This window comes from Convolutriloba macropyga, chromosome 2 (assembly GCF_964194025.1).
Source record: "Convolutriloba macropyga chromosome 2, txConMacr16.3, whole genome shotgun sequence".
NCBI lineage: Eukaryota > Metazoa > Xenacoelomorpha > Acoela > Convolutidae > Convolutriloba > Convolutriloba macropyga.
Window position 1 is genome coordinate 13115183 of NC_134469.1, and position 133430 is coordinate 13248612.

At 34.9% G+C, this 133430-nt stretch overlaps 4 protein-coding genes and 1 pseudogene across 4 annotated transcripts in view; 2 read left to right on the forward strand and 3 right to left on the reverse strand.

Annotated features, from left to right (window-relative positions):
• Positions 1 to 8429: 8429 nt before the first annotated feature.
• LOC142356623 (regulator of nonsense transcripts 2-like) lies at positions 8430 to 83704 on the reverse strand. Its single transcript, XM_075408480.1, has 20 exons — positions 83477 to 83704; positions 82623 to 82819; positions 81338 to 81742; positions 80937 to 81068; positions 74870 to 75017; positions 74102 to 74310; positions 61312 to 61378; positions 60929 to 61231; positions 57951 to 58131; positions 50471 to 50579; positions 50033 to 50263; positions 49518 to 49712; positions 48957 to 49160; positions 47422 to 47679; positions 37291 to 37600; positions 22117 to 22295; positions 21583 to 21765; positions 16167 to 16487; positions 15804 to 15882; positions 8430 to 8846 (listed from the first exon to the last, which is right to left on the reverse strand). The coding sequence occupies exons 1-20, from the start codon at positions 83640 to 83642 to the stop codon at positions 8710 to 8712; spliced, it is 4014 nt and encodes a 1337-aa protein (XP_075264595.1). The 5' UTR covers positions 83643 to 83704; the 3' UTR covers positions 8430 to 8709.
• Positions 83705 to 88374: 4670 nt separating this feature from the next.
• On the forward strand, positions 88375 to 90616 carry LOC142356634 (L-xylulose reductase pseudogene; annotated as a pseudogene).
• Positions 90617 to 104889: 14273 nt separating this feature from the next.
• Positions 104890 to 133430, forward strand: part of LOC142356726 (S-formylglutathione hydrolase-like) — a 341513-nt gene continuing 312972 nt past the window's right edge. The window contains exon 1 of the mRNA XM_075408538.1: positions 104890 to 104900. The gene's annotated coding sequence lies outside the window, so the exon portion shown is untranslated. The remainder of the gene's footprint in view (positions 104901 to 133430) is intronic.
• On the reverse strand, positions 104927 to 114848 carry LOC142356690 (uncharacterized). Its single transcript, XM_075408517.1, has 3 exons — positions 110733 to 114848; positions 106037 to 106377; positions 104927 to 105390 (listed from the first exon to the last, which is right to left on the reverse strand). The coding sequence occupies exons 1-3, from the start codon at positions 114790 to 114792 to the stop codon at positions 105115 to 105117; spliced, it is 4677 nt and encodes a 1558-aa protein (XP_075264632.1). The 5' UTR covers positions 114793 to 114848; the 3' UTR covers positions 104927 to 105114.
• LOC142335134 (uncharacterized) overlaps positions 129204 to 133430 on the reverse strand; it is an 89592-nt gene continuing 85365 nt past the window's right edge. The window contains exon 9 of the mRNA XM_075383498.1: positions 129204 to 129526. Coding sequence (XP_075239613.1) covers positions 129322 to 129526 — 205 coding nt within the window. The 3' untranslated portion in view covers positions 129204 to 129321. The remainder of the gene's footprint in view (positions 129527 to 133430) is intronic.

A 133430-nucleotide genomic window follows, 5' to 3' on the forward strand; every position in this document is an offset into this window, starting at 1 on the left:
CAACGGAGCCTACTCTAGTTTGAAATCTTTATTATTGAAACCAGAAGAGAGACTTGCTAGCTTTGGAGTTAGAAAATTTTTTTAATTTTTTTTGTTAGACTTGCAACTGGTAAAAAAATACTGTTTAACAACTGCTAACTGTAGCAGACTGAATTTTTGCATAATTATAGCCAAATCGTAGGTCTAAAATTTGTAGGAACGGGAAATCCTATATTCGGTCTATAAATTGAGTTATTAACAAAAACTCAACAAATTTTGATTGTTTCGTTTTGAAATTTTTTGTTATTCTGAGAGAAACAAGTTTGTTATACAGCAAAACTGAACATTTAGTTTTCAGGGCTAGCTGAGAAACAAGAAATGCAACGGTAACCTACAGTAATGTGGATAATACAGCTCACAAAAGCTAACCGCAAAAACACAAAATACGGACAGATTTGAAAACGCTGAAACGAACTGGGCGGTGCAAAGTTTTCCTTGACTTCGATAGGAGAGCAGCCGTTACAGTGCTATAACATTTGATAGGATGTGACATATTTTTGAAACGACATCTTTGATAATATTGGAACGAAATGTTTGTGGTTGCAAAAAAAGCATTTTTAAAAAATTGAGGTCGATAGTAGGACTAAAATTTTTACCTTTCAAGTTTGTGATTGGGTTATTTTGTAGATATTAGAAACATTACAATTTGTTCAAATACATCCATAATGTAAACTGAAATTCAGATGCAGAATTTAAAAAACAGTGTAAATCAAATATCTAAAATTTAAACGCTATGTTTTATGAAGTTTTTTTGCAAAATTGTGAGATTTTTTTGTCGGAACACATCGACCAAAAATGATCAATGTGCATCGAAGAACACAAAAATAGGAACGGTATAAACCCTCAAGAGCCATTTTAGCTAACGGGTTTTTTGGAACTTTGTTCTTACTAGTCTCAATTTCAAGGTCAAATTAGTATTGATATCTATCATCTCATTAGTGAAAAAGAGCGTTTTTAAGTAGTAAATCCAATCGAGGTAGCAGGCAATTTTAGCACCTTTTTCTAAGGAAACGAAACTTTTAAAATTTTTGTTGATCACCCAGTGCCTATGAACCCCAAAAATTGAGCAAGTGCTATTACATACTTGATCATAATGCAAGTTATGACACGTACAGCGGGGCTTGAGTAACATGCACACCCTGATCTGGGGGCATAAACAAAAAAATTCCGGCAATTTATTTCAGCTATTCCAGCAATTTCCAGCAGTTTGCGGAGTGTGTATCAGTTTTAAGTTAAGATCGTTTTTGCCTTACCATTTTTTACAATATAAGGAATTCAGATTGCGCTGGTTATGTTTTTTGCAAGAAACAAAGACGCGAACTGAAATTTGTTGTGGTTTTCCCAATTTTTTACTTTTTAAAGAATTCGGATTATGTTGGTTTAGTCTTCTTATAAAACAAATATGCGGACAGTTTTCTAAATCAATTCATACAATTTGATAAATTGGAATTGTACTATGGTGCCTGTCTTTTTTGACTCGAAGGGTAATTGCCAATCAGGCATGATTTTTGTGAACAAGATGCACAATAGTGGATACTTACGGAATATGGGTTTTTAATTGCTCTCAAACGCAGTTCATCGCAATTTTATTTGTCCTGCTCTGATGCGTATTTTGTGTGCTGCACATTTTATTTTGGTTTGACCGCCAAATTTGCATGACATTTCGATTTCAGAAACTGGATCGAAATGACGTGTAGACTGAGGGTCTCTATGTATGTCATTATATTAACTTGTTGAAGTGACAAAAATTCTTTGTTATGTCCGATTCTTCAAATCTCATCTCACTTCAGTATTCCTTGACTCCTCCTCCCTATCACGAGTAATACTCTCATGAGATATATTTATTGAAAGGTCTCATTGAAACAGGGAAAACTTATTGAGGAGTGTCTATCAAAAAAATTATTATATTTTATTTGAACACTTTTTGTTTTTCTTTAAAATTGCAACTTAAACTTATGTAAACTTTGCATATTTTTTGAGTACATATTAGCAACATAATACTTTTTCGATCGCATTTTTTCAAGTTGCAGCTCAGATTTTAGTCAACTCCTAATGGTAATTTGTTCAGAGGGGGTAAAATGATGTAAGAGTTGGGCTGCCAAGGGGGGTAAAATGGTTTAAGAGTGACGGGTAATTTGTCCAGAGGGTAATTAGCGCGCCAAAAAAAGAAGCTCAATAAACCAAAGCATTAAAAAAACATAACCAACTAAGGGCGAAAGAATTGTTTTCGAACGACTAGTGAGAACAATATATTAAAGCCCATTTCAGTCAGAAGTTTGGGGTGGGAGGGAGTAAAGAATGGGGCTTCAAATCACGTAATTAGAAGTTATTATACATCACTATAACCATTAATAAATTTAAAGTAAATATCACATTTTTTCAGTTAACTTTTAGTAGTGAACGGTCGCCATTTCTTTTCAGCTGCCGACGCTTGCGTATGAGAGAGGAAGGTAAATCACGCAAAACGAAAAAGTCAGAAGGGGGAAAATAACTTGTAAATCTAAACGGTCAACGGTGAAAACTTTCGATTAAAAAGACCATTTTTTACAACAACCGCTTCAAATTTTGTTTGCTGGCAGTTAACAGCATAAAAATGCTTCTAGCAGCAAAATCCGTATAACTTTTTAGAAAAACATTTTCACAAAGGAAAAAATCTGAAAATAAAATACTCCTAAAAAAATTCCAATCAATCAATCAAAGCAATGCAGAATAATAGAAATGCATAAACAAATGATAAAAAAGCAAGATGATGGAAAATACTTGACACTGTCAAAAATGAATAAACAGCCCATCTATCGTCAAATATTTAATTTGTCACGCACAATTAGCTAGGAAAAAAACAGAGTATTAAGTAAAAGCACAAGTCTTCTTTAAACTAAGTAAAAAACCAAAATAACAGTACCCTGCTTTCAACACGCCACACCTGAGTAAACTTTTTTGGTCGGTCGGATTTTGAAAAATCACCATCAGCACCAAAACCACCACCGCGCCGCTTAACAAGAAAAGATAATCAGCTTTTCACGTTCAAAATGGTATTTTAGAGTTGAGTTTCACAACCACTCGAATAATTAAAATAGACATCAACATAACGTCTCTCCGAGTTGTTAAATGACAGCGGAAAACCAGACTGGTGGCGGCTGACAATGAAAACATAGCAGGCAAATTCCAAAAACATAGCAGGAAAACATAGCAGGCTAATGAAAACATAGCAGGGAGAGTAGCAACCGTTGACCCACTTGACACACAACGGGATTGAAACAGAAAAAGAAAACAAATAAGAGATAGAAAGTAACATAATTTTTCTAAGTTCAAAAAATTTTTTTATTTGGTGTGCAAATTGTGCATACTCGGTTAGATTCTAAAATTACACTTAATGCATGTTTCAAACTGAACACTAATAAGCCTAACATTAATGCAATCTAGCAATCGCTTTAATGAACTATGATAACCTAAGGTACTATGACTTAATGACCGGTCTTCCTATGATTATCCCGTTTCTTTCGATTTTAAACTTTTGTCTTTGACCGTATTCATTACATTATGTAATTCAGTACGTAAAACAATTTAAAATTCATTTTGTTGAAGCTTCTAAGAATAAAGTGAACTGGGCAAACACAGAAAAATGGAGATTTCTCAATCTGATGTGTAAACTCAATTAAATGTTTGTCTGAGCAAACATTAGAAACAATTTAAAAAAGCAAAAAACAGAAATTAAATTCAAGTTACTTTTTTTGAGCAGAAAATTGACCTCTCAAACATGCAAGTTTCCTCAAGTGACTTCTCTTCATAACAGGTTTTTAAAAAAGCAAATTTTTTCTTTCAATTAAAACACTACTTGCTCATTTGTTTTAGATTCTTAATCAGGAGCACCTATGAAAAACAGGCCCTCGCTAGTAGTAGAGAATAAGAATACCATTCGCTCACACTAATTTTTCTTCTACATTAGTTATATTTTTGTCAACTTGTGCAAATTGACTTCAAATATCATGAAAAGGTGAACAGATCTTAAGTAAAAAGACAGCGCCCTAGTACAATTCAAATCTTTGAGTTGTTAAGAAAGAAGAGTGCTTAAATAATTGCCAATCAGATTGACGACGGCTATTAAGCATAACCCACTAACGTCGGAACAACTAGTGAGAGCTCTAATCAATCGCAGTCTGCTTCAGTTGGTGGGGGTAGCCTGAATGCGACTAAGAAATTCACGCGGGGACTTCAAATAACCTCATTACAGATTAATTTATACCACTTTTAATTTGAAGTGAAAAAAATGTCACCGTTTTGGCGAAATTATCATTTAAAAGAAGGTATTAAATTGCCACCAATTGAGTTCAGCTGCTTAAATTGTGAATGCAAGAGAACTTTAGATCACGCAAACGGCAGATAGTCAAAGGCGTAAAAGTCAATCGAGAAGTCAAAAAGGGGTCAAGCGAAAAAATTTTAATATAAAAGACACACATTTAGAAAGATTGCTTCTCTTCGAGAGCATTTAATAAACTTATTTCTCAATAAACATTACCATTTTGTAACATAAAATGGTGGCAAATTAAAAAGACCAAAATCTTAACATTTTACCAGAACATTAGCCCCAAAATGATATTTCAAAAAAATCGCAAAACACAGTGCGAGACAGTCAACTCCTGTACAAAAAAGTAGCACAAAAAATAGGCAAAGCAGAAACGTTATATGCCTTGAGAAACGGACAGAAAAAAATAAAATCACGTTTTTTGAAACCTGATTTAATCTGTTCTCAAATACAAATTCCCGGAAAACAATGCTGCTTTATGTTCAATCAATGACCTTTCCAGGACCCCATAGACATAACAAACATTTATTAAAGCGGAAAGAGTTTCATTAGTATATTCATGTATGCTGAGTGGTATGTTGCAACCAGCCTCTCATTTGGAAGCTCAATGCTTACCAGAATATTTGGAAGCTTAAGACTAACTTATTGCCGTAAGTTGTAGTAACTGCTCTCTATTGGTTAATCTCATCTTCTGCTTTTGCTCTTCGTGCCTTCAAGGTATTCACTGAAAGGCGTAAAATTGTTGAATAAATTTGTTTACTTCGAAACAGTGAGCAAAATTAGAAAAACGTGAAAATTACAACTTCTATACAAACGCGAAAATGTAAAGCATTTTTCAAGAACCATAGCAAGCAAACTCCTTCACTGCGATTCAAAAATTTTCACTGCTCAAACTAGAAACGACCATAAATGAAATGATTATGAATAGACGTTGAAAACCACGAGGAAGAAGTATACAACAAAAGCATATGTTGGATAAATGGCTTCCGAACGACAAGGGGGCAATTTAATTCAGAGGGCGGCTGTAGCCTAGATGATTTTTATGAGTGCAAAAAATCCAACCCACTCCACAACCAAGAACTTTCAAACAACGTTTTTCACTCTACTTTAAAATTTAACCCGTGTCAAGCCGCAAAATCACTTATTTTTCATCCATTTCTGGTTTTGGTTTAATCAAAATCACACAATCGAGTTAGAAATTATCAAAAGCTGATAACATATAATGAAAACATGAGCACCCTAAATAACTTAAATTCTTTGAATTATAAAAATACAGCGCTTAAACAAAAGTCGCGTGAGTCAGCGTCAATTAAAAAAAGTAAAGAAATTTCTAAGGAAAATATAAATATCACATTAATTCAAAAATCTTTCCACGTTCCAATCCCCGGAATAAGCTCTTTTAAAGAGAAATTTGAAATTAAATTGAAAATTTTACGCCGTAAAACCACTCACTTTCTCGCTCAAATTCCTGTTTCGGCAAGACCAAATTCATTACTTCAATTTGGATTAAAAAATCATTAAAAATGTGTGCAGGGATATTTTAAGCGGAGCAATACAATTCAAATTCTTTCAATTGTAAAAACCAAGAGAATACCAATAGTAGCTTGTTAAAAACGTCGTCCAGTCGTCAGTCAATCACTAATTCTCGGTCAAGATGAAATCTCAATCATGCGATTCCAGAAAACAAATAAATGCATGAGATTACAATTATCAAAGTTAGATCTTACGCTGGACAAATCGCTGCCGAACGACAGGCGAGGCAACTTAATTCAGCCAAGGTGAAGCATTTGGCTATCAGGCCCTTGTTATTTCCTGTGCTACAATCACTTTTTCTTTAGCAACAAACATTACTTCGGGGTGAGAGCAATAGAGATCACAAAACTTAAGAAGAAAAATGTGAAGTCACTTTAGAAGTCAACGAATATTCTAGAACAAAAGCAAAATGATCAAGCGAACATTTTGCATAAAAGAGAAACGTTTAAAATAATTGCTTCCCTTTGAGAGCAATTGATAATTTTTTCAAGCTACGTGCTAGAACAAACATGCCCGGCAGATTGACGGAAAATAGCCGCTGTTGATTCCCATAACTCTATTGGGATTGAAAGAAAAGAAAATATCAAAAACAATTGAATTTTGTATAAAAACATTTTAAATGCGATTTATTTTGATGTCATTTCGTATTGAAAATACTCCTGTCTCTCAGTGAGAGGCTACAGGGTCTAGTATCAATTCCAATGAGCATTATAGATAGTAACTAAAACTTATGAGAACAAAGCTCAAGTACCGGGCATCTAAAAATGGGCTTTATGGGTTTATCCCGTTTCTATTTCTGACTTTGATTTTTTTATACTGACTCTCTTCATTTTGAATTACTTTGCTGACCAGCTGCTGTTTAAAAAGACTTGCAGAATGACAGAAGAGTGAAACTAGCCTAGAGAAGTCAAAAAGATTTCACGCAAAATGTTGAAAAAGCGGCAAAATGGGTAAAGCGAAAAAAAGTTCGCCGAAGTAAAAAAACAAAGCAGGACAAGTCCTGAAATACAATTCAAAGAATTGAATGAAAAACTAAAAAGTACTCTACCTGACCAGCAGATCAATTGAACAAAGCCAGCCAAAACAAACAAAATCATCTCAAAGTTGAGAAACAAACAACCAAACAAACTAAATAAAAATAAACTCATTACTAAAACTCTTGAAGCTTTTTTCCCTTAGGTAAAAGTTCATCCCTTCAAAAATACATGTTTCAAATATATTTTCAAGACAATATTTTGTTTTTGAAATCAGTTCAGTATTATATCTGCATGACCTGAAAAAATTCATTGGCCCTTGAAGATCGGTTAACTCAAAAATGACCAAAAAATGAAATCAATTGAAAAATTTATTAAAATTTTGCTGAAAATTGTTATATTAATATCTTCAGAATCATTTTTGTGTCTCTAGAGGCTATCCATTAACCCAATTCCAAGCATTAAAAAAATAATTGGCTCAAAGATTGATAGGCAATAACTTTTTGAAAATTCAAATTTCAAAAGTTAGAACCTCGTTTTATTAAAATGTTGAAAACCACTCAATTGCCCCCATAGCAGCTATAAAAACATATTATCATACCCTGGATGAGGTTAGCTGGCTACTGAGGCAAGAAAAACTGAATATATAACTGTTTTGAAAAAACTTGAAAAAAATTGCAAATTTTATCAAAAAATTTCTAAAAATCGAAAAGCTAAATTGTCGATAACAAATCCACTGAAGCCAACAACCATGCAGTAACTTGTTATCAGACCGTGGAATAGGTTTTCTGGTTTTGAGAAGGGACAAATATCAAAAATTGACAAAAATTTTAGGAAAACTTGAAAAAATTGCAAATTTTATATTAAAAAATGCCAATTTTCGAGACATTAAAATGTTGAAAACCAATCCACTATTACTACAAATCATGCAGTGCTCTATTGTCAAGCCACAAATGACATTTCCTGGTCCCTGAAGCTGGAAAACTCAAAAAATGACAAATTTCCAAAAAAATTGAAAAAAATTGCAAAAATTAGTATCATTTTGCATGTTTGTATTTGTAGTACCAAAACATATAACTCATAAAATGGTCATAAAAAGTTATTTCGTCTCGCAAAAGGCCTTCATCATTCTTCAAAAACTTCAACGTAAGATTAAAACAAAAATCACAAAAAACTTGAAAAATTGCAACATTTTGAGCCCAAAAACTCTTAAAAATGGCCTTTTAACCTTTAATTAAGGCCATCCCAGCAGCTGCACCACTCTAAGTACTTGAAGGACTACTGAAACTCACTTTGGGCCTCTAATGAAACTTAATGCCCGCTGGGCTTTACCTGTTTATCCCGTTTTGAAAGATCAAAGTCATTGAAAAATGTGTGAACACACCTTAAAAAAAACAGCGCCCCAATACAATTCAAATTCTTTGAATTGTAAAAAAAATTAGGAGCGCTATAATAGCCTGCTGAGATGAGGGCGGCTATTAATAACTAAAATTTATTTCCTGCTGACATCAGATGCTAAGAAATATTCAACCTACTCCTGGAGCCTTAAGACCATGGAATCTAATCCCTTAACGTTGTGAAAGCATTAATAATGTATTTCCAAAAGATAAACATAGTTTTTAAAAAGAAATTTAACACGTGTTAACTTTATTGATCCCCAAATACGAGTTTAGTATGTCGAACAGTTTCAAATCAAGAATATTTTCAGTTCAACTGCTATGCTTCCATGGATGATACTGTACGTTTTCATTTCAGTCTACGTCGTTGGAATGTCTAGTTCTTGACCCGCAGCACCAGGTTGCACCTGGACCTGCTCACTTACAGCGGACTTCTCCGTTTTGTGAAGCCAGTGCATTCATTCTATTTTTGGAACAGGTGCGTGACATTTGGAACTCCCTTAGTGTGCTGGTATCCCTGGACCATCACTGCTGTCTTCTTATCATATTTGGCTCCACCAGAGTTATCTCCGAGAGCTCTCTGGATACTTGACACCATTTCTAAAGAATTAAAATCGAAGTATTTTAGTAGTTCAATTATAAACCAATTGTCCTGGAATAGGAAAAACAAAAATACATTTGGACAAACATCGATCCAAGCGTTCAGAAAAGAACTTGATGGAACATTACTGGACGGATCCAGAACCGGCCGCTTAAATGTATATAATTAAAAATATGCCGCTGAGCTTTCATAAAAGAGGTTTTCAAAAGTAGGTTAAAAGCCTTGAGATAGGAAATGGAGAACAGGCAACCAATAATTTTGCTGCGCGTTATTAATAAAATTGCATACATATAGAGGCAATGATTTTAAAGTTTTTCGATCCAAAAAACAAAGGTTTTTAGTTAAAGCCGCAAAAATTGGAGTTTGTATTCTTCCTTCCCCCAAAACGTCATCCTTAATTTTTAGCACCTGATAATAACTCCAATTATGTAGACTCAATCAGAAAACTTTTCAGATAATTATCAAAACAATAGCGTTTTATTCAAGAACTAATTATTTGAAAAAGAGGCCCGATAATGTGCGTTTGCACACAATGTTTCGACACCTGTCACACACATTTTCAGCTTAATTGTTGGCAAATGTAGAGTATTAGATTCTCGAAAATAACTGCTGGAGTCTCATATATGGAGAGACGTGTATACAAGGAGGATCTTTTTTCATTTCACTAGCATGGACAATTAAAATGGGCAAAGCATTTGATGAACAAAAAGAAATCAAGCTAACAATTTTTCAAGCAGAAAATATTTTTTTCAAGTTTTAAACACCTAACTTTGACAAACAATAAAAATGCGAGTCTGAATTCAACTTCTATCCAATTCAAAATTGATTAACAACTTGAATACTAACATAATACAGAATTAGCAACCTTAGATTGTCAACAAAACAAATGAACCTACATACACACAGCAGTTGAAACCACTTAAAAGATTCAATTATGCTTCGATAGAATTCATATACCAACAGGCATAAATGAAACTAAATTACAAGTTGACAAAAACTTAATTTTTGATTTTAGATTTTAAAAGTTGCAGCAGGCGTCGTTTTTTACTGAGTGAGGTAATTCATGAAAGTTTAAAAAACTTAATACACAATTTACAAAAAAGCCATGTATAAAATATTAACACTTGACCTCACGTGCACAAATCCAACTGCTGTGCGGTAAATTTTACCGAAGAATGATTTTCATTTCTTGCCGCGTGATGAAGCAAATAAAACACATATCGAGAAGAACGCGTATTAAAAAACATCTTGAGAGGTCCTGATTTACAATAACAAAAACTGAAAAATAATAAACTGAAATCCCTTCATTTTAACATTTCTAAGACAAAAACGGCCTTTGATTTTTAACAAAGCTTATGATGCTACACGCGAAAACAATAAGGCACAAAGAGCAACAGCACCGAAGTTTTCGGACAGCAACGAAGTTTGCAATACGCCTGGCAACAAAAATCACAAACTTTCGTCACGAATCCTTTGCAACACAAATCATAAACCTATATCGGAAGCTTTGATGACAAACGATGAGGAACAAAGCAAAAACGACAAAAAGGATATTTGGCTAAACTGAAAAGAGTTTTGAAAATTAGTGTCGTCAAAATTACAAAAATTTATAAAACGTAGCCAGTAGATTGCCGGAATAGCTGCGAAAGAATAGACCTGCGTGCTATAGAATAGAGGTAGAAACAGATACAGATATAAGTTGAAAAAGTTATAGACGCCGCTCAAAAAAGCTATGCAAAAAACATTCAGCGATAAATTAATAACGCTTGTTAAAATTCATTCCGCAGAAGCTTCCTATTAGGGACTTTTGCCGCACCATGAGTTCCTTTGACCTTAAACTAATTCAAATTAAACTTAAGTTTTAAATTGCAAAAGTCATTTTATTGATTGAGGTAAGTCACGTATGATCAAAAGCTAATCATGCAAAAACACCTGCTAGGTAGAGTGAGAAAGGACGTCACGCGCGCAAAAGCCGTTAGTGAGAGGAAGAAGTAATTCAGAAAACTTGACTTTTCAGCTTTGCTGTGTGAACAAATGCAAAACGAAAAAGAGCGTCAGACGACGAAACAAAAAACATAGCCGGAAGAACTCCGGAAGCGACTCGAAGCCTAAAAACTTGAAAAAACCCTAATTGCAGCTGAAGCCATTACATTTTTCTATCCAACTATAAACTCTTCCCCACCCATCCCCCCCCCGGACTGATTTAAAAATTGGTGAAATTTAAACCACTGTCAACAAGAGAAACAAAATGCCGCAAAAGTATTTATTATTGAAAACGTTTGGTAATGTTAAGTGCAAAATAATTAGGATAGTCAAAACACTGGTAGGCTGAAAAGCTGACAGGGCTATCAATTGCCCTCAATTAATTCATGATTCTAATCTCAAAAAGATCGCGAAAGCAAACGGCAGATAATAATAATAACTTGAAAACTAAGTTAATTTTTTTTAAAAATAATGATCAAAGTTAAGAATCAGAAAACTGCTACAGTTAGATTTTTCATCACTGCAATTAATACAAAAACAACACACTTTTTGTTGTTGTATATATGCTGGACAACATGATTTCAAACTAATTCAAAAATTAAAATAATAATAGAAAAGCAACAGAGTAATATTTAAAGGCAAAAAATCGTTTAAGAACAATACCAAGGCCGGAAAAAATACAAGAAAAATTAATAAGCGGAAATAATGGAAAAGGCTTTCTAGCAAACTCTCGCTACTGCCTTATGTTGAATGAAATCATTTGCCAACCAAAGAATGACGAAAATCCAAAATGAAGAAAAAGCCAAAATCATTAAATTTTTTAATAACTGAAAAAATCAATATAACCAGTATAAATGTAGGTGCCGGGACAGAGCTAGAGTGCTAAAAGCTAGAATGTGAAAAATATGGACACAATGCAAGGAACACCGTAACAAAGACTAAATCTTGATTTTTGAAAGTTCAAATCAAAGTTTAAAAGTCTAGAAATCAAATTAAAAAATAAACAAGAAAAACTAACACCGCTTCATTTTTAAGCATTCGAGACATAGAAAAAACAACAAGTCATCTGAAACAAAGATCCATCCTCCTGAACAAATAAAAAAAGAAAAAGCAGAAATCAAACATACGAAACATTGATACATTTTGCAAAAAAAAGGTCAAAAAATTTTTAAGACTGAATTTATAAAAAAATTTCAGCTGTTTTTCAAAAATTTAACGCTAAAAAACTATAGACGTTCTTATTGAAACAAAACTAAAGACTCTCATGTTGCACAAAAAGACTATTAAAGACTATTTCTAGTAATTAAAACCAAAATACAGACAAAAAACTGAGAAAAATTGGAAAAAACTACCAAAATCGGATTAGCATATGAACAATTTTTTAAAATAAAATTACATCGAAGTAAACAAGGCATTAAGTATATAAATTATCTACGGGAAATAGTCATATTAACTGATTTTTGACAAAAAGATGGCTAAAAGATCCAAAAATGAAGAAATTAATAGGAAAAAAGCCGAAAATTTACTAAGAAATCAAGAAATATGTGCCAATTTAGAACTTGAAACGCGTTTTCAGGTTCTGCAAAACACTGTGCTATTGATTTCCAAGATCTACATTTCATTATAGCATCGAATAAAAATCATTTCTACAAAAAACAATTAAAAGCAAAAAATGGGCCACTTAGACGAAAAAACGGCTAAAAACGGTTATCTTTATGTGCCATTCAGTCAAAAACTACTTTTCAAAGTCAAAAAGGTCATTCACTAAACGCAGCGCATGATCAAAAAACTTCTCTCGCTCACAAAAAATTAGTTCACATGGCAATTTTTATCACTTTCGCTTTTAGGTCAAAACAGCGTCTGAACGAATAGTACTTCCGGTAAAAAAACTTAAAGAAAAACAATACTCCTCTTCGAGTCGTAAAAAACACCAAGAGCACCGCAATATAGCTCCGCTTTACCGCAATATAGCTCCGCATATAGCTCCTTACAGCTATAATTATATCTCACAGACCCAAATCACTCCTTGCCAGTTCATGTTAGAGAGGAGCAAAAATTGTTTCCCAATTACACTATCCGGCAAAATGACAAAAAAACGCCAAGGCATATGCATAACAACAAATGGCAAAATTCAGGAAATCAATAAAACAACCATTCGAAAAAAAGATTACATAGAAAAGAACATTACCTATAAACACTCATTGAAATAGTAATTCCGCATCATAGAGCCGATGAGAAGCAATATTAGAGATTGAAACTTGCTAGTGAAACACCTCAGAGCCAACATGTACGGCAAAACAATTTTTCAACACAAACAGCATCAAAGAAAAAATAAAGTTAGATGAAAAAACCATTGAGTAGATTCAATTCAAATTTTCTCTAAAGCAACTGTCACGCATCATTAATGAGATTAAGTTACAAGTCAACAGAAAGAACGACAAATGGAGGCAAAAATTCTTCACTTTTTAAAAAAATTTCACTTGTTGAAGTCAACTAAAAAAGTATTTAGCAACAGAAACCATGGTGCACGCTAAGTTATGCTTCTTTAAAAAAACATAGCTGGCAGATTGCCAGAAAATAGCCGCAATAGATTCGTAGATCGGCCGTCTAAAAAAAGCAGTAAAAAAGACAGACCAAAAAAATTCGTCTTTTCATTGAAGGCTGATCTGCTATATTTTGATTAAAAATCTGTATAAGTTATTGTTGCCTCTATTAGCTGATCTGAAATAACCTTCATTTAGAGTGACACACACCCATTTGACCTTATCTCTTTGAATTAAAGTAAATAAAAGTCAATTTCAAAGTGAGGAAGTCATTTTTGAGAGTGAGGTAAGTCAAGCGTGACCAAAAATTTAATCACGCGCATGAACAAAAAAACTCGCTCCACTAAGAGCGAAAAATGACGTCACACATGCAATTCAGTTGAAATTGCATGAACGAATGAACAAAAAGTCGCTGTGACGTCATATGGTCGTAACAAAAATCATGACGACGAAATAAAAAAACATAGCCGGAAGAATTCCGGAAGCGACTCTAAGCGTCAGAACTTCACTAACAAAACCGTAATTGCAACGGAAGCCACTACCTTTGTATTAAACCATTAACTCACTACCTCCCCAGGTCTGCTCTAAAGTTGGTGAAACTTAAACCACTGTCAACAAGAGAAACAAAATGCAGCAAAACTTTATATTATTGAAAACGTTTGGTAACGTTAAAAAATCCAAAATATTTAAGGTGGTGAAAAACTTGATAGTCTGAAAAGGCTGACAAGGTTATCAATAGCCCTCAAATAATTCAATATTCTAATCTGAAAAAGATCGTGAAAGCAAACGGCAGATAATAATCTTAGAAACTAATTTTAATCTTTTCGAAAAAGAAAGCTCAAATTTAAGAATCAGAAAACACCTATAAATACACTTCTAATCACTGCGATTAAGACAAAAAACAACATACACCTGTTCCTTCTTGTACATAAGCTAGACAACATGATTTCATACTAAATCAAAAATAAAATTGATCATAGAAAAAACATAAGAAGCAGAATATTCAAAGGCAAAAAATCGTTTTAATTAATACCAAGGCCGGAAAAAAGCTGTAGTAATTAGTCAGAAGTGGAAGTTTTGGAAAAAGCGTGCTATCAAACTCTCAGTACTGCCTTATGTTGAATGAAATCAATTGCCAACATTGGGCACAATGTAATGAACACCGTAACAAAAAGTCATTCTTGATTTTTGAAAGTTGAAAGTCAATTTAAAAAACTCAAGAAAAACGAATACATTTCATTGTTCAGCATTCAATACATAGAAAAGAAAACTAGTCATCCGATACAAAGATCTATCCTCCTGAAGAGAACAAAAAGCAGGAAAAAGCAGAATTCATAAATACGAAACATTGAAACATTTTGCAAAAAAATGGTCAAAGAACTTTTAAGTTAGACTGCATTTATGAAAAAGTTTTAACTGTTTTTTCAAAACTTAACGCCAAAACATGAATGAATTTTTATTGAAACGAAATTAAAGTCCCTCATGTTGCACAAAAAAACTACTTCTAGCAATTACAACCAAAATACAAACGAAAAACTGACGAAAATCGGAAAAAACTACCAAAATCGGATTAGCATATGTACAATTTTATGAAACAAAATTACATCGAGGTAGAAAGAGGCGTTGAGTATAGGAATTATTAAAGAGAAGTTGCAATATTAACTGATTTTTGAAAAAAAGACGGTTAAAAGATCCAAAAACGAAGAAATTAATATTAAAAAAAGCTAAAAATTAACTAAAAAATCAAGAATTATGTGTCAATTTTTAACTTGAAACGCATTTTCAGGCTCTGCAAAACACTGTGGTATCAATTTCCGAGGTTGTCATTTCAATATAGTATCGAATAAAATTTATTTCTACATGAAACCAAGTTAAAAGCAAAAAAATTGGGCCACTTAGACGAAAAAACGGCTAAAAACGGTTATCTATATGTGCAATTCAGTCAAAAACTACTTTTTAAAGTCAAAAAGTCATTCACTAAACGCAGCGCATGATCAAAAAACTTCTGTCGCTTAGCGAAAATCTGTTCACCAAGACAGCTTTTCTCACTTTCGCTTTTAGGTCAAAATGCCGCGTGAACAAATCTACTTCCTGTAAAAAAAAAACCGAGAGAAAAACAATACTCCTCTTCGAGTCGTAAAAAAACCAAGAGAAGGCCAATAATAGCCTCAGCTATCGCTGTGCGGCTATTAACAAGTAGACCTGTCATCAATGTAATGAAAAGATAAAGCTACAAAAACATGTACAGCTAAAAAAAACAAAACCTTTATGAACGCACAAAAAACCATCATGAAAACAGTTGTTTCCCTTCATATAAAATTACCGGAAAAGCTGCAAAAACATTGTTCTTCTGAACGTTGCAACCATTAAAAGCTACGAGGCGACTACTAAAAAGCTAAACAAAACGCTACAGAATGTTCATATATAAACCTTGTTGTTCTTCCTCTTGTTGACGTTTGCTGATGTTAAGCGTCATTTCTATAAGTTTCTGTCGCTCATCGTCCTCCGCCTAAACACGAAATGAAGCAACTACTTCCACACGAGCATAACCATTAACTTAGACACCAAAAGCAATCAATTCACGATTTATTTCCCACGAGAGGAATAGTTTCCGTCAGTTACACGTATCTCAGGGGAGGGGGGGGAGGGGGAATTAAAACAAAATCCAAGTCCATAAGAACAGTGAAAAGTGTTAAGATAACTTGCCAATCATTTATTATAAAATCGTATTCGACAGCAAGACTTGGTAACGAAAAGTTGCTTATGATTACTTTAGTGCAAATTTTTAATTACCATTTTCTGTAGCTTTATATTCTCAGCCATTTCTTCTGTGATGGGCACGTTTAGATCCTTTACTTGCACCTTGTTGCCCTTTTTCAACATAATCGAAATGTTTCCCCCTCCTCCAACAGGAGACCCAGTCGGATCCGGAAACTCTGCATCCTGACCTAGTGGACCTCCAGCAGTATCACCAGTACTGGTTGGAAACATCTGGTCTCTGGCAGAGATAGCAGTGTTTGAAGATTCCGAAGCAGCCTGGAGCTTTTTCCTAGTTGCTAGGGAGAGGGTGATATCAGTGGGTGCCATACCTCTCACTGATTCAGACGTTCGTTGCTAGAGTATGCACTTTACACTTCATCCGTCAAAAAAGCACACCACATTGGTTCCATTCTCCTACCTTATATTATTCAGCCCCTTGTGCGAATTGGGCGTAATTTAATACAAAATTAATGTCTTATGATTGAAAATGAGTCAACTGATTCATAACTCGTAAATTTTCTCTCCAGATGTTAGAATGATATCACAAATAAGTTAATGGTTTTTTTAAACAACCCACTAACGTCGGGCGAACTGCTCTCAAATGACTGTCGAGCGGCTGGCTCCGTCAGTAGTTGTGGGGTGGGGGGGGTCTCAATGGGGAATCGAGCGTGCGGAGTTAGGGGTGGAATGAGGTGGCGAGTGGAGTAAAGAGAGGGCTGGGATGGAGTGCGAAAGTGGGGTTTAAACACTCTAAGAGAACAGCTCAGCAATTCAATGCCCTCCCAGTTTCACCTCTTTATCCCATTTTTGATATAAAAATTTTGCTGTCTTCGGCATTGTTTTTTCTTTCGGTCAACCATTTGTGCAAAAGAAAAAACGACTTCATTTTACATCGTGTAAAGATCAGGAAAATTTTTCAGGAAGTCATTGCTGATGTAAAGTCAGGAAGACTTTTCATCGGCAAATAACCACTTTTTAGTTTTCAAAAAAAAACATTTTAAAAATCTTTCTTTTTTCTTCATAATCGTTATAATTTTTGCGGAGAAAAAACTTTCCTTTTTCTTATATATTCACTCTTAGTGAACTCTACTGACGAAATGTCTACATTTATTCATTTTGAAAACAAAAGATCCTTCGTAAAATGTTGGCTCTCTTTTGAGGCATATTCGGTTTTATTGATGATTCCAATTCATATCTGGTGGTTTTCGTACCAGTTTTCACAAGCTAAACTTTTCTTAGAATTCATCCATTTTTGCGAGTTCTTTTTGTTCTGTTACTAAGCGCCACAAATGACATCGACACATGTCTCATCGAGAATCTAATTGAGAAAAATTGAATTTGCTAAACTATTCGAATTTATAGTGAAGGGTTTTTCGGGCTCAGGTAAGGGTTTTGACTATATTGATTTTCAAAATTTTTTTAGTGATTTTTGATAGTTGCCTGCATGTTGTTACCAATTTACATGGTCACTCATTCGATAATTTGATTAAAGTTCTTTGATGATGGCCAATTTCACAGGGTTCAATATTTCCGGTTTTAGTTGCATGCCTCAATCAATTTGACGCAACTTTTCAAAGGCTGTATCAGAATTTGATTTTTTTGCCAAATCTTCGATGTTTTGTTTTTCTTTTTCTTTTTCGGTCTTTCATTCGTTTGTACAGGGTTGTTGTTTGCTGTCTAAAATCTCCGTGCTCTTGGACTTTTTAGCCTGTTTTGCTTAAGGTGGAGAAACTGTTTTCAGATTTTTGTAGAACTCGGTTCGTTTTCGTAAACCTTTCCATAGACTTTGTTCTTTGTTTACTATCAAAAGCTGTTTATCTTATTAATTGAATGCATGATTGTAATGCAGGATTTGCCATGCTATGTTTTTATTTGATGGGTGGCAACATGATGTACGGACGCACATTATTACTGATCTTCAAAGTTTTTCTAAAAGTCAAAGTGATAAAAACCAAAAAATCACACTAAAATCTCGGAAGAGTATTAAATGTGTACTATTAAGTCAAGAATAAAAAACATAGCTGGCAGATTGCCAGAAAATAGCCGCAATAGATTCGTAGATCGGCAGTCTAAAAAAACAGTAAAACAGACAGACCAAAAAAATTCGTCTTTTAATTGAAGGCTGATCTGTTATATTTTGATTAAAAATCTGTATAAGTTATTGCTGCCTCTATTAGCTGATCTCAAATAACCTTGATTTAGAGTGACACACACCCATTTGACCTTATCTCTTTGAATTAAAGTAAATAAAAGTCAATTTCAAATTGAGGAAGTCATTTTTGAGAGTGAGGTAAGTCAAGTGTGACCAAAAATTTAATCACGCGCATGAACAAAAAAACTCGCTCCACAAAGAGCGAAAAATGACGTCACACATGCAATTCAGTTGAAATTGCATGAACGAATGAACAAAAAGTGGCTGTGACGTCATATGGTCGTAACAAAAATCATGACGACGAAATAAAAAAACATAGCAGGACAAGTCCTGACGTACAATTCAAAGAATTTTCATTGACTAAACAGAAAACTAGACCAAGAACAGACTATAAATGGATTGGGAAAACCATTTACAAAAAAATCCGATCCAAAAAATCGAAAAAACAGTAAAAATCAGAGTGAAATTGCCGCATGTGAACAAAAAACCACTACCGAGAAACCGAATTTTTGTTCAAACACCGTTTTCGCACTCTACTTTAAAATTAGAGCAAAAAAAAAATTCACGCCGCAAAACCACTTGCTTTTTCGCTCCATTTCCTGTTTCGGCGTGACCAAAATCACCACTCCAATTTGACTTCAAAAATCATGAAAATGTGTGAACAGATCTTAAAAAAAAATAAAGACAGCGCCCCAATACAATTCAAATTCTTTGAATTGTAAAAAACCAAGAGAAGGCCAATAATAGCCCCAGCTATCGCTGTGCGGCTATTAAAAAATCACTATAACTTTAGAAAGAACTAATAATAGCAAAAACTATCCGTTGAGATTCAAACTATTACAATTATGCATTTATAGAATACATGAATCACGTTTTCATAGCATTCGTGACAAAAAGACAGAGAAGATAAATATAGAACAAAAATTGCTGCACGTAAACAATTATCTTGCCAAGGTCAAAAGAACCAGAACTCCACTACAATTCAAAAAAGTTTGACAAAAACTTTACGCCTCAAAGAACTTCTGCGCTCTCTTAACTAATTGAAATCCCTACACTAATTTGACTTCTCATCGTCATCAGAAAATTGACACACAAGTAAAGAGATTTTAAATCAATAACTCGACGACACTAACAGACGTAACCAGCTTAAAAATATCAAATCGGAGTCACAATAAAGCTGAACTGTACATTTATCATTTTCTTCGAGGGATAAATTGAATTATAGCTCATAAATATTTGTATTTGAATTGTCATATTTGTCGAAACAAAAAGGCGCCAAAAGCACGAATCGATTCAGCAGGATATAACGGATACAGCAGATAAAAAATTGAAAAATGGCGACGTCAAAAAATCGAATAAAGTATAAAAAATACGTAAATTTCTTTTACTTCCTTTTCAACTAATCAAATTTGTTGAGACATTTTCCTTTCTAAATAAAACGCTGGAAAGCAACTTTAAACAACCGAAAAACGTCGGACGAATTGATCTTATACGAATAGCCAGCGGTTGACGTTGTCAATAGCTGCGATTTAGTAGAGGTAAAAAGAAAGAATTAATTTCTCCAATGAATAATATACAAATTACTGCACAATATATTGAATTGGAGAGGCCAGACAACGAGGTGACCCTTTCGGAGGGGCGGTGGGACGAATTTCTGTCTCCTATATAGGTTCCGTGAAACGCAAATTTAGAGACTAGTAGGCCGTACGGCTCTAAGAGAATTTAATACGGTTAGCTATATGTAATTTTATGTCGAAAAAAAATATTCATAGTCAAAAATCATTCATTCAGCAGAGCAAATAAACGAAAAATTTCTCTCGCTCAGAAAAAACTAATTCTCACTATGTAAGTCACTTTCGCTTTTAGTTCAAAATGCAGTTTTGACAAAAGCAGTGAACGGTATAAACGCAGTACTTCCGGTATAAAAATCCCCCAGAAAACGAATAGTCCTCTTCGAGTCGTACAAAAAACCAAGAGATGGCCAATAACAGCCCCAGTTATCGCTGTGCGGCTATTAAAAAATCACTATAACTTTAGAAAGAACTAATAATAGCAAAAACTATCCGTTGAGATTCAAACTATTACAATTATGCATTTATAGAATACATGAATCACGTTTTCATAGCATTCGTGACAAAAAGACAGAGAAGATAAATATAGAACAAAAATTGCTGCACGTAAACAATTATCTTGCCAAGGTCAAAAGAACCAGAACTCCACTACAATTCAAAAAAGTTTGACAAAAACTTTACGCCTCAAAGAACTTCTGCGCTCTCTTAACTAATTGAAATCCCTACACTAATTTGACTTCTCATCGTCATCAGAAAATTGACACACAAGTAAAGAGATTTTAAATCAATAACTCGACGACACTAACAGACGTAACCAGCTTAAAAATATCAAATCGGAGTCACAATAAAGCTGAACTGTACATTTATCATTTTCTTCGAGGGATAAATTGAATTATAGCTCATAAATATTTGTATTTGAATTGTCATATTTGTCGAAACAAAAAGGCGCCAAAAGCACGAATCGATTCAGCAGGATATAACGGATACAGCAGATAAAAAATTGAAAAATGGCGACGTCAAAAAATCGAATAAAGTATAAAAAATACGTAAATTTCTTTTACTTCCTTTTCAACTAATCAAATTTGTTGAGACATTTTCCTTTCTAAATAAAACGCTGGAAAGCAACTTTAAACAACCGAAAAACGTCGGACGAATTGATCTTATACGAATAGCCAGCGGTTGACGTTGTCAATAGCTGCGATTTAGTAGAGGTAAAAAGAAAGAATTAATTTCTCCAATGAATAATATACAAATTACTGCACAATATATTGAATTGGAGAGGCCAGACAACGAGGTGACCCTTTCGGAGGGGCGGTGGGACGAATTTCTGTCTCCTATATAGGTTCCGTGAAACGCAAATTTAGAGACTAGTAGGCCGTACGGCTCTAAGAGAATTTAATACGGTTAGCTATATGTAATTTTATGTCGAAAAAAAATATTCATAGTCAAAAATCATTCATTCAGCAGAGCAAATAAACGAAAAATTTCTCTCGCTCAGAAAAAACTAATTCTCACTATGTAAGTCACTTTCGCTTTTAGTTCAAAATGCAGTTTTGACAAAAGCAGTGAACGGTATAAACGCAGTACTTCCGGTATAAAAATCCCCCAGAAAACGAATAGTCCTCTTCGAGTCGTACAAAAAACCAAGAGATGGCCAATAACAGCCCCAGTTATCGGTATCCGGCTATTAGAAATATTGACTAAGTTTGTAGCAATTAATTTGAACCTGAATATTCTCTGAGAGGAACTTTTCAAACTCGTCAATGAAGTCGTCCGACTCCTCCGCCCACTCCTCCTTGTGTACATCATGTCCTTGTTGAGAGGTGCTCTTAAGAGACATGAGAGGGCTAGCAGTGGCACTGGAAGACCCTGTAGCTGCACCACTCAAGCTCTCATCCACAGTGCGCGCCTGAACAACAGTTTGGCATAAAAATCACTTCCGATAAAATGTAACACAAAATGACCCCCGCCCAAGTAATAACAAAGGGACGATGATTTAAATCCATCCATCGTTCTGATGTTTTTTAAAAATTTCTTGACCCGACAACATGTACATTTGAATGAAAGCCTGACTTGTGTGCACCTGAAAAGTGTGCACCTGAACCAGATAAGCGAAGCAGAAATTGCAGTTTAACTCGCAAAAACTTGACGAAAAACCAATTCGTTTGTCGAGCAATTGAATCGAAAAACTTAACAGCACCTCAGTAATTGATGCACTTTCTTTTCTCGAAAGAGTAAATAATTAAGTTTAGAACCTGACCTGAGGCGCAAGTTCTGAATCGTTCTCAGTGTCCGAGTCAAAACTGGCTTCATCTTGCTCGTTGATGTCGTACAAGTCATGTGGGGTGTTGTCTACCGGACGTTGTATGACTTGGGCAGACTGCTGATGAGTGGCGATGTTTTCGAATGATTCGCGCATCTCCGATGGAAGTTGAGACACTAAAATACAAAAAGCGCTCTAGATCGCAAAAGCGCATATAAAACCATGAGCAGTGTTTCGACATGTATGCATACCCAACAGTGAGATTAAGAATTAATAGATGTGCCCTATGCATGTTGAAATTAATTGAGAATTGATACACTGTTGACTAAACAATTCTTGCTTTAACCTCATGCCATCTACAAAATCTTCCAGAAACGACTCAAGTTGGACAAATATAAGCAACGCCACTTCTGGCGGAAAATAAATGTTAGCTAACAACTCGTACTGATGGAAACTTACGAGCATGGAAAGCATCGTAGCAACAAAAAACATAGCCGGCAAATAGCCGCTGTTGACCCCTTGACGTACATCGGGATTGAAGCAGAAAAAAAAGAGATCGAAATTGTCCGACTTTTTAAAATCATAATTAATTCGGCTTTTAAACAGGAAGTTTAATACTAATCCCAGCTAGCAATCGCTCTTAAGAATTTTGATAACCTAATACTCTATGACTTACCGGGCTGTGTCCATTTATCACACTACTCTTGATTTTCCTCCATAGACCGTGACAGTATTCACAAAATTGCGTAATTCATTGAGATTTAAAGTATTTAAAGATTTAAAGTAAAAAATGGCACCAGTTTCCGCGCACTTTTCATTTAACTTTTAGTAATAAATTGCTGCCAATTGAACTCAGCTGCTTGAAATTGTAATTTTAGAGAGAGAATTTTAGATCACGCGAAACGCAAAAAGTCAAGGGCGTAAAAGTCATTCGAAAAGTCAAAATTGTCCAACAAAAATTTTGCATAAAAAAAGACATACACGTTTACAATAATTGCTATGAACTTCGTTCAAGAGCAATTAAAAATATTTCATTGACTAAACAAAACACTAGCCTTCGAATGGATTAAAAATGGAACGAAATTGCCACATGTTAAGTGAACAACAAAACAAAGTCAAGCGCGAGAAAACAAAATCTTCTCCAACATTGTTCTCTCTCTCTAATTTAAAATTAAAGTACAAAAATTTAATGCCGCAAAACCACTCGCTTTTTCGCTTCATTTCCTGTTTCCATGTGACCCAAAAAATCAATTTAATTTGACTTCAAAACCACAACCATGAAAATGCGCGGACAAATCATTTAAAAAGACAGCGCCCGTGGTGTAGGATATTAGGCGAAAACTAGATTAGGTGAAAGGAATTTTTGTAGCCATGAGGCAAAAATTCTGAACTAAAGTTTTGCGGAAAATAGGCCAATCCCAATTAAAACAATTAAAGGAGGCATTGCAATATCCACTTCATAACAACCTAATTAAAATTGTCCAGAATTTCCGAATTTTGAGCATTTTCACGATGTAGTTTATTTTGGCCGTTATAACACCCGAGTAAAAGATGCGAAACAATGAAAACAGCTATACATTTTAAACTTCTTTTTACAACTCGTTGGCATATAAAGACGACTAATGGGAACACGTGATACCTTTATGGCATCAAGTGGATTTTGAAGTACCTCTTAAGTGTTTTAATTGCTATTCGACTAATTTCCAGAAAACTTTAGTTCAGGATTTTTGCCAAATGGCTACAAAAATTTCTTTCGCCAAAAGGAACTTTCGACTAATATCCCGTCCCCAGCGCCCAATTCAAACAGCGCCCAATACAATTCAAACTCTTTATTTGTTTATCCCCTTTCGAAAGCAAAAAGTCATCAGCAAAATGCGTGAAAACATCTTCAAAACATAGCCGGCAGATTGCCTTAATAGCTGCGAAAGAATAGACCTGCGTGCCATATAATAGAGATAGAAACAGATAAAGATCTAAATTGAAAAAAAATTGACGCCGCTCAAAAAACTAGGTAAAAAACATTCAGCGATAAATTAATAAAGCTTGTTAAAATTCATTCCGCAGAAGCCTCTTATTAGGGACCTTTGCTGCACAAATGAGTTCCTTTGACCTTAAACAAATTCAAATTAAACTTAAGTTTTAAAGTGCAAAAGTCATTTTATTGAGTGAGGTAAGTCACGTATGATCAAAATCTAATCACGCAAATAACCTAAAAACTTTTGCTAAAGCGAGTGAGAAATGACGTCACGCGCGCAAATGCCGTTAGTGAGAGGAAGAAGTCATTCAGAAAATTTGACGTTTTCAGCTTTGCTGTGTGAACAAATGTAAAACGAAAAAAGAACGTCAGGCGACGAAACAAAAATCATAGCAGGACAAGTCCTGACGTACAATTCAAAGAATTTTCATTGACTAAACAGAAAAACTAGACCTAGAACGGACTAAGAATGGATTGGGAAAACCATTTTTAAAAAAAAATCATCAAAAAAATAAGAAAAAAACAGAAAATCAATGTCAAAATGCCGCATGTGAACAAAAAAACCACTAGCGAGAAATGAAAATTGAATTCAAACAAAAAACTAGGCCGATAATGAGCTGTGAATGGATTGGAAAAACCATTTAGAAAAAAATCCGATCCAAAAAATTGAAAAAACAGTAAAAATCAGAGTGAAATTGACGCATGTGAACAAAAAACCGCTACCGAGAAACCGAATTTATGTTCAAACACCGTTTTCTCACTCTACTTTCAAATTAGAGCGAAAAAAATTCACGCCGCAAAACCACTCGCATTTTCGCTCCATTTCCTGTTTCAGCGTGACCAAAATCACTACTCCAATTTGACTTCAAAAATCATGAAAATGTGTGAACAGATCTTTAAAAAAAAGACAGCGCCCCAATACAATTCAAATTCTTTGAATTGTAAAAAACCAAGAGCACCGCAATATAGCTTTGCTCAGCTTACAGCTTCGCAGCTATAAAAAGACAGCACACCAATACAAACCATATCTTTGGATTGTAAAAAAGGAGAGCGCTTAAAAAATAGCAGTTGAAAGTATGACGGCGGCTTTTGAAAACACGTAGAGCTTTTGAACCAAAATTTAAAGAATCAGGGAAAAGCGGAACAATCGGGTAACATATTAGATTTCATTTGTTTTAGCCAGGGAAATAAAAGCCTTCATGAAAACTCTAAACATTTGACTCAATCAATAAGCCAAAATATTCTTACTTAGTCCAAATTTTTATAAGAATAGTTAAGTAAACTGAGTGGTAAAATGAATCCAGCCTCCAATTTAGGATATCAAGACAAAACAGTCAGTATCCTAATAAATCTTAATAAGTAATGCCGTTAAGCTGCAATGGCGCGACTCTATCGGTTAATACTATATTCCCATTTCTTTCTTTTAACCTTCACTTTGTCACTAAAAGACATAAATTTATTGAATTAACTTTGAAGTATAAACGAAAAACGTGAAAACTGAAAGAAGTATAACAAGAAAACTCTTTCACCAATTCACAAATTTGCATTGCCCAAATCAAAAACTGGACAAACAAAGTCTATGAATAGACGTTGAAAAGCAATTGGAAACCACGTGTGTATCCAAGGGTTCGCTCAACTCAAGAAGTACCCGCTCAGCTATCAGAGCCCTATAATTGTCTATACTAAAATTGCCCTGTAATCAGAGCCCATTATTATGCGTACTTAAAAACTTACGTACGCATAAATATGGCTTCAAACGTCCTTCGAGAGCAATTAATAGTGGAAAAAGTCAAGCAGCCACATGTGAACGAAAATTTCTCTCCAAAACAAAAACTTTCAAACAACGTTTTCTCACTCGAAAGTCAAGCATAAAGAACTCTCGATTAGCTAGTGAACAAAAAAACTAGTACAAACGGCTCAAAAATCAGGACAAAAATTCTTAAGAATGCAGACAATAAGGAAACATACCCGGCAGATTGCCGGAAAATAGCCGCCATTGATTCCAATAAGCATGATTAGGATTGAAAGAAGATATTGAAAAAAAAGAGATTTTTTGTACAAAAAATCATTTTTTAAGTCCGATTTATTTTGATGGCATTTCGTAGTTGAACATACTTCTGTTTCTTAGAGAGAGGCTATAGGGTTACTATCAATACCAATAAGCATTAGAGATGGTAACTAAGACTTATAGGAACGACGTTCAATTAGCGGGCATCTAAAATTGGGCTTTATGGGTTTATCCCGTTTCTACTTCTGACTTCAATTTTTTATACTGACTCTGTTCATTTTGAATTGCTTTGCTGAGCAACTGATGTTCAAAATCAGTTTTAGCAGAATGAGAGAAGAGAGAAACTAGCCTAGAGAAGTCAAAAAGATTTTACGGAAAATGTTGAAAAAGCGGCAAAATCAGGTAAAGCGAAATATTTTTTTATTCGACGATGTAAAAAAAAATAGGAGCGCTATAATAGCCGTCTGAGAAGATGAGGGCGGCCATTAAACAATTTCATGAAAATTACGGCAGCCTTTTTAATAAACACAACTCAAAATCAATATCAACAAAATCAATAGATCACCAAATAAACAAAAACAACCAAACTCAAACAAAAGAAGGCCTTAACTGCTATAAAAGGTGGCAACAAGAGCTAAAAAGCCTTCAACAGGTCAAAATGGCCAAAATTATCTAAAGTCAAATATTTGCCTCAGATGGTTAAGGATTCTTCAAAACATACGATAACTAGCCAAGAAAAGTGAGACAAAAAATTGTCTCAAGTGGCTGAATAAGTTAAGATATAAAAACAAAAACAAAAAGGCGGACGTGATCAAAAAATATCGCCCTCTTATAAAATATTTTTTACACGTACGTTTTCCGCTCTCGTAGAATACTGAAAGAACAAAACCACTCTCTTTTGCTCTGCTTCTGATTTTTTTTTCCTCAGCAGCTTTAACTAAACACTCGTTTTTACGTGCGAAATTTGACTTTGGATCCTGTGAAAAGAGAAATCACCGTCCAAAAATAAACGGCAGAATTTCAAATACTCGAACGTGGAAATTGAACAAAAGTAACATAATAACATAACCGACGAACGTCGGACGACATCTCTAAGAACCGCCCTACTCACCATAAGCAAAAGACTCCAAAACATTTTCTGTGAATCGCATACTTGGAGACTATTGAGCTGAAAGGCTCTAAATGCACTTAATTCCCGCTGGGCGCTACCTGTTTATCCCGTTTTTGAGGACGAAAAGTCAAATGGGTCAGACGAAAAATTGGTCAAGCAAAAAATCGCATTAAAAAGACGGAAAGGAAAATTAAATTTATTGTCAATTAACATAATTAACAATTAATATAATTGCTACAATCTTCCTTTGAGAGCAATTAATGAATCTGCTTAATTATACTAATCATTTTGAGACAATAAAAGGAAAATCAACAATGGACATGCATCTGACAAGCTGGCAAAGCTTTTTTTTTACAAAGTGCGAGCACAAACAACTATTGGCAAAAAGATCTGGTGCAGAAAACCCGACAAAAAAGTTCTTAGAGAAAACCGAGGAAAGTAAATGAAGGTCAAAGTCAAAAAATTACATAATTTCCTGAACAACCTTATGCACAAAATGCCACCTACCAATCATTGCTTTGAAAATAAAACCTTAATTACTTTTTCTGCTCGAGCCTTCACCCGCCCAACACATGTTAGAAACAGTTTAAACAAAAAAGTAAAGAACAAAATCCAAAAAAATTAGAAAATTGTAGTATTTATTTCAGACGGGTGCCCTGTCTAGCTTTCAGCGGCACCTCTTGGGAACAATACCTACAGAATAACTCTAAATTGCAATTACAAATTATTGAATAATAAAAACTGCAGCGAGAAGCTCAAAATCAGAAATAGGCAAACAAAATTGGCCGAAAATTGCTTCAAATTACCAAAAGATCTTGAACAAAACCAACTGAAAATCAAAATCAATTAAATCGAAAGGCAGGGAAAACGGTGAGAACAAGCAAGAAGAAATTGTAGAAGAATACAAAAATTATTATAAAAAGTAAAACATAGCAAAATGGTGAAAATGGCTCAAATTGAATCGAAGTATATTATTTGCGTCAGACATTCAAAAAAGCTGCCAAACTCACTATTACTAGTTTAGATAAATGCGACAAAGAACTTAAATTGAAAAAATAGAGTAATAAAAAGAACTGCTCTGAAAAAGCCGCACGTGATCAATAAAACAATTCGCTCGCTTAGAAGAAAATAACCGACTAACGTCGGGCGAATTGCTCTCAAACGATCGGCGAGCGGTTGGCTTCGTCAGTAGCTAGCCAAGGTTTAGTGAGACTAGCTTTAGATTTATTGAAGGGGCGTCAGGTGAGCGCAGCGGGGGTGCAAAAGTGGATTGTGGGGACTGATGTGGGGGCGGTGGGTGGATGGGATCAATTATCAATTTCTAAGAACCGCCCTTGACACCATAAACATAAGTCTCCAAAACAGTTTCTGTTAATCGCATACTTGACCACTAGTGGGCTATAAGAGAACTTAATTCAAACTGGGGGCTACCTCTTTATCCCCGTTTCCGAAGACGAAAGTTAAATGGGTCAGACGAAAAATCGGCCGAGCGAAAAGTTGCATAAAAGAGGCAAACAGAATTAATATATTTGCTACAAATTGCTTTTGAGAGCAATTAACAATAATTTCCTAAAAATTGCCTGTTAAGTAATGTATGATAAAAACATTTCTACTAGAACTCACTGTTAATGAGGATCAGAGATCATGACATTACGCCACATAACAGCAGCTTAATTGCAGCATCAACAAAAAGAGAGCGAGAGAGAGAGAGAAAACCTTAACGAGAAAGAGAAGGAAAGAAACCCTAACCCATAGAGAGAGAAAGAGATAGGAATATTTTCCATGATGAGATTCGACACTAAATTAAAAAGAAGTTTTCCACTTCTTAGTGAAAAAGTTCAAACCCATTTTTTGTCTCGCAGTTCTGTCAAGTAACCCATCTCCGAGAATTAAAAAGTTTCGTTGGCCAGTAATGGTCGTTAAACTCAGAAAAGGACAAAATATTGAAAAATTTTGGAAACAATTGCAAACTTTTACAAAATCTTGCTAAAATTTATTTTTTTTAATATCTTAAGAACAATTTCATTGTCTCAAGAGACTATCCAGTATCCCTGTTGCAAGCTGGGCGCTACCTGTTTATCCCGTTTTTGAGGACGAAAAGTCAAATGGGTCAGACGAAAAATTGGTCAAGCAAAAAATCGCATTAAAAAGACGGAAAGGAAAATTAAATTTATTGTCAATTAACATAATTAACAATTAATATAATTGCTACAATCTTCCTTTGAGAGCAATTAATGAATCTGCTTAATTATACTAATCATTTTGAGACAATAAAAGGAAAATCAACAATGGACATGCATCTGACAAGCTGGCAAAGCTTTTTTTTTACAAAGTGCGAGCACAAACAACTATTGGCAAAAAGATCTGGTGCAGAAAACCCGACAAAAAAGTTCTTAGAGAAAACCGAGGAAAGTAAATGAAGGTCAAAGTCAAAATATTACATAATTTCCTGAACAACCTTATGCACAAAATGCCACCTACCAATCATTGCTTTGAAAATAAAACCTTAATTACTTTTTCTGCTCGAGCCTTCACCCGCCCAACACATGTTAGAAACAGTTTAAACAAAAAAGTAAAGAACAAAATCCAATAAAATTAGAAAATTGTAGTATTTATTTCAGACGGGTGCTCTGTCTAGCTTTCAGCGGCACCTCTTGGGAACAATACCTACAGAATAACTCTAAATTGCAATTACAAATTATTGAACAATAAAAACTGCAGCGAGAAGCTCAAAATCAGAAATAGGCAAACAAAATTGGCCGAAAATTGCTTCAGATTACCAAAAGATCTTGAACAAAACCAACTGAAAATCAAAATCAATTAAATCGAAAGGCAGGGAAAACGGTGAGAACAAGCAAGAAGAAATTGTAGAAGAATACAAAAATTACTATAAAAAGTAAAACATAGCAAAATGGTGAAAATGGCTCAAATTGAATCGAAGTATATTATTTGCGTCAGACATTCAAAAAAGCTGCCAAACTCACTATTACTAGTTTAGGTGAATGCGACAAAGAACTTTAATTGAAAAAATAGAGTAATAAAAAAAACTGCTCTGAAAAAGCCGCACGTGATCAAAACAATTCGCTCGCTTAGAAGAAAATAACCGACTAACGTCGGGCGAATTGCTCTCAAACGATCGGCGAGCGGTTGGCTTCGTCAGTAGCTAGCCACGGTTTAGTGAGACTAGCTTTAGATTTATTGAAGGGGCGTCAGGTGAGCGCAGCGGGGGTGCAAAAGTGGATTGTGGGGACTGATGTGGGGGCGGTGGGTGGATGGGATCAATTATCAATTTCTGAGAACCGCCCTTGACACCATAAATATAAGTCTCCAAAACAGTTTCTGTTAATCGCATACTTGACCACTAGTGGGCTATAAGAGAACTTAATTCAAACTGGGGGCTACCTCTTTATCCCCGTTTCCGAAGACGAAAGTTAAATGGGTCAGACGAAAAATCGGCCGAGCGAAAAGTTGCATAAAAGAGGCAAACAGAATTAATATATTTGCTACAAATTGCTTTTGAGAGCAATTAACAATAATTTCCTAAAAATTGCCTGTTAAGTAATGTATGATAAAAACATTTCTACTAGAACTCACTGTTAATGAGGATCAGAGATCATGACATTACGCCACATAACAGCAGCTTAATTGCAGCATCAACAAAAAGAGAGCGAGAGAGAGAGAGAAAACCTTAACGAGAAAGAGAAGGAAAGAAACCCTAACCCATAGAGAGAGAAAGAGATAGGAATATTTTCCATGATGAGATTCGACACTAAATTAAAAAGAAGTTTTCCACTTCTTAGTGAAAAAGTTCAAACCCATTTTTTGTCTCGAAGTTCTGTCAAGTAACCCATCTCCGAGAATTAAAAAGTTTCGTTGGCCAGTAATGGTCGTTAAACTCAGAAAAGGACAAAATATTGAAAAATTTTGGAAACAATTGCAAACTTTTACAAAATCTTGCTAAAATTTATTTTTTTAATATCTTAAGAACAATTTCATTGTCTCAAGAGACTATCCAGTATCCCTGTTGCAAGCTGGGCGCTACCTGTTTATCCCGTTTTTGAGGACGAAAAGTCAAATGGGTCAGACGAAAAATTGGTCAAGCAAAAAATCGCATTAAAAAGACGGAAAGGAAAATTAAATTTATTGTCAATTAACATAATTAACAATTAATATAATTGCTACAATCTTCCTTTGAGAGCAATTAATGAATCTGCTTAATTATACTAATCATTTTGAGACAATAAAAGGAAAATCAACAATGGACATGCATCTGACAAGCTGGCAAAGCTTTTTTTTTACAAAGTGCGAGCACAAACAACTATTGGCAAAAAGATCTGGTGCAGAAAACCCGACAAAAAAGTTCTTAGAGAAAACCGAGGAAAGTAAATGAAGGTCAAAGTCAAAATATTACATAATTTCCTGAACAACCTTATGCACAAAATGCCACCTACCAATCATTGCTTTGAAAATAAAACCTTAATTACTTTTTCTGCTCGAGCCTTCACCCGCCCAACACATGTTAGAAACAGTTTAAACAAAAAAGTAAAGAACATAATCCAAAAAAATTAGAAAATTGTAGTATTTATTTCAGACGGGTGCCCTGTCTAGCTTTCAGCGGCACCTCTTGGGAACAATACCTACAGAATAACTCTAAATTGCAATTACAAATTATTGAACAATAAAAACTGCAGCGAGAAGCTCAAAATCAGAAATAGGCAAACAAAATTGGCCGAAAATTGCTTCAAATTACCAAAAGATCTTGAACAAAACCAACTGAAAATCAAAATCAATTAAATCGAAAGGCAGGGAAAACGGTGAGAACAAGCAAGAAGAAATTGTAGAAGAATACAAAAATTACTATAAAAAGTAAAACATAGCAAAATGGTGAAAATGGCTCAAATTGAATCGAAGTATATTATTTGCGTCAGACATTCAAAAAAGCTGCCAAACTCACTATTACTAGTTTAGATAAATGCGACAAAGAACTTTAATTGAAAAAATAGAGTAATAAAAAAAACTGTTCTGAAAAAGCCGCACGTGATCAAAACAATTCGCTCGCTTAGAAGAAAATAACCGACTAACGTCGGGCGAATTGCTCTCAAACGATCGGCGAGCGGTTGGCTTCGTCAGTAGCTAGCCACGGTTTAGTGAGACTAGCTTTAGATTTATTGAAGGGGCGTCAGGTGAGCGCAGCGGGGGTGCAAAAGTGGATTGTGGGGACTGATGTGGGGGCGGTGGGTGGATGGGATCAATTATCAATTTCTAAGAACCGCCCTTGACACCATAAATATAAGTCTCCAAAACAGTTTCTGTTAATCGCATACTTGACCACTAGTGGGCTATAAGAGAACTTAATTCAAACTGGGGGCTACCTCTTTATCCCCGTTTCCGAAGACGAAAGTTAAATGGGTCAGACGAAAAATCGGCCGAGCGAAAAGTTGCATAAAAGAGGCAAACAGAATTAATATATTTGCTACAAATTGCTTTTGAGAGCAATTAACAATAATTTCCTAAAAATTGCCTGTTAAGTAATGTATGATAAAAACATTTCTACTAGAACTCACTGTTAATGAGGATCAGAGATCATGACATTACGCCACATAACAGCAGCTTAAGTGCAGCATCAACAAAAAGAGAGCGAGAGAGAGAGAGAAAACCTTAACGAGAAAGAGAAGGAAAGAAACCCTAACCCATAGAGAGAGAAAAAGATAGGAATATTTTCCATGATGAGATTCGACACTAAATTAAAAAGAAGTTTTCCACTTCTTAGTGAAAAAGTTCAAACCCTTTTTTTGTCTCGAAGTTCTGTCAAGTAACCCATCTCCGAGAATTAAAAAGTTTCGTTGGCCAGTAATGGTCGTTAAACTCAGAAAAGGACAAAATATTGAAAAATTTTGGAAACAATTGCAAACTTTTACAAAATCTTGCTAAATTTTTTTTTTAATATCTTAAGAACAATTTCATTGTCTCAAGAGACTATCCAGTATCCCTGTTGCAAGCCCGAAATAATTTCACCGGCTCATAAAGATCAATACACTTGGAACACGATCAAAATTCCATAAAATGAAAAAAAAAATAAAATTTATTTGAAACAAAATTTACCAAAACTGGAGTCATAACAAAAATTGATCACAATCCCATTAACTCTAGAAACTTTTTAGCAGCTTATTAACAAATCTTTCAGATCCCAGGGCCCCTGGTGCCCGAAAAAATTCAAAAACATGAAATTGCAAATATTTTAATATAGCTTAAAATTGTGATATTGAAATCTTGAAAAACATTCCATTACATCTAAAAACTATGCAGTAAAATCTTTTCAAACCTAGAGGAAGTTCAGTGGCTCTTGAGGCTAGAGAAACCTAAAAATGACGAACAATTTCAAAAAACTTGTTTTATAAAAGTTTTGTAAAAAAAATTGCTAAAACTTGTGATTTTAAAAAGTTGAAAATTAATCCATGACCAACAAAAACTTTGTAAAAACTTATTATCAAACCGTAATGGAGGTTTCCTGACCCTTGAGGCGCAAAAAAAACCTGAATAATGGATATAGATGTCAAAAAAAATGAAAAAAATTGTCAAAGAAATGTTAAAATTCATGATGATAAAATCTCGCAAGAAATTCCATTACATCTAGAAAATATACAGTACCTTTTTTCAAAACCTAGAGGAGTTTCCGTGGCTCTTGAAACGTAAAAAGCTAAAAAACGACAAACATTTCCAAAAAAACTTGAAAAAAAAACAAGTTATAAAAAATTGCTAAAATTTGTGACACTAAAAAGTTGAAAAACTATTCCATGATCAATAAAAATTAGTAAGTAACTTATTATCAAACCCCATAGGATATTTTCTGGCCACCGGGTCTGGAAAGACCTGAATAAAGAAAAAATAAATGTCAATAAATTTGAAAATAGCACGTTTTATGAAAAAAAAATGCTTAAATTCGTGATGTTAAAATGTTGAAATCACTCCATTACCGCTAGAAACTATGTAGGAACCTGAGGAACTATTATTGGCACCTAGAGGAGGTTCCTTACACCTAGGGCTGAAACAAAAATCAAAAAAAATTCGAAAATTTTTAAAAAGACGAAAATTGCAAAATATTAATTTGCGTTTTTAGCGAGCGGTTGTTCGTCAGTAGCTAGCCACGGTTTAGTGAGACTAGCTTTAGATTTATTGAAGGGGCGTCAGGTGAGCGCAGCTGGGGTGCAAAAGTGGATTGTGGGGACTGATGTGGGGGCGGTGGGTGGATGGGATCAATTATCAATTTCTAAGAACCACCCTTGACACCATAAATATAAGTCTCCAAAACAGTTTCCGTTAATCGCATACTTGACCACTAGTGGGCTATAAGAGAACTTAATTCAAACTGGGGGCTAACTCTTTATCCCGTTTCCGAAGACGAGAGTTAAATGGGTCAGACGAAAAATCGGCCAAGCGAAAAGTTGCATAAAAGAGGCAAACAGAATTAATATATTTGCAACAAATTGCTTTTGAGAGCAATTAACAATAATTTCCTAAAAATTGCCTGTTAAGTAATGTATGATAAAAACATTTCTACTAGAACTCACTGTTAATGAGGATCAGAGATGATGACATTACGCCACATAACAGCAGCTGAAGTGCAGCATCAACAAAAAGAGAGCGAGAGAGAGAGAGAGAGAAAACCTTAACGAGAAAGAGAAGGAAAGAAACCCTAACCCATAGAGAGAAAGAGATAGGAATATTCTCCATGATGAGATTCGACACTAAAATAAAAAGAAGTTTTCCACTTCTTAGTGAAAAAGTTCAAACCCATTTTTTGTCTCGAAGTTCTGTCAAGTAACCCATCTCCGAGAATTAAAAAGTTTCGTTGGCCAGTAATGGTCGTTAAACTCAAAAAAGGACAAAATATTGAAAAATTTTGGAAACAATTGCAAACTTTTACAAAATCTTGCTAAAATTTATTTTTTTAATATCTTAAGAACAATTTCATTGTCTCAAGAGACTATCCAGTATCCCTGTTGCAAGCCCGAAATAATTTCACCGGCTCATAAAGATCAATACACTTGGAACACGATCAAAATTTTCCATAATTTGAAAAAAAATAAATTTTATCCAAAACAAAATTTACCAAAACTGGAGTCATAACAAATATTGATCACAATCCCATTAACTGTAGAAACTTTTTAGCAGCTTATTAACAAATCTTGGAGATCCCAGGGCCCCTGGTGCCCGAAAAAATTCAAAAACATGAAATTGCAAATATTTTAATATAGCTTAAAATTGTGATATTAAAATCTTGAAAAACATTCCATTACATCTAAAAACTATGCAGTAAAATCTTTTCAAACCTAGAGGAAGTTCAGTGGCTCTTGAGGCTAGAGAAACCTAAAAATGACGAACAATTTCAAAAAACTTGTTTTATAAAAGTTTTGTAAAAAAAAAATTGCTAAAACTTGTGATTTTAAAAAGTTGAAAATTAATCCATGACCAACAGAAACTTTGTAAAAACTTATTATCAAACCGTAACGGAGGTTTCCTGACCTTTGAGGCGCAAAAAAACCTGAATAATGGATATAGATGTCAAAAAAATGAAAAAAAAATTGGCAAAAATTGTCAAAGAAATGTTAACATTCGTGATGATAAAATCTCGCAAGAAATTCCAATACATCTAGAAATTATACAGTACCTTTTTTCAAAACCTAGAGGAGTTTCCGTGGCTCTTGAAACGTAAAAAGCTAAAAAACGACAAAAATTTCCAAAGAAACTTGAAAAAAAAACAAGTTTTATAAAAAAAATTGCTAAAATTTGTGGCATTAAAAAGTTGAAAAACTATTCCATGATCAATAAAAATTAGTAAGTAACTTATTATCAAACCCCATAGAATATTTTCTGGCCACCGGGTCTGGAAAGACCTGAATAAAGAAAAAACAAATGTCAATAAATTTGAAAATAGCACGTTTTGTGAAAAAAATGCTTAAATTCGTGATGTTAAAATGTTGAAATCATTCCATTACCGCTAGAAACTATGTAGGAACCTGAAGAACTATTATTGGCACCTAGAGGAGGTTCCTTACACCTAGGACTGAAACAAAAATAAAAAAAAACTCGAAAATTTTTAAAAAGATTGACAAAAATTGCAAAATATTAATTTGCGTGTTTTTAGCGAGCGGTTGTTCGTCAGTAGCTAGAAACGGAGAGGGGGGTCTGTGCACCGAGGGCCTGATGGGGTGGGGGTTGCAACAGTAGGGTGGGGTTAACAGCGCGGGGGGTGGGGGCAATAGTGGCGGTGGGGTCAACAGTGGAGAGGTATTCAAACCTCTAAGAACTGCCCTTCACACCATAAGTATAAGTCTCCAAAACAGTTTGAGCTGAAACAGACCTGAAAGGCTCTAAGAGCACTTAATGTCCGCTGGGAAATATCTGTTTATACCACTTTTGACGACGAAAACGTCAGACAAAAAAGCGGTTAAGCGAAAAATCGCATTAAAAAAGACCGACAGGACTAATATAATCGCTACAAACTTCGTTTGAGAGCAATTAATAAGGGCGGCTATTAAACATTAATTATTTTTGATCCCTTAGCGACAGAAGTGGTAGCTCAAAACCTATACTGCTGTACTGATAGTAAAGATCGATACAACTTAGAGTCACTTCAATTTTTAATTTCGTGAAAAAAACAAAAGCAAGCAATTTTTAACCATAAAATTAGCTGTCAAAATACCGGAAAAAATTACGGGGGGTGCAAAATCGTTTGCGCATTTACTTTAAAACTCACTTTTATTTTGAAACGTTCACGTAGAGATTTCTGTGCAATAACCCAATGCCCTCAGGCTCTAACAGTTGACCCCCTTTTTGAGGACAAAAAGTCAAAGCAGTGAAAAAAAAACAAAAATCGTAGAAAAACTCGACAGGACAAATAATTGGCATAAAATTAATTTGAGGGCAAAATTAATTTTGAAACAAAAATTGCATCCCCACGTGCTGTTTACAATCCAGCGCTGGGTATCACTAGAGTTCGCCATACACTGTTCACGAACTTCATCAAATTCAAATCAAACCGAGTTGTTTTTATTATTAAACAGTTCGAATCCTTACAATAATTTTCCTTGAGCTCTTTTTCCAACTTGTCCACTGCTTCTTGTGCCTTCTGCAGACTAAACAGCTGTTTGAAGTCGGGTCTCAATTGCTCAATTGTATCTGAGATCATGTATTCGACGTCAGTAGGCAAACTAGCCTCAGAAGATGACATATTGGAACGCATGGCGTCCACTAAAGAAGTAGGCGGAGGCTTGTCCGCTTTCTCAGATTCTTCTGCCGTATCGTTTCCACCAGCGTCTGGTTTGTCAACCTTCGAGTTTTCAGTAGACTGAGCTTTGAACCATTCTCGTTTGTAACAGAGGTATCGCTAAAAACACAGGATATTAAATATACTAAAATTTTTGTTCAAAATGCAATTAAAATTGTCTTTATGCTCGAGAAACATTAGCCAATCAATAATAAGATAGAAACATAAACCGACTAAGATCGGATGAACCCCTCTAGAACGACAAGCTGTGACTCGATTTAATTTTAGCATGTAAAGTGATAGTAGCCTGGTTAAATTCCGTAAATTAAGATTTAGATTAACTAATGGAATCATTTTGGTTCATTTTTGATTAGACTTTTAGTAGAACATTCTAAAATTGCGAGAGAGAATTATACATCTTATACTTGAATGTAACAAAGTCACTCAAAAAACCAAATCCCTCAAGCACATTATACAAATTCTCGAAAAAACGGTTAGGCGAAAACTTCAAACTTCGTTTGAGAGCAACTGATCAGTACACGCTTATATTATGAAAAATGAGGCAAGAAACTCTAGTAGTCGAGCTGTTCGTGTTCTTTCAAATTTGAACGCTTCATATTCTTAAGAGGAAAATTGAGTACAAATATAAAGTCTTTCAAGATTGCAAGTCGAGGAAAAAGTTAATCATAGTTTTCCAAAGCAGCCACAAGCTTGATTTTGGTAGATTTAGCTCTTAATGTTAGTCGAGCGCCAGACGAAAAATAAACCTTTCAGCCTAAAATTGTAACCAGCGTAACCATGTCAAAAAATAATAAAGTTAGAGTACAACGGAGGTAAGAAGCCGCTGAAAACATATTGGAAAACATTTGCTCTAAAGCTAGAGTTAAAACTGCAGAAAAATATGAAGTTTGAAGATTGCATGATAAAGAATTTTGAACTTTAGACTTTGAAGGCGAATTTCAAAGTAAATTTTATAGTGCATTTGGACCAGAAATTCTCCTTAACGAATTGAAAGAAATCCTCAAAAAATACTTTGATCATTGTGGTAGTCCTGTCAAAAATCACAATAAAATTGCTAGTTTTATCGCACTAATAGTTAAGATTAGCGCCAAAAGTCAAATTGCAGGCACGGTCACAAAAGTATTAGAAATATACCCCATTAACCTCGGGCAAACGACTCTCAAACCTCAAACGACTGGAGAGCGGTTGGCTTTTTTGTTTATCATGTTTTTGAGGACAAGAAGTCGAAAGCGAGACACAAAAACGGAAAAAGTTCGGTATGAAAAATACCACAGGAATAATATAATTGCTATAATTTTTGTTTGACAGCAATTATATATTGGTTTTCATAACGGTTTACGTCGGGGCTACACCGCTAAGGAACAAATGGAAAAAACCATTTTTGGAAAAATTGAGAACTCTGAAAAAGTGTTAATTCAAAGCAAAATTGTCAAATTATATAGGTTCGAAAGCAATTGAAACCAGTGTTAGTCTCAAAACTATTAGAACTTTAGTTTTTGGAAACTCACGTAAATGAGTATCAGAGTAGCTGATAACAAATTCAAAACATCTAACTTTTGCTCAGATTGAACTGCAAAAAACTCTAAATCGAGATGACAAAAAGCAGCAGAAATTTGTTAATCAAAATTGCTCGCTCTCGCACTAGTTATTCGCGCAAAAAAATGGAGCACCTCAATGCTTCAGAAAGCCAAACATTAAGAAAAACACATTTTCAATAAAATTATAAAATTTCTTAAAAATTAAAAGTGAACACTTAACGAAAGATTCAAGATTAAAGTCGGGGAAAGGCATACTGTGAGATATCTGTTGCTCATGGAACTTGATCCCAATTGCCCATATATAAGTTTAAAAAATTTGGCTGAGATTTTATTGTCTTACCATGCTTACAATCTTTTCTAGCTTCCTAGCTGACAACTTATAAAATCTTTGCTGAAAATGACCAAGGAGTTCACGCTTTCTGGGTGAATTAACACGTGAACCTAGATTTCCACCTAATTTCAGCATTGTGCTTCCAAAGATCTCTCAAAATCACTATAATGTCGGTAGACCGAGTTTCTTGTTTCAGCCAGCGGATACGGGTTCTAGCCTACAAATCCCCAAATCTAATCGACCAGGTAAACAGAGTCTTGGAATGCAACTATATTATTATCCAGTTTCTAATCTCTCTCTTAAATTATTTATTCTTTTTCCAGAACCTTTAGACATAATTATACTGCATTCTGATTGGTGAATAAATTTACTGCCTTATATCAATTTAAATACATATCAATTATGAATTTTATAAGCATCAAAGGATATTTAGGATGCGGCGAATTAGAGATTCGTCATAATCACTCGAAATGAATCATTGGGAATGCAAAAATTTGCCAAATATTAGCTTACCATTAGATCAGTAGGCAATTTTAAATAATTAAAGAATCGAAAGAAATCTTAATGACCAATTTAGTATATTTTAAAAACTCTTATTGGCAATAACTGATCATTGCCAAAGTTTTTCATGCCAAAATCAAAATATGGTTGTAGCTATAAACAGATGAAACTTTGAACGCTTCCTTTTATTCTTCAGATATTTGACTGATCCACAGATTAATTCCCACTTTATTGAAATCATTAAAGTTATCCAATTCACGTTGCTTCCTTCCATCAGGTTCTCTCAACTAACCTTCAGTTAGAGTGACACAAATTCACATGACCTTATCTCTTTGAATTAAAGAAACGTCAATTTCAGAGTGATGCAGTCATCTTTGAGAGTGAGGAAAGTCGCGTGTGATCAAATACTTCACGCGAAAAACTTGCTCCACTGAAAATCAAAAATGACGTCCCGCACTCAATTCAGTTGAAATTGCATGAATAAATAAACAAAAGGCAGATTTGCAGTGATTGTGACGTCATATGGTGGTATCAAAAACCTTGACGATGAAATAAAAAACATAGCAGGACAAGTCCTGAAAAATTTCGAGGAATTTTCATTGACTAAACAAAAAACTGGACCAGGATTAGATTGGAAAACCTATTTAGACAAAATTCCGGTCAAAAAATCGAAAAAAAAGGAAAATCAATGTCAAATTGCTATATGTGAAAAAGAAACCACTACCGAGCAAGCAACTTTGTTCAATCGTTTTTCAACTCTGGTTTAAATTATTCTTTCACACTTACTCCTTTCGAAAGCTGGCATGAACGAAAACACTTCTCCGTTCTCGCCGCTCTCAATATTTGTTCAACACAGAAAACCACAATTTTTGCACAAGCCGCATTACCTTTTTCAGAACAACTGGAGCGACGAAGAAATAAAAAAAACATAGCAGGACAAGTCCTGACGTACAATTGAAGAAATTTCCATTGAATAAACAGACCTAACGTGAACTATGAACGGTTTAGGATAATCATCTGAGAAACCCGATCCAAAAAATAAAAAACAAAAAAAATCAAAGTGAAAATGCCGCATGTGAACAGAAAACCACTAGTGAGAAAGCGCATTTTTGTTCAAACGCCATTTTCTCACTCTAATTTAATATTAGCGCGAAAAAATTTCACACCGCAAAACCACTCGCTTTTTCGCTCCATTTCCTGTTTCGGCGTGACCAAAATCACTACTCCAATTTGACTTCAAAAATCATGAAAATGTGTGAACAGAAAAAAGACAGCGCCCCAATACAATTCAAATTCTTTGAATTGTAAAAAACCAAGAGAAGGCGAATAATAGCCCCCAGTATCGCTCCTCAATTTCTCGCTCTCTAGAAAACAGCGATATGGACAAAAGACAACTCTCTTTTTGCTCCGCTCTTCACTTTTGTTCAGCGCCAAAATCACTCCAAGTTTTTTCACGCGTTTCAAAAATCACGCGCTATTTCCCGCTTCAAAAATCACTCCAATAAAATTGATTAAAAAAAACATAGCAGGACAAGTCCTGACGTACAATTCAAAGAATTTTCATTGACTTAACAAACAACTAGACCTAGAACGGACAATGGGTGAATTGGGAAAACCATTACTAAAAAAATCAGATGAAAAAAACAAAAAAAAAACAGAAAATCAATGTCAAAATGCTGCTAGGGAGAACAAAAAACCACTAGTGAGATATGTAATTTTGATTCTAACAAAAAACTAGGTCCAGAATGAGCTGTGAATGGATTGGGAAAACCATTCAGAAAAAAAATCCGATCCAAAAAATCGAAAAAACAGTAAAAATCAGAGTGAAATTGCCGCATGTGAACAAAAAACCACTACCGAGAAACCGAACTTTTGTTCAAACACTGTTTTCTCACTCTACTTTAAAATTAAAGCGAAAAAAATTCACGCCGCAAACTCACTTGCTTTTTCGCTCCAATTCCTGTTTCGGCGTGACCAAAATCATCCCTTTAATTTGACCCCAAAAATCATGAAAATGCGTGAACAGATCATATAAAAAGCCGGAAGAAAAACAAAAATTACCACCCTAATTGATATCATAAACGTTCTACTCAATTACCATTTTTAAAGAAAAGAAAAAAATAACTAAGGAAAAGTATAACAAAAAACTGATAAAAAATTCATGACCAGTTGCTACACCAAAAATATTCTTGACAAGAACTTGCGCTACGGTTACTCTTCATTCATCAATCCATTGCCAATTGAGGGATGAACAAAAAAGATAGTTTTAAAGAGAAAATCGATGAAAAAAAAGAAATGAAGTACAAAGTCAAAATATAAAACTCTTCACACAAGTCTCGAACAAATTTATCCACAAAAGGATACTTTCCAACCGTCATTTTAAGAAATTTTTTTTCTGAACTATTACCCAACTCAACCTGAGAGAAACGATGAAAAAAATGAAAAATTAAATTTGTTATTTATTTCACATAAAAGTCCCTCCTCTAGTCTCCAATGGAAACTTTCAGCAAAAACACCTCCCGAAAATCTCAAAATTTAGATTGAATAAAAAGAACAACGTTAAGAACAGAATAAGAAAAATGCAAAAACAGAAAAACAGACCAAAATGGGTCAAAATTTGCCCCAAACTACATTTCTTTAAAATAAAACATAGCCGGCAGATTGCCGTAAAATAGCCACAGTTGTTGCGCTTGATGCACATCGGGATAGAAACAGAAAAAGAAAAACGCAAAGACAAAAATTGACTTTTCCTAAGTTTAAAAAAGTGCACTTATTCGGTGTGCAATTTCAGTTGGACTCAAAAACTATACATAATTCAGCTTTTGAAATTAATTTAAAAGGCAGCCAAACCATCTAGAGCAAATTATTTAGGCATCTAGAGCAAACTATTTAGGCCACAGAACTCCACACTTGCCACAAAGATTTGCAAAAGAACAAACTGTTAAAAACGCCTCCTACCGGTCAGAATGTAAAATAGCTCAAAATTGAGTCTAAAGGTGTATTGTTTGCTTCAGATGGTCAAAAATTCTTCAAACGCACTATTTCTAGTTAGACGAACACCTTTACCATAACAAAACTAGATTTTAACAAAAAACTGCTTTAAAAATGCCGCACGTGATAGAAAATATTCGCTCACTTTGCCAAAATGTTTTTACACTTAATTATCTTGCTTTCTCAGAAATTTGACAAAAAAAAGAAAAGTCTTTATTCCCTCTGCTCCTCAGCAATCTGATCTGAAAGCTCAGTTTTCACACATTTCCTGTTACAGATGCACTCCAATAATATTACCGATCAAAAATGCATAGCCGGAAGAATTCTGGAAATGACTCGAAGTCGTATCCCTCGAAAAATCTTGTTTTTCAAATAGCTCATATCTACTTGCAGAACACATCGATGTTGAGAAAACAACGATCTTTACTCAAACAACAAAAGAATAACTCGCCAAACTAAATAAACACCCGGCAGATTGCCGGAAAATAGCGGCGGTAGACGCTTGTTGCCTATCATGAAGTGAAACAACTAAAGGAATAAAATTGACAGATCGACTACCAGCTTTTTAATTGACCAATAGACTTTTTGGGTTAGATTCGGACTGTCAGTTTTATGAGACACATATGCTCAACAAGGAAACAGCCCTAATGGAGCTTTATCAAAATTAATATTTGCTATTAAAACTCAAGACTCTATTACTCAGGAATTAGGGCATATAAGTTTGGCACTATTAGATGCACAATATTGACCTTTAATTAATAAATGTTCATAAAACTTTAAGTTCCATAAGTGAGTTCACAAGTCATTTTTGAGTGCGGTAACTAACGCAGTTGACCTAAAAGGAGAAATGACGTCACGAACACAAATTTTAATTGCAAGGCAGTAGAAGTCACTGAAAAATTAGAAGTCACTGAAAAAGTCAATTCCAAGAAGTCAAGGTAAGACAAAACAAAAATATGTAACACGATTTAAAAAATTAGGAGCGCAATAATAACCGCCTGGAATTGCTGACGCGGCTATTAATAATTGCTATGAACTTCGTTCATGGGCAATTAATAAGCATTAGAGATGGTGACTAAGACATGAGAACCAAGTTCGAGTAACGGGCATCTAAAACTGGGCCTTATGGGTTTATCCAGTTTCTATTTCTGATTTCGTTTTTAATACTGACTCTGTTCATTTTGAATTGCTTCGCTGAGCAACTGCTGTCTAAAAACACTTTTAGCAGAATGAGAGAAGAGTAAAACTAGCCTAGAGAAGTCAAAAAGATTTCACGCAAAATGTTAACAAGCAGTGAACTAAGGTAAAGCGAAAAATTTTCATTTTAAAAAACATAACAGGACAAGTCTTGACGTACAATTCAAAGATATTTCATTGACTAAACAAAAAACTAGACCTAGAACGGACTATGAGTGAACAGGGAAAACCACTTCAGAGGGAAAAAAACAGAGAATCAATGTCAAAATTCCGCATGTGGACAAAAAACCACTAGCGAGAAAAGGAAACTTGGTTGAAACAAAAAACTAGGACTAGATTATGAATGGATTGGGAAAACCATTTAGAAAAAAAATCCGATCCAAAAAATCGGAAAAAGAGTAAAAACCAAAGTAAGCTGCCGCATGTGAACAAAAAACCACTAGCGAGAAAGCAAACTTTTGTTCAAACACCGTTTTCTCACTCTACTTTAAAATTAGAGCGAAAAAATTTCACACCGCAAAACCACTCGCTTTTTCGCTCCATTCCTGTTTCGGCATGACCAAAATCTACTCCATTTTGACTTCAAAAATCATGAAAATGTGTAAACAGTTCTTAAAAAAGACAATGCCCCAATACAATTCAAATTCTTTGAATTGTAAAAATAGGAGCGCTATAATAGCGGCCTGGAATTGCTGACGCGGCTATAAAACATAAAATATTATGAAAAATTCTATGTATTTTTCTTATAGTACAAGTACACATACAAACGAGAACCGTTGTTTGATGCAATAAAAACAAGTAATCTTGCCACAAAATCAGCCAAGCGTTATTGAGCTCACAAACATCTTTTTTTCCAAAAAAAAAAACGTGAAAACGAAATTCTGTTAAATTTTTCCACTTTTTGACAAATTTCACAGAGAAAGACACAATTGTAGCAAAAGAGACTTGTATTGTTCGTATTACACAGAACCTACAGTCATGAGGGTTTAAATTATTATCAAATGAATACAATAAAACAATACAATGGGCCGAAAATCGAATAAACAGACTTCAAATAATAATAGTTGAAAACCTTCAAATTAGCGCTTAAATCCTGTTACTAACAAAAAACTTCAAGCAAGTATCAAAACATACTGAATATTATTACTTTGCTCTACGCGCTACGATAACCTGTTAGACACCTTAAAAACTAAAAATACATAAAATCAAAAACAGCTTCAAAAGGAAGTACGTGAACAAAAAATTCACTCGCTTCACAAAAACTTTTTCAGGCCTTCCTATCTCGATCTTTCAAAAGAAGGTGTGAACAATAATATGATCGCTCTTTTCATTCTGCTCTTAAAATTTCATCACTGAAAATACTTACTGAAACTTTATTTCATGCTCAATGACCTTCCGCTTTCTCTGCTCGCTCGCTTATCAAAAACCGCTAAAAAGCGTCAAAAACAGCAGAATTATAATATTCCCAAAAAAGTAAAGCAAAAACCAATTAAAACTGATTCGAAACAGACGCACTTGATCAAAACAATTTTCCTTATTTAGCGCAATATTTGTCAAACTTACTTCTTTGCTGGTATGAACGAAAACACTTCTCCCTTCTCTCCATATTTGTTCAACACACAAAGTCACAATTTTTGCACGAGCGGCACTGCTTTTTACATCCTATTTCAAAACAACCGGAGCAATTAAGAAACAAAAAACATAGCAAGACAAACACTGGCCTACAATTCAAGACGTTTCATCGATAAACAAAAAACGAGACCTAAAATGAATGGTTTGGGGAAATTATTAAGAAAAATCATATCCAAAAAAAACAGAAACAGTAGAAATCAAAATGAAAATGCCGCATGTGAACAAAAAAACTACTAGCGAGAAAGCGATTTTTTTGTTTAAACACCATTTTCTCACTATAGTTTAAAAATACAGCGATAAAATCTAATGCCGCAAACTCACTTTCTTTTTCGCTCCAATTCCTGTTTCGGCGTGACCAAATTCATCACTTTAATCTGACTCCAAAAATTATGAAAATGTGTGAGCTGAAAGGCTCTAAGAGCACTTAATGACCGTTGGGCTCTACCTGCTTATCCCGTTTTTGCTGATGAAAAGTCAAATGGGTCAGACGAAAAATCGGTCAAGCAAAAATTGCATAAAAAGACCGACAGGACTAATATAATTGCTACAAACTTTGTTTGAGAGCAATTAAAAACCATAATGCTTCTTCGAGTCGTAAAAAGACGCTCTACCAATACTGCTCTTCGAGTCGTAAAAAGACAGCGCACTAATTCAATTCAAATTCTTTGAATTTCAAAAAACCAAGAGAAGGCCAGTAATAACCCCGGCTATCGTTGTGCGGCTATTAATAGAACATAGCCGGCAGATTGCCAGAAGGAATTTTTTTCTAATGTGTTCTAATATGGCGTGCAGTTTCAATTAGACTCTAAAACTAATTTATTTAATTACAATATCATAAAATTTTGATTTGTAAATTTCGGATTGTAAATGGAGCACATCTTAATTTTGTTTGCTCATGAAAACATATCCGGCAGATTAACGCACTAGACTCACATGGGGGTCGAGAAAGAAACTGAAAAAAGAAGAAAAAAATTGACAAATTTCTCCACCAAGTTTCAAAAAAATGTCCCCATTGGCTGTGCAGTTGCAGTTAGATTCTAAAAAAACACTTAATTCAGCTTCTAAACTGAAAGCTAATAAGCTTAATACCAATGTCATCTAGCAAACACACATGAACTTTGATAACCTAATTCTCAATGACTTAATGACCGGGCTTTATCATATTGACAGTATTCACCACTTTGCGTAATTCATTGCGTGAAAGAATCTAAACTCCATTCAGTTTAAACAATGAGAGAAGTAAGTCAGAAGTCAAACGTGAAAATCGTGACTCATGTAAAACGAAAAACGTGATCAAAAGGAAAAATGAATTTGAAAAAGGAGAGTGCCTAAATAATAGCGGGTGAGAGGCTGACGGCGGTATTAAAAAAGACCAACACGTTTTCAATAATCGCTTAAAACTTTGCTTGAGAGAAATTAAAAGCGCAAAAATGCTCGAGCAAAAATTTTGCATAAAGTTACAATAATGGCTCCAAACTTCGTTCGAGAGCATTGACTAATTCCAAAAAAATGATTATTTTGCAATTTACGCTGGTGTTGAAGTTGGGCTCACAGCCTGTGCTAAGTGCAGATGCACGATCCCCCTTGTTGAGTATATACGTGCTATATTTCAGTATTCGTTAGAGGAGGCACACCATAAAAGATTGAAAAACGTGCCATGAGTTTTCAGGTAATTAAAACGAATCGTATTCCTATTTTGCAAGAGTTAGTTTTGCAAAATTATTACTCACTTGGAAATATATTAGGAAGCAGTCCAGTTTCTTCTTGGCAGTGCCGCCGTTGAAGAACTGGCCACAGGTGTCCAGCAGAGTACAGACCAGTCTAATTCGAAATAAATGTTGAGGGGGATCCAGAGCGACTCCTCCAAAGGTTATAAGGGAAAAGAGAACAGTGAACACAACAGTGGAGTCCAGAAGTTTGTAGTTGTACAGTTCACCGAGGTACTTGATCACACTCACTCGACGCTGGTTGAACTTGGAAAGTTGAATCTGGAAATAAGCAGCCAATTGTATTTGTAGTAATTTCACAACAAAATTGTAAAATTAAGTAGCCAATGTTACTGAAATCAAGCAATCACTTTTACAGAACAATGCATTTGTCATTGAAAAAATTTCCCCTAATTATGATTGATCAGAATCGTGAAAAATCAACGTTAACTTTTTCCCAAAAATTAACGTTAAAACAGCATAAATTTCAACAATTTAAACTCGTTTGGAAAATTATAAGAGATGCTTCAAAAAAACTATTTCTATATACATCACAACACAGAAGCTTTTATTCGCAATATCAAAATTTGGATTCATAAATTTCGGATTGTCAATTGAGCACATCTTAGTCTTGTTTGATCGTAAAATTAAACATTACCGACTATCATCGGCGAATTGTTCTCAAACCACCGGCGAGTAGCCAGCTGGGAATTAAGGCTGCTAGCATTAGGGGGGGGGGGTGAGCGGAGTGGGGGGTTAAGCGATGGGGGGGGGGGGGGGAGGTCGTGGGAGCGCTGGACGAGAGGGGCTCCAAATCGCCAGGTTGGAGCAGGGAAGATCCAGGTGTCGGGGGTGGGGTTGACTCAGGGGGGGGGGGGGTGTGATTGAGTGGGGGGAGGGGGGATCAAAAATTTAAGACAAAGAACCACCCCCTCACACCCTAAATTGGCTCCTTAAAACAGTTCTGGTGAATCGCATACTTAGAGACTAGTAAGTAGTAAGGTTACAGGCGATAACAGAACTGCTCGGCCACTTAATGCCCTCTAAGCGCTACCTGTTTATCCCCTTTTTGAGGAAAAAAAGTCAAATGGGTCAGACAAAAAATAGGTCGAGCAAAAAATTGCACAAAAAGATCACAGGACTAATATAATCGCTACACACTTCCTTTGAGCAATTAAATATATGCAGAATCAAGACTCCTCACCCTCCATTAGACATCCAAATCAAACAGCACTTTTGAGTACAGCGCTTCTCTTTTAGTACTTCAATAAACCTCGATTTTGGTCTATCTTCCCTCTGATTGGGTTACAAAAAAAGGTAATGAGTGGTTGCCCCCCCCCCCCCGTCACTGGGTGAGAAGACTTCATTGATCATAAGATTCTTCCAACTCCTCGCTCCTTTAAGTTAAGCGTTTTGAGTAATTATCATCTCTCGTTGGGTGAGAAAATAGTTCAAATTCTTTCCCTATCGGGTCGAGCATAAATTGCTTAATACTTTGATTGCTCAATTTAATCCTCGTGTCAGGAATCAATATTTACGCAGCTGTTCACAGATCTTACCTCCATTCCGACCCGGAAGTCCTCGAGGACATTGTCAATGACTTGTATGACTACATGGTCGTGGTACTTAATGAGACCAGCCAGCACACTTGCCACGTACTGCACATTGGAGTACTTCACCCTCCATATGGCTGTGAATGTCTGTCGGATGAAATCCACTGTAGCTCTATCCTCCCAATGCAATTTGCGTACTTGGTGAAGAACCTGATAAGATAAAATTTCGATCTAAAGAACTGTTGTTACCTTCCTGGTTGTTACCATCATATCGTTCAAGTCCATGATAGGAGGCGTAAGAGAGATTTCTTTCTTTTATCACGCTTTTATCATTTTCAAAATTTTCCTTCAAAAAGAAATTTAGACATTTTCCATGCATTTCTGGTTTAAAAAAGTATGTTCTGTAGGCTATCTTCAAGTCACGTCAACAATTTCTTTAGTTAGTAACTAAATGCTTTCACAGAAATAAGAAGCTCAAGTAAAACTCATATGATTATTAGCGAATTTTTAAGATTTTTTATCCGAGATTACACCCAGTCATCGGGTTTAGTCCCCAGTTTAGCATACCTTATCAACAGTGGCCTTGCTGAGCTCTTTTGTGACGAGGTGTTGAATGTAGGCAAACATAACTGGCAGTCTCTCTTGTTTGGCACTGGCCAGTGATGCCAGAGGGGGTGGATTGCTAGAGTAGAAAGCGTTCTCAACCATCGCAGTTTGTCTCGGATCCAGGTTGGACAGTGATCTTTTTCGCATCATCTCTTCCTCCAAACAAGAAACATGTCAGTCTTTTGTTTCTTAACAGTTGTTTTTGGTGGAACTTTTTGCTGGTACTTCAGACTTAATGAGAGTCACCGGACGGAACAGTAGCTTCAAGGAAAAAAACCACCTCTTGAATTAAAATCAATTTGGCCAGTTTCTCAGAAAATGGATATGCTCCTGCATTTTTTGCAAGACTATTTGAGCGATCAATCGACAACCTAATTACCAAGCTGGATAGAGAGTAAAATCGTTAAAAATACTGAGTTATTTAGAAGTACTTAACTTTGGTACATAGAAATGCGGAGTTATTTTGAAATACAAACCAGAAGTAGTTTCGTGAGTCTATGTGAAGCACGCGTCCTGAACATGAATCTCCCGGCAGACTCCAAAAGAGCACACGTCATGTCCACTTGGTGATGCACAAATGCCTTCAACAGTTGTTTCAGAACTCTCAGAGTCTGTACTGCTTTGTACACTCCGAACTTTGTCAACTCTCCAATGAAGGTGACTGTCTTTACTTTGGACTCTATTTTGATCTGATCTTTCTTTAGAATCTAAAACGTAATACCTAATACCAAGGTGTAGTACAAATTCGGATCTAATCCCTCTCATCCTAGCATGCTCAACTTTAGCATCCTTATTTTTTGCTGTTTTGAGTGACAATATGTGAGCACAATTCTTAAGAGGCAGAAACTTCAGATTACTATTGTATACCAAAAGGAGTTTCTCCCTTCCATAGAATTTGAACGCATTACACTAACCCATAATCTGAACTCTTTGTAGAGGTCGTTGCACAGCTGATTGGCCACTTCAGGTGCACATGGGTAGATAGTTGCCACCAATCGACTGTAGAACGGCAGCAGATCCAACCTTGAAAAACAATATTCAGGCATTTGAGAAAACGCGATGAATATTTATGAATACGAACGCTAGGAAAAACAACTTGCTGCTACTTAGGCTTCAAATATTCTTTAACGGGCAGCAAAAACAGTTTTTATGACGATCAGTAATTTCATTTTAAAAACTTTTGCACCTTTCAATATTTTATGGATCGTGCACGTTATAAAGCTTTGAAAAATTGCTAAACAAAACCGACAGATTGCCGGAATATAGCCGTCATTGATTCCCACAAACCCGATTAGGATAGACACAACGAAATGAAAAATTGATTGATGTACGAAAACATTTAGAGTGCGAACAATTTTGATTTCATTTCGCAGTTAGACAAACCTATGTTCCTTAATGAGAGGATACAGGGGGCTAGTATAAAAACCAACAAGCATATAACTAAGAGATTATAACTAAGACTTATAATAACAAAATTCAAGTAGTGGGCATCTAAAACTTGGCTTTATGGGTTTATCCCGATTCTATTTTGATTTCGTTTTTCGATGCTGATTCTGTTTACTTTAGATTACTTTGCTGGGCAACTGATGTTTAAAAACACTATCAGAATGAGTGAGGAATAAAACTAGTTCAGAGAAGTCAAAGAGATTTTTTGACAAAGTAAAAAAAATACAAAGAATGAGAATTGTGGAAACAACTCCAGGTAGAAAATTAACCATCCTCACTGACCTAATGAACATCCTAAAAATAACGTTTTTTTAAACAATAACAGGAAAAACAATAGTTAACTAACTGACAAAAACTGAAACGGCATTTGATAAATTTTACTTTTAGTCGCAACTCCAAAAAAACTACGACGACCTTCTCAAAAAAGTATTTTGCAGAAAATCTACTATTTGCAAGACAATCTAACAGAATAGATTCATAAAGAGAAAACCGAGGAAAGGGGAAAGGAAATGACGATGGACAAAATAGAAAAATAATATTCTCTCCTTCACAAAATGTCAAAAAGCAGCATTCAAATTTAATTCTGGGGGAAAAATCAATTAACTCCTCTGGTATATCAGTTACCCACCCAACATATGCCGGAGAAAAAATTGCAAAAAAAATTGTCAAATTTATTTTAGTGAAAAGTGCAATGTCTAGCCCTCAAGTGCCACTTCATAGTAAAAACAACTATAGAATAGCTTTTAATTAGGAATCGACAGAAAAAAACTGCAGCTAGGAGCATCAAAATCAAAAGAAAGACAAAATTGAAAAAAACATACCCAGCAGATTGCCGGAAAATAGCCGCCGTTGATTCCAATAAGCATGATTGGGGATTGAAATAACAGAAGATATTGAAAAAAAAAAGATTTTTGTATAAAAACATTTTTTAAGTCCGATTTATTTTGATGGCATTTTGTGGTTGAACATACTTCTGTTTTAGAGAGAGGCTACAGGGGCTACCATCAATAACAATAAGCATTAGAGATGGTAAATAAGACATAGGAACGACGTTCAAATAGCGGGCATCTAAAATTGGGCTTTATGGGTTTATCCCGTTTCTATTTCTGACTTCAATTTTTTAATACTGACTCTGTTCATTTTGAATTGCTTTGCTGAGCAACTGATGTTCAAAATCACTTTTAGCAGAATGAGAGAAACTAGCCTAGAGAAGTCAAAAAGATTTCACGCAAAATGTTGAAAAGGCGGCAAAATGAGGTAAAGCGAAACATTTTTTTATTCGACGAAGTAAAAAAAAATAGGAGCGCTATAATAGCCGGCTGAGAAGATGAGGGCGGCTATTAACAATAAATCGGCAGAAATTTGTTCAAATTTATTTTTAAAAAAATACTTCAAAATATCAATTAAATCGAAAGGCCACTAAAACTGCTTAAAGTAACTAATTTCAACCCCACAACTCCTCAAATGACATTACAAATTAAGAATACTTAAACTGCTAAACAAGCTGAAAACACGGCATAATGGTTAAAACATAGAAGACGAGGGCTGCTATTATACATAACCAACTGATGTCAGTTTACGTACTCCCAAAATACCCGCGAGCGGTTGGCTTCGGTAGTAGCAGTCAGTTGGAGCTTAGGGATGCTTAGGGAGGGGGCCGAGGGTTAGGGGAGTGAAAGGAGATGGGGCATGCTTGGTAGAACTGGACAAAATGGGGGTCCGTCAAGTAGACGAATGATACTGCAGAAAGGTCAACTTTCAGCAGAAAAAACTCAACTTTTCGCGCAAAAATTAAGAAGCTGAAAGTCAGAACACAGTAGGAACAACACAAAAATGTTACCATTTAGACTAGCGATTCGCCATATATGTACACATTTAACAAAGATCAATAAAAAACTAAAAAAGACAGAAAAACCCGGTTTCAAAGATCACCATTGAAAAAGTAATTATAAAATGGCAAAAAAACATTGGCAAGTTTTTTGGATAAAGACTTTAAAACAGAGAGTGAGAGTAACTCTAGGCTTCATTCTGCAAAAAAATGAAGCTGAAGTTAATCCTCTGATCTAAAATCGAAATAGGTTGATTTAAACTTAAACAAAACTAGCACTGGTATTTAAAGTGCTGAACGTCAAAAAATAGAAGTCATTTTGAGATGCTTTTCAAGCGTTTTAAAAATTGAAATCAGTTGATGGTTCTCTGTAGCAATAACATCAGACATTATCTAGACCAAACAAGCTGAAAACTATCTTAATATGTTCACATCAAGTTACCAGTATCATCTCAATTTAATCAATCAAAAACAGTTTATTTTATTCAGTAAACAAAGACTATCAGTTGAAAACAATCTCCATCGCAAGCAAAAATATCGAATGAAACGTGAACTACGTGAAGTACTCAGGTATTATTAGGTATTATTGAGACAATTATTTAAATTTTAGCCGAGAAGTCAAACATTGCCAGGTGAAATTACAATGGTACGCTTTTCTCAACTGCCCCATAATCACTTCCACCATTATTGATGGAAAAGGGCACAAAACGATCTGGATTTGAGCTATGTACACTCTATTATATAGCGAAGTTTTATTGCGTCATAGGTTAAAAACTTATCGGCACTCTAAGGAAAGCAACTCAACTGGGCAATACACACCCACTAAGCTATAAAAAACATATAGCCGGCAGAAATTCAGAATAGCCAAATAGAGTTGCGTGCCATGAACAACAGATAGAACCAGACAGAAAAAAGTTTTTAAACTTATGGGCGCCTCTTAAGAAACTATGGGACAACTTACAGCGATGAATTCATATGGCTTGTTCAATTTGGCCTTCACAAAACTCAAAATTAATTTGGAAAAAACCTTTATTAATGAGGAAGGTCGCCCATGATCCAAACTAAGCGAGGACAGGCGGGACAATTTAATACAGCGCGGGCGTAATCTAGAGAAAATTTTAGAGTTCTAAACCTCCGATAATGGGGAGATTAGAAATCGCGATCTCGTGGACAACAGTCAGCTACCTTAGACTCTCAGCAATACCGCCTCTGGACACTTCAATTTAGATTACGCAAAAAGGAAATTAAGCGTGGCAAAGTCATTCAAAAAGTTGAGCAGAAGAAAAGTTGAGCAAATGTTAAACAAAGAATGACCGTAAGAAGACGGGGCAAACAAAACCTTAAACCTCTCAATATATGCAAGCTCAGGCAATAGCTTCACAGCTATAAAAACTATTGAATAAAGCCAAAAACAAGGATAAAAACAAATTTTACCTCCGAACGAACGACTAATTTACTAGCTGTGGCTAGTTGTGGCTAATTTACTAGCTGTAGCTAATTTACTAGCTTTCGGAGGCTAACTACAGCTTAACTGAGGTAGTGAAAAAGTAAAAAGTGTTTGCTTTAGGGGGTGGAGCGTAGGGTTACGTGGATGGGGTTCCAAGGGGTCGAGCGTGCGTGGTAGCGATAGAATGATTTGATGAAAGAAGGTTGGAGGAATGGGGCAGTATAGAAGGGGGTACCGCCGCTAAGCCATTAATTCGATGAGCGCTCCTATTTGTCTGAACTGGTATCTTCTCGTGCTGACCGAAAAAAAACTCGGTTAAAACTTTTCTGAAACAAGCTTTACTGTCTTGAATTTTTTACTGAAGAGGGCAATTTGATCCATTTTTGAAGGCTTTTCAGGATCAAACAATTATGATTCCACTTCGTTTTCGTTTACTTTTTTAACAATAATTTGACTTGTTCTCTTGTTTTGTAATGCTTGTAGGCTGGAACTGCATTAGTAGGAACTGCACATAGCCGGCAGATTGCCGGAAAATAGCCGCGATAGACACTTGGGGCCTTCCATGAATAGAAACAACTAAAGAGATTAGATAGACAGATCGACCACCAGTCCTTTAATAGACCACTAGACTTTTTGGGTTAGCTTTGGACTCATTTTTATGAGACACAAAAGCTCTATAAGGAGAAAGCCCTAATAGGGCTATTCAAAATTAGGATCTCTTCCGTTTGGCCCCCTCAGCTTAGTGGGCGCATATTATTTGCACCCCTCAGATGCACATGCAATATTTTTTACATAATGACTTACTATGTAATGACACGTGCTCTGTAACTGTGGGGCGCATAACGTACTGGGGGCACAAACGGAGAAGATCCCAAAAATAATATTCAAAATCAAAAACTCAAGACTCTAATAATCAAGAATTAGGGCATATTGTTTGGCACTACTTAGATGCACTACTTTGGCACTACTTAGATGAACAAATAATCATAAAAATTAAAGTTCCATAAGTGAGATCAGAAGTCATTTTTTGAGTGAGGTAAGTCATTGAAAAAGTCAATTCCAAGAAGTCAGGGTAAGACGAAATCTGTTAGACGGAAGTAAAAAAAACATAGCAGGACAAGTTCTGAAATACAATTCAAAGAAATGAATGAAAAACTTAAATTATTCTACCTGACCAGCAGATCAATTGAACGATGCCAGCCCAAATACAAACAAATTGATCTAACAAAATTGAGAAACAAACAATCAAACAAACAAAAATATAATCATCGATAAAACTTTGAAGCTTTTACCCCTAAGGCAAATTTTGGTCCTTCTAAATATACCTATTTCAAAAATATGCTCCAAACCAAATTTTGTTTCTGAACTTAGTGCAGTTATATATCTGCAAGGCCTGAACAAATTCATTGACTCCTGAAGATCGATTAACTCAAAAATGACCGAAAAATATAAAAATGAAAATAATTTCAAAATTTAAAAATCTGCTGAAAATTGTGATATTAATATCTTCAGAATCATTTTTGTGTCTCTAGAGTTTATCCATTAATCCAATTCCAAGCATTAAAAAATTAATTGGCTCAAAGATCGATAGGCAATAACTTCTAGAAAAAATCTCAAATTTCAAATTCAAAACCATCCAATTGCACCCTAGCAACTATTTAATAACATACTATCAAACCCTGTATGAGGCTATCTGGCTACTCAGGCAAGACAAAATGAATAAAAGACAAATGTTTTGAAAAAAACTTGAAAAACTTGCAAGTTTTATCAGAAAATTTTCAAAATTCAAAAGGTTAAATTGTTGAAAACAAATTCATTGAAGCTAACAACCATGCAGTAACTTTTTTCAGACCGTGGAATAGGTTTCCTGGCACTTGAAGAAGGACAAGTATTAAAAATTGACAAAAACTTAAGGTACCCTCAAAAAAATTGCTGATTTTTACGAAAAAAATGCTAAAATTCGAAACATTAAAATGTTGAGAACCACTCCATTGTTAATAGAAACTATACAGTGCTCTATTATCAAACTTTAAAGGAGATTTCCTGGCCCCTGAAGCTGGAAAAGCGCAAAAACTGACAAAAATTTTCAAAAAAAAACCGGCAGATTGCCGGAAAATAGCCGCCGTTGATTCCAATAAGCATGATTGGGATTCAAAGAATAGAAGATATTGAAAAACAAAGATTTTTGTACAGAAACATTTATTTTAATGGCATTTCGTAGTTGAACATAACGTACTTCTGTTTTTAGAGAGAGGCTACAGGGGCTACTATCAATACCAATAAGCATTAGAGATGGTAACTAGGACTCATAGGAACGACGTTCAAATAGCGGGCATCTAAAATTGGGCTTTATGGGTTTATCCCGTTTCTATTTCTGACTTCAATTATTATACTGACTCTGTTCATTTTGAATTGCTTTGCTGAGCAACTGACGTTCAAATCACTTTTAGCAGAATGAGAGAAGAGAGAAACTAGCCTAGAGAAGTCAAAAAGATATCACGCAAAATGTTGAAAAAGCGGCAAAATGAGGTAAAGCGAAACATTTTTTTATTCGACGAAGTAAAAAAATAGAAGCGCTATAATAGCCGGCTGAGAAGATGAGGGCGGCTATTAAAAAACTTGAAAAAAATTGCAAAAACTAGTATCATTTTGTGTGTTTGTGTTTGTAGTACCAAAACATATAGCTCATAAAATGGTCATAACAAGTACTTTTTCTCGCAAAAGGCATTCATCAACTTTTAAAAACTTCAACCTAAGATCAATCAAGCAAAAAACTTAAAAACTCCTAAAAATGACCTTTTAACCTTAAATTGAGGCCATCCCAGCAGCTGCAACACTCTAAGCACTTAAAGGATTAATAACTTCTACTTTGGGCCTCTAATGAAACTTAATGCCCGCTGGACTTTACCTGTTTATCCCGTTTTGAAAGATCAAAGTCATTGAAAAATGTATGAACACATCTTAAAAAAAACACAGCGCCCCAGTACAATTCAAATTCTTTGAATTGTAAAAAAAAATTTAGGAGCGCTGTAATAGCCGCCTGGAATTGAGAACGGGGCTATTTAAAATAACAACCCTGTTTTATCGGCATTTAATGTGACTCGATTCTCTGTGCGGAATTTGTCTGTTTCATCTAATATTTTTTCAATTTTTACTGGAATATTTTCCTTGCTATCAAATTTGCAAATAATACTAGTGTCATTCGCAAGCTGAACAATGCCATTTTCACCCTCAGGTTTTTCCGACCAATCGTTGACTTCATTTGAGAGCAATTAATAACTGAAAAATTCTATACCAAAAACTGAATGCACAGTTCTGAAAATGGATTCGAATAATGGCTTCTGTAAACTCTTTAAAAGATCTGTTTCGCGAAATTGAAAATCTTTTCTCAATAAATTGAAATACTTTTTTAAATAATCATTTTAGTGAGTTGAAAATTAAACGTTTTATGGTGCAAAGAGTTGAAATCAATTAGATTCCCATACGAGAGACCATCGGATTTTGGTCGAGCTAGCCTAAAATGAAAAATTAAACTAAATATCATGGTGGATCTTTAAGAAACTCCAGGAAAAGCGTGTCAACATATTTGTTTAAAACGCCTGCTTCGGTAAACTGAACTGAGTTTTTTTTCAAAACAATGTGATTGATTCCATTTTTGTTAAGGAAAGCGAACCTGTTGCGCGACACCAGGAACATAGTCCTTGCCAACTTCATTCTGTTTGTTTGAGTGTTCACACCCTGAGCAGTTGCAAACTCAATGCTGACGTCATCAATATGAGATCTGTTCACACACTCAGGCAATCGTGAGAGCAGCTTTTCGAACTGGATTTGAGCCAAGCTAGCAGAGCCCGGATCTGAAATATCAAATAGCCAGCATAAAACTCCAGAAATGTAGGTTTCGTCCGACTATTCCAACTGACATTAGTGGGGAAGGAACTAGAGACTCAAAGGATTTTTTTGTTTAGCCAAACTTTGCCTACATTTTTGCGGAGAAAACTATCAGTGGTCTCATTGGAAAACCTGTGTAGTGCAGATTGTTTAATAAAACCGACTAACGTCGGGCTATTTGCTCTGAAACGAACGACAAGAGGTTGCCTTCGGTAGTAGCCAGCTGGAGCTTGGGGATGCTAGTATTCGGGGAGGGGGAATGAGCGTCTCGTGGGGTTGATGGGTTTGGGATGGACAAGGGGATAGCCGGCCGAGGCGAGAAGTGAGCGGGGAAAGGGCTTCAAACTGCTCTGCATACCATGAATTTAGATATCTTTAAAAGTTTGGGTGAATCACATACTCAGAGGATAGTGAGGGGCAAAGATCTAAACGAACTGCTCAGTCACTTAATGCCCTCCGAAATTTTTGATATCTTAATGCATTAAAGTCTTTACTTACTGAACCTTAATACTTTATTCTGACTTTACCAGTTTCATTCGATTTTGACTTCTGACCTGGAACTTACTTGCGTACACTTGTTGAATTATTTATAAATTGCAGTACGTTAAAACTGAGTCGGAAATAGCCGCAGTTGACGCGCTTGATGCACATCAGGATTGAAACAGAAGAGATAAATTGACAGAATTTTTTTAATGTTTTTTTTTCCAGCGACAATAAGTATTCTTATTTGGCGTGATGTTTCAGTTAGATTCTAAAAATCTATTTAATTCAGCTTCTAAACTCAAATCTAATAAGCTTAACACCAATGTCAGCTAGCAAACACTCTAGTGAATACTGATAACCTAATTCTCAATGATCGGGCTTTATCAGTTTAAGCGGTCTCTTTTGATTTTGCCATTTGTTTTGACATTGACAGATATCACCACATTGCGTAATTGAATGCGTGAGAGAATTTAAAATCCATCTAGTTGAAACAGTGATGGAAGTAAGTAGAAGTCAAATGTGAAAATTATGACTTAGGTAAAACGAAAAACGTGGTCACAAGGTGAAGCAGGACAAGTCCTGATGTACAATTCAAAGAATCTTCATTGACTAAACAAAAGACTAGACCTAGAAAGGATTAAGAGTGAATTGGTAAAAAACCATTTCCAAAAAAATTGGATTGAAAGAAAAAAACAGTTAAAATACAGCATGTGAACAAACATGACCGGCAGATTGCCTGTATATAGCCGCGATACAGACGCTTGTGGCATTCCATGAATTGAAACAACTAATAAAATAAGATAGACAGATCAACCACCAGTCCTTTAATAGACCACTAGACTTTTTGGCTTAGATTCGGACGCACACAAATTTTAACGGCTAAGCAGTAGAAATCACTGAAGTCATTGAAAAAGTCAACTGCAAGAAGTCAGATCGTAAGAATCATCGATGGCGACGGCGAATTAAAAAAAAAACCCATAAGTCCCCAATAATAGCCGCTATCAATTCGCGGCTATTAAAAAACCACTCGCGAGAAATGGACAATTGGTTCAAACAATAAAATTGGGCCTAAAATGAACTATGAATGGATGGGAAAACCATTAAGAAACAAATCCGATCCAAAAAAAAACAGTAAAAATCAAAGTGAAATTGCCCATGTGAACAAAAAATCACTAGCGAGAAAGCGAATATTTGTTCAAACACCGCACACAAATTTTAACGGCTAAGCAGTAGAAATCACTGAAGTCATTGAAAAAGTCAACTGCAAGAAGTCAGATCGTAAGAATCGTCGATGGCGACGGCGAATTAAAAAAAACCCATAAGTCCCCAATAATAGCCGCTATCAATTCGCGGCTATTAAAAAACCACTCGCGAGAAATGGACAATTGGTTCAAACAATAAAATTGGGCCTAAAATGAACTATGAATGGATGGGAAAACCATTAAGAAACAAATCCGATCCAAAAAAAAACAGTAAAAATCAAAGTGAAATTGCCCATGTGAACAAAAAATCACTAGCGAGAAAGCGAATATTTGTTCAAACACCGTTTTCTCTGTAAAATTAGAGTGAAAAAAATTTACGCCGCAAAACCACTCGCTTTTTTGCCCCACTTCCTGTTTCGGCGTGACCAGACCAAAACCACTACAATTTGATTTCAAAAACCATGAACATGTGTGAACAGATCTTAAAAAAAAGACAGCGCCCCAATACAATTCAAGTTCTTTGAACTGTAAAAAAGGAGAGCGCCTGAATAATAGCCGTTGAGAGGCTGACGGCGGCTATTAACAAAGAATTTTTTCCCTTAAAAATTACCTTTTATTGCCCAATATTTTGCAAAATTGATCTGACTGGTGGATGCAGATAAAAATGGTTGGAACATTTTGTGCAAACGCACATAACGGAGCCTTTTTGTGGCAGTCAGAAACAAATGGTAAAGATAATAAACAGAGAGTTACGTTACATACTTCTGGATGCTGAAAGTATTAAGATGGCTTTAAATTGACATTCCCCATTTTTATGGTACAAACAACAAACACAATTTTGTAGGATAAATTTAAAAAAGTTAGAGCAATTGAGTGTCCAGTTGGGACTCAATCAATGAAAATGTGAAAATGGAGAGGTGCAAGTCCACGTCACAGAAAAATTGCAACAAATAGAAGTTAAAGAATCTCTGACCCTGGTTTTGGCCTGCACTGAATCCGTTTCAATTTGTCAACTTAAGAGGCAAAATTTTCAGTTTGAATGTCCTCAAATGGATAAAAACTACAAATACTAGCGCACCTTTAGCATTAAGCGATGTATTGCCCAAGTCCACAGCCAGCTCCTCCTCTAAGTCTTTGTATCCAATATCAGCCAATGCATCCTCCAGGGCATCAGAAGCAGACCCTGAGGTGCCAACAGCCGCTTTCCCTTTCTTGTCTTTCTTTTCTTTATCCATACTAAGTATATCTTCGGCTTGTTCACCAGTACTTGCAGATTTTTCGGTATCAACAGGCTCTTGGTCTTGTTTAGAACCTTCAACGTCAATTTCTTTGTCCTGTACTTGTGGGTCTGACGTAGTTTGCTCAGTTTTCTCTGGTTCGTCTAAAAGTAGCATTTCAATAACTTATGATTAGTATCGAGACCGTAAACAAGGTAACATTGAAGTATATAGCGTAGCTCACCTGTAATCTCTTCTGTTGCTTCGTCGTTTTGAGAGTTCTGCAGCAAAGACTCAGCTCTGATTAAAGCCTGCAACAAAGAATTATGACTAAGTTTACATCTAGCTACTGAGTTATCAAATACAACTTGAAAGCAAAGGACCCTGATTGGCGCTTAAAATTGGAATGGGAAAAAGAAGACTGGAATACATTAGCTTGTGTAGATTCGTAAGGGAACTAATTGACAACCATAATAATAACCTGTCAATCACTTGTTGTTCCGACCCCACTTGTGGGGGGGGGGGGGGGAGGAACTATATACTCAAATGGGTTTTTTTGTCCAGTCAATTTTGGCCGATCGATATATTCGTTGTAGAGAAATGTGAGTGGTATCATTAAAAAGCTGGTTCAGCGTAGAATTCAAAATTAAAAAGATTTTTTTGAATTTCGTTTTTTTTTTCGAGGAGTTATCGAGGATTGAAGTTTTGTGTGAACACGTGATATTTGTTCACTTTTAGTGTAATTTTTCTCCAAATTAAAACATTTTTTTTTAAAAATAGTATTTCAAAGTTAAATTTCACGCCACAAAATGGTCCAATTTTGTGTTCCTAGTGGACTAACGGCGATAAAAAGGACTAGTTCTTAACTCATAGGGAAGCTCACTATCAAAAAAATCGAACTCTATTTGAGAGCTCTTTTTTTTAATAAAACTTTTCTCTTTTTTTTTGCTTTTTTTAAGTCACCTAGAGACAAGTCACTTTTTATATCGAGCTTCCATTAATGACAAACCTCCGTTCCAGTCAAATGAAGCCCAAAGAACAAAAAACATCGTTTTCAAGGAATTGCTCATGTTTTTTTGGCTTCGAATCTGAGTTTTCGTAGTTTTAAATGAAATTCTGAATTTTTTTTGAAATTTTAATAATTTTTTGGATTCCTATGGCATGGATTCATTGACCAACAGTGCAATATGTTCCATAATGAGCATTAAGTGAACATATCTAGTGCTTTGAGGGGACAGCTAATGGCTGCTTAAAAAAAATTTTCGAATTTTTTTGAACATTAAAGAATCATAAACTTATTATTGTGAACTGTAAGTCAGTCACGAGGTGACAGCAGCCTCTTCCTTCGTACTGCAACCAAAATTAATCTGGTTAGCGGTTTTTTCTTCTAACTATTGGTTATATGACTTCAATGACACAATATTTCAATTTTTTTAAAAATTTTTTTGGTTACTTTTTTTATTGGTTACTTTTGAACTCTTATCACATTATCCAAACATTAAACACATTATCCAAAAATCATTGTAATTTTTTTGGCTTAGAGAGGACGTTCGGTGGATCAGAGAGAAAGTTTTCAGAGAAAAACTACTTGTTTAATTGTCTTCGACACTTTCTTCTCGCGTTTTTCTTCTGAATTTTGGTTTTCGCCTGTTTTTTTTTGTTAATGTTTTCAAACATAAGACTTAATGTGATGTCTTGTTGATTATCTATGCATGACAAACATGATTTTCCTCCAATCAGGTTATATCTGAGCGAAGTTATTGAGCTCTGTTGAAAGATTTTGAGTTGAATGGCTGTTAAGAGTTAAAAAATAACTTTCAAAATTTTTTTTTTGAACATTAACCATTCTTAAACTTTATTTCGTGATACGTTGGTCAATGTGAGTACTAAAAGAATCCCTTTCCGTTCTACTACAGCAAAAATTAATCTGGTTAGTGGTTTTATCTTCTACCTATTAGTTTTAAAACTTCAATGCCACGAGACTTCATATTTTTTTTTTCGTGTAATTTATTTTATTTTTGGATCCTTTTGAAATCTTATCACATTATCCTACTGCTGATAGTCCCCATTGGATTAGGGAAGAAGTTCAACGGATCATAGATAAAGTATTCAGAGAAAAGCTTATGATTTAAACTGCTTCGACATTTGCTTCTGGCACTTTTCTACAGAACTTTTGGGTTTTGCCTGTCTCTGTTGTTGTTTTCATTGTCAATAACTTGTTGTAAGGTCTTATTGATGAAAAACGATTGACAAACAAACTTGTTGTCCCATCGAGGTATAATTTATCGTATTTACTGGCTTCCGTTGAATGCTAATGAATTTAATGGCGTTGATAATACGTCTTTTCTCGATAAATTCGTGCTTCTAATGTATTTAATCATATTTGTTGATTTTTTGAAATTATATTGATAAAAGAGGGAAATCCCATTGATCTTGGAAAATTAATATAAAATAGAAGAGTTTTAAGTGAAAAGTTCATTTTTTAATGCCTTCGACAAATTTCTCGCTCAATTTTTTCTTGAATTTGCTGTTTTTGTTCTTTAGGTAGCCGTAAATTGCTCACAGGTCTTATAGGCTTGTAATTGAGGATTGAATGAATGATGTTACCTGAAGCAGTCAGTTTATAGCGAATGCTCTTATAGTTAATGATAAACATCTTGAAATGTTTATGATAAACATTTTGAGTTTCTTTTTAGTTTGTTTCTATGGCATAGTCTGACCAAAGACAGGTCCTTTTGGTTTTGTAATGACTTTTTAGTAACTTATCAAGGATTATTAATTTAAAAGCTAATGATTTTTAAGATTTTTGAAACTTCTTGTAAAAAATGTTGATTAATTTTAAGGTTTCGTCTCACTGTTCGTTCTTTTTGTCGACTTGTTACCTAATTTCATTGAGAAAACTTTCCATCTGCTGTATAGTTAGGAAAAAGTAAACTTGTGTAGTTAAGGTATTATCTGACTGCATTTTGACGTTGTTACTAGGTGCTTTTAAATTTAGATATTCAGTTTTTGCTGTGAAGTGTTTGTTGGTGCTAATTTTTGTTGTCTCTTAGTCTCTTTAATGTCAGATCACGTTGGTGCTGTAATGAGGCATGGCATTAGGTAATTCAATTAGTAGATAGGTTGTGTAACGATTGTTTTAAACTCAAACATCTATTTTTGTTATCTCTTCATTTGGTTGACAATTTAGTCAAAAATGTAGATGAGCTCGGGTCGGAACATCATGTGCGAACGCACATTAACGAGCCGCCTTGTTAGTTTCAAAAACGTCGACGAACATTAAATTGAACAATCTCAATGAATTATTTTTTCTTATCCTTCTGTCAAGTTGGTTTTAACTATTGATTTCATAATCTCTCCTTTACATCCTTAAAGCTCTATCGATCTCACTTGATGATGATACGTTTCTGTTACAAACTACGCGTGCTAACTAAAAAAGATCTCAGTGATTTCGTTATTTAACCTTTCAATCTATAAACTTGAAATTGTCCAAACAATTCATTTTGTAACATGTACATGACGAATAAATTCTTTCTTTCCTTCTACTTTGTTTTCATAGGACGTAATTGCATAAATCAATTGCCAAACGCCTTCTCCGATATTCTTGACTTTAAAATTATAACTGTCATGATACCGAAAATGAATCTGTACAAAAAACTCGGATCCGCGAATATTAGCCGAAAGTAGACATTAACCAATCAGATTTGATAACGCACAAATTTTATTGTGAAAAATATGATGGGTCGCGATATTTTGTTCGGTTGTGGTATATTCATATCAACCACGAGTAAGAGCCGAAAGCATAAAGCTGCCTTTAAGTAACCTACACTGTGAACTCCTTATCAAGAACTGTATTCATGCAGGTATATTCATCAAGAACTGATCTCGTGCTCGGTCGTGACAGTTTCATATCAAGTTCCACGAGCCGTTGACCCATGGCCGTCGCGCGCGTTATTTACTCGATAATTATTTATTCCTTAGCTTTACAATTATGTTGCTGGTGAATAATGATTTCAATCCTCAAATTCTCGGTTATGATTGGTGGAAAATTTTCAAGTCTTATTTCATAACCGATTTTATTTGGCTGTGATATATAGTATTTATCGCCTAATACTAAACCACACCATTCATATCAAGTCTTATTGACCGCCGAGACATGGCCATGTCCTGCAAGGCATGGGTAAATGCGTTAATTTCATATTTAAGCGAGTTAGATATTTGCGCGGCAAATTTGTTACCGTCAACAATTATCTCAACTAATTCATATTTTTTTGCTTTTGACTTTTTCGGAAAACATTCCAGACGCCAAAAATTTAGTATCCCGAACACTTCAGGGCACAAACATATTCATGGCTTCCAAACATAAACCGTCTAACGAAAAACTGGCAAGATAAACAATTTAAAAGGCGGCATGAGCTAGAAAAATTTTGACGCATAATTTTATTGATAGAGGAGGGGTTCAAATACGCGACCTCCCAGATGAGAGTCGTGGAAATTGACCACTAAACTAACCGGGCTATGTACGGTCATCTTCCGGAACCGTTTTTATTTCATCAACAGATTTAATTTCTGAGCTATCGCAATTCAAATAAGTAAAAAAAAATCAAAAATCGAGTATTTGATTCACTTTAAAACTATCACTATCATGATAAAGAAAATGAATTGGTTAAAAAACCTCGGTTCCGCCAATATTAGCCAAAAAGTAGACATTGACCAATCAGAATGGATAATGCACAATTATTATTGCGAGAAAAATATGATCGGTCGCGATATTTTCGGTTGTGGTATATTCAAATAGATTACAAGTAAGATAGCCGAAAGCAGAAAGTTGCCTTAAGTACCCTACACTGTTACCTCCTTTTCAAGAAGAATTGCTATGCGGGTAAATTGATCTCATGCTCGGTCATAATAGTTTTACATCTAGTCCCATGGGTCGCTGATCCATGGCCATCGCACGCGTTAATTAATCAATAATTATTTATTCCTTCGCTTTACATTTATGTTGATGGTGAAAAATGAATTCAATCCTCAAATACTCGGTTATGATTGGTTGAACGGTTATGATTGGTTGAACTCAAATACTCGGTTATGATTGGCAAATTTCCAATCTTATTTCACTACCACTTTTATTTGGCTGTGAAATATAGTATTTATTACCTAATAATAAACGACACCATTCACATTAAATCCTATTGGCCATTGAGACATAGCCTTGTCCCGCAAGGCCTGGACAAATGCGTTAGTTTCATATGTAAGCAAGTCAGAACATTGCGCGTCTAAATTGTGCTATCGTCAACAATTATCACTTCAACAAATTCACATTTACTTTTTTTTGGCAAACGATTTTTTTAATTACGATTTTTTTGGCAAACATTCCTGACACCAAAAAATTAGTATCCAGAACACTTCAGGACACATATACATTCATGGCTTCCCATCATAATCAAAATTGAACCGACTATCAAAAAACTGGTGAGACAAACAACTCAGAAGGTGGCAGGGGCTAGAAAAACTTTGATGCATAATTTTATTGATTGGTAAGGGGTTCAAATCTTCGACCACCCAGATGAGAGTCGTGGACATTGACATCTAAACTAAACGGGCTATGTACGGCCATCTCCCGTTATCATTTTTATTTCATCAACAGACATAATTTCTGAGCTATCGCAATTCAAATCACTGAAAAAATTAAAAATCGCTCAAAAAGGGAAACTCGAAAGAAAGTTCTAGAACAGAACGGTCCAGAAAAAAGACATGGTTACCATAATGGCTTCAAGCTTCGTTCAGGAGCAATTAATTGGCTACAAGTAAGCCATCTCAAAAACTATCATTTTTTCCTTATGAAACCAACTACACTTAACAAGATTTTCAAAAACGATGCGCGGTTGCTCATACGAATATGTATATTTAATCTAGGTTACGCCAAACTAGCACATTTTGTCAAAAACAAACGGTTCAGCCAAATCAATCGATCAGAAGTATTTGATTCACTTTAAAACTATCACCGTCATGATGCAGAAAAAGAATTTGTACAAAAAACTCGGTTCGCGAAAATTAGCCAAAAAGAAGACATTAACCAATCAGATTTGATAATGCACAATTATTTTTGCGAGAAAAATATGATCGGTCGTGATAATTTGTTCGGTTGTTATAAATGCATATCGATCACGAGTAAGAGAGCGGAAAGCAGAAAATTGCCTCTGAGTAACCTACATTGTTACCTCCTTGAAATTGTTATGCGGGTGAACTGATCTCATGCTCGGTCGTAATAGTGTTATGTCAAGTCCCATGAGCCGCTGACCCATGGCCGTCGAACGCGTCAATTATCTATTCCATCCCTTTACATTTATGTTGCCGGTGAAAAATGATTTTAAATCACAAAAACTCGGTTATGATAGGTTGAACATTTTGCAGTATTATTTCATAACCGATTTTATTTGGCTGTGAAATATAGTATTTATCGCCTAATACTAAACGACACCGTTCACATTAAATCCTATCGGCCACCGAGACATAGCCTTGTCCCGCAAGGCCTGGACAAATGCGTTAGTTTCATATGTAAGCGAGTCAGAAAATTGCGCCTCTAATTTGTGTTACCGTCAACAATTCTCTTCAACTAATTTATATTTATTTACTCTGATTTTTTTGGCAAACATTCCTGACACCAAAAAAATAGTATTCCGAACACTTCAGGGCACAAATACATTCATGGCTTCCCATCATAATCAAACTTGAACCGACTCTCAAAAAGCTGGTGAGACAAACAATTCAGAAGGTGGCACGGGCTAGAAAAACTTTGATGCATAATTTTATTGATTGGGGAGGAATTCAAATCTTCGACTTCCCAGATGAGAGTCCTGGATATTGACAACCAAACTAAACGGGTTATACAGGGTCATCTCTCGCAATCGTTTTTATTTCATCAACAGACTTAATTTTTGCGCTTTCGCAATTTAAATCACTAAAAAAATCAAAAAACGCTCAAGAGGAAAAACAAAGAAAGTTCAAGAAGAAAAGAGTCGAGCCAAAATCGTTCAGAAAGAAAGACACCATAATGGCGTCAAGCTTCGTTTGAGAGCAATTAATTGGCTACAAGTGAGCCATTTGGAAAAACTAAATTTTTTGCAGATGAAACCAACTACTTCTATCAATGTTTTTCAAAAGAAAAAGTCTCTGTTGCTCAAATTAGAACGGATACATAATCTAGGTTATACCAAACTATCGCATTTTGTCAAAATACTTACGGTTCAGCCAAATCAATCAATGAGAAGTATTTGATTCACTTTAAAACTATCACTATCATGATACAGAAAATGAACTGGTAAAAATATCCGATCCGCCAATATTAGCCGAAAAGTAGACATTGACCTATCAGAATTGATAATGTACAATTATTATTGCAAGAAAAATACGATCGGTCGCATATATTTTCGGTTGTAATATATTCATATCGATTATAAGTAAGATAGCCGAAAGCAGAAATTGCCTTTAAGTACTCTACACTGTTACCTCCTTTTCAAGAAGAATTGCTATGCGGGTAAATTGATCTCATGCTCGGTCATAATAGTTTTACATCTAGTCCCATGGGCCGCTGACCTATGACCATCGCACGCGTTATTTAATCAATAATTATTTATTCCTTCGCTTTACATTTATGTTGCTGGTGAAAAATGATTTCAATCCTCAAATACTCGGTTATGATTAGTTGAACATTTTCCAGTATTATTTCATTACCAATTTTATTGTATAATATTTATTACCTAATACTTAACGACACCATTCACATTAAATCCTATTGGCCACTGAGACATAGGCTTGTCCCGCAAGGCATGGGCAAATGTATTAATTTCATATGTAAGCGAGTTAGATAATTGCGCGGCAAATATGTTACCGTCAACAATTATCTCTTCAACTAATTCAATTTTTTTTTGCTTTTGACTTTTTCGGAAAACATTCCAGACGCCAAAAATTTAGGTATCCCGAACACTTCAGGGCACAAACACATTCATGCTTCCAAACATAAACCGTCTAACGAAAAACTGGCGAGATAAACAATTTAAAAGGCGGCATGAGCTAGAAAAATTTTGACGCATAATTTTATTGATAGAGGAAGGGGTTCAAATACGCGACCTCCCAGATGAGAGTCGTGGAAATTGACCACTAAACTAACCGGGCTATCTACGGTCATCGCCCGCAACCGTTTCTATTTCATCAACAGATTTAATTTCTGAGCTATCGCAATTCAAATAACTAAAAAAAATCAAAAATCGCTCAAAAAGTGAAATCAAAAGGAAGTTCTAGAACAAAACGGTCAAGCCAAAATGGTCCAAAAAAAGACATGATTACCATAATTACTTCAAGATTCGTTTGAGAGCAATTAATTGGCTACAAGTGAGCCATTTCATAAACTATAATTTTTTCCTAATGAAACCAACTACACTTAATGTTTTTTTTCAAAAAGGATAAATTCTCGGTTGCTCATACGAATACGTATATATAACCTAAGTTATGCCAAACTAGCTCATTTTGTCAAAAAACGGTTCAGCCAAATCAGTCAATCAGAAGAATTTGAAGAGAACTGCGGTAAAGAGGACAAAACTCGGCAGTTTATTGACCATTTAAAATAAACAGATCAATTGTATTCGGCTCATCCGCGGAGAACGCACAGGCAGAAGATTTATCAAGGCCATCGAGCCTTTTTGTTCGTTTATCCTAGGAAAAGCCCACTAGGGACTAGGCAATTAAGGAATCAGTCATACATGCGGAGAACAATCACGATAAACAATTAACTATAAAAAATAAACTACAGAAATGTATAGAAGTTTGATAAAAAAAGAACAAACGCGCATCAACCAGATGCTGATAATTCTTACATGTCCAATGCCTTCTGTTTGAAAGCAAGCAACTAAATCGCTATGAGTAACAATAAGCTCACGCTTAATTGCGATTATTAATACATATCTATGAATGTGAGATTACAGACTGCTGTTGTTTCCTCAGTAACTGAGAGAAGCTAATTAAAAACTTTATTTATTGTCAAAATAAGTAGTTTTTGAACTTTCTTCACCTCGTAAACGGTGGAAGTCAATTTCGACTGGAGAGCTCATTAGACAGCTAGTTACTCCAAACTGAGAAATTACTACGTTTGGTAAGCTGTGATAGCTTTCAGAAGCGATTTAGTATTAATCAAGAATCATAGCGAGAATAATAAAGAACCATCATTGAGGGAAATGTACATAGTTTTTTTTGCTTAATTCGTATACAATTAAGGCGGTGACCCCAATATTTTTCTCTTCGAGGAGTCTTTAAGGTTGCTTTTAAATGGAACAAAAATCGTCTCCTGCCCGTCGGGCTCGGAATTTTTTTTAAAAAAAACTGGCCTGTCATCAAATTGGACAAAATTGCAAAACAAACAACTAAGGTCGGGACAAATGCTCTCAAACGACCGGAGAGCGGTTGTCTTCGGTAGTGGGGGGGGGGGGGGGGGGTAGCGTTGGAGGAGGATGGAGGGTGAAACTTTTAAAACTAAGTACCGCCTCCTCACACCATAAAATTGTCTCAAAACAGTTTCGGTGAATCACATACTTAAAGACTAGTAAGGCAAAGGGCTCTAAGACAGTTGCTCAGCCACTTAAAGACCTCTGCGCGCTACCTGTTTACCCCGTTTTTGAGGACGATAAAACAAATGGGCCAGACCAAAAATCAGTCAAGCGAAAAATCGCATACAAAAACCACAGGACTAATATAATGGCTGCAAACTTCGTTTGAGAGCAATTAAAAAGGCGGAAATTTGAGAGGCCTTTCACAACTATTGTTTTTTTTTCAATATTTTCTTCCTTAAAAGCAAAATTGCACCTTGTAGATCTGAAATCAACAGAGTCGACTAGAATTTCAAAAAGCCAACATGTTGCCAAAAGGTCTTCGCGACACATCATTTCGCGGCTCTCAAAACTTATTCACCTTCATTTTTTAAAATCTGCGAGAAAGTGCCTTACGTTTTGCTGGAGGAAGGAGCATCCTGAGGCAGAGCTTATGCTATCAAGATTATATAAAAGGTTGTCCGTTTTCAAAAACCCTGAGAAAATTCTGATTTTTGCACGAGTAAGATCATACATTTTAATCTTCTTTGATGTGGGAGAAGACGGCACAAATGTTTCCTTGTTTCTTTAAAATACTGGAGCAATAACAATCCAGCATCGTATTCTGATCTTGTACATTTTGATTTCAAGAAACTACTATAGAAGTATAAATAGTTTCACATTTTGACGTAAACTGTACCTGTCTGATAGAAATAACAAACGCAAAAATTGTCCCCATGAAGATTAATTGTTCCGACCCCTCTTGAGGGGGAAGGAACTATATACTCAAACGGGTTTTTTTGTTCAGTCAATTTTGGCCGATCGATATATTCATCGTAGAGAGTTGAGACTGGTATCATTAGAAAGCTTGTCCAGCGTAGAATATGGAATTAAATTTTTTTTTAATTTTCGTTTTTTACAGCGAGTTATCGAGGTTTAAATTTTGAGAAAATAGTGTGAATTCCGGCGAGATTTTATTCTTTTTCCGGAACTTTTGAAGTAAAAACAAAAAAAATCACAAGAATATTGTAGGCCATTTTTATTTTTTTTTTGTCAAAAATTCTGGCTAAATATTTCAAAATTAAGACTTTTTCTTCAAAAACAGCTCGAAATAAGTTTCTTTAGTCCATTTTGATTAAATTTACAGGAAGTACAGAGCCAAACACCACTAACACAATTTTTGTAGACTAAAAAGGGGCTTTTTCACTTCAAATTCCGTTGAGAGTGCTCTGTAATTAAAACTTTGCCGTTTTTTGCTAAATTTATTCGTTGATTATCAAACACGCAGCATCTATTTTTGATTTTTTAACTAACAAAAAATCAATATCTATAATATTCGAATAATTAGGTATTCTTAAAGAACAAACAGCATTAGCAGGGCTAGTTTTGGACCAATCTTGGACTGGTATAATCCAAAAATAAACCGGATTGTAAACAGTCGGTCTTTTTTATAAAAAAAAATCGATCTCTTCTACAATAATTAAATAACAGAACATTTCAAAAAAAGCACACCAATGATAGTTCCAATTGGGTTCGTAATTAGCTCCTAATTATTGTATCTAGTTGATTACTTGAAAGCTTATGGTCATTTTAACTTTTAAAAGTATTTGATTTTCAAATAATTAATGACTTATTGAACTTTTGCCTCTAATTTTCTCTTTCTTTGGTCAACTTGTAGCTTATTGTCCGCAATGGAAGAATGCTTCTTCTTTCTATTGAAATCAAATTCAATCTTTATTGCTGTTTTACGCCCTAAGTTATGGCTACTGGCTTTGGTACAACCAGATTTCAAATTTTCTTAATTTTTAGGTATTTGCTCATTTTTTCACGTTTTCTTGATTTGTCACATTATCACGTTATTGACAGTTCATATATCACATTATTGGCTTTCCAAATAAGGCGAAACTGATATTATTAAAATGCTTGAAGATATAGATTATGATTTTAACGGCTTCGACACTAATTTCTCGAAAAATTTAACTGATTTTTTAAAATTGTCTTTAACTGCCGTTTTTACTTTGTCTTTTTAGTCGTATGAAATTTTAGTGTACAATGACCCGGTTTCATTGCCGTTTCATGGAAGAATAGATGAGACAATATTCTGATTTTAGTAGATAGCTGATAGCTTTCATGACTCTGAAAACAATTGTTTTCCAAATTAAAAAAAAAACACTTTTTAACTTCGCAATTTTGTTCCTTTTATTGTCTGGTTGTTATCTAGTCTCGCTAATTACAGGCCAATTATGACATTATTGTGGCCAAAGGAAGGTTTCAAAAGGGGATTAGTGTCACACAATCTAATGTTTTTAAAGAATTCGTTGACTTGCTTCGACAGGAAAAAATTAAATTAATTTTTGATTTTTGTCATGTTTGACGTTCTTTTTGTACACATAAGACATATTCTGGATAATTGCAAATCTCATGTGCTTCTTTTGGAAGAAAATACGAACCTAAGTATTTTTTTATTCAGTAATTAATGGCTTTCATGTCTTTGGAAATATTTTTTTTGGAAAAAAAATTAAAGTGTTACTTATTTTTGCATTTTGTTTTCCATTTTTGTCTACTTGTTACCTAGCTTCATTAATGAGAGGTCACATAATACATTATCGGTGGTTGCAGAAAGTGCAATTGAACACATTTTGATGGCGATAGTACGGCTTTACGTTTCAGCCAAGTTTTTTTTGCTTTTTTGTTTGTTGTCTATATGTTCTTTTTGTTATCGCGTAAAAAATTGAACACTGGCAGCTTTACGTCTTCGACAGCGTTCTCTGACAAGTTTTAATTGAATTTTTGTTTGTTGTCTTTTTGTTGTTCTTTTTTAACCGCATAAAAAATTGAATAAGGACAGGTCTTAATGCCCTTCTATGGGATATTTTATTTGATTTCTAATGGTTTTCATTATTTCGAATTTAATTGTTTAAAAAATCAGCGAATTTTTCAACTTTACTGTTTTTGTTCTTTATTGTCTAATTGTTACCAAGCCTTTTTATTGGCTACTCCCTTATCTTTTCTGGTGAATTACAATTTATTTTGTTTAATATCAGTTTTATCTGACGGTATTTTGACTTTGTTATTAAGTTTTGTTTTTAAAACGGACATTAAGTTTTTGATGTAATTAATTTTTGTTGTTGCTGTTATTTGATTTTGCTGTTCGTCTTGACTCGCTTTCTTAATATGTGCACATCTCATCAATCTAATGCGCTATTTTTACTCCACCACAGTTATTTGCTTTGGAGACTTTCTTTTCGTTCATACACCATTTTTTTAAAAAATACTTGAATTTTTGGGTTTTTTTATGTTCCTCATTTGGTGGACAATCAAGCCAAAATTGTGGATGAGCGGGGTCGGAACCTTATGTGCGATCGCACATTACCGAGTCGCCTTGTTTAACTTGGCTGCAGCATTCTTTTTTTAACCAAAGAGCTTCAGCATTGATAGAGTACTACTTCTACTAACCGCCGGCAGCATAGGTACAATATCAGGGAACACTTCATAGAAATCTCTCGTATCAGCATCCGGCCACTTGCTCCTATCGTAGTCAAACTCAGACTCCTCCCCTCCACCTCCAGCACCCCCGTCTGTACCGCCCACTGACCCATCTGTGAACTTCTCAACCACCACCCCACACCCATCAACGTCTTCTAATTGCGCCTCCAATTCTTTCTCTGTTAAAAAGCATCCACAAAATGATCTCATTCTAAAGTATACAAACTGTAGCACCTGTGCAATATGTCAAAAAGGTCTGAAAAATCTTTCAAATCTAATAAATGTTTCGATACATATGATTGATATGGATCAATGATATCAATTATGTACAATCTTTTTCTATCACACAATCGGCCTCACTGTATTTCTTTACTTTGCGATAAAGTTTTTTTTTAATTTGAAGTATTATTTAGTTATACAGCGAAAGCTGAATTCAAAACCAGTGAACGACTAACTGAACGCATTCAATAGATATTCATCCCAGCTAATATTTTGATATTCAAGCACTTCCAGCTACTCCAGCTTTGGGGCAAAACCAGGAAACATGAAACATCAAAATTCGAACAAAAACGATTTCTTGATTAAAAGCTGTTCTAGTGGCTGCGTATTTCTAGCTCTATGAACATGTTCTCAAATTGTTTTTACGTAGAGATTAACCAAAATTGAGAGTCTCCTATTCTAATATAATTATACTGTGCATAGATTCCGAGATCATTTATAAAACCATGCGCTACTAACCTATATCCTGTACAGTGATAGTGGGCACCAGATCAGTGGGCACATTCATCAAATCAGCCAGGGAACACATGCTCTGGTGCAGTTTCTGCAACACTGCCAGCTCAGTCTCATACTGCTCGCTCTTCTCAGTGTGCAACTCACCCTTATTCTGCCGAAAACAAATGGGGTGTAATGACTCCCAAAAATCTTTTAGTAAACTTCGAGCATTTGAACTATCATATTCCGACTCCTCCCATCCACAAACTCACAGACTTCAAAATTGATGCTCTTTTCAAATTCATATAATTTTCTATGGAATTTGTCTCCCAAAATTCTTAGACAAAAATTTTCAAGACTTGTAATAGGCATCAATAGGTATCACGTTACATTAGGTACACTGAACGTTACCTTATGATTCACAAGAAAATTTTTGCTTTGTGTAAAAGGATTTTCTCAGTCCGCGCTAAAATGGTTCTTTGAAAATTATAAAATTAAACCTCTTTCAGACATCCATCTTTTAATGTTAAGAAAAATATAATTTTTTTCATGGAAAAGGAATAGATGCTATGAAGAACTGTAAGCCCTTATAAAGAGCAATTAATTAGCATTAGCACTCGGTATATTCTTCTCGGAACCACACTACCTAAAAGTTTTAAAAAAACCAGAAGAGTCGATAAAAGGTTTCTTACTCTAGCAATAATTGTTATGAAAGAAAATCACGTTTCATGCAAAATCAAAAACAAAAAAAGAGCCAAAAAAGAAAGTTGTTATCATGCTACGCAGAAGAATTATAATGATTTACTGAAAATTGAACCATTTTATGGTGAAACCCTAAACAAACTTCCAATATTTGTCTTCTTTTCAAAACACGTGGCTAAGGAATTAAACAAAGAAACTGAAAATTCAATAATCAAACGGCCAGTGCTTAAAAAAGATGAAAACAAAGTCATAATTTCAAAACACAGCTGGCAGATTGCCAGAAAGTACCTACAATATCATCGTAGATCTGCAGTATCAAAAAGAAAAAATTCTTTTCTTTCTATGAATTGCTAAGATGTTACGATTCGTTTAAAATCTGTATCGCTGATTGCTGCTTCTATTAGCTGCTCATAAATAACCGTCAATTCGAGAGACACAATCAGTTGACCTCATCTTTTGAATTAAAGTAATGAACAGCCATTTTGATAGTGAGGAAAAGTCATTTTTGAGAGTAGCGTAAATCACGTGTGACCAACTTAATCACGTAAATGATGAAAAAAGCTCGCTCCAATAAGAGTGAAAAAATGAAGTCGCAAATACAATTCAGTCACAATTGCATAAATAAATGAAAGAAAATCAGATTTGAAGTAATCGTGGTGTCATATGGTCCAACAAAAATATTGACAAGGAAACAAAACAAATGATAGCCGGTCAAGTCCTGATGCGCAATTGAAAGAATTTTCATTGACTAAACTAAAATCTAGACCTAAAATGGACTATGAACGGATTGGAACAACCATTTTTGAAAAAACCGATCAGAAAATTGAAAAATAGTAAAAATCAGACTCAAATTGCCGCATTTGAACACAACCACAAGAGAAAGCGAAATTCTGTTCAAAACCCTTTTCACGCGGTAAAACCACTAGCTTTTTCGCTCAAATTCCTGTTTCGGCGAGACCAAAATCATCATTTCAATTTGGCTTCAAAAATATTTTAAAAATGTATGAAGAGATATTTTTAAAGAAGCTGACGCCTCGATACAATTCAAATTCTTTCAATTGTAAATACCGAGAGAAGACCAATAGTAGCTAGCTAACGCAGCCATAAAACAGTCACGAAATCAACAGTCGTGACGTTACAAACGTCGTCCAGTCGTCAGTCAATCACTAATTCTTGGGCAAGATGAAACCTCAATCATGCGATTCCAGAAAACAAATAAATGCATGAGCTTACAATCATCAAAGTTCGATCATATGTAGAACAAATCGCTCCCGAACGGCAGGCGAGGCAATTTAATTAAAAGACTGTAGCCTAGATAAATTTTTCTGTTTTGCGACAGAAGCATTCGGCTATCGGGCCCTTGTTATTTCCTGTGATACAATCGCTTTTTCTTTTTTACTTCGGGGTGAGAGCAACTGAGATCACTTGTAAAATTAAAAATGATCAAAACATTCTCAAAACTGACGTACTTGAAGTGTTGCGTATGTTTTCAAAAAGATTATGCTTTGTAGCAATTTCCCGTTCTGAAAAATGAGCCTAATATGAGATCAAACAAAATAAACTAAAATAATCTCAAAACATTTAATATTAGGTCCATTAAAGTCTCATTAAAAGTGAAACTCAATTTAGAAAATTTGGTTCTAATGTTCTCAAAATTAATGTAGCATGTTGATTCAATTCAGAATTGTAACGCTAGAACCTTTGGATCCTTAACCTGAAATCATCTTTTGGTTTCTGTAGTTACAACTCATATTATTTGGACAAAAATAGAGAGCCTTTGTTAAAAAACGTTTTATTTGTTCCTATCTATATCAAAGATCACGTATTAATCAGAGTAGAGTCAGTAACGTTAGAAGCCATTAATCCATTGGCTTGAAACCGTTTTTCATGGTCAACAGATACAATGGAAATTACAGCACTTGATAAAAATTTCATTTTAAGATTTCTTTTTGTAAATAAAGGGAACACGTGAAAAAGAAATCTAATGGCGAGGGGCAATAACACCGCTAAACTTCATCAGAAACTGAAAAAAAATTGCAACGGGGAAAAATTACATCGTCTGAACCAAAACCGCGATAATCCAAACAAAAATCTGAATAACGGTTGTTGCAGACCACTCTACCAGATCGAGGAAGCGATCGCCTAGTAAAACTTTTGTGTCAATATTACTAGATACTCCAAGAGCTTTTTGTTTAGAGACATAGGCATAGACTGCGCTGAAAACAGCTGATTGTACACCTAAAAACTAAAGGAACAAAAAAAATTAAAACGCAGGTAAAGTTGGATTAAACGGTCCAGTAACTCTTTCAATAATAATAACACTGCGGTCAATATTCAACATATATAGGCAAACAAAGCAACACATAAACGATAAAGAAAATGTGAATTCGTTGGGAAGTGGAGATAAGTCGCTTACAGCTTGAAAAAAACCACGAACTTCTAAAAGACTAGAACTTCATCGAATTAAAATATCTATATCGGTCCCCACCCACTGATAGCTCTCTAGGTCAAATATGTCAGTCGCCCCGAATTACAAACAATATTTCATATTCTCGGCCCAATATTTATAGAACATGGGTAACTAAGCGAGTACAATATAGAAAAAATATAGAAAAAACAATTATGTAGAAAACAATGATTAATCAAAAACTATAACGTAAAAAATAAAGCAGGACATCCGACTTTTTGAGAGGAGTTTTAAATAGATTCCTGAAAGGAGTAAACTTTAAGGATAAGGATTGCCACTAAATAGGATGAAAAAAGGTTCGATTCAACTTCGATCGATTATACATATTTGCAATGTTTATTGTTCCAACCCTTCCAACTTAGTGCGGGACTATAAGCTCAACTGTTTTTTGTTCAGTCAATTTTGGCCGATCGATATATTTATCGCAAAGAGTTGCGAGTAGTATCATTAGAAAGCCTGTCAAGCCTAGAATATCGAACAAAGTTTTTATAATTTTGACATAATTTCCGTTTACTCAGTTAAGTGCTATTTTGCCTTCCACTCCAAGAAAAAGTACTTGAATTAAAACTACTTGAATTATGCGGCCTTTCGCTAAATTAAATCAATATTTATCCAAAATACATCATTTAATGTTGAATTATAAAGATTCTGCCAAATTAGGGTTACTTCGAGATCTGAAAGAATTGCATGTTTTTAATAACCGTGGGAGAGCAAAGCCAGTATTCGAATTTAAATTGGGGCGCTGTCTTTTTAAGAAATATTTCGCACTTACTTTATCTCAATTGCATACGTCAGTTTTTAAATGGGTTAAATTAATGAGTCCTCATATTTACGTTCAAATGAGTCCCAATGATGAAATATTATATACAACAAACATTCAATAGTGTTTTTGAAAACATTTAAAAATTCTCGAGTTTCGGCTGCATTTGTTATTCATCTTACAGTCATGTGACTAACTCTCATAAATCAAAATTCCAATTTGCTATCTAAAGGAGTACTTAATTAATGTTTTCACTATTTGCATATGGTCGTAAACATCAGAGAGTTTGGAGATTAACCACTTTTACATTTTTTTCACTGAACTATCAGCTTAGCTTCATTAATGAAAGGTCCAAAACTTTTTCGGTTGCAACAAAAGTTAATCTGTTTAGCGGTTTTAAATTTAAACTTTGGGTTCTATTACTGATACTACATGTTGTCAAGAGAACTTCGTAATTTTTGAATATTTGATTATATTTTTATTTGTTTTTTGTCTGTTTCCAATTTATGAGATTGATCACATTTACCATTGTAGATTGTAGTTGAAATCAGGCTCCATTGAGCATATATAATGTTTTCAGTGAAAAGCTCCGGGTTTTGACAGCGTCGACACTTTCCTCGATTTTAATGAATTTACAATTTTTGCTTATATTTGATGATCTTTTTGCAGTCAAATGACATATTCTGAAAAATGACAAATCTCAATAAACGCTTATGGAATTATAAATGAATTTATTCAAAATTCAGTTCACAACTAATGGTTGCAATTACTTTTTGTTTAAAAAAAATCAACGTAATTTTGAACTCTGCCCCTTTTCTGTGCTTGTTTGTTGTTCAACTTGTAACTTAATCTCATTCATTGTCCCATTCACTTTCTTTTGAAGCAAACATTGATGTCTATTGGTTTTGTAACCAATGCTTGGATGACTTTGACACCATGATTTTCCATCCAAAATTTTGAAGAGGTTGATACTGGTCAATATTTGTGGTTCTTTTTGTTATCACATTGCTCATAAAAAACAAGCCCTATTGATGTTCAAATGAGGCCAAGTAAATATAGGCCGTTTCTGGAAAGGCCGTTTCTGGTTAACAGTTTATGGTTTTAATGGCTTCTACACCTTGTGTTTTCGAAAAAAAAGTGAATTTTTGAGTATTATGTATTTGTTGTTATTCTATAGTCTAATGACTTAGTTTCAGTATTACATGTCCCACTGGCTCCATAGGGCCTTATATGTGAATCCATCTGGTATTTTTTAGAGTTGTAGGCTGATGTTTATGAATTTAAGTTATTTGGTTTCAAAAAAATCCATGGATTTATGAAATTCGCCCCTTTTTGTTCTTTTTGCCAACTTGTCGCCTAGCCTCATTAAAGACAGATTTTATCTTCTTTTTAGTGAACTTGAGATTACTTTGCTTAGCTTTGGCTGTTCGTCTTGTATCGAAATTTATTTCACTTAGTGGTTTCAGTTGATAATAATTCTTTTACTTACACAATAATTGCTTTCGAACAGTTAAGTCAAAATGTGGATGAGCGGGCTCAAAATATTATGAGCAAACGCAAATTTCAGAGCCTACTCGCTACTTCCCCTTTGCTAAGGTTAACACGATGTGGTAGCTTTTGAAAAACAACCGAATTAAACATAGCTGGCAGATTGCCAGAAAATAGCCGCAATAACTTAGCAGATCGGCAGTCACAAAAAGAGAGAAAGAAAACAGTCCAAAGAAACTTCATCTTTTAATTAATGCTGAGATGTTAAATTTTTACGACGAATCTATAACTTATTACTGCTTCTATTAGCTGCTCTTAAACTTCAATTAGAGTGAAACACACTCCATTGACATTATCTCCATGAATTAAAGTAACGAGAAGTCAATTTGAGAGAGGACGTCAATTTTTGAGGATGAGAGTGAGACAACTCACGTGTGCCCAACTTAATTACGCTAATGAACAAATAACTCGCTCAGCTAAGAATGAAAAATGACGTCACATACGCAATTCATTTGAAATTGCATGAAAGAATGAACAAAAAGCAGTTTTGAAGTGATTGTGACGTCATGGTCGTAACAAAAATCTTGACGACGAAGTAAAAAAAAACAAGACGGTCAATAATAGCCTCAACTATCGCTTCGCGGCTATCAACAAAAAAAATTTGGTTCACTTACCGTAAGAATGTTGTAGTTCCTACGCACAATCTCAATCACAGCCTTCTCTTTCGTGTCAAATTCCTTTGTAACTCGCGAGTAAAAATCGTTCAGGGTTTTGTAGAAAACATTATGCACCTGAACTGTGAACACCTGAAAAATCTGTTCAAATAAATTCATTGGAAACAACAGCAAAAATTAAGAAATGTGCTTAACTTAACAAATTATGAAATGAATGAAATTAAAGGCTATAATTAATAGTTTCAGCGATTTCAATAAATCGTACGTTTAATTTTATGACTCAACAATTCCACATTTAAGTTTTTGCAGGACATAATATCTATGTAATAATTTGGATCTTCCAAAATACTATGGAAAATTTTGGGAAATATTTATATTGATACATTACTAAATACACCTACACTACATAACGGTATTTTCAAGTCTTTGTCCATTGACTCATAACGCTTTGTCTGTTTTGTCGCAATCCCCGCAAAATCCTCGCCAGAGAAGGTTACGAATGATATTGCAAACGAAATCACATCAGTCGACGAAGCTGCATTGGAACTGGTCAGAATGCTCGTCAGAAAGTTGCTTAAAAGGTTCAAACCATCCTTTTCGGCCAGAATTCCCGCAACTGTCAATTCTGCCAAGTATCGGGTATCGATCCTCAATCTGGAAAAACTTGGGACATTTTTAGAGGCAGATTTGTCGTCTTTATTCACGTCGAACTGCTTCTTGATCAGCACAAAAAAGCTCGGTTGGAAGGAACTGTATCGTTGATGAATTGCGGAACAGATTTCAATCACAAAAGGAATTTCGTTCATCTATAACACAAGAATTTCCAATGATACAAACTAATTCCGTTTTGGAAAAAAAACCACGGAAAAATCCCCCTCTTAATTTTAGATAGAAAATGCATGCACATGCATATCAGACTTTTGCTTTCAGACGTATCAGTTATAAATGTAATAAGTAAAAGTGAAACCATTAATAACGAGTTTTGAAAGCAATAGTCTAACGTCCTTAAGTGTGCGTTTGTTTCGATGCGTTAAAATATCGGGTCTTTGTCGTTATAGTCCACCTATTATGGTATGTTTACCGTTAATGGGGGCTAAGCGTTATATGATCACTAAGCTATGGGAGGGGATGGCTCCAATAATAAAGCTGTGGCCAGGTCAGTAGCTCGAAAGACAGTAAACCGAAAGCGATATTTAATAGTGATAGTTACAAGCAATAGCAAATCTCGAAAGATTTGCCATCGCTAGTCCCTGATCTGGGAGGCATGGCCCAATGAAGCTAATCTGGAGCTCAAAAATTAGCAGATAATGACTAACCAGTTGTCAATAAATCATTTGTTGTCTGTGCACTTTTTATCTACTGTTCCATTTCTTCGGAAATTTACCGGTTCTGATTTACTGTCCGGCTGCCAAAATAGCTGTCATACGAACAAACTTTCAACCATAGTGAAGATTAGGTCAACTATAGTCCATTAATGCTACTTATAACAGTTGACGACGAAATAGGCGAAATGGACTAACACCTTAAGCTTCTTATTAAAGAACACTTTAGCTAACAGTGATGCTGTATCAACGAATAAAAAAATCAGCAAACTCACAAAGGTTATGTAATTTTTACGACACGCATATTCAACAGGTGCACATTTCTACGGCTCACTTAATCATAGCATTGTGAACTCGTTATTACCTTGAATTTGCGGTCAACCGCAAGAGCAGTGGCCACTTCGTCAATGTATTTGATGAGATTGAGCTGTCCCATTTCACTCAGCAGTACAGCTCTGCCTTCAGAGTCAGTCGGGAGGATCTTCAGTTTCTTCACAAATGCATTGTTCCGCTTCAGACTCGAGTCAAGATCTCCGAAGAACATCTCGTCAGGCCAGTGTTCTACAAAAAGTTAACAACTAATAACCAACTAGAAAACGTTCATGCATTGAGGTACGTCTTTGGTTGTACCCGACATATGCATTGTCTTATGAACCAAATTCTATTTTTGAATCGGTTCATTGTTAAAAAAAAACATGTTTTCGTGCTTTAAAAATTCTAGGAGGCACCTTTTTTGGGCTGGCATACGCTCTTGACATCATAAACTGACCACAGATTGAGCTATTATGTTTCAAAAGGACGGAAAGTTTCCAGAACTTTTCAAAATTCTTCGCTCAGGTAGGAATCCTCCTGTCTGAGAAGCACTTCTAGCTAATGTTTAAATGTTTCCATTACTATACATTACAATGGCTAGCGCTACCTCAAATAACAGTATCCGCAATATTTTGTTAAAAACAAAATAAAATACCAGTTTTCTCTATAAAACGTCAGATATTTCTCACCGAGATTATAAAGTAACAACAACCAGCCGTTATAACTAACTTGAAGCATTGAGGTTAGCTTCTGATTTTCTTCTTGTTAGTCAACTTTGAATAAAAATTAACATCAATAAATTTAAGAAAATGCGGTTTTCCTTCAATTAGATTGTTTTGGTGTATAAAACTTCAGATATTTCTCACCGAGAATATAAAGTAACAACAACCAGCCGTCATAACTAACTTGATGCATTGAGGTTAGCATCTCTGATTTTCTTCTTGTTAGTCAACTTTGCCTCCACTTCTTTCACATACTCCTCCGCTTCTCTTTTGGCAGCCGACTCTTCTGCGTCAGCTTCGCCTTTTTCTTGTTTATCTTCCTCCGTCTCCGATTTACTCTCTACGGCCATGCTTGAGCAACTCAAACTCAGATATTGATCATCAGGTCATCTAAAAGATCACACCACTATACACCCTGCCTAAAACGCCGTCAGATGACAGAAAGAAATCAAATTAAAACATGATTGGAATTGTGAGTCCTTAAAAATTGCAACCCTTAAAATTTTTCTATCAGAAAATGACCTTACAACGACGCTTATCTTCAGAAGCATTAGAGCTAATACTATCGTGATTAGAGCTAATACTATAAGAGAAATGAGAAGTGCCTACAACCCTTGCAAACATTCGAGCAAGGTGGTCATTCTTTTGGTTTCAAACAATAGCCTCTCAGAACCATTTATATTTGACGAACTCAATAAAAATTGAAAAGTTCTGGATACAGAAAAAAAATACGATCTAAACTCTGAGCACTTAAAACAAGATGGCTCGTGCGAGTCTGTTCGCAGCACAGTATGTTCCAACCTACCTTTCAAGGTTGCAAAAACAACCACTAATTTTTCTCACAGAAACCGTTGGGGGTATCCGAAAGCACTTTCTATATATTGGAGAAAATTACTTGTACTGTTTGAACCAAAAAATATGACATTATTGGCAAACGAAACGACAACTCTTTCAATCTATTATAGAACGATAGGTTCGAAACAATTTGAAAGACACGGATACAGACAAAACTTACAAACGCACACACATACAAAACCAAACACCAAAACAAAACATTTCTTAAAAATTTTCTTTTTGGCAACTGATCTTTGCTCAAGGTTCTTCACCATTCATTTAGGTCTTCTTTGTTTTTCCGAAATGTGGAATTTTGGAGTCAACTGTATCGGTAATTGTAATTTTGTCAAATGGGAAAATTCTGTCATTTTTTATGTTTCATGAGCATATTGAAACATTAAGATTTTAAAATCTCGCGAAAGATTAATTTTTTAAAATCTCGAACACTTAAAGGAACTACCTCTGTGTTTCTCTCTCTCTCATACACACGTATCGCACACACGCACATACATACATACACCCATACAAGCTCGCGCGCACACAAACAAACACACAAATACTATTTCCGCCTTTTTGGCAACTGATTATTACCCATGGTTCGTCACCATTCATTTAAGTCTTCTTTGTTTTATTCTGAAAACTAGAAGCAATTGTACGATAAATGTAAAATTGACACTAAAAATTAGACATTGTTGAAAGTTTTCCAAAAATTTTGTCAGTTGTGATGTTTCATGAGTATAATAGGCAAATTTGTTATTTGAAAACCTAAACATGTGTTACCAGCTTTTAACATTTTAAATATTGGAAGATTAATATTGGAAGATTCCTGAGTTTTGCATTCCGTCTCTACATGTGTCTAACATGTAAAAGAACGTTTAAGGCTGTCCTTAAGGCTCTTAATTAAGAGCATTGAGATACATTGGTCTTCAGCAAATTTTTTGTTTGGGCTTTTCACTCTTCGGAGTATTTTTTAAAGGAAACAGAACATTAATGTGAACCGGAAAAGCAAAGAAAAAATTCTTTTTCATGTTTCAAAAAAATTTATTGGTATTTTTGGGGCACTAAAAACTTTAAAAAACTCCTCGTAAAATCTTGTGAAAATTGATAAAAACACTGAGTCAATAGATGGAAACTTAGTAAATTTTGGGAAGTTATGAAAACGTTCCAACCTGGATAGCACCTAGAAAAAGACTATTTTTTCGCACTTTTTTGCGCTCGGTACTCGTTTTGAACCACTCATGTCTTTCTAATTCAGTTATATCGATCACCTAAAATCAATTGAAAAGAATAAAAAGCAGTTGAGCCTGTAATTCCTCCCACAAAGAGGGGTCGAAGCAAAAAAAAAACTTGATAATTATAATTTTCAGCACAAAATTTACCAAGTTTTTTTGCTTCGACCCCTCTTAGTGGGAGAAATTATAGGCTCAATTGTTTTTTTCTTTTCAATAGACTTTGGGTGATCGATATAAGTGAATTAGAAAGACTTGAGTGGCACCATCAGAACGCTTACCGAGAGCATAAAAGTACAAAAAAAATCGGTCTTTTTCAAGGTGTTATCCAGGTTAAAACGTTTTTGTAAACAATTCAAATGTTCTTCAATTTCATCGTAATTTCAAACCAATTTTAGATATTGCAGCTTAATTATAATGATACTAGCGGCCATTTCTCGCTGTTAACAACTGCGCTAACAATAGCGTGGTTACAATACGGCTCATCATGGTTTTCTATAATGCAAAAAATACACAATGTATTTGGGAGACTTTCTTTTTGCAAGATTTTTTTCAACATTTTCCAACACTCAGTTATTCCTGTAATGCTGGAATACTAAAGGGATCAAAAGAGTGATCAGAACACTTTGAAAAACTTATTTCCACGTGCCGCTGTGTTCTCTCTTGATTATTTGCATATGTTTTTAAAGCTCATAATCGTGTTCTAATGCTGAAAAGATGCTGCTGTTTGAAAAGATTAATGCTCAGCGAATGATTTTTCTCGCTTTGAATATATATATATGGGTTCATTAATTACTTGCCAAATTTTTATGCTTTACTGGTATGTTTTTAAGGTTGTTACGTCTTGTTTTAATGTCAGTCAGTGTCGTTAAAAAAGGCACCATTTACTGTTTCAAGAGGCACGATCAATTCTATAAAACGTTCTCTTCAAAAATTTCATTTGATTTTTTGGTTTTCATACAGGGCGTCTGAAAACTTTATTTGCTTCTATGATTTTCATATTTCGTATGAAATCTTGGCGAAGTTTTGAGTTCTGCCAGTATAATTTGAAACAGATCACTACTTTGCCTTTTAGCGTTTTGCCTACTTTGCGTTTTGCTCGGATTTCTTGTTCTCATTGATGAAGGGACCATTGGGCTCTTGTTAGCAGCCATCAAGAGACGTTCATATTGTTTGAGGTTAACCGTTTACGCTTTTCGTGAAATTGAAAACGTTTGTGTTTGAAAACACAAATGGATTTTGAAATTTTGACATTTTTCTACTAGCATATTTGTCATTAAACACAGCTCAGCTGCTTTCTAGTTAAATCAACTGAATTTGGTTAGTTTCAAACGTTTCATTTCGACACCGCTTTTTTAAATAATGGACTTTCGAATTTTGTCCGTACTTCTTTTTTGTGGTCTGGTCTGCAAGTCACAATAATAAAAGGTCACATCAGGTTTTAATGCTGTCATAGTGTCTTAGCGGTTTCATTTTATAGCAAAAACAACTGGGACAAAGAGTTGTTTTTTGCTAATTTGTCGCTGACTGCAATTAAGAAACAATGATTGCACTTTACTGAATGATCGCAATTACTGAACACAATAAAACTATTACGGCGGCGATGTGTTTTTTAAGAGGTTACCTGTGTTTTTTAAAACAACTCACACTAACTGTCAAAAACTCACTATGTTTTGCAAAATGGCAGTTTCCTGTCCCTTTCGCTATTTTCGACGCTGGATTGCCACACAATAACTGCTTTGGTTAAAGTGTGAATTTGTTAAAAACAATATTGCAGTTCTCCTTTATCTAGGCTGTTTTCTGCTCCTCGCATCACGCTTCAAGAAGTGAAAATAAAACTTTTCGCTTATTTCTTTACAAGCCGTTGCCTATATTGCGTTTTGACGCCATTTGCACATGCATGCTTAATGGTTTTTGGTCAGTCGATTGATAAATTTTTCCAGCGCACTTAAGAAATCTTATTTGAAAATGCAATAAGTTATAAGTTAAAAAAGGGGTTGAGCAAGCGTGATAATCCCAAGGCTTTAAATCCTGAAGGACCAGAGTGTTTGCGTTAAAAATGGATTGAAAACGAGAATTTCGTTCTTGTACAATATTATGTGTTTGTTGGACCAAATTGTTTTTCCAGCACGAGAAATTTTATTAACGCTGATTTTTTTTCAACCTAAAGTGAAATGAGCTGCTCAGTTCAATTCTTATTTATTTTGGTGAAAAAAATAATCCCACTCGTCATATCCTCACAGGCATGCATGCCTGTCTTAATTTGAGGTTACATCAAGTTTAAATTACAAAGCGTGACTAACATTTCATTTTGACTTCTTCCTATCTCCGCTTGATTTGGTAGATAATTAAGACAAGAATGTGGATGAGCGCGGTCGGAACATTATGTGCGAACGTAAATTAACGAGCCTTCTTGTCTTAATTAGTTCAAAAAATGGGATCCAAATTCTTCGAAACTCCAGTGCTTCAAGAAAAATTAAGAAAGCACCAAAACTGCACAACCTCTCGCCATAAACCAACATATTAATCAATTGGTTCTCTCATAAAACAGTTGCTGCAAAGAGCACGCTCTCAACTTATCAATATAAAGCGAACTATAAAATATAAAAGGTACGGGAGTTCATTTAATACATTTATACATTCACTGACTTACTACCCAGGTATTTTAAACAGAACTTAAAGCATTTAAAACTCACAGCAACACTGAAAAAGCGATGTTGCAATAGTTCAAATCAAACATATAGCTTTTCATTCCAACAAGTCAAAATCCAGAGCAATACTTAGTCCGCTGAGAGTAAAATCAGCAAACTCTGATTACTTCTGACTATTTGCCAATACCTGTGATGCTAGTTGCCCCAAAAAATTTATTGTATTTAATTCATTTATCTAATTTTGAAAACAGTATTTCATTAATCCTTGAATTTTGGTATTTTTATCGCTCCTTAGTGTTTGAAATATTGACTGAATACAATTACTTACGAATATAAGAATATGAGATTTCAATTATCTTATGTATTTGATTTACTTTGTTTTCTATTACTATTGGCCTATAGTGTAGTATACTAGGATCTTTATTTCAACTGAGTTTCTTTTGTTTTTGGTTCGAGAAACAAATTCATTTCGAATCGCAACAGCTCGAACAGCAAAAAACTAGCTTAACCATGTTTTCTGCGTAAACGGAGAAAACGAAATTGAGATCTCAAAATAAAAATTTCAGGCCTTAGCGTAAATAAAACGTTTTGAACAAAACAACGCTTAAAGAGTACAAATTGTGCTGCACGTCTCTTTTTGGTTCCATAGTGCATTATAACAGAAAACTCCATCAGTAGGCTTAGGTTCAAATACTGGCAGACCGAAATGAAGACAAATGAAGCTCCAAGAATCCCAAAACTCAAAAAGGTATTCCCCTTCAAACCGTGTATGAATTTGAGCTCAACAACGGCTAGAAAATTCGTTTGAGAGCAATTAATAACAAAAAATAGTCAAGATAACCGTATAGTAATCACAGAAAAGTTGTTAACGGTTGCAATTATATATAACCTCTAAAAGATATTCGACTTTCACGATGCTACCTTTGCATTGATTGTTATTACACAAGCTTTCCGTTTTTATAGTCCCTTCAAAAATGAGCAACTTAGTATTTTCCGGCAAAGCTTTATTTAAGGAGCTCATGCAGGAGCAAATATTTTATGGAAAAACTTTGTGCTTGAATTAATGCAATTTACTAGGAGGGCAATAAAGGCAGGATTGGCACCATTAATTTATAGCGGTCAAATCGTGCAAAATGCAAAACCAACCTAATGATTGAACTCGCAAGGTGTGATACTATATCGCAACTTGTAAACTTTGGCTCTCTTTATTTATACCCCATATTGTCATTCTAGGGTCATAGGGTATGTGGTCATTCTAGGGTCTCGCAATATTTGCCACCAGAAAGAAATTAATACAAAACATTGAGATACAAATAAGCTTCTTGCTGAAAATTGCGCTTATTTATTTGACGAGCTTCATCGGCTTGTTTGAACTTTGTTGATACGATTTTGTTCAGCACAATAATCATGTACGATGCAGCTTATTGTGATCACTAGCATGAGGCGTGTCACTGTGTATAAGGTTCAACAAAACCAAATTATTCATTTAGATCAACTCGATTTCGATACTGATTAGTCAAGTTTGGTGAAATTAACAGGAGATCTATCAACAAACAACCAAACAAACAATCCCAGTGCAATTTGCTATATCCATCTTTAGAAATTGATCATCTCCAACTATCCGAAATAACCAGTTTCTAACAACATAGGAGGTCATCAGTCGATACTCACATTCAGTTCACATTTTGAACGATCTCACTTCCAAAAATGAACTCAAACTCTACCTCAGAACACTCACCTACGACTACCGCAATTTACCCCGAACTCAAGGGAAAAACAGCCCTGATAACGGGAGCTGGAAAGGGAATCGGTCGCGACTGCGTGCGTGAACTAGTAGCCCAGGGTTGCAGTATCATCGCAGTCAGTCGAACACAATCCGACCTCGATGACATACTGGAAACGCATGGTGGCGAAAACGGAGTCAAAATTATCATCAAAACGCTTGACATTTCAGACTGGGAGAAAGCTGAGGAATGGTTTGCAACCCTACCTCCAATCAACTTCCTAATCAACAATGCAGCAGTTGTGAGTCCTCAAAAATTTCTAGACATAACCCAAAAAGATCTCGAGCACGTTATGAATGTTAACTTCAACGCTCAGTTCCACTTTGCTCAACTAGCTGCCAAGAACATGATCGAAAACAACATCAAAGGCGTCATACTTAACATGTCAAGCATTGCATCCAAGAAGAGCTATGTCCAAACGAGTAAATACTGTTGCTCAAAGGCTGCCTTGAACATGCTCACACAGTGCCTCGTTACTGAATTAGCACCTCATGGAATCCGGTCAGTTTGCGTCTGTCCTGGATTTGTATGGACGGACATGCTTAGGAAATCTCCGGACACAACCACATATGTGAAGTACTTCCAGCAACAGAATCCGCACTGTAGAATTGGAAACGTGGAAGATGTATCGAGGGTTGTTTCCTTTCTGTTAAGTGACAATGCGTGCATGATTTCAGGATCCACAACTTACCTAGAATCTGGACTGTTTTCATAGTTTTGAACTGTATTGATTTTAACATGATACTTATTATTGTTACATTTGCTTCAACTTTTATATTTACACTAATAAATTATCTATTAATCGAAAGAAAATTGCTTTACCGTATTGCTTCTACACCAAGTCCTATTGCACAAAAATGGACACAAATTTCCCCCGCAGTAATCAATATCCTAAAACGATTGTGAGCACTTTTTGTCAAACCGAAGTTTTTGCAAAAACCTTAATCAGTTTTTATTCATTTGATACAATTCTTTAACAAAATGTTTGATCTACTAAAAAATGCTCGCATTATCTATAGTAGGTTCGCTCAATAACTTAGCGAAGAAATATTTTAAAATGAGCAAAAAAAAAATAATTCAATAATCTCCAACGCCATTTAGGCGCAAAAATTTCTTGGATACATTGTCAGTGTATTGCAATAACAAAGCCTTAGCACAAAAATTTCCATGTTAGCAATAGGTTAATGGGAATAGGTTAATAGGAACACAGTCTCAATTTCCAGTATCACTTAAAGACATTGCAGCAGGTGCTTGTTTAGATGATTGACTCTACAAAACTAGCTGTAGTTCACTAGGAAATAACAGGTATTTTTAAAAACGCAGAAAACCAACTGTCCTGAGCTATTCAAAATGTTCGCATCAAGTTAGAAATTAAAAAATCATAAGTCACATCAAAGTAATTGGCTACCATTCAACTTTTAAAAAATCAGAATAAGCTTCATGAAATTGCCATGTCATTTTCGATCGCTACGACTTTTCGAGACAGCTGAATTTCGGAAAAGAAACTTTGCCCTAGATCTCGCGGTAAATTTGTTCCATCTTCTATTCCATCCTTCCATACATTCTATTTAGCCCAAAGCTTTGACTAAGCTTCTGTTTTAGGCAGCTCAAACTATAATTATTTAGAATGTTTCAAAGTACATGTCATTTAAAGAAACCAAATAAACGTTTCAGACTCTTGTCAATAATGCTCTGACCTCCTCATTCGATCTTACCATAATTCATGATAATTTGACGCTCCATAACACAGCAGGTTGAATCAAATAAATAAAAAGAAAACAAAAAAATCAAGAAATGCTCCGTCTTCCAGGGATTTCGGAGATTGTTAACAATGAATGTCGATTGCTCCAACGCTAAACTCTCTTTCAGAAGGTTCTAGTCTTACAATTAACCGGCAGGTGACAATCACTGACAATGCCAATATATTCCTCTATTCGTATATAGTTTTCAAATCAAAATGTTACTATAATCAAAGTCGGCCCTGAGACAGAGATCTTTGTTGACAACATGGTTTGGTCATATATATACTAAAAAACATAGCTGGAATATTTCCAAAAATATCCACTCACGAATAAAAAAAATTAAGAGAAGGCCAAAAATAGTCCCCGCTATTGCTTTGCGGCTATTAATAAAAAATCAACTGCCAGGGGACTCCATTTTAAAAATCAACTTAATTCAAATATTAAAACTCAAATCGAAAAAATTATACAGTAAAAATTATCTGTGCTCTTAATGATTGCTGAAGAATTGAAAAACATTGTTAAAACATCATTGTTCCAAAAGTATTGTTCCGACCCCTCTTGAACTATATTCAAATGGGTTTTCTTTGTTCAGACAATTTTGGCTGATCGATATATTCATCGTAGAGAGTTGAGACTGGTATCATTAGAAAGCTCGTCCGGCGTAGAAAATGTAATTAAAAAGATTGTCACGCCCCTATTTCGTCCCTGATAGTTACGTGATGATTTTCCTTTAAATATCCATAAATAAGTGCTATAATTTAGTTCATATTCATATAAGATCTCAAGGCCATATATAGCTAGTATTTACATCTAGGCCTGTAACCCCTAATTTGTTTATGTTTATTAAAAACAACCGCAGATTGACAGTTTACTGATAAACATATTAAGTGCCTAAAAGCCTCAATATTTACCTTTTTGAGTTCCCTGACGATGAATTTGCATAATTGGTAAATAACTTCATGAGAAACTATGTACATGGTGAAGTAATTATTCTGATAAAGTAGGTGCTAATACGGAACTTATGTACTTGACAAACATCAAGAGACGTACAAAAGCCGGAAATTGCCCAACTTGTAGATCAGTAAATATTTGCGGAGGACCAGTACAGCTCAAGGTACAGCCCCGCGGAGCGACGATCACCAGAACACCGGAGAAACAGCCTGACGATCAGTTGCTCTATCAAACTCAAAATGAATCTAGCAACTTATTTTTCTATCTCTGAAAACTTAGTTACAATTTCTGCTAAAATAATTAAAGATTGAACTCGAAACTCTTCATAAAAGACTAAGTTAAATCAGGCTTCCTTAGAGCTAAATTGCGAAAGAGTAAAGCTTTAAAATACATAGCAAATTAGTGGATAAATCATGCATTCGAACCGCTCAATAAAAGGCTATTACTAGCTAACTTTAATCAAAATATATCTGCTAAAAATCGCACTGTGAAACATCTAAAAAAGTCCTTGTAAAATGCCTATTATTCAAGTTAATTACTCCTAATATTAAACTCGATAACACCACGAGAAAGACCTTAAAAATCAGTGCGTAACAAAGATTTTTTTGAATTTTCGTTTTTTACAGGGAATTATCGAGGTTTAAACTTCTGAGAAAATAAAGTGAATTCCGCTGATTTTATTCAATTTTTTCCGGAATTTTTTAACTAAAATTTCGTCAATTTTGCTAAAATTTGTTAAATTTTTGTAAGAAGGTGTTGTTTATTTTATTTTTAAAGAAAAAACACATTGTCGACTATTTTTAATTTTTTTGTCAAAAATTTTGGCTAAATATTTCAAAATTCAGACTTTTTCATCAAAAGCAGCACAAAATAAATTTCTTTGGTCCACTTTGATTAAATTTGCAGAAAGTCCACATCCAAACAACAATAACACAATCTTTGTAGACTCAAAGGGGGGCTATTTTTACTTCATCTTCCGTTGAGAGTGCTCTGTAATTAAACGTTTGCCGTTTTTTGCTAACTTTACTCGTTGATTATCTTTCGTTGATTACTCGTTGAACGGCTGCAGAAACCAGAAAAAAGACATAGATAGCTGATTGGAGGTAAACATCCATGTACCTGTTGAGGTTAATGACATAAAGGAAAAAGCTTCACAAAAATTCACTAAAACTGGCCTTCAGCTAGCTGGAGCTCAACACAAATTTGTCCATCATTTGCTTTGATCTACAAAATAGAAAGCAGGCAGAGCACCAGAGAAAGAACAATTAGATCAATTTAATCCCGTTTTCAAGCGTCTGAACGTGTAAGAGAAAAAAGACAAGTTTCTTTGTACAAGCAAAAATTGAAAAAAATCATATTCGAAATCACCAATAAAACCTCAACATGTGCATAGTAATTACAATAAAACTACTGGGAGCAATATTAACTGCCTAGACAACCAGAATACTAATTTCGGCCAAATATAACTCTCAATAAATAAATTGCGAGATAGATGAGAAACACAAGAGAAACGGTACTGCGCAATCTATTCGCACAAAGATCCAACAGGTTAGGTTTGAAAACAAGAAGAAATTGAAGAACAAATTTGATCATATCAAGAGGCACAAATTTCCTCTAGTTCTTACTTTTTCGTTTTTTCTAATACTTAAAAAATAGCACTCGGAGAGCCGGCCGACTATTCAAAATTATCTATCGTGCATAATGACCACATATTAAACATGCGGACTGCTCGGTCTGTAAACCTTCAAAATTAATTGAACTCAAAATATCGCTCCCCAATCTTTTGGTTCTCAAATTTTATCATATTTAAGTCTTGAAAAACAATCCATTACATCTAGAAGCTATGCAGTAACCTATAATCAAACCCTTGAGGAGTTTATGTGGTTCTTGAGCCTTGAGAAACCTAAAAAATGACAAAAAATTTCAAAAAACTTGAAAAAAAATGTAAGTTGCATAAAAAAACTGCTAAAATTTGTGATGATAAAAGTTGAAAACAAATCCATGGCCAAAAAAACATTTTCCAGCGACTTATTATCAAAGCCTAACGGACATTTTCTGTTAGGCTGAAAAACCTGAATAATGACAATAAATGTCAAAAAAAATTGAAAAAAAAATTGCAAGTTTTGAAAAAAATGCTTAAATTCGTGCTGTTGAAATCTTGAAAAACATTCCATTACATATAGAGACTATACAGTAACCTGTTGTCAAACCCTAGAGGAGGTTCCTTGGCAAATTGAGGCGGAGAAACCTAAAACCCCCAAAAATTTTCAAAAAACTTAAAAATGCAAGTTTTATCAAAAAAATTGCCAAAATTTGTCATATTAAAAAATTGAAAGCTATTCAATGGCAAAAAAAAAATTCCAGTAACTTATTAATCAAACCCTTAAGGACGTTTTCCGGCCCCTGCGTCTGGAAAGACGTGAATAATGAAAAAATAAATGTCAAAAAATGCACGTTTTGTCAAAAAAAAAAATGCTAAAATTCGTGATGTTAAAATGTTGAAACCATTCCACTACCATTAGTAACAAACTATGCATCCAAACTATGCAGTAACCTATTATAAAACCCTAGAGGAGGTTCCTTGACACCTAGGGCTGAAAGAACTCAAAAACTGAAAAATATTCAAAAAGCTTGAAAAAATTGTGAAAATTAGTATAATATTGCGCGTTTTTAGCGATCGTTCGTTCGTCAGTAGCCGGCGGGGGGGGGGGGGGGGGCTGATGGGGGAGGGGGCAACAGTTGGGTGGGGGCAATCGTTTGGAGGGGGGGGGGGTCAACAGTGGGGGTGTCTTGAACCCTAATATCCGCCCTTCACACCATACGTATAAGTCTCCAAAACAGTTTGAGCTGAAAGGCTCTAAGAGCACTTAATGCCCGCTGTGCGCTACCTCTTTATCCCGTTTTTGAGGACGAAAAGTCAAAAGCGTCAGATGAAAAATCGGTCAAGTGAAAAATCGCATAAAAAGACCGACAGGACTTCGTTTGAGAGCAATTAAAAAGGCTAGACCTTAATTTGAAGTCGGTATTTTGAATATGAGTAAAACTAGTATTCCCTTGAGCTGTTAGAGAACAATTACTCCGTAGCCAAGGAATGTAAAAAGAAGCACTGCTATTTGCCCTGAACAAATGGATGTCATCAGATATGTCAGCAATCTGACGAACAGGAAAAATGCAAAAAAGTTTTAAGCCTTAAATTTACAGCTAAAAGGTAAAATATTATTTGAAAATATGCTGTCTCTAGTGTTCTCAATTGCACAAAGTTGAAAACAATTTTATGAGATATTCTTTGTTTTTAAACAGGTCTTAACTTAAATCGGCCCTGAAACAGGTCTTGACTAAAAAGATAGTATATCTAGTTACTATTTTTCGTCGTTCAAAATCAAAGATACGAGATGTTTTGAATTAAGTTCTGCACAATTGTTACTCTGAAAACCAAAATTGTATTAGAAAAGCTATCTTTTTTGAATTTGAGAATATTAAAAATTGTTTCAAAAATTCTGCCCAATTTTATCTGTTGCCGTTGGAGGATTATCAAATCTGGTTCATCTTAAAATAACCAATTCATTAGCAAGTGACAACTTTGGATATCTTCCAGCCCCGATTTTTCGTTGAGCAAACAAAAGATTGGAGACCCTTTTGGAGGTTTTTGATGACAACGCTTTGTTTCAAATTTAGCATAATAAACATACCCGGCAGATTGCCGGAAAATAGCCGCCGTTGATTCCAATAAGCATGATTGGGATTGAACGAATAGAATATATTGAAAAAAAGATTTTTGTACAAAAATATTTTTTAAGTCCGATTTATTTTGATGGCATTTCGTAGTTGAACATACTTCTGTTTCTTAGAGAGAGGCTACAGGGGCTACTATCAATACCAATAAGCATTAGAGGTGGTAACTAAGACTTATAGGAACGACGTTCAAATAGCGGGCATCTAAAATTGGGCTTTATGGGTTTATCCCGTTTCTATTTCTGAATTCAATTTTTTTATACCGACTCTGTTCATTTTGAATTGCTTTGCTTAGCAACTGATGTTCAAATTCACTTTTAGCAGAATGAGAGAAGAGAGGAACTAGCCTAGAGAAGTCAAAAAGATTTCACGCAAAATGTCGAAAAAGCGGCAAAATGGTATAGCGAAAAAAAGTTTGACGAAATAAAAAAACATAGCAGGACAAGTCCTGACGTACAATTCAAAGAATTTTCCTTGACTAAACAGAAAAACTAGACCTAGAATGGACTATGAGTGAATTAAGAAAACCATTTTAAAAAAATCAGATCAAAAAATAAGAAAAAAAAAACAAAAAATCAATGTCAAAATGACGCATGTGAACAAAAAAGACACTAGCGAGAAATGAAAATTTAATTCAAACAAAAAACTAGGCCTAGAATGAGCTATCAATGGAATCGGAAAACCATTAAGCACAAAATCCGATCCAAAAAATCGAAAAAACAGTAAAAATCAGAGTGAAATTGCCGCATGTGAACAAAAAACCACTACCGAGAAACCGAATTTTTGTTCAAACACCATTTTCGCACTCTACTTTAAAATTAGAGCGAAAAAAATTCACGCCGCAAAACCACTCGCTTTTTCGCTCCATTTCCTGTTTCGGCGTGACCAAAATCACTACTCCAATTTGACTTCAAAAATCATGAAAATGTGTGAACAGATCTTAAAAAAAAACATAGCCGGAAGAATTCCGGAAACGACTCGAAGTAGAAATCTGACTATTCTCACTAATCAGATGCATCACCAGCATATTACCAATCGACAGACATTGTAACCATTTCACAAATAAAGGACTGGAGAAGTGGAAACTTGACAAAGAACAAAAGCAAAAAATAATATTCTCTAAAAATCCAAACAAAATTCTCTACAAAAAGATAACATGCAGCTTCCCATCCCTAACTCACAGAAATCAATTAGTTATATATTTGGCTTAATCAATCGCCCACCTAGTACTTGCAGAGAAACGTTGAACAACAAACTAAAAAAACACTAAGAAAAACTCTTTAACAAATTAGAGTTTTGTATAATTTGTTTAAATGACAACTGCCCTGCTAAGCCTTCAAGTGCAAATTCATAGAATCAACACCTACAAAAATGCTCCTTATTGAGAAAAAGTTAAAAACAAAAAAACAATAAATTGGAAGAAATAGGCAAAAAACTTAGAAAAAAGACAAAAAGTGGCCAAAATTTGTTCTGATTTACTCGATTTTCTTAACAAAAACAACTCGAAACTATTATCAACCAAAAAGAGAGACATCCAAAAGAGCTACAACAACTGAATTCCACTAGAAAACTCCCCAAATGCTATCAAAGGTTGAGGAAGAATAGAGACATTTAAAACCAAATTGAACAAAAAAAAACGAAAAAAAGGTAAGGTGTTTTTTAAATTTTACAAAATAAAGCCAAATAAAGTTACTTTGAGTAAATAGAGCAAAGAATTGCTCAAGAAAAAATGGGCAAGTCATAACAAGCTAAAAAAATTGTCTACGATTGAAAAAAAAACGAAAAGCAAAAAATTAAAAAAGTGGTTAAAAAATTCTCTATTTTTCTGTCATTTTTCTTCAGAAAAAAATGTTTTATACCAACAAATTTGTAATCAATTTATATTCTCGATATTCTTTGAGTAACGAGCTTCTATGCAAATTGCACTTAAAGCAGTAAAACAAAACAAAAGGCCAAAATACATTAAATTTCGTCGAAAAATCAGCAAAACTGATCAAAAACCTCCAAATTTGCATAAAACTCCAATTAACTACTTGAAACCTTCAATTCCTTTCAAAACGAGCCCAAATCCAATACAATATCATAACCAGACCTCATAAACAAGAAAAATTGCAAAAAACTGCTTTTAAAAGCCGCACGTGAACAAAAAAATTTCGCTCGCTCAGAGAAAAAATTTTCACACATCAATTTCTCGCTCTCTCAAAAACAGCGGTATGAACAAAAAACCACTCTCTTTTCGCTCCGCTCTTCACTTTTGTTCAGCAACCAAATCACTCCAAATTTTTTCACGCGTTTCATTTCCCGCTTAAAAATTCACTCCAATAAAATTGATTAAAAAAAAAGGACTTCTCCAATACTCCTCTTCGAGTCGTAAAAATCCAAACAAAATTCTCTACAAAAAGATAACATGCAGCTTCCCATCCCTAACTCACAGAAATCAATTAGTTATATATTTGGCTGAATCAATCGCCCACCTAGTACTTGCAGAGAAACGAACAACAAACTAAAAAAACACTAAGAAAAACTCTTTAACAAATTAGAGTTTTGTATAATTTGTTTAAATGAAAACTGCCCTGCTAAGCCTTCAAGTGCAAATTCATAGAATCAACACCTACAAAAATGCTCCTTATTGAGAAAAAGTTAAAAACAAAAAAACATTAAATTGGAAGAAATAGGCAAAAAACTTAGAAAAAAGACAAAAAGTGGCCAAAATTTGTTCTGATTTACTCGATTTTCTTAACAAAAACAACTCAAAACTATTATCAATCAAAAAGAGAGACATCCAAAAGAGCTACAACAACTGAATTCCACTAGAAAACTCCCCAAATGCTATCAAAGGTTGAGGAAGAATAGAGACGACATTTAAAACCAAATTGAACAAAAAAAACGAGAAAAAGTAAGGTGTTTTTAAATTTTACAAGAAAAAATAAAGCCAAATAAAGTTACTTCGAGTAAATAGAGCAAAGAATTGCTCAAGAAATAATGGGCAAGTCATAACAAGCTAAAAAAATTGTCTACGATTGAAAAAAAAAACGAAAAAAAGCAAAAAATTAAAAAAGTGGTTAAAAAATTCTCTATTTTTCTGTCATTTTTCTTCAGAAAAAATGTTTTATACCAACAAAATTGTAATCAATTTATATCCTCGATATTTTTTGAGTAACGAGCTTCTATGCAAATTGCACTTAAAGCAGTAAAACAAAACAAAAGACCAAAAAACATTAAATTTCGTCGAAAAATCAGCAAAACTGATCAAAAACCTCCAAATTTGCATAAAACTCCAATTAACTACTTGAAACCTTCAATTCCTTTCAGAACGAGCCCAAATCCAATACAATATCATAACCAGACCTCATAAACAAGAAAAATTGCAAAAAACTGCTTTTAAAAGCCGCACGTGAACAAAAAAATTTCGCTCGCTCAGAGAAAATTTTTTCACACATCAATTTCTCGCTCTCTCAAAAACAGCGGTATGAACAAAAAACCACTCTCTTTTCGCTCCGCTCTTCACTTTTGTTCAGCAACCAAATCACTCCAAATTTTTTCACGCGTTTTATTTCCCGCTTAAAAATTCACTCCAATAAAATTGATTAAAAAAAAAAGGACTTCTCCAATACTCCTCTTCGAGTCGTAAAAAGACAGCGCCCCAATACAATTCAAATTCCTTGAATTGTAAAATACGAGCGCAATAATAGCCGGCTGAGAAGATGAGGGCGGCTATTAACAAGATAACATAATCGTCAGCTTACCATATATATTACAACCAAAAATAGACACAGTGGGCGAGTAAATGCAATAGGCAAGAGATATCAGTGTAAAAGGAAATTATGAAACTAAAAATCAAATTGATTAAAACCAGATGAATTGCATTCAAACAAAAGGCGAGAGGGGTGGTAGTAGTTTGATAAGATGTCATTAGAGCATTCTTTAGACCGGAATTAAGATTTAGAAGAAAAGGAGATTTCGATGAAAGTTCAGTGGCCAACTTCAGAATAAGAGAAATTTAATTGAACTCGCGCGAAAATCGTGGAAAAGTCACTCAGTCAAACGTGGAAAAGTCACTCACACATTCGAGCGAGCAAAAAAATATTCAAGAACAAAATGATCTGGGGAAATTTTGCATAAGATGCACACAACAATGATCATTTCAAAATTTGTTCGAGAGAAATTATTTAAGATGTGATCTCGTTTGACATCTCTGATTGTAATATCTATGAGACCCTATCAAGAAATAAGGCTTTCTCTCAGAAGGAAGCATGAACAAAAAAACAGGACAAGTCCTGACACAATTAAAAGAAGTTTTATTAACTAAACAAAAAAACTAGACCCAGAACGGACTACGAATGAATTGGGAAAACCGTTCAGAAAAAAGCAGCTCGACAAAATAAAAAAGCGATAAATTTTATGTCAAAATGCCGAATGTGACAAAAACAACTAGCGAGAAAGCTAAATTTTGTTCAAACACCATTTTCTCAGTCTACTTTAAAATTGGAGTAAAAAGTTGCTGCTACAGAAGCATTGATAGATTGTCTGGTGTATTTAAATTGGGTTCAACAAATAACAATCAAACGGTGGAATAAATATAAACAACGATACATATCGAATAAGGAGAAAAGTCAAGCGAAAAAAAATAGTTAAAAAACAAAACATAGAAATTCAGTTTAATTTTTCAATAATATTCTCAAAAAATGCAGTCTCAATAACTTTTCTCAAACCTTTAATTGATTCCACTTGGAGACCATAACTGTTAACAACTCTAACTAAACAGTAAAACTAGAACCAATTATTGTGAAAGGCAGAAAAAACGGAAGAATGAGGCAAAAAACTTCAAAATCAGAATTTTTTTTTAAAAATTCCACTATTTAAGTCTCTTAAAACAAAATTAAACGGATATTGCCTTAATCAAAAGGCCACAAAAACAAAACCCAGAAGCTAATTTCAGCCAAAAACGTAATCCCAGACGCTGAAAGCATGAAAAAGAGGACAAAAAACGGTAAAGCGTCTGAAACGACGAAATCACGAAAATAGATCAAGATTGCATATAAATAAAAATAAGATTGAGATGGTAAAAAAATACTCGCAAATATATGGTAGCTTGTTAATATGGTTTAGAAAAACCACTTGATCCGAAAAAAGTATAGTAAAAACTAAAAAAGTGCTACGAAAAAGCCGCACATGATCAAGATATTTCGCTCGTTAAGCAAAAATTTTTCACACCTACTTTTGTCGCCCTCTCAAAAACGCGATACGAACAGAAATCACTCTCTCTACTCTTCAATTCGTTCAGCCGGTTCAGATAAACATTTAGTTTTCACGCGCGTCACAAACTTTTACTACTGTTTTAAATACACTTCAAAAAATTTAAATCCCTTTTCATTCCTAAAAAGACAATTGAATTGTCAAAATTGGTTTCTCGCTCTTCTCCCCTTTTTTCTCGATTTATTTTCAGCAGATGAAACTATACCCATGTTTTCACGTTCGACATTGACTTTCACGTCATGTTTCACTGACACCTCACCGATTCAAATTAGAAAGTTATTAAATTACCATAATCATCATCACTGACACCTCACCTCAACTTAAAACCGATAGAAAACCAGCAATTACCTTAGATTCGCTAAAAGGTCCAGCGTAAAATTGCATTAAAATGATACGCGCAATTAAACAAATGCTTCCATCACCGTTCGAAACCAATTAATGACCAACTACGTACATAATAGTTCGCAGATGGAAAGCACTTTCAGACTTTTTTAAGAATGTTTCAAATCAGAAGTCAAAAGGTTAAAGTGACAAAATAGCAGCCAAAGACATGCGACTACACTAATTGCTAAAATTTCGATTTGGAGAAATCAAACATGTATTTTAGTGTGATTCTGATCTTTTTCGTTTCATTTTTTTTCTCTGCCGCCCCAGGTATTGCCACAAAAAAAATTATGTGCAAATACAGAGAGAATCATCACATTAACCAATATTATTACGCGTGGTCTTGGCGTGTGGATACAAACGGAAACTATTCGAAAACCAGCAAATACATGTGCTTTATTAGCACTGTCATTTTCAACGTACCAAGACACAATTTATAACTGGGGGCGTAGAGCATGAGCCCTTAATTAAGAAGTTGTAAAGACAGAAACATTAAAAACTAATTAGCGATTTCACTATATAACTCAGGCTTCGGGACTTTAAAAGGACGGATTGGATTGGAAATGCTGACCCTCCCAAGAAGCGAAAATGCAGACCCTTCCTCAGATTGAGGCTCCCAAAGCTTTTCCGTCACAATATGTTAAGATACTTCTATTATTAGTAGTTGAAAATAGTTCACTTTCAAATGTCCGTAGGTTCACTACAACATTTGACCTCTATAGTAAAGGGCTGTAAACTTCTCTCGCAAACAATGTGGTTTGAGGTCAAACCAGGACCGAAAAAGGTTATTGGCCAACAGCTCGCTTTCGATGTTACTTCGAATTTGGGTTCTCAATTAAATTGCATGATTTAACCTCAAAGTCAGTCAAATAAATCTCATAGGCAAAAAGATTTGAGTTTTGTATCCTTTTTTAAATCTAAGATAGATTAAGATTTCGATATATCTAGAGCATAAAATTGGTAGAGTCAATTCTAACAAATGACTGTTTCCTTTTCGCGGTCTCTTAAAACAAAATTAAACGGATATTGCCTTAATCAAAAGGCCACAAAAACAAAACGCAGAAGCTAATTTCAGCCAAAAACGTAATCCCAGACGCTGAAAGCATGAAAAAGGGGACAAAAAACGGTAATGCGTCTGAAACGACGAAATCACGAAAATAGATCAAGATTGCATATAAATAAAAATAAGATTGAGATGGTAAAAAAATACTCGCAAATATATGGTAGCTTGTTAATATGGTTTAGAAAAACCACTTGACCCAAAAAAAGTATAGTAAAAACTAAAAAAGTGCTACGAAAAAGCCGCACATGATCAAGATATTTCGCTCGTTTAGCAAAAATTTTTCACACCTACTTTTGTCGCTCTCTCAAAAACGCGATACGAACAGAAATCACTCTCTCTACTCTTCAATTCGTTCAGCCGGTTGAGATAAACATTTAGTTTTCACGCGCGTCATAAACTTTTACAACTGTTTTAAATACACTTCAAAAAATTTAAATCCCTTTTCATTCCTAAAAAGACAATTGAATTGTCAAAATTGGTTTCTCGCTCTTCTCCCCTTTTTTCTCGATTTATTTTCAGCAGATTAAACTATACCCATGTTTTCACGTTCGACATTGACTTTCACGTCATGTTTCACTGACACCTCACCGATTCAAATTAGAAAGTTATTATAATTACCATAATCATCATCACTGACACCTCACCTCAACTTAAAACCGATAGAAAACCAGCAATTACCTTTGATTCCCTAAAAGGTCCAGCGTAAAATTGCATTAAAATGGTACCCGCAATTAAACAAATGCTTCCATCACCGTTCGAAACCAATTAATGACCAACTACGTACATAATAGTTCGCAGATGGAAAGCACTTTCAGACTTTTTTAAGAATATTTCAAATCAGAAGTCAAAAGGTTAAAGTGACAAAATAGCATCCAAAGACATGCGACTACACTAATTGCTAAAATTTCGATTTGGAGAAATCAAACATGTATTTTAGTGTGATTCTGATCTTTTCCGTTTCATTTTTTTTCTTTGCCGCTCCAGGTATTGCCACAAAAAAATTTATGTGCAAATACAGAGAGAATCATTACATTAACCAATATTATTACGCGTGGGCTTGGCGTGTGGATGCAAACGGAAACTATTCGAAAACCAGCAAATACATGTGCTTTATTAGCACTGTCATTTTCAACGTACCAAGACACAATTTATAACTGGGGGCGTAGAGCATGAGCCCTTAATTAAGAAGTTGTAAAGACAGAAACATTAAAGACTAATTAACGATTTCACTATATAACTCAGGCTTCGGGACTTTAAAAGGACGGATTGGATTGGAAATGCTGACCCTCCCAAGAAGCGAAAATGCTGACCCTTCCTCAGATTGAGGCTCCCAAAGCTTTTCCGTCACAATATGTTAAGATACTTCTATTATTAGTAGTTGAAAATAGTTCACTTTCAAATGTCCGTAGGTTCACTACCACATTTGACCTCTATAGTAAAGGGCTGTAAACTTCTCTCGCAAACAATGTGGTTTGAGGTCAAACCAGGACCGAAAAAGGTTATTGGCCAACAGCTCGCTTTCGATGTTACTTCGAATTTGGGTTCTCAATTAAATTGCATGATTTAACCTCAAAGTCAGTCAAATAAATCTCATAGGCAAAAAGATTTGAGTTTTGTATCCTTTTTTAAATCTAAGATAGATTAAGATTTCGATATATCTAGAGCATAAAATTGGTAGAGTCAATTCTAACAAATGAACTGTTTCCTTTTCGCGGTGGTCATATACAATTAGATCAGCCGCTTTAACAATCCTATAAGAGATCTTCTCAAACAAGTTGAACTATAGCAACAGGGGAGGCAATTCTTGAATACAATTTAAGCTAGCAATTTTTTGAACAATCAGAACTGACCAACACTAGCCTTAAGTGCAAATCTTGAAAATGCAATATAAAAATGAATATGTTTAGAAGGGGAGTCAACTCTCTACTAGGTACTTTGGAGGAGGAAACTGTCGAAAAGATTCCCTATGTTACTTATTAAATGTAAAACCGTGTCAACAACTACCCTTCAAGAAGGTCAAAATCTGCCGATATAGTCACAAGATCATTTTCAGTTAAGCACCAGCGGGAGAAGGAAACAGGTAACAAATATTGCTTTCAACTAAAGCAGAGGAAAAGGCAGGAATAATTTAGTTTCAGCATTGAGATGGATGTTATTAAGCTGAGCATTTGATGATTTTTGACAGAATCGGGGCTACTAAAATCTGTTAATCATTCGAAGTCCACGTGGCAATATCTGTGCAGCTGTTGGATGTCTAACTTGTTGCTGTTGCGCTATTCTCATTTGAACAATTGGGTTTTGTTGACTAAGTAACAGGTCGGGTCTAATAGCTGGCACTCTGGCAGGAAAGGTAGAGTTGAGACTTCGCGGAAGCAATGCTGGTGTGCTCATTAATTGCTGTTGTGGAACAGTTGAGAACTGATTTCTCTGTTGCATTTGCTGAAGCTGACTCGGTATTTGGTAACTTTGGCTCTGAAAACAATTTTAAGCTGATATTCGTTTCAAATTTATTCAACTTGAGTTCTTAAAAATTTGTTTTTGTATCCAATACTTCTCAAAAATCACCAGTGCCAATTCTGGTTGAATAATTTAGATTTACAAATCGAAAACTACAAAACATATTTTCGCATAGATAACTACTATAAATACAGGCTAATTTTTTGTATATTTTCAGTTCAAAATTTAATTTAAAATTCAACTTATTGAATTCTTTGACCCGTGCTATCGACTAAGACAATTTTACACAAAAAAAGTTTGGATAAGTTAGCAGGTCGCAGAAACTAAATACATGATCAATGCACGATTAATTTATGCGCTTGATCAATGCAGAAATTATTGATCAACTAGATAACTCAACTCCCCAGAAAACATTTGAACTTTTTATTGGCCGTGTCAGAATTCGACTAACCAAAAGACCAAGCCATATTGCTTTTAGAGGAGCCCAACAATTGTCCAATATAAGCTGTTACATTATTCCAGTGGTATTCTTGCAAATAATATGGTACAAAATAAGAAAATTTTGACAGAATTCTGTAAGCTTAGTACCTAACATCAAATCTCGAAGTATTTCCTGAGCTTATTGAAGGTCGCAAAAAATTTTTTGCAAAACTGTACTAACTGAAGAAATTTGCACATTCCCAGTCGGTTGCCTGTTTACATTCATGGATCCGGACATTTGTGAGGGAGCTACCGTTCCGGGCAAAAGTCCAAACTCGTTGTGAGGAATTACACTCCGCAGTTGATTAGCTGATGCAACCGAAGGCGTAGCAAGCAACGGGCGATTAAGGCTTGTCGGCCGAGGAAAGGGTGGGACATTCATTTGTTCCGGCACAAGTCCAGACACAGGCATCCGTTGCATCATAGGTTGCGTATTGCGTTGGGTAACCATGCCGGGCGTGAAATCGAGGTGTTCCGTTGATGCCTCTAACAGTCTGTTGCGCATCAGCTTATCTGCCTCGTCTGGAAAAGTTAAAGCTCAATAGAAAAACCTAAACCGACTAACGTCGGATCAATTTCTCACGACCGACAGGCGGGGCAATTTAAACTATGGGAGGCGTAGCTTAGGAATGTTTTAAGGGTGCAAAAAAGATCCCACTGGCGGTAAAACCTGACCTCCAGAATGGTTCGCCATCTTAACCACTCAGCTACAATGGCTTTGAGGGTAATTGCAATCACTCAAAAATGATGAACTCAAGCTTGAAAAAGTTACTCAAAAAGTCACTCAAAAATAATGTGACTTTCTTTTAAAAAAAACAAAAAAGTAAAAACAAAAACAAGAGTTAAACTGTTCTGGACTAGCATTCAAACCCATTTGGACCACACACAATTTTCAAAACATACCCGGCAGATTGCCGGAAAATAGCCGCCGTTGATTCCAATAAGCATGATTGGGATTGAAAGAATAGAAGATATTGAAAAAAAAAGATTTTTGTACAAAAACATTTTTTAAGTCCGATTTATTTTGATGGCATTTCGTAGTTGAACACATAACGTTCTTCTGTTTCTTAGAGAGAGGCTACAGGGGCTACTATCAATACCAATAAGCATTAGAGATGGTAACTAAGACTTACTGGAACGACGTTCAAATAGCGGGCATCTAAAATTGGGCTTTATGGGTTTATCCCGTTTCTACTTCTGACTTCAATTTTTTATACTGACTCTGTTCATTTTGAATTGCTTTGCTGAGCAACTGATGTTCAAAATCCCTTTTAGCAGAATGAGAGAAGAGAGAAACTAGCCTAGAGAAGTCAAAAAGATATCACGCAAAATGTTGAAAAAGCGGCAAAATGAGGTAAAGCGAAACATTTTTTTATTCGACGAAGTAAAAAAAATAGGAGCGCTATAATAGCCCGCTGAGAAGATGAGGGCGGCTATTAAACAGGACAAAACGTACCCCAAACAGTGCATCGCAACTACCAAAAATGAACAAAAAGTTCATAAAAACATTTTTCATACTAATTTCTCGCGTGCTGTGAGAAAATATTCAAAATACTTATTGTCCTTTCATTTTTTCTCAGCATGTTGACCAAAAGGCTTCCTTTTTACGTGCGGCTTTATTGTTTAAATCAAATACAACAGTATTTTTAATTTTAAAAGACAACAACACCAACACTTCGAGTCGTACAAGTTCACTCGCTGAGAGCAAAAAATTGAGATAACTGACAAAGATCCGTTACAAATTTGAAATTTGACACCCCTAGAAACGCCCTCCGAACTCCGAAAAACACTTCAAAAAACATCCCCAATAAGAAAGTTTAAAAAGCAGTAAAAGCAAGTCGAAAAAATGAAAAAATCTGTTCTCACAGTGCTTGAGAAGAATCTTCAAGCTTTATGCCACAACTCTGCTCGTTTTTCCGCTCAATTTACTGCTTCAATGAAATCGGAATGTACCAAGGCTAATAATAGCTGCATTTTCCTATAGTAACTATCAAACAAATTAACACAAACTTCTAGAAATAGTTTTTGAAGAGCCAAAAAAGATTTTTTGTGGTCACATTTTTCAAAGTAATGGGTGAGCAAACACCCGGACTAAAAACTATATTTATAATTACATCAAGAAGTTAACAGGACCAAATATAAGAACATACCCATACCCGGCAGACTGCCGGAAAAAGGCCGCCATTGATTCCCATAATAGCGATTGGGATTGAAGGAACAAAAAAAAACAATGGAAAAAATGATTTTTGTTCATCAGTAAGACAAACTCCTGTTTATTAATGAGAGTATACAGGCGCTAGTATGAATGCCAAAAAGCAATGATGTTAGAGATGTTAACTAACACTTCTGAAAACAAAGTAGCGGGCATCTATAATTGGGCTTCATAGCCAGAGTTTCGTTCTTCGCTCATTTCAAGAGAAGTCAAAAAGATTTCAAGCAAAATGAAAAAGCGGCAAAAGGAGGTAGAGCAAAAAAATTATTCGAAGAACTAAAAAAACATAGCAGGACAAGTCCTGACGAACAACTCAAAGAATTTTCATTGACTAAACGAAAAACTAGAGCTAGAACGGACTAATAATGGATTGGAAAAACAGTTTAGAAAAAATCCAATCCAAAAATCGAAGAAACCAGTAGCGAGAAAGCGAATTTTTGATCAAACACCGTTTTCTTACTCTACTTTAAAATTAAAGCAAAAAATTCCACGCCGCAAAGCCACTCGCTTTTTCGCTCCACTTCCTGTTTCGGCGTGACCAAAATCACTAATCCAATTGGACCTCAAAAATCATAAAAATGTGTGAACAGATCTTTAAGACAGCGCCCCAATACAATTCAAATTCTTTGAAATGTAATATGAATGCTTTAACAGCCTGCTGAGAAGATGAGGGCGGCTATTAATAAATAAATATGAGAGGATAGAGCTGCCAAATATATTGAAAAACCTCGGATTTGAATAAACTATGCTCTCATTAAATATTTTCGTAAGTTTTCTGTCCTCTGAGTAGCAATAATTTGTCAACTTGATCAAAACTTGCTAAGAGGAAACTTACATAAAAACGTAAAAGATAATACCAATAAAATGGCATTCCTTACAAATATATTCGCGTCGCACCTTGCACAGAGCACCAGTAATCTCGGGCAGTCAAGATTTATGTTCAAATATAAATGTAAAACACAAAAGGTACAACAGTAAAGGACTCAAACAAGAAGGCAGTCAAACTTCATAAATTGCAGCTAACCTCAAATGAACCCGCAGTTGTTGCTTGATTGAACACTGCTGCATTTGATATTTCAGTAAGTTTCTTGCATTCATTATGCGGACCTTAAATAAGCTATGCTCGAATAGTTATTATTATTATTATTTATTTTTGATATAGGTTTAGGCATCAAAAGTGCTTTCAGCTTTCAAAATTGCAGTTTAAACAAATAAGCTTTCTTTTTCTTGTACTCAAGATCATGAGGTATTAGTTGCATTTCGAAAATCAACATACTCTATTCATAAGGAACTGGAAAATAGAATGATTTTCGTTCAAGTGGTTTTACCAGAGCAACCTTTATATTGTATAAACCTAGGTATCTCATCATTTCGAAAAACTAATGCACAAAGACACGCGAAGATGTTCTATGAAAGGTAAACCTACCAATGCCCAAATAAAAAAAAATTAATTGAAGAGGACTGCTTAACAGTTAACCAATGGAGCTGCTTAATGTAGTTTGAGCAAGGTGTACCAGGAGATATTTGACATGCTGAGTTCATTATATGTTGTACTTTCTGTTTTAGATCAAGTTCCTGTAATCTTGGAACCAGAGAATCAACACCCAAAAACTCGATCAACAAGTTTTCCTCAACTGTATCTCTGACGGAGTAAATTTTCGCAGGAAATAAAAACAACTACTACCCACAGAACGTAACGTATTTGTTTTGTATAAGAAAAACTCACATCTAAGTTGAAGCCCAGTAAATTATCGTTATTTGAAAACCTGGGGTGGCTGGGAAGTTCAATATCGCAACATACATAACTCTTTCTATTAATCAACAAGTTTTTATTTTCATTGGACTTCAGTCGAAGCAACACTGAAGCACTTTAGCAGAGTCAAGAAAAACGCAAGCCAAGGAAAAACGCACTTTTTCGGGTTAAATTTGAGGAGTAACTCATTCGGCAATTTAACTTAATGGTTGTTTCTGTCAAGAACTTCTCGAAGGCACTTTGGTATTAATTGAACAGACTACTATTTACAATGTGACGCCCCGTCTGCACAAAAGCCGCTCGTTCCAATAAATTCGGCAGATAACTTAGGTTCGAGCTAGGTCGATGGTTTGAAAAATAATCACAATCAGAATCTTCTTTCTTGAAGTGAGGCTTAACAGTGAAAATTTTAAAGAACTTGTTTTTCTGTTACTTTTAAAACCGGACGTAGTTTACCCTTAGTCTTAAAAAAAATTAGAACAAACCGACTAACGGCCAATGAATTTTTCTCGAACAACGCAAGGGGCATTTAAATTAGAGGGGTTGTAGCTTAGAAAATATTTATGGGTGCAAAAAACTGACCGTAGAAGAAATCTCACCCGAAACTTCACGAATGACAGTCTTATACCTTAAACAATAAGCTATACCGTCTTTGCTACTTCTTCTTCGCTCACTATACTTCCTCTATTTTAACAAAAGACTTAATTTCAGAATGAGAGCAATCGAGATCACTTAAAAAATAAGAAGTCACGCGTGAAACTCAATTGAGATTGCAGCATTTTCTAGAAGAAAAGCTCAAAAACTGTCAAGCAAAAATTTTTCATAAAAAACAAGTTTATAAAAATCGCTTCAACTTTCATTCCAAGTTAATTAACAGTTGAACTGTTGCCATCATTGTAAACCTTGACAAACCTGGATCATTATCCACCATTTCCACCGTCAGGCCATCCTCGATCGAGGCCCGTTTCGCATCCAGTGCCTCCTTGCAGCTCTGGTACACAATGAAAGCAACATGTTCCCTCACTCTCACCTTCTCAACTGAGCCATAACCACGAAAATGCTCTAGCAGTTCAGCTTCGCTAGTGTTCAGTTTCAAATTCTTCACCACAATGGTACTCGATCCTTCGGGTTTCTTATCATGAAGGACGTCGTTGGGAATAGCCCAATCTACACAATAATCTTTGTAACCGTTCCACGCTTCGATAGCCTTGGGCTGGATACGAATCAAGTCTCGACATTTTTTGGCACTTTGGAACGACTCAAATGTCAAAATACAAAAGCCGGAATTTCCTTGAACCTTTTCGTTTTTCTTATACACCATATCGCAATCTACTATCCCATAATGCGATGAAGAAAACGCTGATAAAATTTCGCGCTCTGTCTTATTAGTTGGTAAATTGCAAACGAACAGCTGATTAAATCCAACTTCTCGTTTAACTATCATTTTGTGTCTCGGTTTAATAAACCGTCCATGGAGTAACCTCAGAGCTCGTTCAGTTTCGATTTTAGTACACATCGTTACAAAGCAGAATCCCTTGTTCAGACCTGTATTTGGATCCAACAAAACTCTCAGTTCATAAATATTCCCAGCTTCGAAGAAAACAGGTATGAGGTCGTCTTCAAAAACGTCGCATGGAAGTTTACCAACAAAGAGTTTACAATCTGGACCCGGTTTTCCCAGATGATAGTCATTAGGGGGTCCGAAGCACCGGTTACATGGATCTGAATCGTCATAGTTATAATTAGTTATTTGGACTAAATATGATAGTTTCTCATAATTGGGTTCCATTTTAGTGGGGGTATATTGACCTTCCTGATGCGGAACATAATTGGAAGGGCCAGCTCCACATACTAGGATCTGATTTAACGTTGCCACTTCGTTGTTGAATACGCTAGCATCGTTATTGCCGGAGCCATTTTGTGCTTGTTTCCCTCCGCGCTTTGCAGTAAGCTCTGGTTTAGATCGCAGCTTGATAGGAATCGGTGGCTTGTAAGGGACTTGACTTTGAGTTACTTGGGGCAACGCTGGTTTTTGAACAACTGGAAGTTGACTGGCAAGAGGTTTCAACTCTGGTTTTTGCGGCTTAGGTTCTTCTTTTTCCTTTTTCATTTCTAATTTCACATTGACCGCTGACCTCTCGAACCTATCGTCTGCGTAGTCAAAATCGGCCGATCCTTCCTGTCTCGGTTCGGCGTTGGAGATGTAAGATGATATGTCAATTTTGGTTATTTTTTCTTGTGTCATTTTGATTACACTTGGTGTAGAAAATGATGCGTCCACTGAGCTCCTGTCTAGCGAAAAATCTTCACAGCTGCTGGCTGCCCTGATACTGTTCGACGTATACGTTTGCTCCTCAACATGGCGCGGTTTCATCAGTTGAGATTCAGACGGGTTGTCTTGATTCAAACTTTCAATGTCAGCAACTTCGACAGCCTTAATTTCTTCTTCGGCTTTGCGCGCTTCATTCAAATTTTCTGCCTTGCGCATTTCTTCAGCCTCATTGGCTTCCTTCTGCTTTTGATACTTCTCAAGGGCTATCTGCTCAGCCGATTGGGGCTTTTTGACAGCTGCGTCTTTGAGAAGGGCCTTTCCTTTCATTGCAGCTAATCGAACTTTTCCTTTGAAGAACAAAGTCCGACTTCTGATCTTAGACAAGTCGCTTTCTCTGAACTGCTGAATGACAAACAATCCCAGTTCTTCACCTATTTCCGAGAGACTTTTAATTACGTCATCAGCTATGTTTTCCGAGAGAAGGCCGTCAGCGTAGAGCTGGTCAAGTTCAAGGACAACATCTTCTGATATGTTAGCTTTTAAAAACTCTTGTGCCTGAGGGCAGAAATATTTCACATCGCTATCATCAAGATTTTCTTCAGTACTGCAATTTTCATCATTAGTTTCAACTTGTTCACAAACAGTTTCATCTACTTGTTCGAAATTAGGAGTAGAAACCGGAGAGTTTCCGTCCACTTTTTCTATACCCTCAGAAGCACCTTGTAAAATAGCACCAGCCCCATTTGATTTTAAGGACGAATTGTTGGAATTCACTTGTTTTTGCTCCAGGTCAAATTCCATATCGACAACTTTATCTGAGCCTCCATCACAGTGCTCTGTAACACTTTTGTCGACAGAATTGTTCGATAGCAGCACATTGCTTTCCGTGTTTTCTGATCTCGTTGTTTCACTTGGACTAAAATCAGACGCTTGAATAGACTTCAATATATGTGACACACCAAATGATGCAGTATGATTAGTTTCGGGAACAAATTCAACTGTAGGTTTATTAGCACATCCCTGATAAACGCTCGATTCATTCTCAGACTCCTCAGAGCTCGAAGCCTCTACGTCGTCTTTCGATTCTTTCTGGATAGCTTTTTCAGGAAATTTTGCCTTACGAGGCCCAATCACATCTTTCTGACAATGAACCAGGAACTTTGAAAGCGCTAAATTCTTCTTTATCTCTATTTTTGGCTGAGACTTCACAGATATGGGCAATAATTTTCGTTCACACTTAGTATCAGCCGGAACTGAGCTCAAAACGGCCGAGTTGTCAGCATTGACTTCGATTTTCAAGCTCCTCAAAGGCACATCAGGAAGCACAGGTGTGAAATCTTTCTTCTCCAGTAAAGTCTTTAATCTCTCCCGCAATGCAGTTTGGGAACTCTCTTCACCCAAAACTTCAGGTTCCTGTTTGATAAATATTTTCTCGATATCATGCTTCTCGTCCTCAATGGAGGACGTTTCCGTACAGGTTGCATTAGACTTCTCATTTTCAGGCATCTCAAAAGCTATTTCATCGTCAGCTGATCTCGCGAGTTCCGTGTTATCGGCGCTGCCTTCATCTTCAGTTTTAATAACAATTTCAGCCTCATTCTTGACTGATTTAGTAACTTCCGATTCACCCGTTGGAACCCGTACATCTTCTGAAACATCCAGCTTTATTGTTGTAGATTTGAACTTAGACTCGTTATCTGACGATCTTTCTTTTCTGCGCCTTTTCTTTGTCCTGGGAAACTCGCGAGCTTGTATCTTTTTCTTCGATTTTTCCTCGGCCTGTGATATTTCTGAAGAGCTGTCCCTTCTACTCGATTTTCTTTTCCGCTTCTTACTAGGCGAACGAGATCTGGAGTGCCTTTTAGTCCCATAACGTTTAGAGTTGTGCTCTAGTTTTCGATAATCTTGATTCGAAGAAGCTGAATTTTTAGCCAGTCGTCGTGAAGATTCCCGATTGTTTTCAATTCTACGTTGCAGGCTTGTTTCGCGCCTAATTTCAGACTTGCCACCTCTTCCAAAAAAATAGTCACCAGATGTCTTGGATTTATCGACAATATCATCACCGCTCAACTCTTCTAAGCTCAAGCTTCGAGAATGTGACCGGTTTCGCTTGCGTTTAGACTTCTTGCTGTCTGAACGATCTTTATTCTTCTTTTTACTATGTTTTGAATGTTCACTCATTACACTGTTAGAAGATTTCGGAAAGTATCTATCGACAAAAGAGGTTCTTGATACTCTTGTATACGTAGTTTTGCTATATTTTCCTTTCCCTGTATCAAACATACCGTTACTATTTCTCTCTTCTTCGCTAGAAGAACAATTTTTAACAAACTTTTTCATTTTCTGAAGCTTTTCAAAATCAGATTTGTGCTTGTCCACATCATTGTTTTCGCAATCAGAAAAGAAATCCGAAGCCGAGTTGAAAAATTCGCTTTCAGTTGATATAGAGGACACGTCAGAGGCCTCAATTATTTTCTGCTTTTCCTTTTTCTTTTTCAGTTTCTTGGCTTGTTTCTCTATTTTGCGCGATAACTTATGATTCGACGAGTGCACTTTTTTTAAAACTCTATTTTCCTGTCGACTCTTTCCATCTTCATTCTTCTGTGCTGTCTTTGCAGTTTCGAAAATTTTTTCAACAATCTGTGGCTCGGGTTTCTGCCGTTTCTTTTTCTTTTGCTTTGGGGACTTCGGCTTTTTCATAATCAAAAAATGAACATTTGAAAATCTTAAACAGCAAATGCCCTTTCCCAAACAAGAAGTAATTTTAAGTTAAAGGGTCCTGAATTAATTGCACGGTCTCAATTTCTCTGATAGAATGAGAATCTTTTTGCGTACCTTTCAATTACATTTTGAGGAGTAGCTTTCTGCTAATTAATTTAACTTGGTAAAGTTGCCAATTAGAAAGCAATTAAGGTCACTCAGAACTCAAAAATTTAAGGACATGGCTAGAGCAATTCCTTAACTTTGTTCGTGGTCGCAATGATGTAGCAAATTAACACGTACTTGACACAAAGGTACGAGTTCAGGAGCCACACAAATTCTAGTAAAAATATTCACATTTCAGTAAATTTAAATCCGATATTCAATTTAAGTTATTCAAGTTTTTAATTCTTTGAGATATTCCATATCATATCAGCTCAGCTTAGAGCTTAAGATATACCGTGTTTAAAAAATTTTGGGTTTTAGGCACGATTAATCGATTCTGTAGACTCTCGTTAAAAAAGGTGAATGCTCCATATCGAAAGCAAAAAAAATTTTACTTTTTAAATCAGATATAATCGTTAGCACAAATATGCTCAGAAAGCAAGTTAAGCCGAAACAAATGTAAAACGGAAAGAGAGAAGATTGGAGATGATGGGTTACGGGGAAAAGTTACAAACCAGCAATCAACTTAAATGAGATAACTATCAAGTCAAAAACAAAAATATATGAAGATCAAACAAAGGAGCATCATAGTCAACATAAAAGCCTCCCTTCTTCGACAACAGACCCTATGGAAGTCTCACCCAGCTGCGGTAGTCGGAGCAAAAGGGAAGCGCGGGGCAGAGTACGGAGTACCGGAAAGCTGATTTTCGTTCGGATAAACGTGATGTTGGCGAAAGAGTCATCGTTCCTAAGGTTCAGTTTGATGGCAATTTGCTCTATCACCCGGGTCGCTGAAGGTCCTGCGCATAAAGTGCAAGAAAAATTAACAGACTGAAAGTACCGTTCCCAACACTTATCATTTGAGGCTCGTATATCAAATTTTTGATGTTTTCATGGTAACTAGTGGCGTCTTCAATTTTTTTCGGGCAGCTTTTGGGCAAAAGGGTTGAAAACTTTTAGATCAAAAAACGTTTTTGTGAACATCTTGCCCCAGAGGCCATTGGCTTCAATATCCAATAGTGCGCCATCTTCAGTGCTGGTAGTTTCATTTGCGAGGGACTCGAATTTGCGGAGATTCGGCTGAATTTCAACAGTTAAGCCGAAAGAAAAAAAATGTATTTATTTGGGATAAACCGATTTCAAATTCGATTGTGATAGCGTCATATGAATCATCTCGAGTTTTGATTTAACACAGCAAATCACTAACCAGCTCTCGATAAATTCAAAATATCTCAGTACCTCTAAAGCAGAGTCAAATAATGTTTCCAATATCAACATTTTCTTAAAAATTCTTAATTGAGACGATTTTTTGAAAAAGGGAATGACAAAAACTTATTTCATACTTTTGCTAATCCGTGCAACCTTGCAATACCTCAATGGAACCTCAAGACTGAAAAACCTCCAAGGAAATTGCTTCATTTTTAAACTGTTCGGCTTGTAGAATATTAATTAGAGCAAAAATCTTTTTGTCGCCATATCTCTTATTATAGAGCTATTTTTTACATGTATTATGTAACGTTTTGGGAAAAAGAATGAGTAATGTGAACCAAATGGTCAATTTTCGTCGGTTGTGGCAGTGCCTCGTAATTTGCCAGAAAAATCATTCATTTTTAGCAGCAAAAAAACGTGAGGTTATTTTTAAATTAAAACGATCCGTTGCTTCCCTATCTTTTGATGCCCAAAAGAAAACGTCTTGTGTCATGAATCTTGATTTGCTTGAAAACTGGTACAGCATTCTTGAAGACTGCTGAAGCTGAACTCCAAAAAAATAGTGCCAAATTCCAGGAAAATTTTGTCGCGAAGAGTAATATAGAAACCTTACAGAACGAACCCATTTTTTGTACTCTGCACAAGATTTTGATTTATCTTGCAGTAACAAGCTCGTTGTAGTAACAAATTTTTCTTCTGAGATTCGGAATTTAAAAACAAACTGATCAGAGCTACTTCTTATATGCTCTGCTTCTTTGCAATTAGGCCACGTTGTGCCTACCTTTGTTACTATCGATTGTTAGTTGGGTTTCATCTTTGATAATCACAAAGATCTGCGATCATGCTTTTCTTGCGCTTGCATGACATTGAATATTTCTTGTTGTGGAGAATTCACAGTCACAGCTGTGGTGACACTGTCCCTGTTGTCATGGTTAAAACAATGTCCAGTTGCCTCTGCAGCTGTTACAATCACAAAAATTTGACACATACAGCTATTATATTACGAAAATCTTTCACTGACAAATTTCCACAATACGTGCAAAATGCGATTCTTTAAATCAATTTTCTTGATTGTCTGCATTTTCCCAGCCGATTGATAAGTCTACATGTCCGATGAACAAAATCGTTTTCCGCTTTCTCTGTTATTCTTTTTGGCATCCTGAAGGTCGCTGGTAGTCGCCCTTGGTCTTCGTGGCGATCAGGCAGTACAAAATCGCACTCTTTGCTTTCGGCTAACTTTATAAGCATCAAATGTTTAGTTGAAGAATCATGGGAAGTGGTAGAATATTCAATAGATGCAACTGGTTTACGTAGCCAGTTTCTGTTTCCTGTAGCCCATTTCACCACTTCTTGAAATCTTCACCGAGCATAATTTCACGTTGACAACGCCACGCACGGAAAAATACAGGACAGGAAGTAAGAGTAATTTGTAAAGACCCAGTTTTAAAATTTGGCTGCACATATCTCAGACGGAAACATTAAGTAATTCCTACCTCTATTAGCTGCTCTTAAATAACCTTCATTTAGAGTGACACGCATTCACTGCACCTTATCTCTTTGAATTGAAGTAACCAAAAGTCAACTTCAAAGTGAGGAACCCATTTTTGAGAGTGAGGTTAAGTCACATGTGACCAAAAACTTAATCCCGCCGCGAATGATAAAAAGAACTCGCTTCACTATAAGTGAGAAATAACGTCACGCATGCAATTCAGTTAAAATTGCATGAACCGGGGGAACAAAGCAGATTTGAAGCGGATTTGACGTCATATGGTCGTAACAAAACGACGAAATAAAAAACCCCAAGAGAAGGTCAATAATAACTCCAGCTATCGCTGTGCTGCTATTAAAAATACAAACTTATATAAAAATAGTATCTGAAAATGGCATGAAAATAATCCTCTAAATCCCAACGCAACTGTACTTCTCTTTATGCAACACGAACTTTGAACAGAAGCACTTCAACCAACATCGTTCTCATTTATTCGCAGACAAAAAGTATATGCCAGTCATAGTCGCCTCGAATGAATTTTGTCAAGCTTTGCCAATTAAAGAAGCTTGCGTCACAAATTTTTTGTTGATGTGTAGCTCAAAAGGAATAATTTTCCTCTTACCGGCCACGAAAATTCTGATCTCCGTTTCAGCCCCCAGTACGTTATCAACCCCCCCCCCCCCCCGTTACAGATGACGCTTCATTATATAGCTATTCATTATGTAAAAATATGGCAAGTGCGTCCTGCAAATAGACTACTGGCAAAATTAAACGCACAAAAAGCAGTTTTACATGGTAAATTGCCTGTTTTCATCAACGTAAATTTGGTCGTTCATAATTTTGGGTAAACTGACAAGCTTACTTACAGAAAATATTCCAGATAGAAATTGGCTAGTTTTCCATAAGCACCTGCATTTTGAATCCCACATAAAATCTGTTCAACTTGCTCATGCCTCCTTAATTTTAAGCAAGTTTCTGCATTATGAATTCAAAAAAAAATCACGTGGGACGCAAAATACAGGTGCTTATGAAAAACTGGCTCACATCTATCTGGATTTTTTCAATAAGAAAGCCTGTCAGTTTACCCAAAAATAGATCGATTAAACTTCTGATGATTATACGTCGCTTGGCCAAACAAATAAAATTCAAAGGAACGACCAAAATTATGTTGACTAAAATTGAGTTCAAAAACAGGCAACTTACCATGTGCTTTCTCTGTTTCACTTTCGAAGATGTCTTCATATGTGCGTCAATTGGGAAATGCCTATTGGCACTCGGGTGATCCATTATACTATCTTCCTCCCTTTCGTTTACCTTTGTCAGTGTGTAATATGTACCCACTAATCTTGGGTGGGGGGGCACAGACAAAATTAAAAAAAAAACTTTTCGGAATGCACGAAACGGTGACCATTACACCGCGATTAAATGTAGAAAAGTATTTTAAGATATCTCTTCTGGGTTTAGCACCCAATTGTCCAGGATTACAAGTTTCTGTCTAAATGCCTTTCTGTTAAAGAAAGAAATAGAATGGCTCGGAGATCAGTTTAACCGATCTGGTACTTCTCCCCTCGAAAATAAAACTGCTGCTATTTTATCACTCAATGTAGAAGAAACTAATTTGTCAAATTAAAATTACTTCCGATATTTAAAACGAACGTTTTCGAACTTTACGTTCATTGCCAGGTTAAAACTGCTTCACAAACTGTTATAGGATAAAATGAATATGTATTTACATTTGTCCGAGACCACAATTAAAGCAATTCTAGGAACTATTTTAAAAAATGCATTCGAAAATATTTCCTATATACAATATGTAGCCTATTTACAATTCATATTTACATCTGGTATCAATTTCCTTAAAAACATTCTTATTCCGGATTTTTCGATCCTGGCCATGTTTTTGTATTTCCAGTGTAATTCCAAATTTGCCCTAACCATAAGAATCCATCTTGTGGAGGTTTTGCAAATTTCGTTTGTCATGCACAAAATGTTTTTTGCCCAATGTATTCTTTTCAAGTCAAAATTATGATTTGAACTAATATATTTGCGTCAGTTCCCGCCCAGTGCCGGCATCAGCTTGATGATGTATATAGCTTCGACTAACATTAGCTTCTCTACTGTCCGACTGGCATCCAGAATTTTCCATTCAGTCATCCGTGGCGCCGCAACATTTGGCTCTTTCCCATAATAGCACTCCCATGGATTTATAGCCCCCCATAATGGTATAATTACCATGATTGGGGGGCTATAAGTTATCTGATCACTAACATTCAACAAGATGTTGTCCCACCTGTGAATACTTCTTTTGATGTTCTAGTATCCTTGTGGTAACAAGCCGGCTTGTTTGTCCCAAATAGAAGAATCCGCATCCATTACAATTTATCTCATATACCACGTGGGATTTCAGGTCTCTATCGAACGATGATTCCAGGGTGGGGAGGCATGATCTAATTTTTCGCGTTAGAAAAACCACTTGCAAGTAGCATAGTTTCTTCAATTTGGTGGAAAAACTTTGAGTAAGGTTGCCTCTGTATTTTAAAAAAATAGTTGGTTTATCATGAGATTTAGTCTTGCTTTTTGATGCTCTTTTGGTGTTGTTTTCAATTGGTCTTTACCACCTCCTATTATCTTTTCTAAAGTCTTGCAACGTTTTGTATGGAACGTAACCAATGAGAACTTTGTTGTCCTGCGTAGAGGCGTAGGTAAAATAACAAATTGTTCTTAAACATTAGGTTAAAGCTACAGATTCTAGATTTTATATTAACCGAAGACTATAATAGTATATGTTTTCGTAACCCATTGGAGTGATTGGGATAATTTTTCGAGGTGGATTGCCTGCTTTTGTCAATAATTGCTCACAGAGTTTGTTTTGATTCAACTTGAGGGTTTTGTGTCTTATACTCCAAAGCCCTATAGTTAAATTGTTTGTGAAATTGCACAAGTATTCAGCGCACATTAGGCATTTTTTGTTTAATAAAAAAAATCTTAACACTTTTAGTCCTTAAGAATGTGCTTCAAAGGAAAAAAAATTCATTACAAACAATTTGAAAAAAGTTTAGAAAACAAACCAATTAGCCTGCCGAACTCTCTGGCTGCATCGACTCGTACTTGCCACAAAATTCAACATGATCCTAAATCTATTTCTTTTTGAGCGCTATCGATATCTTTTTGTTCAGTCAATTAAATTTCAAAGTTAAATTCCCTCTCCTATTGAAGCTTCTAAAGCAACACCAACTGCAAAACAGCCATGACCTGAATCATCAGTGCTTTCAAAATCACCTACAGTAAAAAGGAAAACAATTCAAAAAGTTCATTTCTGAATCGAATTACGGTGATTTATGATTCGAAACGGTAGGATTATGACTCGACAGACCGTGTCATTGTTCCGAAATACCAGATTTATGAATAGAAAGACCGGGTCATTGTTCCGAAATACCAGATTTATGATTCGACTTTCCGGGTCATTAACTTCTTCCGGGACCGTGTATTTAACGAACCGGAATCCCCCCAGACGACGTTTTGTCGAGTCATATTTCTAACACCTCGCCCCGGGAAGACATTTGATGCAAAAGTGAACGCAAATTTAAACAGAAAAATGTTGTGAACAGAAGAGAACTCTATTTTCGTCAGTACATATTTAAAAAAAATTGTTAAAAAGATTATATCTTTCATTCAAAGAACTCACATTTTTAACCTCAAAACAGTATGTTTTGCAAAAAACAGCAAAAAACGAAACGGACTATTCTCAAATTTCAATATTTTTTCCAAATTAATTGTTGTGGAAAAATAAATGAAGGTTGCCTTCTACAATACAGAGGCAACCTCACTCAAAACTTCGCAAGCAAATTGAAGAAACTATGCGAATTGCAAGTAGTTTTTACAACGCGAAAATTAAGATCGTGCCTCCCCACCCTGAAATCATCCTTTGATAGAGATCTGAAATCCCACGTGGTATATGAAATTAAATGTAATGGATGCGGATCCATCTATGTTGGGCAAACAAGCCGGCATGTTACCACAAGGATAACAGAACATCAAAAGAAGGATTCACAGGTGGGTCAACATCTAGTTGAATGTCGTGACGCCACGAATGACATTGAATGGAGAATTCTGGACGCCTGTCGGTCAGTAGAAAAACTAATGATCATCGAAGCTATATATATCAGCAAGCTGAAGCCGGCACTAAACACACGCGACGAATATAGGGGGAGGGAACTCACGCTAAAATATTAGTTCAAATCATAATTTTGACTAAATGAGAACGCATAGGGCAAAAAACATTTTGTGCATGACAAAACGAAATTTGCAAAACCTCCACAAGAGGGATACTTATGGTTAGGGCAAATTCGGAATAACCCTAAAAATACAAGAACATGGACAAAATCGAAAAATCCGGAATAGGAATGTTTTTAAGTAAATTGATAACAGATGTAAATATGTGTTGTAAATAGGCTAAATATTGTATATAAGGAAAAAATTTTCGATTGAATTTTTTAGAATGTTTCCTAGAATTGTTTTAATTGTCATCTCAGACAAATGTAAATACATATTCATTTTATCTTTTAACAATTTGTAAAACAGTTTTAACCTGACGATGAACGTAAAGTTCGAAAACGTTTGTTTTAAGTATTGGAAGTAATTTTAATTTGACAAATTGGTTTCTTTTACATTAAATGAACTTCATTTCCTACTAAAACACAAAGTAACGGCAAAATAGAATCAGTAAAAATCTCAAAATGTTCAGTAATTGGAAGTTAGGTTTTTCAAATTTGGTTAAAAACAAACAGAGGAAAATATAAACAAATCATGTGAATACTAACAATGTACGGCAATTTAAAACATAGCTAGCAGATTGTCAGAAAATAGCCGCAATAGATTCCTAGATCGGCAGTCTAAAAAAAACATAACCGACTAACGACGTGCGAATTGCTCTCAAACGACCGGCGAGCGGTTGGCTTGGTCAGTAGCTAGCCACGGGGGGGGGGGGGGGGTGCACCGGGGGCTGATGATGGGGGCAGCACTGGGTGGGGGGGGGCAAAAGCGCGGTGGGGGGGGGTGGAGCCAATAGTGGGGGGGGTGTCAACCACTAAGAACCGCCCCTCACACCATGAATATAGGTATAAATCTCCAAGACAGTTTGAGCTGAAACAGCCCTGAAAGGCTCTAAGAGCACATAATGCCCGCTGGGCGCTACCTGTTTATCCCGTTTTTGAGGACGAAAAGTCAAAAGCGTCAGACGAAAAATTGGTCAAGCGAAAAATCGCATAAAAAAAAAGACCGACAGGACTAATATAATTGCTACAAACTTCGTTTGAGAGCAATTAAACAGAAAAACAGACAGACCAAAAAATTCGTCTTTTCATTGAAGGCTGATATGTTATATTTTGATTAAAAATCTGTATAAAGTTATTAATGCCTTTTTTAGTTGATCTCAAATAACCTTCATTTAGAGTGACACACACCCATTTGACCTTATCTCTTTGAATTAAAGTAAATAAAACTCAATTTCAAAGTCAGGAAGTCATTTTTGAGAGTGAGGTAAGTCAAGTGTGACCATTAATTTAATCACGCGCATGAAAAAAAAACTCGCTCCACTAAGAGCGAAAAATGACGTCACACATGCAATTCAGTTAAAATTGCATGAACGAATGAACAAAAAGTGGCTGTGACGTCATATGGTCGTAACAAACATCATGACGACGAAATAAAAAACATAGCAGGACAAGTCCTGAAGTAAAATTCAAAGCATTTTCATTGACTAAACAGAACTAAAACGGACTATGAATGGATTGGAAAAACCATTTAGAAAAAAATCCGCTCCAAAAAATCGAAAAAACAGTAAAAATCAAACTGAAATTGCCGCATGTGAACAAAAAACCACTAGTGAGAAAGCGAATTATTGTTCAAAGACAGTTTTCTCACTCTTTTTTAAATTTAGAAAGAAAAATTTCCCGCCGCAAAACCACAAGCTTTTTCGCTTCATTTCCTGTTTCGGTGTGACCAAAATCACTACGCCAATTTGACTTCAAAAATCATGAAAATGTGTGAACAGATCTTAAAAAAAAACATAGCAGGACAAGTCCTGAAAGACAATTCGAAAACTTATACTCAGACGTACTCGAACTGTTCAGCAGATCAATTGAACAATTTTAGCCAGAACACAGACAGAATCATCTCATAAAATTGAGAAACTAAAAGAATCAAACCTAAACAACAATATACTCATTGCTAAAACTCTTGAAGCTTTTAAACCTCCTGCGAAATTTTTTCCCTTTAAAGTTATCTATTTCAAAAACATGTTAAACCGCAATTTTTGCTTGAGAAATCGGTCCAGTATTATATCAGCAAGAACTGAAAAATATTCGAAGATCGATTAAATCGAAATTGACCAAAAAATTAAAAAAAGAAATCAATTGCAAATTATAAGGAAATGTTGCTGAAAATAGTGATATAAATTTCTTCAGAATCATTTCTGTGTCTCTAGAGGCTATCCAATAACACAATTTCAAGTTTTATAAAACTCATAGGCTCATAGATCGATAGACTATAATTTTTAAAATTTCAAACTTCAAAAAATAGAAATTCGTCTATTAAAAGGATGAAAGCCATTCAATTGCCCCCTAGCAACCATTTCATAACATACTATCAAACACTGAATGAAGTTACTTGGCTACTGAGGCAAGAAAACATAAATAAAATAAAAATATTTTGAAAAAATTTGAAAAAAGCAAATTTTATTAAAAATCTTCTAAAAGTCGAAAAGTTAAATTCTTGAAAACAAATTAATTAAAACTAACAGCTATGCAGTAACTGTTTTCAGACCGTGGAATATTTTTTCTAGCACTTGAGAACAGACGAATATCAAAATCTTAAAAACTTTAGGAAGCCTTAAAAAAATGAAGACTTCATCAAAAAAAAATGCTAAAGTTCAAGACATTAAAATGTTAAAAACCATTCCATTGTTACAAGAAACTATGCGGTGCCCTATTAACAAACGTCAAAAGAGATTGCTTGGTCCCTGAAGCTGGAAAAACTGAAACATAACGAAAATTTCCGATATCCAGAAAAAAATGAGAAATTTTTCAAAAAAAAATCGCTAAAATTTGTGACTTTCAAAAGTTGAAACCTATTCCATGACAACTAAATATTTTTCAGTAACTTTTTATCCACATACTGATGAGATTTTCTGGCCACTGGGATTCAACAGCTTGAATAAGGACAATAAATGTCAAAAATATGAAGGAAATTGCAAGTTTTGTCAAAAATTGCTTAAATTCATGATGGCAAAAAGTTGAAAACCATTCCATTACCACTAAAAACTACGCAGTAATCTATCATCAAACCCCTTATCAAACACTAGATGAGATTTTTTGACACCTAGGGCTAAAAAACTCAATATATGACAAAAATTTTCAAAAAACCTGAAAAAATTGCGAAAATTAAGATAATTTTGACTGTTTGTGTTTGTAGTACTAAAACATATAGCTCATAAAATGGTCATAGCAAGCAATTTTGTCTCGAAAAAAAACTTTCATCAATTTTTAAAAATTTCAACTTAAAACTAATCAGACAAAAAAACTCAAAAAATCACAAAAAACTTGAAAAATTGAACCATTTTGAGCCCAGAAACTCCTAAAAATGACTTTTAACCTTAAATTAAGGCCATCCCAGCAGCTGCACCACTATAAGCACTTGAAGGACCACTAACGCCCACTTTGGGCCTCTAATGAAACTTAATGCCCGCTGGGCTCTACCTGTTTATCCCATTTTGAAAAATCAAAGTCATTGAAAAATGTGTGAACACATCATAAAAAAAACACAGCGCACCAAAAAAATTCAAATTCTTTGAATTGTAAAAAGACAGCGTTCCAATACAATTCAAATTTTTTGAATTGTTAAAAACCAAGAGAAGGCCAATAATAGCCCCAGCTATCGCTGTGCGGCCATTAAAAAAGTTTTTTTTCAACATTTAAAAATATAATGTGCCAAAAAAATTTTTTTCAGAAAATTGAAAAAATCTGAAAACTTAATCTACATTAGAAGTTTGACTTGAAATAAGATCAGTTGTTAGCGAGATTTAGGGACAAAAGGACAACAATAAAATTGAAGATAGACAAAAACTTAAAACATCTAGTTTCTTTAAAACCTGTGTTGAAATAAAAACTAAAACAACAAAATGATGCCAATAGGAAGCATATAAAATCAGTCAATAAAAGGACTTTTAGACAGGAAGAAAAAAAGAACGATGAAAACCAGATTAAATTCAACGACCAATTTACAGTTTCAAAAACAATTACAATTTTATTCGAAAACATAATAATCGAAAACTCATGTTGTCAAGCAAAAAAACTCCTTCATGGTTTGAAGCAGAACTCCAATGTCAAAATTATGAAAAAAATTTCCTATTGAGAAAAAACATTATAGAGGTCCACATTTTTTACTTTTGAGACATTAATTGGACAATTCTTCAAATAATCTAAATGATAAGAAAACCAACTAAGACAACCACGAGTGCGAATGAAAACTAGACTTGAAGCGGTTAAAATAATTTGCAATCCTTCGATTAAAACGAAAGCTTTTATGCACATCGAGAACGTTTATAGCGGCTTAAAAAACTTTCTACAATCGCGCGCTACGTATCCAAACTGATTAACGCATGTTTTCAGGAAGGCATTTTTCCGGACTCATTGAAAATAGCATAAGTAATACCGCTACATAAAGAAGGTGAAAAAAGTGAACCCAATAATTTCCGCCCAATATCTCTCTTAGAAAAAATTATTCTATATCGTATTTCTGACTATTTTAAAGACTTTGAAATTTTAAACAGCAAACAATTCGGTTTTAGGGAAAAAAGAGGAACTGTTGACGCAGTTAGCACTTTGGTTGACTTGATACGATCATCAAAACATTCTCATACGGAGCACACTTATTGCACATTTTTAGATTTACGTAAAGCTTTTGACACTATTGACAGAAAAATTCTGCTTCAAAAGTGTAAAACGTATGGACTAACGGGTCTTGTATATACTATTTTGGAATCTTATTTGAAAAATAGGAAACAATTTGTACAGTCTGGACAAAGGAAGTCGCATATGACAGAAGTCAAATACGGGGTACCACAAGGGTGTTTAAATAAATGATTTGAAAACCAACAGCCCATGCTCGAACTTCATTTTCTTTGCTGATGATACTGCAGTTGACACAAAATCAGATAAAGCAAATGCTTGTCGGGAACATCAACAGATCTTATCTCAAACAGAAAACTGGCTTAAAATGAACAAACTTACACTGATCACGGATAAAAGTAAAACCATAACCTTTAAGACAAAGCATGACAGAAATGATGTCTCTACATTGAACAGAAAGTGCCTTGAAAATGTAAATTCCTTAAACTACTTGGGCATAACGATTGACTAAAAATTATGTTTTAGAGAACACTCAAAACGCGTAGAAGAAAAATTGGTACAATTTTGCTGTTTTTCTATAAATTGAGAAAAATTTTAAATCGCAGCCAATTGACCAAGAATTTCAACAGCTTTGTTAAACCAGTGGTTCAATACGGGATTCTAGTCTATGGGACTGCCAGTAAAGCTACGATGCAGAAAATCGATGCAAAAATTAATAGAATACTAAGAGTAATCTTTTTTTCGAAAATTTGACTGTTTCTCTGATCAGAGAGAAATACAAAGTTTTTTCGGCCCAGGAGCTTCATATGTATGAAGTTTTCAAAGTGATGATAAAATGCATAAGACGTGAAAGTTGCATCATGGACGTAAATAACTTCATTACGCAAAATGAACTGTCAAAACTGTGCTCTTGCGAAAAACGAGTTAAAGTTGTCCCCTTTAATTCATCTTTTACCGAAAACAGTTTGTCAAATAAAATCCGAACTCTTAAACGTTTTTCTCAAACTGGACTCTAATTTTGTAACAAAAGTGAAAAATTTGAGCGGTGCACAGTTAAATAGTTTTGTTCACGTAAAGCTAGAAAACTATTTTTTACTGAACGAACAACTCACTAGGTTAATTTATGGCTTAAAATAGAAACTTTATTCATCAAAATTTATGACCAATTTGAAACAATTCTAATACTAACCTTCCTTTTTTTCTCGCTATCACTTTATTTTTGATTTCCACTAAATAACTTTTAAAACAAATAACATGAAATTGCTCTTCCGACTATGAGACGCCTGAAAACGGACTTTATGGTCTAATGGCGATCTTTCTGGTTCTCTTTTTTATATGTATTGATCAACTGTAGAAGGGCTCTATTTATTCTGTAAAGACACCAGTAAACAATTTATTATTATTATTTTTCATAAACTCATGAGCAAAACAGAAAAAAACTAGGGAAGTTGGCTTCGCTTTAAAAGGCAGCTAACAAATTATACACTCGAAATTATTGCTCTTATTGATATTTGAGTGGTAGCAGATCTACTGCATCAGCTTCATTTCTCATTGATTATGGAAAACCTAACAAATTTGAAGAAAAGATGACTGCATGATATATTACCGAAACAATTGAACTATCAACGACACTAATTTTTGCAAACAAACACAAAGAGGTAAAAAATTACTGAAATTTACTATAAAGGTTAGCAAAATTGCGGTGGAATCATTATAGTCTGGCGGGCAAGGATTTTTTTCATATGAATGATAATCATCCTCATATATAAAAGTGATATTTTTTAAATATTTTCAAAAACGGAGAAAACTTGAAGCATGGTCGGTTATTATAACAAAGTTGAAGGCAAACTCTTACCATCTAGTCCTAAAAACATTCTGGCTCAAAAAATTATATTTCCAATTGACGAAAAACTGATAACAGAAAATAAATTATAAAGCTCCAAGGGAAGCAAAATTTACACAAATCATAACTGTTCGATTTTTAGCATGAACTTAGTTTTTTCCTTATTAAAAATAAACTATCAATTTTTCATTTTGATAGAAAAATGAATTCGGATTTTAATTTTGAGAATTTATTTACACTGTGATCACGGGCTTCAGCTGACTAATTCGGGGATAAATAATTAATTGATTTCAGAAATGAACAAAAATTTTGGCATTAGTTTGTGCAGTTACTATCATTAACAATTTAGTAAAGATGGAGTGAATTTTTTATTGAACCAAATTAACAGTTAAAAATATATTTGTTACGCAAAATGATTGTGCAATAATGTACAAAAATGCAAGCTGATGCGAAACTCAGCAAAACTATTATATTTTCTGGCAGCTGATTTCTTTATAACTAACAATGAGCTACGTGCCAGCTAAGGTACGTGGGGGCCAACAGATAGTTGAAAATCAGCAAAAGCTATAATTAATGAATTAATAATTAGCATCGAAGGATGGTTGCATCTTTTCCGTTAATGCCCCCAAAATGTGAAAAGCTGATACTTCAATGCCCAAGAGCGTGCCTTACACTTAATGCACAGCGTTATATGATTTCTTCAACTGCTTTTTAGAAGCTTTTGAAATAGGCATAAAATAGTGTGCGTATGTGAGAGTGAGTATGTGTCTGTATGGGTATGCGGGGGGGGGGGGGGGGTGAACAAATGGAAAAGACTGAAAAATTATCCAATTTGATTGTTGTGCGCGGCTAACTCCAACCTGATTCGGCCGTCAAAAATGTTAAATTATTTTTGTGTTTCCCTCAGTTTTTTTTAATCAATCGCCTAGAATTGTCCTGGAAGGGCTTCTATCGTCACTTGGATCCGGCGTTCTCGCACTTAGAGGGTGTGGTGTTTCCACGATATCTGGTGTGGGTGGATTTATGTAATCCGCAGAATTTCGCTCGACATCCGAGTTCGAGGATCGCGTTGGCGATCGGGGTTGGTGGTATTCAATGACTGGAGTTTGCTCAAAAGACGACCTAAAATGTTTTCATCGAAAATCAAAGACAATTCGATAACCTAGCACCACGCAATGTAATTATCAAGTCATGTAAAGTTTCAATATGGAATTTTTTTTATAAATTAGTAAATCTGAAGTCGCAACGGAGTGCTTTCAAAAATTTAAACTACTTTTTTGTTTTTTTTTTGCCATAAAAATGAGGAAATTTCTCATCAAATTGAGTGCAAGTATATCTCAAAGCTAACTGGTGTTGCTAATTTATCCGAATTTTTTCTGCATGTAGACTGGTTCAATGTCTTTTAATTCAGGAATCTTGTCATGCGTTTTTCCACGGATATTATTGTTTTCTTCGCTACGACATTTTTCATTATCTCTGATATTTCTGTTATTTTAAGCAAGTGTTCCTATTTTTTGAGGTGCATTTAAATCCTTTGAAATTTGCGTCCATGCATTTCCGACATTAAAGTTTTCTCTTTGATGTTTTACCACGTGAACTTATCCAAGTATTGCCACTTTATATACGTTAATGTCTCAATTGCTTCTCAAGTATCCCAAACTGAGATTTTTTAATTGATACATTTATTCAAATCAATGTACGATATCTATTGTTTCTGCTGTAATTTTAATTGAAAAAACCACCAAGTCCAATATTTCCAGGAACAAAACAGGAAGCATCATAGACAGAGTAGTTGCATACAAAGAAAAAAAGATGATTAAAAATACAAAACAACTGTATCCATATACAAGAAACTTGTTTTTGTGAAAATTACTCTAAGGAACTGATTGAATACTCATGATAGTGAGAGGAGCTCAAAAAGATCCATAAGTTGTTTTTTTTTCAACAAGAGTTTCAACCAAACATCAGCAAGGATTTGGATGTTTGAGTTCATAGAGCAACAAGGAGGCTCGGTAATGTGGGTTCGCACATCAAGTTCCGACCCCGCTCATCTACATTTTTCACTTAATTGTCTACCAAATGAGGAAGAGATAAAAAAATTAACATATCAGCATATCGTTCAACAAACTACTAAAAGAATAAAACAATCTACTCTAGAGGGCCTCTAAGACCTGTGGCTACCATAATATGACTAACAGAAAAGACGGCAATAAAAATCAAATAGTTACAAATATTAATTAAGACCAAAACTCCTTGTCCATTTTTTGAAAACCACTAATAACCAAATCAAAGTGGCATCAATTAAAATTTATACTCAGAAGATTAACCGGCACTTTTTTGGAACAAAAAATGGGCTTTTTCTTCAATGCAACTTGGCAACAAGTTGACTAGAAATGAACAAAAGGGACAAAGTTTATTAAAGAATTGCTTTTTTTTTTAAAAAAAGAATAAATATTGAACTGATTAGAAACAAAACGCATCAAATGAAATCATTGAGGGAGATTTTTATACCTCAATAAAGAGCGACTGAGGCCTTTCATTATCCAGGATATGTCTTACGACTACAAAAAAAAACCGCAAATGAAGGCAAAAACTAAAAATTTGCACAAAAAATTATGCACGAAAACGATGTCCCCCAATCAATTAAATATTAAGCTATTCACTAAAGCAAAAAAATCTCCGTTAGCAATTTCTGAAGGTAACAACATTTGTAAATCAAATGACGCCCATTATTGTGATACTATGAAAAGTAAAGTAAAACCTACAAAAAAAGGGCAAATATGCAAAAATCACGATAATTGGTTGATGAAAACTGGTTGTTCTAAGAAGAAAGAACATTTGAGGAAAAAAACTGTTATGAAGTGCAAATTGTATTTCAATAGATAATTGATGTGATTTGTATATAGAGATGCTTAGCTACAATTTAACAGAAATAAAATTGGCAGGTCTCAAAAATGTATCCTTCTTTTTTATTAAAAACAGATATTTTCAAAAGTCAAAGCCGACAAAAGCTTTCAAATAAAAGAGTCGACAGTTTGTCCTACAACTACTTGGAAAACTAATTATGCTGTTATTAATGAGACCAAATCATAAGAATACAAAATAACATCAAATACAAGCTGAACTAATAAGGTTCACAAACAATTTTACGAAACGACAGTTTTGAAACTAAAAAATTCATAAGATATTAACCACGAGAAAATACCGCGTCTCTTTTGAGCATCAAAACTTCTTTTTGTAAAACGTCTATCGCAAAATGACAACAAAAAGAACCACAAAAACTGAAAATTATCTAAACTTCATAAAATTCTTCAGAAATAAATTGTCTAAGCCCTGAAGACGTCATTTAAAACGTTTAAACAACAATAAAATTATTGTTTGATTCAAAAAACATTAAAAAGAGCTCTAAATTCAAAAATTATACAACATTGTAAAATACGAAAAAAACGCAAACCAGAACAAAAAGTTATAAGTTGAAGATTACTAATACTCATTTTCTGGAAATTCAATTCGAAAGTCCAAACAGCCATTAGCTATTTACCGATATCAGTTAATAAGTTCATTTGTTTATCTATAATTGGCCACTGAAACCTTTAATTACACAGTATTTGGTATATGACACAAAAATTTACAACAAATAAAGGGCAAAAATAAAAAAATCTATCAAAATCTGCAAGAGAACGGTGTCGCAGCCCTTCAAACCATAGGTTATGAAAACAAAAAATATGTTGAGATTTAAATGTTTTAAAGTTTTTTCCAGTTTCACTGTTATATAAAGTTATAACTTACAAAAGAAACAAAGACAACTGCAAAAATGGGAAATTAAGCACAAAAATCAGAAGGTTTTGTCTGAAAACTCGTAGCACCAAAAGCAAGAAAACCTTCTGTTAACACAATCGGCCAGAAAACCAGTTGTATTCTACTCGAAGGAGAGGTTGACCTGTATTTACTAAGAATAAGCAAAATGTTGACTAAAATAGCATAAAAAAATGACAAGTTCAAAAAATCAGAGAAGTTTCCTTAAAACGAATACATTCAATTACATAAGAGACATTAGGAAACAACCGAATGAATAGAAAAAGTTCACTCTCACCTCTTGAGGAACAAGTCTAGATCTTTGAGTGGTCAAACTTAAAAATCAGACTGCCCAAAGAATAACAATTGAAGGCAAAAGACAAGAATTCAGTTAATTTTTACTAAAACGCTTCCTCAAAGGCATAAAAACCTTTTGGTTCTCTGAAAACGTACTGTATCTACGTTGGGCATCAAATTTATGTAAATTGGAGCTGTCATTAATTGAGCCGTGAATAAAAAATATTGTCAGTAATTAACATAAAAAACAAAAGCAAAATTTTTTGAAAAAAGGCAGCATCAAAACATAAACCAAAAAATCTCTGATTCTAAGAGTCCATGATATTATCGAACCTCTCCCTGATTTTTTCGTACGCCCAGCAAACCCATCAAGTGTTCAAAGTATTTGCGAACAAGACCAATTGTTTGTAGAATTCTTCAAATATTGATAAAAAAGGTCCATTTAGTATAATTCTCGAGTCAAATCTGCAAAAAAGGCAAAGTTTTAATTCCAGAAGACTTTCATACGGTGCCTAATTGAAATTAGCACCCTTTTTGAGATTAAGGAGTCTGTTTTAACGTTTCTAGGTCACTAAGTCTGGCAGACTTTAACAATATGGACCAAAAAAGCATATTTTTTGCCCCTTTTTTATGAAAAAGGTTTGAACTTTAAAAATTTTTTATCAAAAAGTTAAGCCAAAATAAACTTCAATCAAACAATTCAGCAACGCTCTTCTATCTCTAACGGTAACAACAACACTCTGGCGATAAAAATGTTAACTTATTTTGAATTATATTAGCGAAATTGTGCCATATTTTAGCAAAAATTACTGAAAATGTGAACAAAAAACAGTCGAATGTTCACAAAATTTAAACCTCGATAACTGATCATAGTCTTTATAGTCTGGACCATGGTCTGGGTTCGGTCTGATCAGAGGTCAATTCGGTCTGGAAG

What these genes read in the sequence shown, in the direction of transcription:
- LOC142356623 (XM_075408480.1), bottom strand. Translation starts at nt 83,642, where the DNA reads ATGGCCGTAGAGAGTAAATCGGAGACGGAGGAAGATAAACAAGAAAAA. An exon ending in TATCACTGTACAGGATATAG is followed by an intron (nt 74,311 to 74,869) that starts GTTAGTAGCGCA and finishes GCTTTTTAACAG; the next exon opens with AGAAAGAATTGGAGGCGCAA. An exon ending in TCCTCTCAGAGAATATTCAG is followed by an intron (nt 16,488 to 21,582) that starts GTTCAAATTAAT and finishes TGCATACTCTAG; the next exon opens with CAACGAACGTCTGAATCAGT.
- LOC142356690 (XM_075408517.1), bottom strand. Translation starts at nt 114,792, where the DNA reads ATGAAAAAGCCGAAGTCCCCAAAGCAAAAGAAAAAGAAACGGCAGAAA. An exon ending in AATGGTGGATAATGATCCAG is followed by an intron (nt 106,378 to 110,732) that starts GTTTGTCAAGGT and finishes TAACTTTTCCAG; the next exon opens with ACGAGGCAGATAAGCTGATG. An exon ending in GGAATGTGCAAATTTCTTCA is followed by an intron (nt 105,391 to 106,036) that starts GTTAGTACAGTT and finishes AATTGTTTTCAG; the next exon opens with AGCCAAAGTTACCAAATACC.